General features: G+C 48.7%; 1 protein-coding gene across 1 annotated transcript; it reads right to left on the bottom strand.

Moving 5' to 3' along the window:
* Window positions 1–46169: 46169 nt before the first annotated feature.
* On the bottom strand, window positions 46170–143215 carry LOC135899647 (pneumococcal serine-rich repeat protein-like). Its single transcript, XM_065428954.1, has 2 exons — window positions 142771–143215; window positions 46170–47758 (listed from the first exon to the last, which is right to left on the bottom strand). Exons 1-2 carry the CDS (start codon window positions 143128–143130, stop codon window positions 46232–46234), a joined length of 1887 nt encoding a protein of 628 aa, XP_065285026.1. The 5' UTR covers window positions 143131–143215; the 3' UTR covers window positions 46170–46231.
* Window positions 143216–144179: the final 964 nt, after the last annotated feature.

The raw sequence follows: 144179 nt of genomic DNA, 5'->3' as shown, positions 1-144179 counted from the left end.
AATGCTTTGGCGAAGTCTAGATATATGACGTCAGTTTGAAGTGATGAGTCTAAATTCAGGTGAAGTTCAGTAATAAATTCAAAAAGCTGTGTATCGCATGACAAACCAGGCCGGAAACCATGCTGATTGTGAAAAAAGAAGGAATGATCACCGAGATGACATGCTATTTGCGAATATATTATATGTTCTAGTAGTTTACAGGGAATACTCGTTAGGGAAATGGGGCGATAGTTGGAAGGATCAGAGCGGCTGCCTGACTTATATACCGGTACCACTTTACTAATCTTCCAGTCATTTGGAAGCTACACTCAAAATTGGAAGGCTACACTCAAAAGAACAAAAGGATAACGATAGCGGCGAACACACTCGTGATCGTCGAAAATCTGATCAGGCGGTCAAGCGCGTCGGCTTTCATGCATCAGTCATCGAAGGTTCCAGACTAATCGCTGGGACCACCGTGTTTTTCACAAAGTTCTACACAATAATCAAGGGTTCGACGAAAGTTCGTCTGGTCAGGCATGGAAATGAAGGGAATCACGGTCACTGACCAATTCTGATGAATAATCTTTCTGAGATTATTCATCAGACTTGGTCAGTGCCCGTGATTCCCTTCAAAGTTCTACACCATTCGCGTTACGCGATCAAATCAGATAACACAAGGTTCGGCGACAATAGACAGCGGATAGAAGCATCGATAACATTCCAGAAACTTCCGATACATGCAGGGGCGTCCCCGCTGTGCGATAACATTTGTTATAGGTGGCGGAACGCGGTCGCCCGATAAAGATAGGCAAGTACACATGTCAGTATCAGGGGTGTCACAGGGAAGTATTTTAGAGCCTATCCTTTTCCTCTTTTATGTCCATGATATAGTACAAATGAATAAAACTTGCAAACTTGTGATCTACTCAGATGATTGCTCCGTGTTTTTTGCAGGAAAAGATCTAATGCACGTTACTGTCGAGGCAGATGCGTTTTGTTCTAGAGCAAATGGATGGCGCAAGACAAATTGCTTGACATTGAACGAATCGAAAACAAAGTGTGTGTTGTTTCATGCATTAGGAACATTGGTTAAGGTACCTGATTCCCTTATGCTTGGCCCGTTCCATGCATCGATTGAAAAATGTGTAAGAACTCTTGGAATTATATTTAATAAACGAATGTCCTGGAACCAGCACATTCAGTCATTATTGCTTAAACTAAGCAAAACAGTAGGCATAATAAATAGGTGCCGACAAGATCTCCCGGTGGCAATTAGACGATTTCTTTATTATGCGCTGTTTAGTTCTTATTTGTGTTATTGTGTGCGAGTTTGGGGTAACACTACAGCTGAGAACCTACACAAAGTCGTTTTACTACAGAAAAGAGCAGACCGCTCGCTATCAAGTGCTTCTAATTTAGAACACACCGCGACCCCCCTTCTTGAAAAACATAAAGTCCTCAAAGTTCGAGATTTGTACACTTACACTCTACTATGTCCCAATAAGAAAGCAGTTCAGGGCACATTAGATGCTTTTCTCGATATTGCACAACTTGAGCACACTCCGACAACATATACTTTTCGGTATCAGCCACCATGGCACGTTCGGTTTCCGCGCGCACAGTACGACCGACAGAGAATCCGGCATGCATTGCCAACGACATTCAATCACTATGACACACTAAATATTGACATCACAATGTTAGCGAAGAAAGACATAAGAAGTTTATTCACGCAATAAAAAGATTGTTTTGTTTTGTTGGCTAACCATTGTATTATGTATGTATGTTATGAATACTTCGCCCTTCTATTTCATTCTTACTCCCTGCATGTCCTTAGAGAGGCGTGTTTGATTGTAATGTAATCATGCATTCATTGTATGTCTGGTACAGTGATCTTTATGAAGGTTTAGTAATGCTAAATGTGTTTCGTCTCCATTGCTGATGGTGGCTGGAGCCTAGTCAATCTGCAGTGTAGCAGCTTCTTCTTCGGTCACCTTTTTCGCCTAGTAAAGTTGCCAAATAAAGTTGCTTTGATTACACTGGGAGAAAATAGTTATATTACGAAAAGTCATTGTAGCTCATTGAAAATAGCTCATCATCATCATCATCATCAGCCTGGTTACGCCCACTGCAGGGCAAAGGCCTCTCCCATATTTCTCCAACAACCCCGGTCATGTACTAATTGTGGCCACGCCGTCCCTGCAAACTTCTTAATCTCATCCGCCCACCTAACTTTCTGCCGCCCCCTGCTCCGCTTCCCTTCCCTTGGGATCCAGTCCGTAACCCTTAATGACCATCGGTTATCTTCCCTCCTCATTACATGTCCTGCCCATGCCCATTTCTTTTTCTTGATTTCAACTAAGATGTCATTAACTCGCGCTTGTTCCCTCACCCAATCTGCTCTTTTCTTATCCCTTAACGTTACACCTATCATTCTTCTTTCCATAGCTCGTTGCGTCGTCCTAAATTTGAGTAGAACTCTTTTCGTAAGCCTCCTGGTTTCTGCCCCGTAGGTGAGTACGGGTAAGACACAGCTATTATATACTTTTCTCTTGAGGGATAATGGCAACCTGTTGTTCATGATCTGAGAATGCCTGCCAAACGCACCTCAGCCCATTTTTATTCTCCTGATTATTTCCGTCTCATGATCCGGATCCGCCGTCACTACCTGCCCCAAGTAGGTGTATTCCCTTACAACTTCCAGTGCCTCGCTGCCTATGGTAAATTGCTGTTCTCTTCCGAGACTGTTAAACATTACTTTAGTTTTCTGCAGATTCATTTTTAGACCCACTCTTCTGCTTTGCCTCTCCAGGTCAGTGAGCATGCATTGCAATTGGTCCACTGAGTTACTAAGCAAGGCAATATCATCAGCGAATCGCAAGTTACTAAGGTACTCTCCATTAACTTTTATCCCCAATTCTTCCCTATCCAGATCTCTGAATACCTCCTGTAAACATGCTGTGAATAAAATTGGAGAGATCGTATCTCCCTGCCTGACGCCTTTCTTTATTGGGATTTTGTTACTTGCTTTATGGAGGACTACTGTGGCTGTGGAGCCGCTATAGATATCTTTCAATATTTTTACATACGGCTCGTCGACACCCTGATTCCGTAATGCCTCCATGACTGCTAAGGTTTCTACAGAATCAAACGCTTTCTCGTAATCAATGAAAGCTATATATAAGGGTTGGTTATATTCCGCACATTTCTTTATCACCTGATTGATGGTGTGAATATGATCTATTGTTGAGAAGCCTTTACGGAATCCTGCCTGGTCCTTTGCTTGACAGAAGTCTAAGGTGTTCCTGATTCTATTTGCGATTACCTTAGTAAATAGTTTGTAGGCAACGGACAGTAAGCTGATCGGTCTATAATGTTTCAAGTCTTTGACGTCTACTTTCTTATGAATTAGGATTCTGTTAGCGTTCTTCCAAGATTCCGGTACGCACGAGGTCATGAGGCATTGCGTATACAAGGTGGCCAGTTTCTCTAGATGTGGACGTGCTCGGCAAGGTGTGCTGCAGTGACCACAGGATGGTAAGAACTCAAATTAACCTAGACCTGAGAAGGGAACAGAAGAAACTGGTATATAAGATGCCGATCAATGAGTTAGCAGTAAGAGGAAAAATAGAGGAATTCCAGATCAAGCTACAGAACAGGTATTCGGCTTTAACTCAGGAAGAGGACCTTAGTGTTGAAGCAATGAACGACAATCTTGTGGGCATCATTAAGGAGTGTGCAATGGAAGTCGGTGGTAACTCCTTTAGGCAAGATACCAGTAAACTATCGCAGGAGACGAAAGATCTGATCAAGAAACGCCAATGTATGAAAGCCTCTAACCCTACAGCTCGAATAGAACTGTCAGAACTTTCGAAGTTAATCAACAAGCGTAAGACAGCTGACATAAGGAAGTATAATATGGATAGAATTGAACATGCTCTCAGGAATGGAGGAAGCCTAAAACAGTGAAGAAGAAACTAGGAATTGGCAAGAATCAGATGTATGCGTTAAGAGACAAAGCCGGCAATTTCATTACTAATATGGATGAGATAGTCCAAGTGGCTGAGGAGTTCTGTACAGATTTATACAGTACCAGTGGCACCCACGACGACAATGGAAGAGAAAATAGTCTAGAGGAATTCGAAATCCCACAGGTAACGCCGGAAGAAGTAAAGCCTTGGGAGATATGCAAAGGGGGAAGGCAGCTGGAGAAGATCAGGTAACAGCAGATTTGTTGAAGGATGGTGCGCAAATTGTTCTAGAGAAACTGGCCACCCTGTATCCGCACTGCCTCATAACATCGAGCGTACCGGAATCCTGGGAAAACGCTAACGTAATCCTAATCCATAAGAAAGGGGACGCCAAAGACTTGAAAAACTATAGACCGATAAGCTTACTGTCCGTTGCCTACAAACTATTTACTAAGGTAATCGCAAATAAAATCAGGAACACCTTAGACTTCTGTCAAGCAAAGGACCAGGCAGGATTCCATAAAGGCTACTCAACAATAGATCATATTCACACTATCAATCAGGTGATAGAGAAATGTGCGGAATATAACCAACCCTTATATATAGCTTTCATTGATTACGAGAAAGCATTTGATTCTGTCGAAACCTCAGCAGTCATGGAGGCATTACGGAATCAGGGTGTAGACGAGCCGTGTGTAAAAATACTGGAAGATATCTATAAAGCCTCCACAGCCGCCGTGGTCCTTCATAAAGAAAGCAACAAAATCCCAATAAAGAATTCTATTCACAGCGTGTTTACAGGAGGTATTCAGAGACCTGGATTGGGAAGAAATGGGGATAAAGGTTAATGGAGAATACCTTAGTAACTTGCGATTCGCTGATGATATTGCCTTGCTTAATAACTCAGGGGACCAACTGCAATGCATGCTCACTGACCTGGAGAGGCAAAGCAGAAGAGTGGGCCTAAAAATTAATCTGCAGAAAACTAAAGTAATGTTTAACAGTCTCGGAAGAGAACGGCAATTTACAATAGGCAGCGAGGCACTGGAAGTCGTAAGGGAATATATCTACTTAGGGCAGGTAGTCACTGCGGATCCGGATCATGAGACGGAAATAATCAGAAGAATAAGAATGGGCTGGGATGCGTTTGGCCGGCATTCTCAGATCATGAACAGCAGGTTGCCATTATCCCTCAAGAGAAAAGTATATAATAGCTGTTTCTTGCCAGTACTCACCTACGGGGCAGAAACCTGGAGGCTTACGAAAAGAGTTCTACTCAAATTTAGGACGACGCAACGAACTATGGAAAGAAGAATGATAGGTGTAACGTTAAGAGATAAGAAAAGAGCAGATTGGGTGAGGGAACAAACGCGAGTTAATGACATCTTAGTTGAAATCAAGAAAAAGAAATAGGCATGGGCAGGACATGTAAGGAGGAGGGAAGATAACCGATGGTCATTAAGGGTTACGGACTGGATTCCAAGGGAAGGGAAGCGTAGCAGGGGGCGGCAGAAGGTTAGGTGGGCGGATGAGATTAAGAAGTTTGCAGGGACAGCATGGCCACAATTAGTACATGACCGGGGTTGTTGGAGAAATATGGGAGAGGCCTTTGCCCTGCAGTGGGCGTAACCAGGCTGATAATGATGATGATGGTGGTGGTGGTGATGATAATAATAATAATAATAATAATAATAATAATAATAATAATAATAATAATAATAATAATGATGATGATGATGATGATGATGATGATGATGATGAAGCGCTGTAGCAGCTGCGCTCGTAGTAGGGCTCGATCAGGCCCCGTGTGACTAATGTTTGTTAAACCTACATCCGGCGTAGTGCACCTGCACATTTCCGCATTGTTTCTCAGCTCCTGCGCGTTTACAGAAATGGCTCTCTTGCGAGTTCAGCGCGGCTTGTTGTAATACGGCCGCTCGCACCTAAGTGAAATGTGGTCGACCACTCTTGAGTCGTGTAGAAAACGTACGACTGGCTTTGCTATACCATTCCAAAGAACCGGCGCGATGCTTCTCCCTGGCGCGGTCGCGTGCTGCTGCTGCTGCAGCTTGCCGGACGCCTTCAGCATGTTTTCCGCTCGCTTTGCGTGTGCGTGCGCGCCCGTACATGCCGGTTTGCATGTGCCGGCATGTTTGCGTGTGTCTAGTGCGCACGTTTTTGTGAGCGTGTTTGTGTATAAACAAGAACGGCACCGAGAGCGGCGCTGCTGCGCCGGCGTTGAGAGCGCCGCATGCGAGGCAAATTTCAACTAGCGGGTGGTGCGCCTCTCCCATCTCTCGTTCGCACCGCCTTGATTCCCTCTTGCACTGCGCGTGTTTGGGCACGTTTCGTACCGCGTGCGGAGTGTGCTTTCGTGTGTGTGCGTGGACATTTTATTCGAAGAGCGATGTACAGTCCGTTTCACATTTAGGGGAAAACTCGGAGCGCAGCAGCTCGCGCAGATGCTCGAGGGGCGGGATATTGAACGGCGTCGTCTACTACGGCGGCGCACGCTGGCCGCATTGTCGAGAAACGTTCTACTGTCAGGTGCAGGGCGCTGATCTCATAGTTACTGCGTGAAATGAGCCGGTATTCTTTACTAAGCGTTGTGCGACGCCCACTGATATGCCTCGAAGGTAAGTTCATTGCTGAAAGGTGCAGGGCAGTCGTAGACGACGTACTGATTCCATACATTATTGACGGCCCGTTCCTGGAAGGCCACTATATATTCTAACGCGATAGGTCACCGATACACACTGCTCGTGTTTTGCAAGAACTGCTGGAAGAGCGCGCAGTCCCTTTCTTGGAGTGGCCGCCTCAATACCCGGGCGCCAACATCATATAACATGTCTGCGGCTCGTTGAAAGTATCGCTGGCGCACCATCCCCACTATCAGTCGCCCGAGGATAGGCTTCGATCCACCATCGTCAGCGACTGAGACGTGCTGCGAATGAACACATCCCTGATCAAGTCAATCTACACTTCACTGCCTTCCAGGATGAGCGCTGTCATCGCTGCCGCTGGGGACATGACGAGATACTAACTGAAGTTCGGAGCTTGACGTGTCTAATTCCCCGCCGGCGGGCATGGTCTGTGTGCTGTAGTAAATGATTGTCGAGAAAAATCACTTCCAGCTCATTGTCTTAACCTAAAACATTCCTTTAACCATATCCGTTTGTTTCATAGTGTTCAACCCCCATAGTTATCACTGTTGAGTGCTTTGTTTACCTTTCGAGTCAAATAATGAATGAGCACGCTGCGCGCACATCTTGGTTCGTTTTGTCGCTGCTTATTACGGTAGCACACACAGTGAAGAAATATACGTGCAGGCGCTCAGTACCCCGGCCTTTCGAAAGAACAAACGAAGCCTGCTGTCAAAAGAAGTTTGTGGAACTCCATTATCGCCTATGAAGGATCAGAGTGTGGCGACGCACAACGTTTAGTAAAGAATATCAGCTCAGTTCCCGCAGTACCGATGAAATCGGTGCACTGCCCCTGACAGTAGCACGCTTACCGACAATGCATCCAGCGCGCGCCGCCGTAGCAGACGACGCAGATCACGACACTGCCCCTCAAGCGTGTGCGCCTGCTCGAGCTGCTGCCGCCGCACGACTCCATTGCTTGCCGCGTCGCGATGCAATACGTTCCGAGCTTTCCCCTAAGTGTGAAACAGACTGCACACGCTTCTGTTTGCCTTTAAGAAGATCGGTACGCTTGACGATCATTTTTATGGATGCAATGCGGCGAAAGGGCAGCGTCTGCTTAGCCATGTAAGTGACGCTGAGCTGGTAATTAGAAACGACATCGTATGTGTCGCCGGAAAAATCGTCAGCACATACGATGCGGCACATACGAGCTAAAGTCATTTTTGCAGTTTCCCACATGTTTGCTACAAATCCGGGTTGTCTCTGATGGCGACAACAGATTTCCATCGACAGTGTGTGTAAATAAACAAAATATATCGCTGCATAGCACAAGTACGACATGCGCACACAACTTTAACTAGTACGTCCCCTACAATATGGAATATAGGCAGCAATGTAGACAGCTTGGCCATTTTTTTAACAGTGCTCAAGAGACGGAAGTTGAAAGTATTAGTAATCATTCCTGCTTCAGCACTGTCGGCTCGACCAAGACACGGGCGTGTATCGTCCAGTAACTCGATCGATCGGTGCAGTGGTGATGCGGGAATGAACTCCGGCCATGTTCAATGCATCGTGCACATATCAAATTTCTCGGCACGCGTGAACTTCGGCCACTGCTAGCGCATACAACAATGTGGTTTCCATTCTTGGGCAGCGCACACACAAACGAAACACGAGAAAGAAGACAGGACAAGCGCTCGTCGAACAACTGAAAGTTTTTATATGAATAAAAGGATTGTTGACCAGAGACGCCGTGAAGTCAAGTATTTATTCGGACAGCAACATGAACATAACAGACAGCAACGATTCAGTGGCTTCGCCTTATAAAGGGAGCATGGGTGCAGCCGAGGCATGCGATTGGCTAGCGATACAATAGCACATGTGAACAATGACCGCGTGCATCAGATACGCGGCGCACAGTAACAAGCGAATACGCTTGATAAACGTTGCACAGATACAACACTTCCCCTCCAACAAGATCAGAATCTGTCATACGTCAGACGATCCGGCTTCCGCTTATCACGAGCGCTGCGCCTGGGTAGCACAGGTGAACCGGCATCGTTGTGTTCTGACGTTGATGCACTTTGGGCTCCATGTGAGAGTGGGCCACCATCACTACGATCCAACACTGGCCGGTTTGAGGTGGGTGCAAGGACACTTTCACTTTCAAGCAGTTCACTTGCATGTGGCAAAGGTACATCCTTTTCTTTCACAACACTACCAGGCTTTACACAAGAATGTCGCAAATGATCCGCGTGCACAAACCGCGTCTGTCCATCCACAACCACAAGGTATGTCATTGCCGATTTCACATCCACAATCTTGCCTGGACGCCATTTCACCTGTTCCCCACGTACTGAACGCACAAACACTATCCCCAACAGAAAATACTCTGGGTGAGCTCCTCCTCTTTTTTGCACTACGTACATTACTCTCACATTTTGCATTTATTGCATCCTGCATATCTGGTTTCAATAACGACAACCTTGTGCGCAACTTCCTCCTCACAAAGAGTTCAGCTGGTGTTTGGCCGGTGAATGTATGCGGCGTTGTTCTATAGGAGAACAGAAAATTATCAATTCTGTGCTGCAGTGACCTAGAACTTTTATTCCTCTGGTCTTCCAGCAATTGCTTCAACAGCGACTGCTTTACTGTTTGAACCGCACGTTCGGCCGAACCGTTGGACTGAGGATGATATGGTGGAGTAAGCGTGTGCTTAACCCCGTTTGACAATAGGAAGTCCTCAAACTCTTTTGCACGAAACTGCGGCCCGTTATCAGTGACTACCTCTTTAGGTAGGCCATGACTTGCGAACAACGAGCGCACTGTTTTGATCGTGCTTTGCGCGGTCGTTGACGTCATGACTCTTATTTCCAACCATTTGGAATAGGAATCTACAGCTAAAAGGAACATCTTTTTTTCTTTTTCAGCAAAGTCTAGATGTATCCTCTCCCAACTGCTTGTGCACCACTTCCAAGATGAAAGCGGCGCTAGTGGCCCCAAAGATTTTGTGCTTTGACAAATTTCACACTGCTTTACAGTTTGTTCCAAGCAGTTGTCTATCTTTGGCCACCAAACCATTGACCTTGCAAGAGCTTTCATCTTTGTAATGCCAATGTGTTGCTCATGCAACAAACACATAACGTCACTTTGAAGCGAATGTGGTATCACGATTCTGTTGTTCCACACCAAACAGCCGCAATCCACTGAAAGTTCAAATCGCCTCACGAAGAAAGGCTGATAATGAGCGTCCACAGCCCGCGGCCATCCGTGCCATACCATTTCACGAACAGCACTGAGAACTTGATCTTTCACAGTTTCACGCTCGATATCTTTCGCAGTTATAGGGAGTTTATTGACAGGCGAAAAATAAAAGATTTCTTCTGCCTCGTCACCGGCTTCCGGCAGTGGAAGGCGTGATAAACCATCTGCATTGGCTATCTTTGTTCCTGGTCTGTGCAAAATACGAAAGCTGTAGTTAGCAAGAAAAATTCCCCAGCGGTGCACACGAGCTGCAGCTACTGCATTTGTGTGGTGCTTTGCTTCAAATATGACTGTGAGCGACTGGTGATCAGTGATTACACTGAAAGTACGCCCGTACAGATATTTATGAAATTTCTTCACTCCAAAAACAACTGCAAGCGCTTCTTTTTCCACTTGCGCGTAGTTACGCTCAGCAGGCGTCATCGTCCGCGATGCAAACGCGATCGGTCGCTCTACGCCCTCAACCACGTGCGACAGCACTGCGCCTAAGCCGTAAGCAGAAGCGTCACATGTCAGCTGTATTTCCTTCGTTACATCATACAGTTCCAAGACCGTGTCTTCACTGATCAAATTTTTACAGCGACTGAAACATGCGTCACACTGGCTCGACCATTTCCATGTGCTGCCCTTGCGCAACAGTTGGTGGAGAGGTTCTAGCACATTTGCTAGGTCAGGCAAAAATTTAGCGTAGTAGTTTACTAGGCCCAAAAATGCCTTTAGCTGAGTCACATTACTTGGTTTTGGCGCTTCTCGAATCGCCTTTACTTTTTCCGCTGCTGGGTGTACGCCATGCTTGTCTAGCTCGTGCCCCAAGTAACAAACATTTTCTTGGAAAAATTTTCATTTCCCTGCGTTTACACGAATGCCGTGCTTACTAAGCGCTTCTAGCACTTTCTGGGAACGGTGATAGCACTCCGTCAGGTTTTTACCTGCTATTAGCACATCGTCCCAGGTATGTTTTGTAAAACCTGGTCCATCACGGCCTGAAACATTGCGGGTGCGCTTGCCACTCCGTACGGCAATCGCCGGAACCTGAAAAGTCCCATGTGCGTATTAACCGTGAGCAGTTGCTGTGCCTGCTCATCCAGCTCAAGCTGTAGGTAAGCCTTCGACAAATCTAGTAAGGTGAACACGGTCCCTCCAACTAGTGACGCGAATATGTCTTCTGGCAGAGGCAGTGGATAGTGGTCAAGTTCAATATCCCGATTGACCATGACTCTGTAATCCCCACATATCCTAATTTCTTTTCCTGTTTTCTTTGGCACGATAACTAGCGGTGTAGCCCAATCACTGTGCCTGACTCTGTACACCACACCAGCTTTCTCAAGGTCACGCAATTCATTCTCCACTTGTTCGCGCAAGGCATATGGTACTGGTCTCGCCTTACAAAAAGTTGGATGCACATCGGTTTTCATTCGTATACTACCAGTGAATCCTTTGATAGAACCATAGCCCGGCTCAAACACATCACCGTACAACTGTTTTAATTTCTTTTCAGCTTCCGCAGCTACCATCTGCCTGCCCTCCTGTACGTTATCCACGTCACATTGCAACTGCTGAACAGCATTTTGCAGGTCAACTTTTAGTGTAGTCATCCAATCTCGACCTAAAAGCGTCGGCATGCGGGCTTCATTTTCTTGCTTTGCGACTATCAGAGGCAGATCGTAGCTTCGGTTCTGATAAGACACATTGACGTTTGCTACGCCTTTCACTTTGAGTGCAGTGCCATTATACACTCCTAGACGCACGTCGTCTTTGGAACATGGGTAATTTGGAAAATTTTCATCAAAGTCTCTTTCAGACATTATGGTCACAGCTGCTCCCGTGTCTAGTTCCATCGGAATCTCCTTGCCGTTTACTTTAAGCACAATAGGCGGAGAGCTATGAACTTGGTTAGTCGTACTAACAGTCAGCAAGTCTGTTGACGGCAAGGTCTCGTCAACTTTGTGCACGACCTTAGTTTTGCACATTTTCGCTACATGCCCTGGCTTCGAGCATTTGAAGCAGGTACTTTTGAGAAAAGGACAACTCACTGGCGCGTGCACTCCGCCGCATCTATGACAGGCGCGAACAATGCCTTTCCCACGTTGCTTCCTTGGACCGTTTTGGGGGGCACGCTGCTCGCTGCTAGCGGTCTTCGTCGCGTGTCGCCTGCCTTGCGTGGTGGGCTCCCGATGCCAGTAAACGTCGGCAGGACTGGCGGTTGACCCCTCCGGTAGCATTTCTCGGGTGTCTTTCTGGGCCGTTTCCAAAGCGGTGGCAATTTTGCATACTCGCTCCCAGGTGACTTCGTCGTCTGACAAGGCAAGAAGACGGCATCGAATCGAATCTGTCCTGAGTCCAGCAATCAGTCGATCCCGGAGCGCTTCTTCCAAAAAGCTTCCAAACGAGCACGTTGCAGCCAGTCTTTTCAGCTCGACGATGAACTGCTTCAGGCTTTCGTCCGGCTCTTGCTTTCGCTGGTAAAAGCGATACCGTTCGGTAACCACTGACCGTTTTGGAGCATAGTGCTTTCGGAGAGCTTCTGTAGCTTCTTCGTACTTGACTTCCGTTGGTTTCTTCGGCAGCAGCAGGCTACGCAGAGTCACGTAAGCCTTTTCACCCAGGATTGTTAAGAAGACTTGCAACTTCTTACTTGAGTCTATGCCATTGGCGGTTGCATACAGGTCGAACCTTTCCAGGTAGACTTCGATATTGCCAGAGTCTGGGCAGAACTCGGCCAAAGATCCCAGGGTGTTGGTCATCACTGATGTCCTCGCTTGCCGTGGCGTCGTTGCCGTTTCCTCAGGCTTGGTCATTGCCTCTGCCCGAACGGTCCCACCCTCGTCGCCATGTTGACCAGAGACGCCGTGAAGTCAAGTATTTATTCGGACAGCAACATGAACATAACAGACAGCAACGATTCAGTGGCTTCGCCTTATAAAGGGAGCATGGGTGCAGCCGAGGCATGCGATTGGCTAGCGATACAATAGCACATGTGAACAATGACCGCGTGCATCAGATACGCGGCGCACAGTAACAAGCGAATACGCTTGATAAACGTTGCACAGATACAACAAGGATTATGTACCATGTAATTATTAAATTCATGTGGGTTACATATAAAAACCGTCATAACTCAAGTGATCAATGAACGAGCTCGCTTCGTTCGCCAGTTTACTTCGCTCGGCGCACCGCAGTAGTCTCCCCTCATGTCTGTCGTCTGCTTTTTCCGTACCGTTTTCTTGAGAATCAGCAGAACTTCACTGGTGGCATCAACCCTTTCGTGTTTACATTGCTGTCGTGACAGTTACCAAAACAATAATATTTTCCGGTAATCTGAAGAGGCGCCGTCGCAAACAAGAGACGTTTCGCGCGCAGCGCGAACTGAACGCGAGCGCGACTGTGAAGGGTAGCGGCGGCGGAAACCTACACCCGTTGGAGATGAAATCGTTCCGCCAGGGGAGAAAAGAGCGCTGGCGTCTAGGATGAAACTTGGCGTGCGGTCGTCCATGCGAGCATGTTTGTGTGTGGGTCGCCGTGTGTGTGTGCACGTGTTAGCGTGTCTGTGTGCATGTATGTGTGCTTATTTGTGTTTATCAGGAGGCGCGTGCGCGCCTCTGTGTTTGTGCTTTGTGAGTGCGTGTATTTGTGCGCGAGTGCGTTTTGTGTGCGTGCGTATGTATTGCATAAGGTCGGTAGAGTTTTACTCGCAATAAAACTCAAGTTGTTTCGAGCCACCCTCGACAACTGCAATTTGAGGCGGCGGTTCTCCGGAGGACCAGTGGGAAGGCGTCAGGCGTAAGACTCCGCCTTTTTCTCTCCTATACCCTGATGAATACATATCCTTGATTGTTTTTGCGAAATTAACGTTATATTAACATCATTAATGAATTATTAAATAAATAAGAAATCTGGTAGTGTGTTTCGCAATCACACTAATTCTGATCTTAAAGTCGTGGATTTCATTAGCCCACATTTCCGTTGAAGTAGACAAGCGCTGAAATTGTGAATGGTAGGTCATTCGAGATTTTACACGTATAGCCTGTTTCACATGATGCGATTTTCGTCGCACCGGCAGTGCGATTTCCGTCGTTTGCGATGAAAATCGCAGTCGCAGTGCCGACCCCCCGATTTTCGGCTGCGACCAACCGGTTGGTCGCACAGTCGCACCGTCGCACCGATCGCTGCGATTTTCCGTCGAAATTGCGCGGAGAGCAGTCAACGGAGCTATTTCGCCGGTTTATTTTGGAAAAAGGCGCCTCGCACGACAAGTGCAATGCGCGGAGACGTGGATCGTCGAATTCGGTACGTACGCGAAGGGAGAATAAAAAACTTGTTCCGCAGATTGCATTCTCCGATTGCTATGCGTTTGTTGACACGCTACACAGCAAATGAAGTGCATTTTCACGTTTGCTTCGTACGCCTTCGCGAGTTGTCAGTGCTAGGAGGTGTTCGATCCCCAGCAGACGACGAGGTCGTCACAATTTTCTTTTGTTGAGTAGCATGCAAAAATCGCGCTTACGGAGCAGCTTGAATTATTTCAACCTCGGCGAGGGCAAATGACAAGACAACAAAGTACCCGAAGTTTCAACGTTGCGCTGAACGCGGTACCGTTCAGTTGCATTTTCTTGTCGGTTTTCAAGCACGAATTTCCCGATGCATCTTGAAAGCTTATCTTGCCTCTTATTAAATTTGACAGAGCAAAAGTGTAGGCTATCGTAATGAATTCGCTCCAATAGCATTAAATCCGTGGCTTGAATAAAATATTACATGCACGTTAAGTTGCACCTCTTCTCTGGAGAATTTTTTTTTCTTGCACAGAAACCAATATACATTGACTATGTTGCGGACTTTGTATCCTTACTGCATCTGTATGAACACTTGCTCAGCAAGGTAATTAACTGTACAGCTAGTAGATTAAGTAAATTGTTGCTATAGTGGCACAGTGACAACGTACCCTCCTGCACAATTATGTAGAACTCGTGCAACAATGCGAAAAGCAGGCAAACGGCCTGTTCTTGTGGGGATAAAACAGTATAAAACGACACGCGCTAAAGAAAAGTAAATGAAAACTGTGCAGTGAAGTCAGCCAGTACAAGCAGTTCTTGCACGTTCACAGCTGATCAAGGGTGCAGAAACATTCATGCCTTACATGTTTCTAGTAAGTTTCTAATAAGTTTGTGATCGCATATATTAGTGTGAAACCATATAACGATATCCGCTGCGATTACTATCTTTATAAGTAATGAAATACCATGCTACTTGCAAGAACATGCATCACCTGAGGATTTTAGAACAAATTTCTGCATTTCAACTATACACAATATATGTGGTTTATTCAATAAAAGACCACAAACTGGGCTTTCTTGCAATGACAAACTTATTCCAAATTTACTTACATACAGGCAAGAAAAAATATTATAGACAGAAATATTGTTCTTCAATTTGCTCACCTGCCCACTGTGGCTATAGCATTCTGTTGCTAACACAAGGCGAGGGATTGATCTGCCAGCCATGGAAGTCGCATTTCGATGGGAGTCATAGGTGAGAAAAAAAGCTCTTGCACTTAGATTTAGTTCATCACCTTTTATTGAACCCTTACACTTCGAGACACTAATACATAGGGGGGGGGGGTGGCATGCTAATGCAAAATCTAACACCAATAGAAAGCAAAGGGCAGAATTGTAAAACAACCATCTTTCGTGATAATTCGAGTGTGTAAATATTCATTACATGAATATGTATTGTTCGACAGCACTGCACAAATAAGCATGATCAGGTATAGCAAGTACTCTGTCAGGAAGCTGGTTCTACAGATGTATAAATGTCAAGGCATGAATGCTCATACTATGTCGCACACATAGCACAAAGAAAACTTTCTTCAAGAGTTGTCCCTTCTGGCAGATATGAGTGGGCCATAAGCAGCAGAAACTTTATTGCAGGACATTGTGTAATACCGCTTATGAAAGAATGAAGAGAGTGAAGAGGCTTTTAACAGCAGTACCTCATGCTGCTCTAATAAGAGGAACGATGAGCAAAAACATTTCTGGTAGAGCACTTAAACAGTACCTTTCTGAAAGACAGAAAATTCCAGGTGAGAGTTGGAGATACATTTGGCCCACACACACCAACAACATGGGCATACTACAAGAAACACTACAGCCTATGGTGTATTACAGTCTATGGGAAAGCTATCTTATACAGAAATCAAGAATGATGCAACAAGCCCTTGACAACACTGCAAACTTTCTTGGCCACTCTGGTCTCTCGCTTTCTGATAAGTCAGCTCATATCGACGTCGGAAAAAAAAGAAAGACTAGAATCAAGAACTACCCCAGATTGCACATCGTGATCCACATAGCTGGACAAATATGCCCGCAAGTCAACATCCACAAATCCTCAGCTAGTGTAAGCCCATGACAGCAGAGCCAGCAAGTGGGTGAAACAATTATACAATGCCTGGACGCAACTTCCACACCTGGTGAAAAGAATAATCTCGAAATAATGGGGGTGGACGAGTGGATACTATAGAAAATCGCAGATGCTGTGCTTGTGTCCAAGGTATGGTACGGTATGAATTACCAGCAGCACACAAAAAGGACAACTCACCGAATACAGGCATCGGGCAGTAATAACAGGTCTTTCCAACTGTACCATGCTTGAAGACCTCTATGAGAAAGCACCTAGACCGAGTAGAGTTGCAGCCTGCAGCACAAATTCTTTGTCTCAAGAGCTCAGAACCTCGTCCCAAGATACTATGCCAGCTAGCATATGAGATGCAGAGACGACTACCCCTCCCTTCAGAAACATAACAGGCCCATACCGTGGAATACGGAGGCAAACAATTAGGCCAGGAGACTATATGCAACTGCCAAACACATAGAGGATGTTGCTAATCATGAAGATGCAAGCAAACATAAGCCACATATAGTACACTGATCTGGCAATAGCAGTGTAACAGCAGTATGACACTACATAAAACTAAACCCCATATAAGTGAGTACCATTCCAGGTCATCCTACACCTATAAAAGCTGAACTGAAAGCAATCAAAGCAGCACTTGTAGTGTAGATTACACCCTGCACAACACCCTGCATGGATTCACCAGAAACTGTCTGGGCCTGCACATCACACAAGATTTTCAGGAAAATCAGGAGATTAATTTCTAGCCATGTCAGGACATGGCCAGAAATTAAATTACAGGGTACATAGCCATGCAGATATTCCAGGACACAAGCGGGCTTATAAGCCTGACATAATAACTGAAAACTAGATGAGTTTGTGTGTATTCCTTATTAACTAAAGTGCAACAGATAGACAACAGACAAGAACAAAGCGCTCTGTGTGTTCACTTCGTTCCTGTCCATCGCATTTCTATTGCACTATAGTTAATGAATTCATAAGGCTGCACAGGAGAAGAATGATACCTCTGCCCAAGGGCCCGATCTTACATCCAAATCCATGCGTGCACACACACACACACACACACACACACACACAAACAAATGTTACAAGAGTGCATAACATGAAGCAGTATCAACAGGTTGTCACTAGATATGGATGAGGACTAACTTTCAAATGAGGTTCATATGCAAAAATGTGGTGAGTTATATAAATTACCAGAAAAAAAAAAGGACGATGTGCAAAACAAGAACGATGTGAAAGCAGCAGCCAACGTTTCGACAAATGGACTTGTCTTCTTCAAGGTCCACGTGTGGAAATGTTGGCTCCTACTTTCACCTTGTTCTCATGTTGCTCATCGTCTTGAATTTCCATCTCCTGCCTTCCCCGAGTTTTCCCCAGAAAAAGAAAGACATCTTTGAAGGATAGATAAAAATTGGTGCTTGATGCAGCCAAACATAAATAAAAATGCTACAGAAAGAAAATAGAGAAAAATTCCAAGTGCAGGAAAAAATCATTACAATTGCCAATCCTGAATGCCAGCACCTTTCAATAAACACTGTTGTTATTCCAATAGACAGACTGACAGCTTGCTTATGCAAGCACATTCTTCCAGTTCCATGCCATTGGGAACAAAATAAATTTCCTGGAAGGTAGCCACATGCACACTCGGTGATCACAATGTTTTTTTTCCCTGGACTTGTATACCTATATGTATTTTCTCCCTTTCCCGATTTTATGTTTGGTTTCATCAAGCACTAGCCTTTATCAGGTTTTATTGCTGTACTACTTTGTGGTAACCTTTATATATCACTGCATTTTCACAATAAACCTTTTAATTAGAAATTAGCGTACCGTGTTCTTACTGCTTCACACTGTACATTCTTTCTACATTGGCCAAATAAGATTTTATAAGGTATCATGAGGGCCATTAAAGTGACTTGTTGCAGTCTAACGAAAAAAAAAAGAAACGAATAGCCTGGCGGCAAATGGCACCAGAGAACACATAGGACAAACAAGAAAACCGAGATGATCTAACAATCAAAAGTTTAATGTACACACCGAGTAAATGCTCGCTGACAAGCAATAGACTGAACATACACAAAAAGGAGAAGCAAAAATTCATGTGCGTTTCCTGACAGGAAATGCATCCATTTCTAACGGAGGCCGTGATGACAAGATTAACCCAGCATTTTTAGATCTACAGCTTCCGTAATTTCTCTAGGCAGCCGATCTGCACAGAATGCTAGCTTCTTCCTCTACAATGCACGCTCAAATGTGGAGAGTGCATTGTAGAGGAAGAAGCTAGCATTCTGTGGAGATCGGCTGCCTAGAGAAATTATGGATGCTGCAGATGCAAATACACTGGGAGAATCTTGTGTCAGCATGGCCGCTGTTACACTTTCAGCGATGGATGCATTTGCTGTTGGGATCTGTATGGACACACATCAGATCTTGCTTCTGCTTTTTGTGTAAATTCGATTTATTGCTTGTCGAACAGCATTTACTCGGCATGTTCAATAAACTTTCATTTGTTAATACACCTCACGATTGTCTTGGTCTCTAGCAGAAAGGTGTTCATTCTTTTTACAGTGAAGCTGTGTATGCCTAGGCGAAACACTCATGGTCCGATCCCAAAAACCCAAGTGTAGTGGTATGAGCCATTGTTTAAGAGGGTGTGAGCCATCGCATTCGTCTTGGTTAAGAAAGATCATGATGTCATTATTATCTCACAGCAAAGGTGTGGTGGGCCATTGGCTAGACCGATAGTGACGTCGTTTTTCTCTAGCAGCAGAGCGCGCGTGCAGCAGTCTCTCTCCGACTTCCCAATAGGTTCGAAAATGTGTCCCTGTATTTAATTAAATTAAATGTGCAGCCCCGGTGTGTCACTTCGTAACTACAGTGCATAACTGAGTCATAGACATTATGATTAACACATTGCAAAACACAAGTGCGTAACATAATTCAGAAAGACTTTGATGGACCCGCTGGATTAACACAATGAACTACTCATTGCACTTTCCATGATGGTGATCTTGAGAAGTGCAATGTGTGGCATTCCAAATAAACAATGTGATAAACTCAAGCCAAACATGTGCATAACCTCATTAAGAAACACAGAGCTAACCAATAATATAGAAAGACTTGAATAAACCATTGCAATTAACCCAGTGATAAACACCGGGGCTGCACATTTCAGCTTCGCTGGTTTACCGTCTGTACAGGGTGCATGGGCAGTAACTTTTTCTGTTATTGTTTGTTAAGTATTGTATAATGTTGTGCCAGTAAAACACGTTGGGCTAGTTGGTGCAACGTATTGGTACTGCTTTTTTTTGCTGGTTTTTTTTCTTAATGTTGTGCCCTTCTTCCTTTTGTAACAACTTTTTTATTTCCCCTTGCATAATACTCCAACCTTGCAGCCTGCGAGGTATATAAATAAATAAGTACATAAGCACGTCATTCATTCATCAGCATACACCTCGCACCATTCCTTGCTAAACAAACGTCACTCCGTTGATGTCTCGCAGCATGCATCTACATTAACTGCCGTTTGCATTTCGGTATGGTTTGTGAACAGTGTAATGCATAAAGATTACATGACATTAAGGTAGTGACCTATGTGGTGCATAAGCAAACCTTGCAAAAGATGACATGTTGGATTGTTGAAAATAAGACAAAGTGTATATATCGCAGTTACTTTAACAGCATTTAACTGACCACTTGACAAAAACTTCACTTCGCATAGATTCCAACACGTACACTGAATCTGCAGTTTTCTTTTTTGCTTATTAATGCAGTCGTTACTGCATGGCCACATTGTAGATTTGAAAAGAAAGTTAAATAAATTTGTTTGTTGCAACATAACAATATGTGTAGATCACTGCGATTGTAACACCAGAACTTGATACAAACATGCACACTTAGGATGCAGACAAATGCTCAGGACAAACTCCAGAATGTTTGCATCCGTATACTTATGAAAGTGAACGGTTTCATTCCATGGCTGTCAATGAGAGGGAGAGAGAAAACTTAATTGTGTTCGTGGAATTAAAACGCATTGATAAGCTTCGACATATAGTCATTGCTTAACACTTTCGAAATGAATAATTACAGCTTGCTATCGACTATCTGAACATTGAATTGCAGGAAATGCAAGCAGGCATAAAATTCTGCGAATATAATCTGTTTAGGAATACCAAATTGGAATAAACATTCAGGCTTGCATTTGTACTTTCTCTGGCTGAGCAATCTAGTTTGAAATGACTCCCATAAGCATGTTGTAACAATGTTGATCTAATACAGGTTAAATGCATGACTAGCTTAAGAAATCTGGATGATTGCTATAAATTACAGTGAAGAAACTACGATATCTAATAACATTGATAATATAATAATAATATTTATTTCCTTTAGAAATATTTAGAGAGGGCTCCCATATATACATTCGCAGCGCAAGCACGGCGATGGACGAACCAGGCTAGCGCTAAGGTTGAATTTCACAACACAATTTTCATTCCACGTCGTAATCACACAGATCGTTTGAGGCTTCGTTCAGGGGCACACACGGGCGTTCGGGTTGGTGCTTCTTGTTGCGTTTGGCGTAAGAATATGGCTAGGACCAGGCACCACATATGCGCAATGACAGGCAATATACACGCATCACTTCTTCAGAAGCTGACGCCGACCACGGGTAGCGCGAGGATCTTGTTGGGCTGACACGAGAACTTTGTGGCAGCCGAATTCCGGATACTGCATATGCGGTGAGGGTAGCTATATGAACTTGTCGATAGGTCATCTTGTAGATTGTTGTAGCGCAGGCAGAACGAAACGGCCATAGAAGGTAGATAAGACAATACACAGCGCTGAACCATAGAATAATCGCTGAACCACCCGCGAACAGCTGTTTACGTGCGCGATGTCGCATTGCACTACAGAAACCGCCGTCGCGCACCCCAAGACAAATCTTAACTAACGTTTTTAAATTAGTAAACGTACATATTATTTGCTTTTATTCAAGAGTAGTCAATAATATTATAGTGTAAACGTTTTATTCACTACAATAAAAGAATTATGCAGCGTGTGCCACGAAACCTGGCACTAAGCAACCCTGGGCGTCGCACCAGTCGCATTGTTGAAATCGCAATCATGTGAAATGAGCCCTCAAAAAATCGCATTGCGACGCGTGCGACAGCACCGATTTTCGTCGTTGCAGTCGCATCATGTGAAACAGGCTTATGTCAGTTGGCGTCAGGAACTTTAATGAATTTGAAAATATGAAGTGATGTGCTTTAGAGGCATCATATACAAGGTTTAGGTCTCTCTGGGCAGTTACATGCCCTTCGAGACTTGTCGCTTATATAGCCCTATGGGAATTCGTAACTATAGTTTGGAGCACTGTGGAAGCTCGAAGGCATGCCCTGGCTCTCGAGAAAGTGTTTGAGCAAGCTGGAAGTGTAGGTTGAGAAGTTTGCGGTTGGTCACACAAAGGTCTTACCATGCCTTAGCAGTAGCAGTCTCAAAGCGCAAAAAAGTGCATGTTTGTCGAGCGTGGGAAGCTGCTCATGTGGTAGAGGTAGCGTGTGTGTGTGTGTGTGTGCGCGTGTGTGTGTGTGTGTGTGTGTGCGCGCGCGCGCGTGTGTGTGTGTGTGTGTGTGTGTGTGTGTGTGTGTGTGTGTGTGTGTGTGTGTGTGTGTGTGTGTGTGTGTGTGTGTGTGTGTGTGTGTGTGTGTGTGTGTGTGTGTGTGTGTGTGCACCTCAAAGGGAGCAAAAGGGAGTAAGTGAGCTGCTGAACAACACTTCGCCATGTCTTGAAAGTGGTATAACATAGATTACAGACCGCAAAGTGCTGCAACGTAATGTTAACGCATTTCTCTAGAATTTTCTGCTATATTGCCGCTGAATTTTTCACTCACTAGTTCTGTTTGCCGAGAATTGAAAAAAAACACATTAATCAATTGGAGTTCAAATAATAAGCCAGTACATTGATGACAGAAGCATATGACCATATAAACATGCAGCTGTGTGACAATTTTAATGCATGACTGCAACATCTGGGAAGAGTTGCACTTCTTTTTAAGTAAGCAGCATAAAGTCCATATTTTGGGTTTTCTCGAGCGAACCAAGACAAGGCTCATTGCCACTGAACTTGCCTTTTGTTCTAATAGCATTTGTTTATCTGGAAGTTAAAGCGTCGTTTCTCGCAGGTCATCCACATGACACCAGTACTTCAACAATGTCCAGCCTTGGTTCCATTCATCAAGAGCAAGCCACGTGTGTTCACGTTTAGACAGATGGTTGATGTCTTCTTCAGCACAGTTGTGAAGACGACACTGTAAGTAGATATAGGCGTGCAGTTCAATAGAATGAGTCAGGTTTTAATTTAAAACTCTGAGGCTCCTTGGCAGCCTAAGGTAGATATTGTTACGGAAGGATTGAAGAAAAGAGAGAGAGAAGAAGATCGGAGACGCTGGTTGCTGCGTACTGTTGGTGGTCAGCCACCTTAACTATTCTGGCTCATCCTGTATATATATATGATAATATGCGCTCAGTGCACTGCTTCGTCGGCCTGTGTTCTTACCTTCGCTGTTTCGTGAAAAAAAGTTGCGTTGCTCGGCTTTTGACAGATCTTCTAAAGAAGAACATGCCATTCTCATGGGGCCCGGAGCAGGCTCACCCATTCGCCCCTCTAATCGGGTTTCTCACCATTCCTACCATGCTTGCCCACTTTGATCCATCTGCACCGACTGAAGTCAACACTGACTCAAGCAGCTATGCCATCGGTGCTGTTCTCGCCCAACACCAGAATGTTACCGTGTGCGTAATAGCTTACGCCAGCCGCCTGCTGTCTCCTGCCGAGAGAAATTACTCCATCACCGAGTGGAATTCCTTGGCTTTAGTTTGAGCTGTTGCCAAGTTCCGGCCATACTTGTACGGCCGCACGTGTTCGGTCGTTGCAGACCACCACGCACTCTGCTGACTGTCTTCCCAACGGGGCCCGACTGGACCGCTTGGTCGCTGGGCTTTGTGGCTCCAGAAATTTTCATTTAGTGTCCATTACAAGACTGGACGTCTGCACAAGGACGCTGATTGCCTCTCACGTCACCATGTGGATCCTCCCGATCCTGTTACGCATCATCCGGTGACCTACGTGATGGCTTTGACTGACATGACAGACATGCGCGCTGAAAAACAACACGACGCATCCGTACAGTCCATCATCGCCGGAGTACAATCTGGCAGCACCGACGGCATGCACCGCATGTTCGTGCTCCATGACGGCATTCTCTACCGCCGCAATATAGACCCTGACGGCCCTGAGTTGCTGCTTGTCCTTCTTCGTCATCTGCGACCCGTCGTTCTCGAACAACTTCACGATGCACCGACGGCGATGCACCTTGCAGTTTTACGTACGTACGACCGCGTAAGACGCCGGTTCTGCAGGCCGCGTCTCTACAGCCCTGTGCGTCGTTATGGCGCAACTTCCGAATTGTGTCAGCGCCGGGAGAAACCTCTCCTGGCACCTGTCGGATGACTCCTTCCCATTGAAGTTCCCTCTGAACCGTTCTTTCGAGGCCTTGACCTGCTTGACCCTTTTTCGACAACGACTAGAGGGAACAAGTGGATCGCCGTCGCTACTGATTACGCGACATGCTAGACGATAACAAAGGCGTTGCCGACTAGTTGCGCAACTGACGTCGCCGATTTTCTCCTCCACGACGTCATTCTCCACCACGGCGCACCTCGTGTTACTCACAGACCGCGGCCGCTCATTCTTATCTCGAGTTGTCGACGACCTCCTCCGCTCTTGTGCGACTAAGCACAAGATGTCCACCGCCTGCCACCCACAAACGAACGGCCTTCCGGAACGTCTCAACCGAACAATCACAGAGATTCTGTCGATGTACGTCTCCAACGATCACCACGACTGGGACGCCACGGTGGCTTACGTGACCTTCGCGTATAACTCGTCCCGACATGACCACCGCAGGATATTCACCCTTTTATCTCTTGTATGGTCGCAACCCCACACTGCCCTTTGACACCATCTTCTCTTCTGTTCCACTTGTTGCAACTGAGTATGTTCGTGAAGTCATCAAACACTCTCACATGGCACGTCAAGTCGCCTGATATCGTTTATTAGCCTCGCAGCATATACAAAAAGAGCGCTACGACCACTCCCGTGGCGATGTTCAGTTCGCACCAGGTGCTTGGGTGCTCCTCTGGTCACCTGGTGCGAACTTAACTCTCTCTCTCTCTGGTCACCATATAGTCCGGTTGGCCTCTCCCAGAAGCTTCTCTCTCGCTACACAGGGCCTTATAATAAGAATAAGAATAATGCCTTTATTTGTGTCACATGTAGGGTGCACGACACTGGAGGCCAGCAGTAACAGCTGTCATAAATGACAGCTTGACAAAGCCGCAGGCCCCCATGCACATGACAGCGGTATAGTGGCATTGCTCACATCAGAAAAAAAAAACAGAAAAAAAGCACACAATACACAGTACAGTACACAATACACCTTGATAAATTATTTCCATTTTCCGGAAATACAAACAAAAATGATCGTGATATAAGGCAGAAATTAATGACAGAACAAATACCTTCGAGCAATTAAAAAAGAAAAAAAATCATAGGAAGGTATAGCTTACTAAGGAAAGAAAAACACAATTCAGTACAATTCAAAAATACGAGTCATGAATACAAGTCATAAATACAAGTTATAAATACAATCCACTCATCAGGAGGAAATGACATGGACGCATATATAATAAAAGTGGGTAATAAAAACATGGTCACTTAGAAAAAGGAGAAAGGACATAATTAAAACAAAAGTATGTTAAGAACAAGGATAACGGAATAAGGATAAAAATAGGTTGGCGTAATTGCAGATTTTCAATGAGTCAAAGACCTGATCATTCGGATATATAATATTTCCGGAGTTCTTTAAATCTATATATTTCCAGCTGGATATTTTTTTCTATTCAGTTTATTTAATAATCTCGGTAACTGATCTTCCGGTGTTTGAAGATCATAGGTCGTGCGGTATGTTTTTACTTTCCAGTATTCGTTGTAACGGGTGACATGGCTAGAGGCGTCACTATGCAGGTTCGTTAACTGTTTTAAGAATGTGCCGCCATTTCTTATTTCCTGTTTATAAAGCTTCCTTAGTCGGTAATTGTATATCTTCATAATAGTCCTACGCCAAGTTAACGACGTAAATTGCGAGATTTCGCCGCTGCACTTTGATGCATCCTCAAGTCCGACGCATGTCTACGTCGTGCACGTTTCGCGGCTGAAGCCATACTTCGCTCGCAATTCTTCACCTGCCACACGCCGAGACGGCGCTTCGCCACCCGGTGGTCCTGAAAGAAGAGAGAGAGAAAGAAGATCGTAGACGCTGGCTGCTGCGTGTTGTTGCTGGTCAGCCATCTTAACTATCCTGACTCATCCTGTATATATGTTGTAAGTATAACTCTTCTGGATTTGCAACATCCCCGTAACAATATCATCTACAGTTGTGTGTGGTTTCAAATATTGCCGATGTTACAGTGCATGTGGTTTGCACGCAATCAAGTGCTTCAAGAGAAAGGGGTGTTTGTTGAACGAAACACACTTTTATATACACATATCATCAAAGGGGACGTCACAGCGAACCGAGTGCACATGTGCATGACAGGGCATTGCGTCACATCTCCCTTTTTCTTTAAATCGAAATCACTCAAGTTCAGGGATCGGGTATCTTCGTGGTGGTCGGCGGTTGCGTTCGCTTCTACACAGTTGTGGCTCTGTGGTTCCCACCGTGAGTCGATGTTCTTGGTGGGCGCCAGTGAGTCTGCCAAAGGAGTGGGTGCCAGACGGAGGTGTTCTCTGATGCGCTGCAACAGGAGCCTATCTTCGGTTTCGATAATGTAGGCTCTCGAGCTGTTGGCAGGCTTCGCAACTGTAGCAGGGGGCTAGGCTTTTGATGGCACGCTGTACACTGTGACGCGGGAGCCATTAGGAAGCTCTGGTAGAGGCCTTGTGCCTCGGTTGTAGAAGGAACGTTGTTTACCCCTGATGTCGTGGAGCCGCCGTTGCACGTATTCAGGGGGTATGGTTTGCGGTCGCAGGTGGCTTTCCGTGACTGGTAGCAGCATCCTCGCCTGTCGGCCCATAAGTCTCTGCATCAGAGACCCCAAGTAGGAATTGCGAGGCGTAGTTCTCCACTCAAGCAATGCAGCGCAAAAATCCACTGTACCGTACTCGTCAATATTTTTTTGGCTTCTTTACCGGCATGTTCAGCCATTCCTTTTGATCGGGGGTAATAAGGACTAGTACGGATGTGGTGCAAGCGAATCTTACCGACAAAATCACGGAAGTTCTGGCTGCTGAATGGCGGCCCATTGTCGGTGCATATTCGCTGCGGGAAACCGTGTGTGGCGAATATGTCGGCGCAAGCAGCAATCCCCTTGTCGGCTGTTGTCTGCACGGCCTTAGTTCGAAAAAGAAATAATAAAGGTCGACAACCACCAAGTACTCTATGCCGTTGTGATAGCAAATTCGGCTCCTACAACTTCCCAAGGTAGTCTTGGAATGTCCTTATTCACCATTGGCAAGCGTCGATTTCATGGCTTGTGTTTCTGGCAGGTCTCGCAGCGTCGGGCAACGTCTTCAATATCACTGATTATAGAAGGCAAAAAGGGCGCTATTCTGGACATTCCGCCATTTTCTTCGATGCGCGACGTAGGTGCGACGCAAACAAAATGGCGCTGGTGGCCCCGTTTTGCTTACGTAACGTGACGACAACTTGACGTTTCGCCGAAGAAACTGAAATGAAGGCACTGAATATAGCGTTGTCGGTAAAGCAAAACAGTTTTCCTCCGCAGTAAAAATAAAGCAGTTGTCTCAAAGCGTATGATTATTCCGTCGAAAACGCTGCTCGCTTCTGTCGTCTGCTGCGTACAAGCCGTCGTCTGCTTCAATAGCTAGCATGCGTGTCCCCGGAAAATGGAATGAGTCATCACATGTGGGCGCCAACGCGCTTGTTTTCTTGCTTGAGACAACATACGCGACCTACCAGTGGTGATGCGCGCACGTTCTAGGCAACGTTATCGCTATCTCGTGGAACGCAAGTGACTCAGCCCGACTTGGCTGGCTGAGAAACAGCCGAATATCACCGATAGCGCTGCGCGCGCCAGAGATATCCACTAGCGCGACGCAAGCGCCGGCGCTGCCATCTCTTGTTCATTTCGCTGGGTACTCGCACTGCGGGAGGAAACTCTTGCGGGCATTTCTTTTTATAAATTAGAAAGAGGCCTGCATATCATATTAACCGCAAATAAAGACGGGGACAGAGAGAGAGCCAAAATGACCGAGCCAGGGAACATGAACAAGGGTTAACGAAAGATGAATTGGTGCACTTACCTGCGCACTGCAATGCCTGTTGCTGTGTACCTCCATGACCAGACTGCACGTGAACTGATGGAGGCTTATCACATAAAAAAAGACAGGCCAAGACTGTGTTAGCGGTACCTCCATTAGGTTGTTTCAATCGGAAATAGATTGGTTGCCACGCTAAGCTGATGTGTATTGTTGTGCCATTACCACCAGCCCGGATTCCGAATCTCCAAGATGCAGAATTTATCCTGCGAGCGCCCTTTGGACAAACCCGGGGCTGCGCCGAAAGGCACCGCGCCCTAATTCTCTCTTGACAAGTCAAGATGCTGAGCCGTCAGGCAGCGGTGTCCTGAGGAGAAGCATCGGTGAACGGCATGTCCAAACGTAAAATCAAGTGCTAGACAGCCCGGCGCCATACCTCCTTTTGCCTGGAGGTCACCGCGCGCGGCAACGTTGAACCGGTAGGCCAGCGCGGTCGCTGGTTGGACCTCTCGGACGACCGTCGAGTGCTGGCTTTGTAGTGGGCCGTTTGAGTGACAATGTTTTCTCCAAATCATATTGACCGCAAAAAAGACGGGGACAGAGGAAGAAAACACATAAACAGCACAGGCGGTAACTGCTTTATTCATAGCAGCCAGTGGGCATATATAGGCAAAAGGAACATGCGCAGATCGCGGCAAACAAGAATGCACATCAGCTTAGCGTGGCAACCAATTATCAAAAAAAAACTATTTCCGCTTGAAACAACCTAATGGAGGTATCGCTAACACAATCTTCGCCTTTCTTATTTATATGGTAAGCCTCCATCAGTTCACGTGCAGTCTGGTCATGGCTTCTGCCCAGAATCTTTATCTCCTCAAAAAGAGGTGCACAGTGACAGGCATTGCAGTGCGCAGGTAAGTGCGCCAACTCATCTTTCTTTAACTTTTGTTCATGCTCCCTGGCTCGATCATTTAGGCACCGTCCAGTCTGCCCTATGTAGGACTTGCCACAGGCCAGGGGGATTTCATACACAACTCCTACATTGCATTTGGCATACGGCTTGGTGTGGTTCTTACCACAACCTAGTAGCCTTCCTTTAGGATCACGGGAGGTGCGGGGGCAGAGCCGCGCCAGCTTAAAAGGGGCTGAAAAGACAAGGGGGACTCCAAACCTGCCTGCCACCTTCCTTAGGTTGTGAGCGACCCTGTGGATATATAGTACTACTTCAGGTCTTATGGCCATAGAAGTCGTCCTCACCCTTGCTTTGCCCCTAGATCCCTTTACCTTCTGCAGGAGGGTTTCCAGCACTGGCGTTACCATCGAGTCAGGGAACCCTGCCGTTTTAAGACGGGAAATCTGATTGTCAAAGGCAAGCTGCATCTTGTGCACACACGATTTGCGGAGAGCCGATTCTAAGCAGAGCATCGCTACTCCTCGCTTAACAATCTTTGACTGGGAGGAATCGTATGGCACCAAGCTCTTTTGTGCCCGAGGGAAGTACTGTCAGCACGCGTGACCTTTAGCAAAGGAAATGCGTAGGTCTAAAAAGCGCAGGGAATTGTCGAGTGGAAGTTCGTGAGTAAAAGAAAGCCCTTTGCCAAGTTGTTTAAAAACGGCTAAAATGCTGTAACAAGAAGTTAGACTTCCTTGCCCGTTAAAAACAATTAAAAAGTCATCCATATACCTAAAAACTTTTAAAATGTTTAAAAAAGCCCCTCCCCCAAACGCCTGATCAAGCGCTTTGTCAAGGGTAGCTAAACAAATGTTACACAAAAGCGGTGCAAGGCATGAGCCGATGCAGATTCCACGTTTCTGCAAATAGAACTGTTCGTCATAACTAATAAAAGTGCTATTAAGATAGGTTTCTAAAAGGGCTAAAAAAATCATCCACCGAAATACCAACTGCGTTCTGGAAGGGAATGGTGCCATTTTCTTCAATACACATCCTCACAGCACCAAACAAATCTCTATGAGGAACGCAGTAGAAAAGATCTTCCACATCAACCGAAAAGGCCGGACGTATGTCCTGGTTGCCACGCTAAGGAACATCCCAAGCGCTTGATCAGGCGTTTGGGGGGGCTTCTTTAAACATTTTAAAAGTTTTTAGGTATATGGATGACTTTTTAATTGTTTTTAACGGGCAAGGAAGTCTAACTTCTTGCGACAGCATTTTAGCCGTTTTTAAACAACTTGGCAAAGGGCTTTCTTTTACTCACGAACTTCCACTCGACAATTCCCTGCGCTTTTTAGACCTACGCATTTCCTTTGCTAAAGGTCACGCGTGCTGGCAGTACTTCCCTCGGGCACAAAAGGGCTTGGTGCCATACGATTCCTCCCAGTCAAAGATTGTTAAGCGAGGAGTAGCGATGCTCTGCTTAGAATCGGCTCTCCGCAAATCGTGTGTGCACAAGATGCAGCTTGCCTTTTACAATCAGATTTCCCGTCTTAAGACGGCAGGGTTCCCTGACTCGATGGTAACGCCAGTGGTGGAAACCCTCCTGCAGAAGGTACAAGGATCAAGGGGCAAAGCAAGGGTGAGGACGACTTCTATGGCCATAAGACCTGAAGTAGTACCGTATATCCACAGGGTCGCTCACAACCTAAGGAAGGTGGCAGGCAGGTTTGGAGTCCCCCTTGTCTTTTCAGCCCCTTTTAAGCTGGCGCGGCTTTGCCCCCGCACCTCCCGTGATCCTAAAGGAAGGCTACTAGGTTGTGATAAGAACCACACCAAGCCGTATGCCAAATGCAATGTAGGAGTTGTGTATGAAATCCCCCTCACCTGTGGCAAGTCCTACATAGGGCAGACTGGACGGTGCCTAAATGATCGAGCCAGGGAGCATGAGCAAAACTTAAAGAAAGATGAGTTGGCGCACTTACCTGCGCACTGCAATGCCTGTCGCTGTGCACCTCTTTTTGAGGAGATAAAGATTCTGGGCAGAAGCCATGACCAGACTGCACGTGAACTAATGGAGGCTTACCATATAAATAAGAAAGGCGAAGATTGCGTTAGCGATACCTCCATTAGGTTGTTTCAAGCGGAAATAGATTTTTTTGATAATTGGTTGCCACGCTAAGCTGATGTGCATTCTTGTTTGCCGCGATCTGCGCATGTTGCTTTTGCCTATATATGCCCACTGGCTACTATGAATAAAACAGTTGAAAGTTACCGCGTGTGCTGTTTATGTGTTTTCTTCCTCTGTCCCCGTCTTTTTTGCGGTCAATATGATTTGCAGTAAATACCAACTAGGCCAAACTGAAGTTCTTCTGAATGTTTTCTCGGGCCACTATAAGCCCCGACGCCGCTGCCTTGAAAACCGGATCCACCGACCCACCGGGAGCTGAGTGCCGCTCTCGACTGGAGTGAAATGTGTCACGCGTTGCAGTCTCGCCGGACGTCGCCGTACGGGAACAGTCGCGTTTGCTGTTAGCTCTCGGCCCCAGTACCGATCCGTTCTTGTCCTGTATAATGACCTGTATATAGTGTATAAAGTACCTTTCGTTATTCTCACCGACGCCTGACTCGGAGTCTTCGCTACCAACGCTCTGTCACGAAACGGGTGGCGAGCGCTACGGGACCACCTCAAAGTCGTAATAGTGGTGGCAGCGTTGCAAAGTTGTAATAGTATTCTTGTTTGCCGCGATCTGCGCATGTTCTATTTGCCTATATATGCCCGCGGGCTGCTGTGAATAAAACAGTTGAAAGTTACCGCCCGTGCTGTTTATGTGTTCTCTCCCTCTGTCCCCGTCTTTATTTGCGGTCAATATGATATGCAGTAAATACCAACTAGGCCAAAGTGAAGTTCTTCTGTAGAAAGAGGCCGTTGTCATAACTTCTGATTGTGCGAAAACGGCATTAATCTTGATTACAATACAAATGCAGCAGTGAAAAGTGGACAACATTGCCGAAAGTTTGCTATGTTCAACCAATATTATTTGGTATAACCGCGTTCCTTTAAAGAAATGATGGCCCCAACCACAAATGTCAACACCACCCGAGAACGATGCAAATGCTATGAGCAAGCGTTATGAACAAAAGATTTTTGTGGCGCCAAACGACGGGGAAAATATGGCGATACGCATTCCTCTCGGCTGCCATTGCATATGGCTGCTCATTAGAATAATTCGCGCGGCTCGTCGCAGCAAAACATTATGGTGGAAAATCTCAGCTATTGTGGCCTAGCGCAACGTCACCCATCGTCAAAATGGCGTTTACGAAACAGCCCTTCCTGTGAGGCTCCTCACGAGATATTCCTTCAGCCAATCAGCAAGCTGGCATGGCTCACATCTTGGATCGCCACCACATATTCGCGCAATTGCAGACGCATTGCACTGGCTTCTGCACGCTACCGCTAACATTCTTTTTGAAGCGCTAACATCACAATATATCTGCCAAGGACCCAAAAAAATGTATTAGTCCATAAAATTCCAGTTCCACGTCACGTTTCGTCATCTTGATGAAAACGCGAAATGACATTTCGCAAAACATCCGTTTCCCGGCACAAATTTCAAGGCACGTGAGCTCTCCACAGCCAATCAGAGTGTAAACATGGCGGATAATGGCGGCCGTGGAGCCGCCATGCGTGTCGAGAATAGCATCCAAGAGCACAGTTCGAGCACGTGCCGTCATCTAGTCTGCTCCTCCATGCGCAGCATGAAGGCAGGCGAGTACTCCTCTGCGCATCTTGACTGGAATGATGAGGCGGTTGCTCCGGAACACGAGACCGTCTTGCGCATGTAGCTCGTCACGGAAGCTCCAGTAGCAACGTAGTTCGCCACTGATATCAGCTTTGCTGTCCGGCCACCGCGTGCTAGCATGCTGTCGAAGTTGCACCATCACTGGACCCTCGTCGGTTTCTTGGAGAACTTGGCTCAGGCGACTGTCTGAAGCGTGAAGACAAGCAACGATATTCATATTGTAATTCAGGCACTGTTCTTTCAGTAGCGCTTTGCTCGGGAATCGCGATAAAGCGTAAGCGACAAACAGCTGCTTTCCAGGTGTGTATCTGACGGCTATCGGGTACCTTTGGAAGCTGAGGTGCATGCGCTGAAGTAGTAGAGGGCATTGGCATAACGGCTACTTAAATATCAGTTCTAGTGGTTTATGATTCGATTCTACTACAACTTCAGGCTGTCCGAAAAGATAGTCGCGCAATCTTTCACAGCCGTGAACAATTGCCAGCATCTCTTTTTCAATCTGGGCATGCCTTTGCTGCGTTTCTGTCAGCGAACGAGAAGAGTACGCTAGCGGATGCCCATTCTGTATAATTACTGCGCCAATTCCGTTCTGGCTGGCGTCTACCGATAGCGTGATCGGTTTGCCCTGCTGGTAGTAGCTTAATACAGGAGCAAGCGCTTCCTGTAGAGCCTTGAAGCTTGCTTCTTGACGGTCTTCCCAAACTCACGCGACATCTTTCTTTATTAGTTCTCGAAGTGGCGCTGTTAGGTTTGACATATTCGGAATAAAGCGAGAGACAAAATTATCCATGCCCAGGAACGTCTGCACCTCCTTTTGTTTGCTTGGAATCTGGACTTGCAAGAAGTCTTATAGACCTTGTGGATCCAAACTGAGCCCGTCACGTGTCAGAACGTCTCCTAAGTACCGGATAGATTCCTGTAAGAAATTGCATTTCTTTGTGTTCAATTTCAGGTTCTATTGGCATCGTCGGAGGATGTTTACAAGCTTGATGTCATGCTCGCTTTTCGTTCTGCCCCACACTAGAGTATCGCCCATGACAACCGCTGCGCCTTTGAGGCCTTCTAGGACCCGGGGCATGGCACGCTGAAATATTTCCGGTGAGGATGATATTCCAAACGACATGCGTAAAAACCTGTAATGGCCATAGGGAGTGCTCATTTTGTAAATTTTGAAGCTTTCTTCATTTAGCTTTATTTGCCAGAAACCGGAAGCTGCGTCCACAGTTCTAAAGTACTGCGCGCCACTGATCGAAGGTGCTTTGTCTTCTAGTGTTGGCGTTGCATAGCGCTCGTAAAGCAGTGCTTTGTTCAGATAAGACGGGTCTAGGCAAATTCGTACCTTCTCTCCTTTAGTGACGACGACCACGTTGCTGGGACATTCCGTCGGCTCTGTCACTTGGGCTATCACTCCCGATGTCTCCATGCGGTCCAGCTTTGCTTTCACCTTGCTTTGCAATGCTATTGGAATCAGCCGTGCTGGTTTCACCGCTGCCTGGGAACCAGGCTTGAGCTTCATGTAGTAAACCATACCCTCCAATTGACCTAGGCACTCGAACACGTCTTCGTAAGGCTTCGCAGCATCGTAAAGCTCTGGTTGCTCGACAGAAGAGATTCTTTGGAGTAAGCGAAACTCTTCAGCAACTGCGCCGCTCAATGTCACGCCAACTTACTTCGTCCTCCACGACAAAAAAGTCTGTCTGAATCTTGCTTTCTCTCATTGCAACTTCGAGGCGAACTTGTTTTGTTGCTGTTTTCCGGAAGCCAAAAAGCGTGTTTAAACCTACGCTGCAGTCGTGAGGGTGCTTTTTTGCTATTTTTTGCAGTAGGTTGCGCCGTCTTGCGTTTCAATAGATGCAAGGTTTTGCTCTTTCGGGTGAAATTTTTTGGGCATCTTCTTGCAGACTTTGCCGATGTGATTCCTTCCGCCGCATTTTCTGCATTTGCGTCCTTATGCGGGGCAGACATGGCCAGTCTGATGAACCTCTGCGCACTTTGTGCAACGCCGACCTTTTGCCTCAAGTAGTGCGTTCATCTCGGCAGCGTAATGGCTTTTGGGGCGTGCCTGTATTTGTTCGAACTGTTCCTTGCCATGTCCTCACAAGCGGCACATTTCTGCTGTCTTTACAAATGAAGCATTTTCAGACACGAGCTTTTCTTGCTGCTTTTTCTTTCTTATTCCGAGAATAATACGGCTTCTGAGCATGCGCTACTAAAGCTCTCCAAACTCGCAACTTTTTGCTAGCACTCGTAGGTCTGTTAACCAGTCGTTGAAGCTTTCGCCCTTATTTTGGTCGCGCTTTCCAAAGCGAAATTCGTGATAGGCTAAGTTTAGTGCGGGCTTGTAAAATGCCTCAAATTTAAGCTTCAGGACTTCTACGCCCGCCATATCTTCATCTGGTGCAAAATCATAGGTGCTATACGTCTTGCGCGCGTCCTCTCCGATAATCATGAGAAAAGTGGCTGGTTGCTGGTTTAGGTACGTTGCCGTTACGAAGAGCTCGAACTCCTGCCGCCACGTCTTCCAACTTTGCCATACATCTCCTGTGGTGTCCAGGACTGTCGGTGGTGGCAGTAGCGTGGTGACTGGGGCACTGGTCTGCTCGCGCTGTTGCTGTTCCCCGTTCTCCACTCTTGTGCAAGTTCGGACCTTGGAGCCGTCCTTGTTGGCTTGCTACCTGTCCGCTTTTCTTTCACCGGCTGCGTACATCGGCTGCAGTCCGACCACTTCTGACACAATGTGGTTTGCACACAATCAAGTGCGTCAAGAGAAAGGGGTGTTTATTGAACGAAACACACTCTTGTATATACATACTATCAAAGGGGGCGTCACAGCCAAACCAGTGCGCGTGTGCATGACAGTGCATTGCGTCACAGTGCACACTGCAGGCCTGACTGCTGATCCAATGTATACACTTGCAATTCGTTGATGGCATTTCACAGTGAGGATTTTCTCTTGCGGAAGGATGTTCACATATGGCGGCATTGCAGCACCATATTCTGTATTGTGCATTCAGTGATCATTTCGTATGACCTTCCTGCTACCAATTTATTTGCAGGAACGGAATAGTTGCTTACCCTATGCAATGTGCTTATTTACTCATTGCATTAAACTCCTCATACCTTTAATTTATTCCTATATAATTCTCTGAACTTTAAAATTTGAGTTGCTTTTATTTTGAATACAGTATCAAAATCAAGATGCACCGGATTGCAATATAGACTGCAAGGGAATTCAAGAAATTACAAGAAACCACGACCTCTCCCGGATATTAACAAAACGTTTCAGCAGAGAATACGCCCATTTCTTGTACTGAGCTAGCTGCTCATGAAAATTGCAAGCATATTTTATTTCACACAGTTTTGCAGCAAATAGCAGGCCTATCATTGTCTCTTAGCACAACCTTTCTTCTTTTGCATCGTGAAAATCTGTCTTCTGCTTAATTTCGGAAAAGTGTTGAAAAATGAATATTTCGTAACTTTGAAGCTACACAAAGTATTGGGCTTAGACAGTTGTTGGACAACTTAACCGTGTTGAACCTAGCCATTACAGGACAAGAGAAAAAAATAAGATGCACTGGAGCACCTATTCAATCAAATGCCATGCCTGTGCTCATTTTCCAGGTGTCATAATGTACCTTTAAGCGAGAGAGGGCGGGTAGCCAATTGAGAGCAATTGCAACTCATGCGTGTAGTGGCAACATAGGATGGGAAATGGTTGTGGCTCTGCGATCCATTGAATAGGCGATGACTTCCATACTGTCCCCCCTTGTGAGGGGGAAACATGTAAGATGTGTTGGGCGGTAACGGTGATGGTTTTAGGGGACAAGAAATGTCAGGATGCAGTTAAAGGACTGCAACAAGGACCGTGTAAATAATAGCAGACCAACATAAATTGCATAGGTGGGAAATCACTCATTAGAGCACGAAGTAAAAGTTGGGAGCATTAGGAAGGATCATAAGTTTAAATAAGGGAACCGAACTTGGCAGCGTATTGAGAAGCAAATCCATTGGATTTGCTTCTCAATAAGCTGCCAATACGCTGCCAAACGGGTGTGCTCTAAGGAATATAGTTAACACATGGTAAATTTTCCAGGAAAGTGTGCCGAAATGCCAATTCTTACTAAATTAGTAAATAATAAATACACAATAATAAATTTTAAGATACAGAAAGGACCTGAAAGATTGCATTGGAGAGTTGGAGATTGTAGGGCATGAAGCATGTATTGCAGCACTGAGCACATGCTGATGGGCGAGTTGGTTACACATGATTTAATTTAATAAAACGCTCAGTTGTTAGTGCGCCTACGTGGTTGTCCCGCGTAGCCTTCCTTCGTCCGTTGTGTTATTTGGCGCCTTCGTTGTAATCGTTGTAATGCATTGCAGGGCAGGTGAGAATGCCAGTGGGGACTTCTTTGTGCGCACTCTGTAAAACAGTACTCTTTGTCTCCTAGTGCAATAATGTGTTAAAAACAATTATATTTTCATGTCTTCTGCATCTCGGTCTTAATGTGACATGTCCCATAACGTTTTAAGCTGCAGAGTGTTAAAGTGTAATGCACAAATATATCGCAGATTTCAGAATGTCAGTTTGGTAGTAAGGACACATACAGGCTCCTCGATAAATGTGTGCTGTTGAGAGGTGTCATTGCTGGCGTGTTTAAATTTTATGCTCTTTTATTTTCTATAGTGAAAAGCCTACTGTTAATTTATTTGCTTTTGCTGCTGTGTCATTTTATATTCACAATGAGAGTGGTTTAGCGTTCACGGTAACACGCAATTCCTAAATTTGTAAATAGAAATTTCTCCTACCTTTCATTTGTCTTCCCCAGTTACCTAAGCTGTGCATTGTGTCTGGTCACATTAATTAAGATTTTTTAAGCTTGCTTCCTTATCAAATTTTTGCAGTGCACATGCGCTACTGCTCACACTGAACTCTCGCCATTGTGTTGTTATTTTGCTAATGCGCGATTTGAGATTCCAGCATAGCCAAGCACTGTATTTATAGGTCAAGATTATCCCTCAAGAGAAAAGTGTATAATAGCTCTGCCTTACCAGTACTCACCTACGGGGCAGAAACCTGGAGGCTTGCGTAAAGGGTTCTACTCAAATTGAGGACGACGCAACGAGCCATGGAAAGAAGAATGATAGGTGTAACTTTAAGGGATAAGAAGAGAGCAGATTGTTTGAGGGAACAAACGCGAGGTAATGACATCTTAAATGAAATCAAGAAAAAGAAATGGGCATGGGCAGGACATGTTATGAGGAGGGAAGATAACCGATGGTCATTAAGGGTTACGGACTGGATTCCAAGAGAAGGGAAGCATAGCAGGGGGCAGCAGAAAGTTAGGTGGGTGGATGAGATTAAGAAGTTTGCAGGGACAACATGGCCACAATTAGCTTATGACCGGGGTAGTTGGAGAAGTATGGGAGAGGCCTTTTCCCTGCAGTGGGCGCAGCCACGATGATGATGATGGGATGGAGTCCCCATGCCTCGTGGTTAACCGTGAACAGTATTTTTTTTCTTTTTGAAAGCTAAACGCCATTTGCTGCATGAGTTGCATTTTTGCAGCTCGAATGTGTACCGTATTCTTCTTCTACTTTTGAATCAGTGAATATACACTGTTCAGTATGTTTATACTGTTTGATACAACCATTTCTTGCTGGCTAATGTTAAGTGTGATCTTTGCCTTGAACTTATGCATGACTTCGTGTGTTTAAAAAATTTAGAACGTACACTTCGAAGCTTCTTTTAGTAACCAGAGTATGGCTAATTTAATAAAATATATTTGCTCATTTGCATACTCGCATGCTACAGCAAGCGCTAATGTTGCATTACCGCACATAAGTGCAAATATTTTCCAAATTTACAATTCATTTAAAAGCACTTCATCCAACTTTCGTGCTCAGCAAAATAATTTAATTAACGGTGGCTTGTTTTCATCAGGACTCCAATGATACAGCGCTTTGCACCCAAACAGTAGTCAATGTGGAATATTTCAGACTTTTGTTTTATAGTAAGACAAGAATTCATATTCAAACGACATATTGTATAGCAGACCAGTGGCATCGGATTAAAAAACAAAGTTTGTTTTAAAAAAGAAAGTTTAACGAAACCGGAATTGTATTCGAAAAATCTGCTACACAGCATTTTTGGCTCAGAGAACTCTATTTTCACATAAAGAACAAAAATGATTTAGGCACCAAAAAAGTTTTGTGAAAGCATTCATGCCGACTTTATCTTCATCTGTACAAAGTCATCATCAATCATCGGCTCGCGTTCGTTTTTGCGTCGGCGCCATTTTTCTTTCTTGGACTACAGAGTCGTATCGACCGTGGTCTTTCAAGTGGTTAAAGTGCTTTAAGATCCCTTCTAGCACAATGCACTTCAAGGTCTCTCCTGGAGCTACGTTTGGGACGCCCCTTACGCCAAGAGGCCTCCATGTCGCAAGACCAGCCCGCAGCGTCCATCAGCTCGGTTAAGGTACCAACCACGCCCACTCCCAGCCCTGCCAACAACTGGTATCGCGATCATGAAATCTTCTCTGGCTTGCCTGGTGAGGACGTTGAAGACTGGCTCGACAAGTACGATCGTGTCAGCGAGTACAATTGGAACGAGACATCGAAGTTAAAAAAACGTACCATTTTACGTCTCTCAAGTAGCCAAGACATGGTTCCTGAATCACGAGAGAGTCTTCCGCGATTGGTCGTCTTTGAAGGAGCCGCTACGGTGGACTTTTGGCACACCCACCGTTCGTTCGGAAGTTGCGAAAAAGAGGCTGGCTGAGCGCGTCCAGCTTTTTGGCAAATCGCATACCTCGTACATTGAGGACATCTTCGTGCTTTGCCGCCGTGTTGACAGTGCCATGCCAGAAACTGACCGCGTGCGACACCTTCTTAAGAGTATAGGATCTACTGCCTTCAAGGCACTCGCCGCTAAAAACCCTTCGACGTTGTCGGACGTCGTCTCCGTCTGTCAGCGCCTCGACGCCCTGCAATCACTCCGCTTGCAACCGGACTTTTCCGACAACCTCCTAGCAAGTAGTATTCAGCTCGCCTCTACCATTCGAGCCATAATTCGTGAGGAATTTCAAGCGCACGGCTCGCCCCCTTGCAGCAGCGCTCACGTCCAACCTGCTTCTCCTGACCTGTGCGGCATTAAGGAGGAATTGGCTTCTTTTCGTGTTCAAGTAGTCTTGTTGGAAAGCGAAAATTTCGAATAATGCTCCAGGCTTAAGCCTTATTTGAAGCACGTTTATGCCTGGAAAATATTGCTTCGGTCTATCAAAATTGGTGTACAAAATCACAGGTGTGTTGTCTTGTGCTTGCTCTGCATTCCATGTACAAAAGGTGCGTGTTACATGTTAGGTGCGGTACATCCATGTACATGTTAGGTGCGGTACATGCATTCCATGTACATGCATGGAATGCATGTACATTTTTTACGAGGCATCAAAACTTGAATTTTCGTACAGTGTTGCTTAATAAGGAAAATTCATTCCTTTAAGTAGCCCAAAACACTTCGAGGCCAACTGAGGCTCCTTCAGTAATGCTATATAGTTTCTCCTCTCATAAGGACAATATTCTTTTGTGGGAAATGTAAATGTTCTTGTACTTACCAATGCGCTTGGTGATTACGCATGTTTAGGTTTCATGTGATTCATGTATATTTTGTACTCTGTATTACACCATGCAATAATTTTTTTACATTTTTCTTGAAAATGCAACATGTCTTGCAATTCTGTGTTGCATGTTACACGGATCTGGAAATTGCATAACAGTTGCTATTGATAAACATGCTCAAAAGCGTCGAATTCGCTAGGTTGCATTTGTGCAGGAAAACAGGTTTTGCAGTATACACCATGAATTGCTGATATTGTATGTGATCCATATGTATAGGTGTTGTGTATGCCGATCGAAGCTTCAAGACCGGCTGTTGGACGGTGGGATTGGTAGCCGAACTTGAACCTTCTGGCACACACGAATTAGGTGTGGATCGCTCTACATAGTAGTAATTGAACCTGTACTGCCGTGTACTGCTGAACCTGCCTTCCATGCACACCAGAAAGAAAAGGGTGTACGCCTTTCCAACACCCACGTAGATGGGTGTTAATATGGACTAGCGCCCTTACACCCTAATTTAATCTTGCTGAGCACCTTTCCTCTAGGGTGCTATAATTGCAACCCAACTGTAGGGTGTAGACAACAGCACCCTCAGGGTGTTCATCTGGCGACAAACTGATTTACACCTTTACGGGTGTTAAAATGTTTAGTGTGTAGCTGCTGGTCGACTCGTCTGGCCGTTGGTCGCGTCATTGAAACACGTACCGGCTGTAAAGCTCGGATGTCCTGGCGTCGAAGTGCCGCCTAAGAAGTGTCACTAAATCATGAAGTTGACTTCTCCCGGGATCTTCGGCGCTATCAGCGCGCACACAGTGTTCGAAAGTTTCGGCTCCACAAAGCGTGAGAAGTGCCCGCTTCTTCGCTTCGTCGCTGACATCGCTAGCCACGAAGTAAAAGTCGAGGCGCTGGATCCACGATTCCCAAGATTTGCCCGAGAAAGGCTCGACAGCGCCGTGCATTCGTCCTGTAGCCATTCGTCGCCAGTGTTCCGTACGGGGTCTGGCCCCGTCCGTGAAAGGAGTGCGCATCGGTTGCGGCGGAAAACAGACTGAGTTTATTTTCTACGAAAGACGCAGGCGAGAGCTGCATGTGTTCGAGGGGGCAAGCTCTCGGTCCCTGTCCTTTATCCGAGACGCGGAGGGCGACGGAGGATTTTCAGAACTCGAGTCAGTATGGGGTCGCTTCCTGATTCTTCCGCGCTGGTGCTTCGTCCAGCCGAGGAGCGGTGGTGCGTCGATTGTACACAACACAACCTTTCGCTAGCACAGCTGCAAAAGGTGCGCCATCTTGCCGGACACAACCGAGCACATAGTGACGTATGTTGTCGTAAAATTATGCGGTACCAATAAACAAAAAAAGCGGCACAGGTAAGATAGCTGTACAGTGTTCCAAAGGTGGGTCACCACGTCAATGCCACACATGCAGCACAGAATGTGACAGTGCAAGAGTCGCGGTTTCGCCATGACGCGGACGCTTGAAGCTACATCGACAAAAATATGCCAGTGTTGCCTGCTGTTGGCGATAGTTGCCGACTTCGAACAGCTTTAGAACTTGAGACTGACTCCAACCAAATAACTGAATTTTATTAGCCCGACGTTTCGGAGCCCATTCGGCTCCTTCTTCAGGGGGTTGTTCTTCGGGGGGTGGCGGTGTGCCGCTTTTAAAGCGTCTTTTTTGAAGAAAGGAGGGGGGAGGGAACACGGGAGGTGGGGAGACACTCCACAGACGGAAAGGTGGGGGGGGAACAAAAGGAAAGGGGGGTTTGTGTTGTTGACCACTTCCAAGGTGCTGCGATGACCGGTGCTGGGTGGAGTGCTTACGAGGGTGCCCTTGAAGGGCCGCGGGGGGGGGGGGAGGTTACAGGGTCGCGCCGACGTTCTGTGTTGGTGAAACGAGCGGGAGTCTATCTGGCTGTGCGTCCTTTTCTTCTTTTCGTCATGTCGCCAAGGCCATGGACATAGACCGAGGGTAGGTTGCCCTTCACACGGTTTATGTTATTCTCCGTATTCTTAATGTGCCATGACTCCAGTAGTAGTCTCTTTCGCCAGTTCGTTTCTGTTTGAAGGATTTCAGTTTCCTTGAAAGCAATTTTGTGGTCGACGACTTCAGAGTGTTCAGCGACGGCGCTGCGAATACGGTTGAATGTCCTGACGTCGTTCTGGTGTTGTCTGATCCTTTCTTTTAGATTTTTGGTTTCCCCGATGTACGACGCCGGACAGTCAGCACAACTGATTTTGTAGACGACGCCTTGAGCTTTTTCTTTTGGTGGACGATCTTTTGGTTTAGGGAGGAGGATATTGAAAGTGTTTGTTGGTTTGTGCGCCACTTTGAGGCCTTCTTTTTTTTTTAATATTCGGCTGAGCGCTTCGCTGGTACCTCTGATGTACGGGATGGACACTCGCTTCTGGGGTTGGGGAGAAGTAAACGGCTGAAGGTCCCGCATTTTGCTTCTTTTTTGTTGTCTGGATGTCTTTCGAATGAAGTCATCTGTGTAGCCATTCCTCTTAAGTTCGTTGAGAACCGCTCTCTTTTCTTTCTTTAGATCCGATTCCGATGAGGAATGAGTTTCGGCTCGTTTGAATAAAGAATTTACAACAGACGCCTTGTGGTTTGCCGGATGGTCGGATTGGAAATGAAGATAGCGGCCTGTGTGGGTTGGTTTTCGGTAGACTGAAAATTTTAGAATGCCGTCTTTTCGTGTAACTTGTACATCTAAGAATGGGAGTGATCCGTTCTGTTCGCGCTCATATGTGAACTGTATATCCGGGTCTATGGAGTTTAGGTGTTTCTGCAAGTTTTCGACTTGGCTCGTCTTCACGATGCAAAAACAATCATCCACGTACCTGAGGAAGACTTTTGGTTTCGGGAAAAAAGTATTTAAAGCTCTCTCCTCGATGCTCTCCATAGTCAAGTTAGCCATGGCAACGGAAATTGAGGCCCCCATAGGAGTTCCTTTAACCTGTTTGTAGTAGCTGCCTCGGAAGGTGAAATAGGTATTGGACAGGCACAGTTCGAGAGGGCGGCAGATCTCGTCTACACTCAAAGGGGTTCTCTCACTGAGCGAATCGTCACGTTCCAGTGCATCTCTAGTTGCGGAAACAGCCAACTTAATGGGTACTCTTGTGAACAGAGAGATTACATCAAAAGAGACCAGACATTCATCATCTTCGATACGGATTTTTGATGTGAGTTTGATGAAATTCTCGGAGTCGCGCACGTGCGATGCTGTCCTTCCGGTGAGTGGTGATATGATCTGATGCAAGTAAGTGGATAGTGATCGTAGTGGGGAACACGAAAAGTCTACGATTGGTCGTAAGGGGATTCCGGGTTTATGGAGTTTTGGCAAGCCGTAGAAAGCTGGAGCGGATCCGTTCCTACAGATTAATTTTAGGTAGAGATTTCGAGAATTTGGGTGGCTGCGGAATATTTCAATCAGCGTCTTGTTCAGCAACGACTGAGTTCTACGAGAACTCAGTCGTTGCTGAACAAGACGCTGATTGAAATATTCCGCAGCCACCCAAATTCTCGAAATCTCTACCTAAAATTAATCTGTAGGAACGGATCCGCTCCAGCTTTCTACGGCTTGCCAAAACTCCATAAACCCGGAATCCCCTTACGACCAATCGTAGACTTTTCGTGTTCCCCACTACGATCACTATCCACTTACTTGCATCAGATCATATCACCACTCACCGGAAGGACAGCATCGCACGTGCGCGACTCCGAGAATTTCATCAAACTCACATCAAAAATCCGTATCGAAGATGATGAATGTCTGGTCTCTTTTGATGTAATCTCTCTGTTCACAAGAGTACCCATTAAGTTGGCTGTTTCCGCAACTAGAGATGCACTGGAACGTGACGATTCGCTCAGTGAGAGAACCCCTTTGAGTGTAGACGAGATCTGCCGCCTTCTCGAACTGTGCCTGTCCAATACCTATTTCACCTTCCGAGGCAGCTACTACAAACAGGTTAAAGGAACTCCTATGGGGGCCTCAATTTCCGTTGCCATGGCTAACTTGACTATGGAGAGCATCGAGGAGAGAGCTTTAAATACTTTTTTCCCGAAACCAAAAGTCTTCCTCAGGTACGTGGATGATTGTTTTTGCATCGTGAAGACGAGCCAAGTCGAAAACTTGCAGAAACACTTAAACTCCATAGACCCGGATATACAGTTCACATATGAGCGCGAACAGAACGGATCACTCCCATTCTTAGATGTACAAGTTACACGAAAAGACGGCATTCTAAAATTTTCAGTCTACCGAAAACCAACCCACACAGGCCGCTATCTTCATTTCCAATCCGACCATCCGGCAAACCACAAGGCGTCTGTTGTAAATTCTTTATTCAAACGAGCCGAAACTCATTCCTCATCGGAATCGGATCTAAAGAAAGAAAAGAGAGCGGTTCTCAACGAACTTAAGAGGAATGGCTACACAGATGACTTCATTCGAAAGACATCCAGACAACAAAAAAGAAGAAGCAAAATGCGGGACCTTCAGCCGTTTACTTCTCCCCAACCCCAGAAGCGAGTGTCCATCCCGTACATCAGAGGTACCAGCGAAGCGCTCAGCCGAATATTAAAAAAAGAAGGCCTCAAAGTGGCGCACAAACCAACAAACACTTTCAATATCCTCCTCCCTAAACCAAAAGATCGTCCACCAAAAGAAAAAGCTCAAGGCGTCGTCTACAAAATCAGTTGTGCTGACTGTCCGGCGTCGTACATCGGGGAAACCAAAAATCTAAAAGAAAGGATCAGACAATACGAGAACGACGTCAGGACATTCAACCGTATTCGCAGCGCCGTCGCTGAACACTCTGAAGTCGCCGACCACAAAATTGCTTTCAAGGAAACTGAAATCCTTCAAACAGAAACGAACTGGCGAAAGAGACTACTACTGGAGTCATGGCACATTCAGAATACGGAGAATAACATAAACCGTGTGAAGGGCAACCTACCCTCGGTCTATGTCCATGGCCTTGGCGACATGACGAAAAGAAGAAAAGGACGCACAGCCAGATAGACTCCCGCTCGTTTCACCAACACAGAACGTCGGCGCGACCCTGTAACCTCACCCCCCCCCCCCCCCCGCGGCCCTTCAAGGGCACCCTCGTAAGCACTCCACCCAGCACCGGTCATCGCAGCACCTTGGAAGTGGTCAACAACACAAACCCCCCTTTCCTTTTGTTCCCCCCCACCTTTCCGTCTGTGGAGTGTCTCCCCACCTCCCGTGTTCCCTCCCCCCTCCTTTCTTCAAAAAAGACGCTTTAAAAGCGGCACACCGCCACCCCCCGAAGAACAACCCCCTGAAGAAGGAGCCGAATGGGCTCCGAAACGTCGGGCTAATAAAATTCAGTTATTTGGTTGGAGTCAGTCTCAAGTTCTAATCAATTTCCCAACCAGACAGGCAATTCTGTCGAAATGTTTAGCTTCGAACAGCTTTGTTCTGCGAAGTGCCGAACGTTTGCCAGCTTTCAACAGACGTCGTGTCAACAAACTGAAGTGGGGATGCCGGCGCATGCGGAACGCTGAAGCTAACTAATAAAAAGATACCTAAAAAAATTATGGGGTTTTACGTACCAAAACCACTTCTGATTATGAGGCACGCCGTAGTGGAGGACTCTGGAAATTTCTACCACCTGCGGTTCTTCAACCTGCACCTAAATCTAAGTGCCCACTGGTGTTTTCGCATTTCGTCCCCATCGAAATGCGGCCGCCATGCAAAAAAAATACCTAATAAGAGGGCACACCTAATAATTAAAAAATGGCTGTGGCTTAGCTAAGGTTAAGCCGAGGATGCGAAGCATACTAGCCTTTATTTTAGTTGTTGAACCACTGTTTAGCCTGGTGAACTGCTGTTGCTTGGGTATATTTGGTTCGGCTAGACGAAGAAACAACTCATGCAGGCGAGCGCACGACCTGAGACCCGGCTATATAGCTACGCGGCCGCAAGCGAGCAAGCGAGTTGAGCCTCCGCTTTTGCAGCTGTTATGACGTCATATGGTAGCTACGCGGCCACGCGCGGCGCAGCAAGGAAGAGCGTGGTTGTGCGGCTAGTATGCTTCGCATAAAATCCTGGCACGGCGCGAAATTTTGCTGGTCGCCAGCACACGAGGCTGCCAACTCGCTGTTGCAAGTTGCCAGTCACTGGTTACCTGTTTTTACAGTCGATTCATGCTAACAGAAAATTACGGTGTCAAAATCTAGGCTAAGTGATTCTTATTCTTATTCTGCAGAGAAGAGAACTGAAGCGGCATATGGCACTTTAATATTCACGAGTGTCATCTCGCGTACCATGAAAGGCAACACTATTGTGCGTGGAGAACACTCAAGCTGGCTGGGGCGCCACCTCGGGAGAATTCATTCTCGGTCCTGACGGCACTTCCGTTGTCGTTCGCCGCAGAAATGCTCGTCCCGCCAAAGCTCCCATGAGAAGCTTTCTCTTTCAAACCGCCGGTCGCGCTTCGGTTTGTATCTGCCGTGCCGGCGCTAAGCTTCGCATTCTCACGTGCCCTTGCCGGCTTGTTCGGGCGGCTATCATAGGAAATCACCAACACCTCGTCTGGTTTCACCACAGCGGAGGAAAGCTTCGAAGTGCCCGCCGTGCGTCTATTGGCGGCTGCCTTGTCGCCGTTCCATATCACTTTATCGCTTGTGACAATCCGTGTCTTTGACGACGCCTTCACACGACTAGCAGCAGAAATTGCCAAGACCTCGTCTGATCTGGCCACAACGCGGGAAGCCTTGGAACTGCCTGTTATGCTTCGGTTAGCATCTCGCGTGCCGGCATTACGCGCCGTATGCCTGCTTGTAGCAACCAGTGTCCTTGCCGATGAGTTCGCGTGGCCACCAGGAGTAATCAACAACACCTTGTTTGACCTGATCAAAGCACGGGAAGCATTCGAACTACCCGTTATGCTTCGTTTGGCATCTGACGCACCGGTGTTTCGCGTTGTATCCTCGCTTGTAACAACCCGTGTCCTTTCCGGTACGTTCACACGACTGCCAGCACTAATCGACGACACCTCGTCTGATCTGACCACAGCATGGGAAGCCTTAGGGCTGCCTTTCATGCTTCGATTAGCATCTGGCGTGCCGGCGTTTCGCGGCGTATCCTCACCTGTAGCAACTCGTGAGCTTGCCGACGAGTCAGCACGATTACCATAGGAAATCGACGACACCTCGTCTGATCTGACGATAGCACGGGAAACCTCCGAGCTGCCCGTTGTGCTTCTGTTGGCATCTGACGCACTGGCACTTCGCGTCGTGTCCTCGCTTGTAGGAGCACTTGTCCTTGCCAATTCCTTCGCACGACTACCAGCGAGAACCACTGCCACCTTGTCTGAGCTGGCCGTAGCGGCCTTTTCGTTTAGACGGTCTGTTGTGGTCCCATTACCATCTGCCGTGCCGGCTCTTCGCGTCGCATTCTTCCTTGCAACAGCATGTTTCGTTACCGTCGCCTCCTTTTGACTGTCAGCGGAAGCCACCGACACCTTGTGTGAGCTGGCCACACTGCGCCTCTTGTCGCTGTCGGTCCTCAAGCTCGCGCTACGGTGCACTGCTGCGCCGGCAGATGGCGCGTTGACCGGGTGCTGCCGATTTCTGTGCAACCTGACTCCGTTGGTGGCCAGGCTGATGTCCCTCGTGAAGCGTCGAGTAGAGCGTCGAGTGGCTGCCGCAAGCTTGGCGCGTGTCTCCGATGCCCTCTCGGTCCCTTGGTCCCGACCAGACTGCCTCGCTACAGCCCCGTTGGCCCACCTGACGCGGGAGCGTCGCCTGGACGATTTTTGATGTTGTCGCTGCCTGGCCACGGCGGCCACCTTCAGGGGCTTGTCCTGCGAAAAGGGAACGGCGCATTGTCGTCAAGCGGGTGCTGCCCAGTGATGTTGACCGACGAAATAGTGCCAGTGAGCACACCATTCTCGTACCCATTAAAAAAGTTCTTAGGCGATTCAACCTCTATATGACGCTCATCAAAGACAATACACAGTTTTAGCAAGGCGTCGCTGCAGAGAACAACGTATATTTCACATTTTTGATAAGCGCGTCTTGCTGAGACGCGATGGCTGTCAGCCCTGCCAACCACGAACGTCTCTTCAACGCCTATACTTGATGCAAACGTTCACGTCTTGAAGTCACGTACGTGTTGCGTCTCGCGCACGTGCCGTTTTTATAAGAAAAAGCGTGGCGGTTTATAGGACGTACTATTTACATGATTGTTAGGCTACCAGATAACGTACTGTGGATGTACACAAGATATAAATGAAGCACGAATTGGTAGGAATGTTTTATTGGTGCAAACTGTTTGAACAATGCAGTATCACCTCGTATCCAGCTTTTCTGGGCACGAGGGTTTAGTTCGCGTGAGTGCCACCACGTGGCGTACTGACCTTAAACTTTTCAAACTTCCCGCGGTGATGCGTGATGACGTCAACAACAAAAAATGAAATAAATAACAGCTATCCCTGCGCATTGAACTTCGCCACAATGCTGGTCCCGCTGGCGTTATCAGTGTTGTTGATAAAGCGTAGCCGCTCGTCGCATGGAAATGACTGATCATCCTAAGAGCATTTAGTCGCGACGAGCGATGATTGATTCTGGGCTTTTGATAAGATTATTTTTTTCTTTTCCTTTTTTTATTTTCCTTTTGATGCTACGGAGTAAACAAGCTAGGCTAACCATCAGAAGCACTCCGTGGCAGCCTTTCTTCAGTCGGCGCAAATTGTTAACGTCCGAACATCGCACAGCGTCTACGAGAGACGCCGCCGTCGACGGTTTTTGATTTTGACCTATCGATTTCATTAACGGGAAGCTGAAAGGTTTTCCAGAAAAAATGAGTGAACATTTGTACATAATGGTTTTCAATCCTCCGAATTCGAATATCGTATCGAAATTGAGCGAAAGAAAGCGCCAATATATTTTATTTCGACGAAAAGTGCAGCAGCGGACACCGCCAGCTCGCGCGTCTCGTTTCCGCCTGTAATTGGTCGGTGCGCCTCGTGACGTCAACTCTAGTAACCGACCGCTGCCGCTGCAGATGAAGCGCGGTGCCAGGTAGTTTGGTGCTATTTTTCTGAGATGGTAATGGAAAATTTAGAGAGACTGCGTTTTTCTGGGGAGTTCGGTGTTACTCCCTACATGTACGAGCCGATTATGAAGAGCCGGCCTCTCGAATAAGCAAACGATGCTGGTGCGAGCAGTGCTTTCGACGCGAACGAAAGCAAAGTCTTGGGATCTCCTCGTGTTGCAAATGCTCTTTGGTGAGTATGCTTTTTGCAAAGCGATCTAGTGAGCTCGTTTCCGGTCAAACAACTGAAGTGTTGTGTTCCTGCATGCCTCGTCGTGGAACGTAAGCGGGGATGCGATCGTCGGCATTTGTGCGCTGTCCAAAGTTGTCGGCAATCTACAAAGACGGTTTAAACGCGTGAAAAGCTTCCCGGTTCATGCAGTACGTGTAGTGACCTTCATCTGTTGACTACCACTCACGTTGACTACCACTCACGTTGATTACCACTGACGTTGACTACCACGCACGTTGACTACCACTCTACATACACGCAGACGCACCAACAAAGGAATGCAGGGTCGATCGAAGCAGATTTTGATGGCACGCACGCAGAAACAAGCGCGGTCAGGCACGGTCGCGGACGCTGGGAAGGAACGAAACAGAGTTGACGTCACAACACCGCGGTTTCCGGTCTCCGCTCCGCTCGCTCACACAAAGGGGGGGGGGGGGGGGGCGGAGCTACAGCGCAATTTCAACCGACGATTACGTCGCTCCTAATTGAAAAAAAAAACAAATTTTACCTACATGGTTTATAAAGTTCCCGCATCCGTATATGAGCGTCTTATTGAATTCGACAGACTCTTCAGCTTCCCTTTAGGGTTCCCCCATTATTTCGCTAGCGACTTTGCTATCCGCAGTCATGGGCTACCGCCGCAGCTCCGATGTGCTTAAATATTAAGACATATACATGGATATGTTGGTTTTACACCTTGACGCAAAAGTCACGCCACAAGAATTGAGCAAGCGGTCTCTGTGTCGTCGCAAGGTGTGAGACCGGGCTAGTTGGTATTCCATGCTGAAGTGACTAGCGCAATAGTGGACGCGGTACACTAAAAAAGCCGGCAAGGCGGTCGCTGTCCTTGCCGCTTTTTTAGTATTCCGTGTCCATTCTTGCGCTAGTCACTTCAGTCTGTGTCGTCGTCTGTTAGCATGCTATGGCCGAAGCTGCTCGCAATATTACGTCACATTTACTAGCCACCAGGACAGCTACACCCTTGGGTATGACCTACGGCGAGGAGGCAGCGATCCCGGCAACATTCCGAACAATCCCTTTTGCTTCATGCTACAGGTTACGGTGCTTACTCTCGGAAACCAAGCTTCGACTAGCACCTGTGCTGCTTCGACAACGCTGGTGGGCGTGGACCAAGACGCTGGCGTGCATTCATCGGCACGTGGTGAATGCGGCATCATGAATCGACAAAGTTTTCCATGCGTCACACGTCTTTGTATCGCCTCCACAACAGTGACGTGAAGTCACATGCCCCATCGGACAGCTATAAAGGCGCCGGACGAACGGTGCTTCACCAGTGGGCGAGGCGGCAGCAATCCCGGCAACATGCTGAACATTCCTTTTGCATCATGCTACAAATTAGTAGATATATGCCAAGTCGTGGTTCTTCATCATCATCATCATCAGCCTGGTTACGCCCACTGCAGGGCAAAGGCCTCTCCCATACTTCTCCAACAACCCCGGTCATGTACTAATTGTGACCATGCCGTCCCTGCAAACTTCTTAATCTCATCCGCCCTCCTAACTTTCTGCCGCCCCCTGCCACGCTTCCCTTCCCTTGGGATCCAGTCCGTAACCCTTAATGACCATCGCTTATCTTCCCTCCTCATTACATGTCCTGCCCATGCCCATTTCTTTTTCTTGATTGCAACTAAGATGTCATTAACTCGCGTTTGTTCCCTCACCCAATCTGCTCTTTTCTTATCCCTTAACGTTACACCTATCATTCTTCTTTCCATGGCTCGTTGCGTCTTCCTCAATTTGAGTAGAACCCTTTTCGTAAGCCTCCAGGTTTCTGCCCCGTAGGTGAGTACTGGTAAGACACAGCTATTATATACTTTTCTTTTGACGGATAATGGCAACCTGCTGTTAATGATCTGAGAATGCCTGCCAAACGCACCCCAGCCCAGTCTTATTCTTCTGATTATTTCCATCTCATGATCCGGATCCGCCATCACTACCTGCCCTAAGTAGATGTATTCCCTTGCGACTTCCAGTGCCTCGCTGCCTACTGTAAATTGCTGCTCTCTTCCTAGACTGTTAAACATTACTTTAGTTTTCTGCAGATTAATTTTTAGACCCACTCTTCCGCTTTGCCTCTCCAGGTCAGTGAGCATGCATTGCAATTGGTCCCCTGAGTTACTAAGCAAGGCGATATCATCAGCGAATCGCAAGTTACTAAGGTATATCCATTAACTTTTATCCCCAATTCTTCCAAATCCAGGTCTCTGAATACCTCCTGTAAACACGCTGTGAATAGCATTGGAGAAATCGTATCTCCCTGCCTGAAGCCTTTCTTTATTGGGATTTTGTTGCTTGCTTTATGGAGGACTACGGTGGCTGTAGAGGCGCTATAGATATCTTTCAGTATTTTCACATATGGCTCGTCTACACCCTGATTCCGTAATGCCTCTATGACTGCTGAGGTTTCGACAGAATCAAACGCTTTCTCGTAATCAATGAAAGCTATATATAGGAGTTGGTTATATTCCGCACATTTCTCTATCACCTGATCGATAGTGTGAATATGATCTATTGTTGAGTAGCCTTTACGGAATCCTGCCTGGTCCTTTTCTTGACAGAAGTCTAAGGTATTTCTGATTCTATTTCCGATTACCTTAGTAAATAGTTAGTAAGCAACGGACAGTAAGCTGATCGGTCTATAATTTTTCAAGTCTTTGGCGTCCCCTTTCTTATGGATTAGGATTATGTTAGCGTTCTTCCATGACTCCGGTACGCTCGAGGTCATGAGGCATTGCGTATACAGGGTGGCCAGTTTCTCTAGAACAATCTGTCCACCATCCTTCAACAAATCTGCTGTTACCTGATCCTCCCCAACCCTTTGCATATCTCCCAAGGCATTCTTCTTCCGGCGTTACCTTTGGCATTTCGAAATCCTCTAGACTATTTTCTCTTCCATTATCGTCGTGGGTGCCACTGGTACTGTATAAATCTCTATAGAACTCCTCAGCCACTTGAACTATCTCATCCACATTAGTAGTGATATTGCCAGCTTTGTCTCTTAACGCATACATCTGATTCTTGCCAATTCCTAGTTTCTTCACTGTTTTTAGGCTTCCTCCGTTGCTGAGAGCATGTTCAATTCTCTCCATATTATACTTCCTGTCGTGGTTATCCATCGGATAACCGGTTCTTGCTGCTGCTGCCCTGCCCACTGCGTGTTAAGAATTTTTTATCTAGTATAATTAGCCCATTAATCAGAGATCTTCTGGTTTGCAGAGACGTAGGAGAAAATCCAGGTCCAACAGAAAAAGATCTCCTGCTAGAACTGTTAAATGGGCAAGGTAAAATTCTTTCTACTATACAGGACATGCAAGCAACAGAGAATGAAATGCAAAGGAACCTATCAAAATTAACAGAAAGAACTGATGACATCGAGCGGCGATTGGGTGGTTTAAGTCCAATGAACTCTAAAGTAGAAAGCATCGAAACAACAATAACGAACCTCGAGGAACAACTCGCCAACGTTAGTGAACATGTTGATCATCTAGAAAACAGAAGCAGGAGAAATAACCTAATAATTTATGGCTTACATGAACCTAGAGTTGAAATTTCAGAAGGCTTAGAACGAAATGTAAAAGATGAAGTCTTTGATAAAAAACTAGGCATTAACGTAACAGGCATCGAAAGGTGTCACGGACTCGGCAGAAAAGGCGAAAGTAAAACCCGTCCAGGGATTCTAAAACTTCTTGACTACCCAGAAAAGAATGCCCTGCTTAGAGCATCGCATAAACTAAAGGGTAGTGAACTGTCACTATCTGAAGACTTTTCTAAGCGAGCACGTGACACACGGATGCTTTTATGGGAGAGCTTATTTATTTATTTATTTCACAATGTCCTTACAGGCCTCGTATGAGGCATTGGGTAAGGGGGGCGTTACAATAAGATTAACAGAGTATATAGAACATATAAAAACATAATAGACATACATTATTAATTGACAGTGAAAAACTATATGCCTATCCTATACAAGTATTAAAAGCATTGTACAACATAACAAGGTCTGGAGTGTACAGCCGCCCTGATTTTTTATAATATAGCGCCAGCGTCGACTGAACTGCTGGTGAGCGCCTTATAACGGCGATAAGCGTGCAACAAGAGCGTGCAACAGGGCGAGTGCAACAAGGCAACAAGGCAACAAGGCTCGTGCGCGAACTCTCGCCTTGTTGCAGGCTTATCGCCGTTATAAGGCGCTCACCAGCAGTTCAGTCGACGCTCGCGCTATATTATTAAAAATCAGGGCGGCTGTACATATTAGAAAAAAACAAACGATACAGTTTCTTTAATAAACAATGAAAAATAATGTTGCCACTCTAGTACAAATACTAAACAATACTAAAGAATACAAGAATAATAAGCGAAATGAGTTCATAAACAGCAGAGCACATAACGGGGAAAAAAAAGCATCGTGCACTTTATTGAAGTTGCGCGGTGGAATATGAAATGATGAGCTGGCGGAATTTATCGGGATTAGGTTCGGAGACGACGAAATCAGGAAGGGCGTTCCACAATCGAATGGCACGAGGAAGCGCCGACCAGTTGAATGCATGCGTGTTCCCGTAGATGCGTGTGAAGCTGAGGTGATTATGTAATCTGTGAGATGTGAAAGGTGCGACTTCAAGCCGTAAAGAAGATTTTCTATCCGCATGAACGTACTTGTGAAATAATAATATAAGTGTATAATATAATATAAGTGTATAATAATATAAGTGATATATAATATATATCGCGTCGAGTACTTAGTGGCTGAAGTGAAATATCAAAGCATATTTAGCGCCAGCAAACAAGGACGTAAGGGAGACGACAACACAATGCGCTATGTGTTGTCGCACATAGCGCACTGTGTTGTCGTCTCCCTTACGTCCTTGTTTGCTGGCGCTAAATATGCTGTCAATTTACCAACACGCCCAACAAATGGCAATGAAATATCAAGTGTTATTTGTGAGATGCTTGAATTGTAAGTGTAGTTACGCGAGATAAACCTGGCGGCCCTATTTTGAATTGATTCTAATAAGCTGATTAGGTTGTTATGATGGGTTGACCAGATTGGGGAGGCAAATTCGAGCTGGGGGCGAACAAACGCCTGATAAGCTAGCTTACGGATGTTAGTGGGCGAATTACGTAGATTTCGGCGTAAGTACTCCAGTGATTTTGAAGCATTAGCACATACAGTAGTAATGTGATGGGCCCAGGAAAGGCTTGGTGCGAGATTAATGCCTAAGTATTTGTAGGAAGTAGCTACAGAAATTGGCTTATTATTTACGTTATATTGGAAGGAAGAGATTGAGTGTTTACGGGTGAAAGACATTACTTTGCATTTAGACGAATTAAGATTCATTAACCAAGTGTTACACCAATCGAATATGAGATGAAGGTCGTTTTGAAGAATGAGGTGGTCATCGGGGCTGGTTATAGGGCGGTAAATAATGCAGTCATCTGCGAATATTCGCACTCGGGATGTTAAGTTATTAGGAAGATCGTTAATGTATATTAGGAATAGTAGCGGCCCAAGAACGCTACCTTGTGGCACGCCGGAAGTGACATGGGAAAGGGGCGAAGAAAGGTTGTTAACGATAGTAAATTGTCGGCGATTAGAAATGAAGTTCCGGAGCCAAGTTAGTGTCAGTGAATCCAATCTTAGTGCATTTAACTTTGAAATTAGGCGGCAATGGGCTACGCGATCAAACGCCTCGGAAAAGTCAAGGAATATGCTACCAATCTGTACATTATGGTCCATGTGTAAATGCAGGTCAGTCGTGAATTCTAAGGAAGAAAGGCAGAAAAACATGAAAATAAAGCTGCATTACGATAAGTTGAGCATCAACGGGACATTGTTTGGTTGGGATGCTGAAAAAAAATGCCGTTATAAGCTGAAGAAATCAGGTCCTCAAAATTGACCGCGTAAGCGCAAGCGTGGCCCTTTAGGAATACTTAACGTAAATTGTACCAGCGTTATAAACAAGCGTACAGAGTTATAGGGAATTCTTTTGTCGCATAATCCAGATATCGTTGTCTTGACGGAGACATGGTTAAATGAAGAAATATATCATGGCGAGTTCATTCCATTTAGGTATAGCGCATTCAGAAAAGAGAGGTAGCAGGGGCGGAGGTGTAGCCATCCTTTTCAGGGATAACATTAGGTTCTTAAAAATTCCTGATTTATTAGACGTCGAATGTATTTTAGCAAGGCCTACCATGAAAATATTCGATATGTCATAGCTTCTCTGTACAGACCTCCTAATTCTGGTGTTGAAGTTTTGGATTCCTTGAAGCTGTACATGAGCGAGCATGTGAAACCCGCTGACTGCATTATTCTCTCGGGAGATTTTACCTTGCCGAGCATTGATTGGGAAACGATATCGGTCAAAAGTGATAACGACAGCTTAGGGGAGGCCATGCTGGACATTGCCTTTTCTTTTAATTTATTACAGTTTGTGGATACCTGTACTAAAATATAGGGTAATTCTGAAACAATCCTGGAGCTCTTTTTTGTCAGTGGGACCATAAGTAGTCACACTGGGTGCGATGTATTTACCGGTATATCGGATCACGAGGCTGTATTACTAACAATAAATAATATCAATTGGAAAGACAGCTCTAGCGCTGTTCGATTCCGCAATTTCTCCCGGGCTGATGATGTCTCGATTATAGATATGCTTTCGTTTTACTTAGATTCATTTTCAGAGAATATTGTAGACGTGCAGGAACTATGGGAACGCTTTAAGAGCATTGTTAATGAATGCATTGAAAAATATGTACCAACTATAGTTAGAAAAGAAAAAGGAATCACTGGATTTCTCGAGAGACGCTGAGATTGAAAAGGCAGCTCAAGAGGTTAAAAAATAAAATGAAAATATCAAGCAGTGCTTCACCAGATCAACGGCAGAAATTTCTCTCTCTTTCATCTAAACTTCGGATCCAACTATTTACTGAGAAACAACGTTACTATGAAGAATCATTGCCTAAATTCATCGCATTGTCTCCAGATAGATTTTCGCGGGAGGTGTCACCAAAACATTATCAATGCGATGTATTTGAAGTTGATGGTATTCACTTGAATGATGAAGAAAAAATTGCTAACTTATTTAATGAGCATTTCCACTCCGTTTTTATTTGTGATGATGATGTCTTACCTCTGTTCAAGAATTTTTTGCCCCCTATTTCTGATGTATCAATAAATGAACAGGGTATATTCCACATGCTTTTAAAACTAGATGAAAAGAAAAGTTCAGGCCCAGACGATATGCCCAACACTTTCTTAAAAGGTATGCCGAATGGGTTTCAAAATACTTGTACATTGTGTTTTTACGTTCCTTAGAAGAAGGTCAACTCCCGAATGACTAGAAAACAGCCCGAGTAATACCACTTCATAAACACGGCGCCAAACAGTCTATAAAGAATTACCGTCCCGTCTCTTTAACCTCTAACACTTGCAAATTATTAGAGCACATAATACATAAACATATCGTGGATTTCTTAGATGCACATAACATCTTAACAAAATGCCAGCATGGATTTCGGTAAAGGTACTGAACTTGTACACAGCTAGTTGCTACCATCTATGATTTTGCCGTATCTGTACATCCCGTAAAACAAATTGATGCAATTTTTATGGTTTTTTTTGGAAAGCTTTTTACAAAGTATCACACAGGAAATTGTTATTTAAATTAAATAGCCTGCTTAGAAACTCTCAACTTGTCAACTGGATATCAGCGTATTTCAACAATCGCCACCAGTTTGTTGCATTCAGAGGTCATCAATCTAACCAGTTACCAGTGAAATCAGGTGTCCCGCAGGGCTCTGTCCTAGGGCCACTCTGTTTTTTATATGTATATAAACGACAAGGTAGAAGACATCTCTGTCAAAATAAAACTGTACGCGGATGACTGTGTTCTATATACGGAGGTTAATGATCAGTCTGAACAGGCATTGTTAAACAATGATTTTGAACGCGTTGCTTCTTGGTGTAAGCGGTGGCAGATGTACATGAACTTCGACAAGACCGTTTTCGTGCGGATCACTCAAAGGAAGAGGCCCCTATCGTTTCCTTATAATTTTAACAATGTGCTTTTGTCTGAAGTGTCTGAATACAAATATCTTGGGCTATGGATTTCAAACAATCTCAGGTGGAATAAACATATTCACTACGTTACAGCGAATGCGTATAGAAAGGTATTATTTTTAAGAACGTTAACATTGGCTACTCCTGCTGTAAGAAGATTAGCATACACTTGCATTGTCCTTCCAGTCTTAGACTATGCTGCCATAATATGGGACCCCTATACAAAAGGTAATATGGTGAAACTAGAGAATGTCCAAAAAATTGGCTGAAGACTTAGCTTGGTTAAGCCTGGAAGATTGCGAAAGCAACACCCTTGGCTCGGCTGATGGTGTGGACATGGTTGCCCTTTGTTAAACTAATGGCTATGCATCATCCGACATAGCGCAAGGCAGCGCGCCGACCACTGCGAGCAGCCGAGCTGTAGCCCCATTTATCCTCCTAACATGAGGTCACACCAACGAGCGCCCTCTCTCGGTAGCGCCGCAGCAGCGGTGCGCAAGGCTTCGCCTCCACCATCGATGCCACGAGCTGGGGCCCCGTCTCTCGGTCTGGCATGACGTCACATGGTCACGTGACGCGCAGTTTTGTAAGGAGGCGCCACGACCACCGATGGGCCGAAAGTGCGAGAAGTATTGCTTTCGCAATTCAAAAAAAAGCTGTACAGTTCATTTATAACAATTTTCGACGCAGCTCAGTCACTGAACTAAGAGCCTGCGCTAACCTAATTCCCTTATCCGATAGAAACCGCTCATCACCACTAAAATTTTTATATCAATTAGTTAAGGGACACTACAAAGTCGACGTTAGTGAATGGATTACATTTTCTTCCGCTTATTCAACACGCCAAAGACATGAACAATAACACCTTTTCGTTCTCAAAATGACTCTTTCAAGTATTCATTTTTTCCACGAACAGTCAGAGACCGGAATAACCTCAGCAGCTGTATCGTTCAGGCAGACTCTTTGTCAACTTTCGCATCCCTTCTTCATGGCTGAAACATAATTGGTTATATTGTTACGTAGGAAGACGCAGACGAAAAGCTATGTACAAATATATTTACTAGGAAAATACGCTGCGCTTGGCCAAGAGGCAACAGCCCGCGCAAGCTTCTAACCGTCGTCGTCGTCTCCACACTGCTGGCCTTTCGTGATCGCACATATTGTGCCGTAGCACTACCCCCGGCTGCAAAAGCGCCGTACCGGAGCGACTAAAAATCGGACTCGGAAGCAGTGTAGTAGGCCTTGAGCCTACTGACGTGTACGACATCACTAGATGCCACAGGAGAGGACGAGGTTGAGCCCACAGGAGCAATTTCGTAAGTCACAGGCGTCACCTGGCGCAGCACGCGGTAGGGCCCTGTGTATCGCGAAAGAAGCTTCTCTGAAAGTCCGACGTGACGAGAGGGCGACCACAGGAGCACGAGCGCACCAGGTGAAAACTGTACGTCACGATGGCGGGCGTTGTACTGACACTGCTGAGTGGTCTGTGAGGCCGTAAGTCGAGCACGGGAAAGCTGGCGTGCATGGTCGGCGAGGGCGATGGCGTCGCGCGCATACTCGCTTGTTGAGACCGCAGCAGGAGGAAGTGCCGTGTCTAGGGGCAAGGTAGGTTCGCGACCGTACAGTAGATAAAAGGGAGAAAATCCGGCGGTGTCGTGCCGGGAAGAATTGTACGCAAATGTTACGTAAGGAAGGGCAATGTCCCAGTCGTGGTGGCCCTTGGAAACGTACTTGGCCAGCATATCGGTAAGAGTACGGTTTAACCGCTCTGTGAGGCCATTGGTTTGAGGATGGTATGAAGTAGTCAGTTTGTGTTGAATGCAGCAGGAACGCACAATGTCAGCGATAACTTTCGAGAGGAAGTTTCGACCACGGTCAGTAAGCAGCTGTCGCGGGGCGCCATGAAGCAAGATAATGTCACGCAAGAGAAAGTCCGCGACGTCAGTGGCGCAGCTGGTAGGGAGAGCCCGAGTGATAGCGTATCGGGTGGCGTAATCAGTCGCGACGGCTACCCATTTGTTCCCAGAGGATGACGTGGGAAAGGGACCGAGCAGGTCTAATCCAACACGAAAGAACGGTTCCACAGGGACGGTGATCGGCTGGAGATGACCGGCAGGTAGCACCTGAGGTGTCTTCCGACGCTGGCAGGGATCACAGGCAGCAACATAGCGTCGAACGGAGCGAGCGAGAGACCAGGCCAATAGAAGCGGCGGCGGACGAGGTCGTACGTGCGGGTTACCCCAAGATGTCCTGCAGTGGGTGCGTCATGCATCTCAAAGAGCACAGTCTGTCGTAGATGTTTTGGCACGACAAGAAGAAGATCAGGGCCATCAGGGAGGAAGCTCCTTCGGTACAGAATGCCGCCCTGGAGGACATATCGGCGAACGGATGCGTCGGTAGGTGTAGAGCGCAGACGCTCGATGAGTACTCGCAGCGATAGGTCTCGGTACTGCTCATCGGCGATGTAAGCGAAGGCAGACACAGAGAAAATGCCGTCGGCGGTACTACTGTCGGCGTCGTCAGGCTCGTCTACCGGGTAGCGAGACAGGCAGTCAGCGTCCTTGTGTAGTCGGCCAGATTTGTAGGTGACAGAGAACGAATATTCTTGGAGGCGTAAGGCCCAGCGACCAAGTCTTCCTGAAGGGTATTTCAATGAGCATAACCAAGCGCATAACCAATGAGCATAACAAAGCGCGTGATGGTCTGTGACAACGGAAAAGGATCGGCCATATAAGTATGGGCGGAATTTCGCAACCGCCCAAACTAGGGCCAGACACTCACGCTCAGTGATGGAATAGTTGCGCTCCGCGGGTGAGAGGAGGCTGCTGGCGTAAGCGATAACACGGTCGTGGCCACGCTGGCGTTGTGCCAGTACTGCTCCAATTCCGTGACCGCTGGCATCAGTACGGACTTCGGTAGGCGCAGAAGGATCGAAATGGGCAAGAACGGGAGGCGTTGTGAGAATGTCGATTAGATGAGAGAATGCAGAGGCCTCGTTATCGCCCCACTGGAAAGGAGCGTCTTTTTTCAAAAGGTCGGTTAGTGGTCGTGCTATGGCGGCGAAATTCCTCACGAAACGGCGGAAGTACGAACAAAGGCCGATGAAGCTGCGCACATCCTTGACACACTTCAGAACAGGGAAGTGCGTAACAGCATGGATCTTGCCTGGGTCCGGTTGCACTCCGTTCACGTCAACGAGATGTCCAAGGACGGTAATCTGGCGATGGCCGAATTGGCACTTCGATGCGTTGAGTTGCAGACCGGCTCGCCGAAAAACGTCCAGGACTGCTGAGAGGCGCTCGAGGTGCGTAGCGAACGTTGGGGAGTATACGATAACGTCGTCCAAGTAGCACAAGCACGTGGACCATTTGAAACCATGAAGAAGGGAGTCCATCATGCGTTCAAAAGTGGCAGGAGCGTTACATAGGCCGAACGGCATCACCTTGAATTGATAAAGACCGTCGGGTGTTACAAAGGCAGTCTTCTCGCGGTCGAGATCGTCCACGGCAATCTGCCAATAGCCGGAGCGAAGATCAATAGAGGAGAAATAGCGAGCACCGTGGAGGCAGTCAAGGGCGTCATCAATCCGAGGTAGGGGATACACGTCCTTTTTGGTAACCCTGTTAAGGGGCCGATAATCCACGCAAAAGCGCCATGAGCCATCCTTCTTTTTTACCAGAACAACCGGTGACACCCAAGGACTACATGACGGTTCAATAATGTTCTTGGCAAGCATTTTGCGAACTTCTGCGTGAACAACTTGACGCTCAGCTGGTGACACTCGATACGGGCGGCAATGAATAGGAGGGGCATCGCCGGTATTAATGCGATGTTTGACAGCTGTAGTTTGGGCCAAAGGACGATCGTTAAAGTCAAAAATATCGTGGTAGGAAAACAGAACGCGGTAGAGTTCACGAGCGTGCTCGGACGGCAAATCGGGGGCAATCATTTTCCGTAAGTCAGCGATGGTACAAAGTTGTCGACTGCGATGGTAGAGGAGTATCGGATGAAGTGTCGTCTACTGCAATGGATGCGACTGAGTGATCTTCGAATGAACAAAGCTGGGCCAAAGACATCCCACATGGCAGCACTTGTGTCGTCAAGCCAAAGTTGACCACTGGCAGGCAGACGCAATTCGCCGTAATAGATAAAAGTGTATGGGGTACTGTGATCCCGTGTGTAAGGAGGACGTCTTGCATAGGAGCCGCGATGTAGTGACCATCGGGGACTGGTGGGGATGACACGAGGTCAACGTAGGTCAGTGCCGAAGGTCGCAAGCGAACGAAGTCGGCGGAACTGAGGCGACTGGGGTGGGGTTCAGCAGGATCCAGAACAGGCAGGTCAAGGCGGAGAGTACTGGCGGAACAATCAATGAGAGCAGAATGTGCGGAGAGGAAGTCTAAGCCGAGGATGATGTCGTGGGGACGTGGGTGATGACTGTGAATAGCACGATTGTTGAGCGATCGGCGAAGGAGACGCGGGCGGTACACATACCAATTACGGGGGCTGTTCCGCCATCGGCGACACGGACAACAGGCGTCGTGGTGGGCGTGATAATTTTCTTGAGCCGGTTACGAAGGGCAGCGCTCATTACGGACAAATGCGCTCCAGTGTCTATGAGAGCAGACACAGAAACACCGTCGACTTGCACGTCAAGAAGGTTCAGATGAGTGGGCAAAGTCAGTAGAGGATTTGGCGGCGTAGGGAGCAATGCAGCGTCACCTCGAGGCGCTGCATCGTCTAGTTTTCCGGCTGGGAGCGGCGTCCGAAGGGAGTCGGCGAATAGGAGCGACGGGGCTGGGGAAAGCGAGATTGTCGTCGTTGGGGCGAAGGCGAACGAGAATAGGGGCGGTGCGTTGCAGGAGAATCAGTGGCGGCATTATCGGAGCGTGCGGCATAGGGACGAGAAGGGCCACCTGAGGGGCGAGAGTAGGCAGTATAAGTAGACCGGATCGGGGAACTCCAGCGACTACGACAGTGCCGAGAAATGTGCCCGATTCGATGGCAGTGGAAACAAATAGGCTTGTCGTCAGCAGTGCGCCATTCAGATGGGTTGCGGAAACGTGGTGGGTAAGAAGATGCGGGACGGGGCGAAATCGAAGAAGCCGGGCGGGTATCAGGGCGATGGGCCGAGCAGATGGTGTGAAGACCCATGTTTTCAAACTCCTGGCGGACAACTGCCTGGATCAGTGAGACCGTGACTGCAGATGTGTTGGTGGGACTGGAGTCGAAGGCAGCCGGATAGGCGGCCTCGATCTCACGCCGGACGATCCTGGTAACATCGGCAGTGTTGTTGGGACGAGGAGCGTCGGCACAGGAAAATGTCGCTGGGGTGTTGGGCAGACGGGCAAACTGCTGGTCAATACGTCGGCTTTTGGCGAATTCCAGGCGGCGGCACTCTTTTATAACAGCATCCACCGTGGCTACGTTGTTGCAAACTAGCAAGTTGAAGGCGTCATCGTCAATGCCTTTGAGGATGTGGGAAACCTTGTCTGACTCAGTCATGTGGGTGTCAACTTTGCGGCACAGAGCCAAGACGTCCTGAATGTACGAGACATGGGGCTCTGTTGACGTCTGCACACGGCCGGAAAGCGCCTTCTGCGCGGCAAGTTGTTGACCGTAGGGGTTGCCGAACAAGTCTCGAAGCTGTGTCTTAAGTGAATCCCAACTGGTGAGCTCATCTTCGTGCGTGCGATACCAAACTCGAGGTGTGCCACCGAGGTAAAAGACGACGTTGGCGAGCATAATAGTAGGGTCGCACCGGTTATTGCGGGTGACGTGTTCATACAGGCTGATCCAGTCATCGACGTCTTCCCCATCTTGGCCCGAGAATACGCCAGGATCACGGGGAGCGGGGAGAGTGATGTAGGTCGGCGAAGTGGCAGCAGGTGTTGGAGCCGGCGGAGTCGGGTTGTCGTCGCCGGGAGCCATGAAGGAAGGCTCGACGTACCGTCCACTGCGAAGCTCCGTGACGAGGTACAGGGAACGTCCACCTCCACCAGATATGTTACGTAGGAAGACGCAGACGAAAAGCTATGTACAAATATATTTACAAGGAAAATACGCTGCGCTTGGCCAAGAGGCAACAGCCCGCGCAAGCTTCTAACCGTCGTCGTCGTCTTCACACTGCTGGCCTTTCGTGATCGCACATATTGTGCCGTAGCAATATTATAGTGACTGTCTATATGATATAGGCGTTGAGTGTTCCTCTGTTTCATTTGCACATTTGATAAATGTTGTGCTTAAATTTTGTTTGTGTTCTTTCTTGACTGTGACCTAGGCATGTGCATATATTTTGTTTGCCATTATGTTGTATTTTCTCTCATGTATTGTATCCAACTCTGCTAAAATCCCGGTGGGGATCGCAGTATCAATAAATAAAATAAAATAAAAATAAATAAATACAGTACTTTCAGTTAGTTTCCAAAGTAGTCTCTTATGACGGTTATCCAAGCGCATGAAGGAAGACCGCTATTTAAAATTATTGTGCAGTAATATATTCAGGATTCGCATGTTCTCCCTATTGTCTACCGTATGTTACTGTTCCGCTTTTACAATATAGCCGCAATGTAAACTGGTAGATATCGGACGCCATAAAGGCAACCCACATACTCAAAGACCTCGCGCACAACTCCTCACACTTAACTGTATTCAAGAGTTGTGCGACTGCCAAGGACATCCTTACCGAATGTTACATAATACAGTATGGGGTTTTACGTGCCAAAACCACGGTCTCATTATGAGGCACGCCGTAGTGGGGGATTCGAGAATAATTTAGACCCCTTGGGGTTCCTTAACGTGCGCCTAACCATAAGTACACGGGCGGTTTCGCATTTCACACCCATCGAAATACGGCTGCCGTGTCTGGGATTCCATCCCTAGACCTCGTGATTAGCAGCCCAACCCAATAAAAACTAAGCAACTTTGAAGGGAAAGGAACGTTGCAGTTTGAGGAAGGTGACAGCCGGCACGTGAGACAATTTGTTCCTATCCTCATTGCGCGAGAATCGGTACCAGCCGTCGTAGAATGACACCGTAGAATGCACTGCAGTTAATGTGATGGAGTCCGCGTCCAATATTTCGGACCTGAATCGTACTGTACCGACCGATGACCAGGTATCTTGCTTATACGTGCAGTCGCGTGACAGCTGCCGGGTGTTGGCGTCGGCCATAGGATCTATACGTACTTGACCTCTCTTCAACACTTGCCGACATTCTCGCCTTTTTTCGCACCGTCGCATTTCAGCTGAACTGCTTCAACGGCCAATTTATTTGTGCCAAAATTTGGCCACACTGTCAACGTTATGGTTGCTTATTTTTAGGTCATCTTTTATATATAGGCTAATGTTTTCCAAAGATTTCCAGCGGTTTCGTCTTTCCCAAAATGCCCGCATTTTTGTCGGCCTCTGTTCATATTTTAGAGGATTTTCAATAGACGTTCAAACAATTGCATGTCCCCCTGACCACGCTGCTCAAAAAGTCATTTTATTTTCCTGAGGTCTTGTGCAAGCTTCTGCCTTGTTGCCGTTCATCAACCTCCTGATTTTGCTGTCACTTGCAACCCATTTTACGACTACTATTTCACGGAGGTCCCACGAAAGCCATTTAAATCAATTCTATCGTGGCCACGACAGCCGCTTTTGCTCAATGTGAATGCAAATATTGATTTAATGAGCGCCATTATTAAACATATAAATTAATAGTCTAAAAAATTAAGCGCATCCCACGTGTGTTCGAATCGATGTAAGCGAAGCTTTCTGTTTTGTTTGTTGTCATTGTCATACGTAATCTCCTCAGAGTAGTCAGGCACCCTCTAATCAAACGCTGCCAATGTTTGCCTGATTACGCCCGCCATTGTGATGGAAATAAACATAACGTCAAATCATTTTCTCAGATATAAACGCTGACGTCATCCTGAACAAGATCAACAAGCGCCGTAGTGCTCAATCTTATGATGCCCTTATTCGCAAACTTATTTTCGTGTGTTTTTTTTATATGGGAGGGCGGGGGGCGATGTGCTCTTGTACCGTAGAAACGTCCCTCGGACGTCTCTGATGAGCTCGCTTTTATTCTCAAGCACCCGGTGAAAACTGTAATCACCCAATGCACCCAATGAAAACTGCCCTGGTGGCAGGCCACCATGGCGTATCGCGCAAGTAGGACCGCGCTGATTCATTTGGGCTGGCATAATGGCGTGTCAAGCAAGTATGACCATGCTGATTCATTTGGGTTGGCGTGTACTATTTTGTCCGTCACACTTCGTCATATTCATTTTTCAAGCTATGCCCGAGCTCGAAAAGGCCGGCCAACTCACTAGGTCCCTTTCCTCTGTTTACATCCGCAAAGTTTGTGTCTATCGCTGTGGTTATCAAATACGCCCAGTGGTATGCTACCACTCAAGCCTTTCTGGCGACCTTAGCAAATGAAGTCGCAGGCTTTCTTCAACACGGCGTCGACGTTCAATCTGGCTATCCTCAAGTACTTTTCGCGGACTTCGCTCACCGCCTTCTCTCTAGTGTCATCTCTTACACTACTCGCTTCTGCTAGACGCAACACAAACACGCAACGACCTTAACGAAGCATCAATTACACGCTAGTTGACATGCTGTCGATGTACGACTTCATGTCAACGACACACAACATCAAGCGACACACAACGGAGGACTGATATACTTCCTAAAGGGGTGTAATTTTATTTTTCATCGCAGAACCACAAGCACAGGCGCCGTGCAGGCCATTTACGCTTGCACCTCCGCCCCTCCGGTAAAACTCCCAGTCCGTTTGCGTTTACTCGAATACCGCGCACGCTAAATATCTCTATTGATGAAGGAGATAGAAGTTAACTGCCCCGTTATGCCGTCAGCCAACGGAGACATTCCAACCCCTCCTGCAGACTAATGCCATACAGCAAGTGACAAGAAAGAAGTAAATTCCAGTTCCTTGCCGTGAAAGCAAGATCAAGTCATAAGGATAAGGCGAGCTCGTACAGGACAGTTACAGTAACGTCGGAGATACATAGAATTGCAGTGCAAGCCATTCGAAAGTTATAATGGTTGAAGCGAGTGGAGAAAACCGAATTACTGAGGGAGCTAGTGAATGGGTTTAGACCAGGCAGACGTTTACAGGATATGTTTGTACTAACTTAGTGCATAGAGATTCCAGTAGCTCATAGTAAACCTTTGTTGATAGTGTTTCTAGGTATTAAGGGAGCCTGCGATAACGTAGATATGGAATTGCTATGGTATTCTCTCCAGCACCAGGGCATAGAGAATTGCGTGGGGCTTCTCAGGATATATATATATTGTAAGCATATGTGCAAAGTCATCGTCAATCATATCTGCTCGTGTTAGTTTTTGCACAACGCCATTTTTCAGTCTTGGAATATAGCGTCTTCTCGACCGTGGTATTTCGGAGGTGCTTTAAGATCCCTTCTAGCTCAATCCACTTCAAGATCTCTCCTGGAGCTACGTTCGGGACGCCGCTTACACCACGAGGCCGCCATGTCGCAAGACCAGAGCGCAGCGTACACGATCTCGGTTAAAGTGCCAGCCACCCCCACTCCCAGCCCTGCCAACAACCGGTATCGCGATCCTGAAATCTTCTCTGGCTTGCCTGAAGACTGGCTCGACAACTACAATCATGCCAGCGAGTACAACTAGAACGAGACATCGAGGTTAAACAACGGACCATTTTACGTCTCTCAAGTAGCCAAGACATGGTTCCTGAATAACGAGAGAGACTTCCGTGATTGGTCGCCTTTCTGGGAGCAGCTACGGCGGTTTTTTGGCACACCCACAGTTCGTTCAGAAGTTGCGAAAAAGAGGCTGTCTGAGCGTGTCCAGCACCATGGCGAATCGTATACCTCGTACATTGAGGACATCCTCGCGCTTTGCCGCCGTGTCGACAGTGCCATGCCAGAAACTGACCGCGTGCGAGACCTTCTTAAGGGCATAGCATCTACTGCCTTCAACGCACTGCCCGCTCAAAACCCGTCGACAGTGTCCGACGTCGTCTCCGTCTGTCAGCGCCTCGACACCCTGCAATCAATCCGCTTGCAACCGGACTTTTCCGACAAGCCCTGGCAGACAGTATTGAGCTCCGGTCTATCATACGAGCCATAATTCGCGAACAATTTCAAGCGCATGGCTCACCCCATTGCAGCAGCGCGCACGTTGACCTGCGCAACATTATTACGAAGGAATTGGCCTCCCTGCAGAACGCCCACCATACCAACGCTTCTCCTTGCCCGCAACCGGCGTCTTATGCCCAGGTTGCTGCAATGCCAGCCGCGCCGTCTCCAATCACACCACCTGCGCCTGTTCACGATCACCTTCCACCTTTAGTCGCCCGAGCTCCGAACCCGCCTTACTACTCTGCCTGGCCTTCGTCGAGGCCTGTCTGCTATTACTGCGGCCTTCGAGGACATATCTCCCGGTTTTGCCGACGCCGCCAGCAACACGGACGCCGTGGTTACGTCGCCTTTGAACGCGATAAGCCACCTCCGCACTCATGACGATAATCCTCCCGTTCGCTGATCTCCATCTCCGGCCTACTTCTCCAACACCGCACACAACACACGTGCCTCGAGACGCCGCTCCCCATCCCCGCTCCGACGTTATGTTTCGCCACTTCGACCTGCTTCCCAACTCCATGTCCAGCGACCGGAAAACTAACGAGTGCTGTTTTTGGAGGAAGAACTGCATCGCCGCAAAGGGCTCCAAGTCCTACTGATCGTCCTTCGAAGATGTTATCGGTGTCTGTGGAGGGTGTGCATTTGTTAGCTCTGATTGACACGGGAGCTACTATATCTGTTATGAGGGCGGACCAGTGCTCTCGGCTGCGGAACGTGAAGGCGCCTTATATTGGATCATCCCTGATTTGGTCTAATGGAGAAATAATTCGACCATCAGCCCGATGTACAGCACGTGTCTTCATTGATGGTATCCGTCATGACATTAGGTTCGCGATTTTATTCCCGTGCGCTCATGAACTAATTTTAGGTTGGGACTTCCTCTCGTCAGCGTCCGCTTTAATCTCTTGCGGTCAACGTGTAGTCCATATGACCGAGACTGTTCATTGCAGCGGGAGTGCCAATGAGCCACGACTGCGTTTTCTCACTGCTGCCGATTCTGTACTACCTCCCGGCCATGAGCAAATCATAAGTATCTCTTCTGCGGACATCACCAATGGCGACGTGTTCATCACTACTTACGGCCGCTGTCTTGCCCGTGGAATTGACTTCGCTTCCTGCCTTGTGCGGTTCAAAGGGAGTTCTGCATTAGTCATCATGGTAAACGCGACCACTGAGACAATCCTCCTACCTCAAGGCTCCGCAGTGACCTGCTATGTGGACACCCAACCAGTCTCCCTGCTTCATCTGCCCTTCCGTGATAAGTCTTGATCTTACTGCTCCTCAGAGTGAAGCGTTGCAAAAATTGCTCACGAAGCATCACGCCTCCTTTAATATGAATAATTCGTCACTCGGACAGACTTCCGTTGCCTTCCATCGTATCGACACCGATTAAATTAAAATTAAATTATGGGGTTTTCAAGCCAAAAGCACTTTCTGATTATGAGGCACGCCGTAGTGGAGGACTCCAGAAATTTTGACTACCGGGGTTCTTCCACGTGCACCTAAATCTAAACACACGGGTGTTTTCGCATCTCGCCCCCATCGAAATGCGTCGCCGTGGCCGGGATTCGATCCCGCGGCCTCGTGCTCAGCAGCCCAACACCACAGCCACTGAGCAACCACGGCGGGTATCGACACCGATGGCCAGACTATTGCACGCCGTCTTCCCTACCGACTCTCTCTGGCCGAACGCAAAATCATCGAGGAGAACGTCGCCGATATGCTGAAAAGAATCATCATACGTCCCTCCACCAGTTCTTGGTCATCACCCGTCGTTTTAGTGCAGAAGAAGGATGGATCGGTACGATTTTGTGTTGACTACCGCGCGCTAAACAAGATCACCCGTAAGGATGTATATCCGATGCCCTGTATCGATGACGCCCTGGATTCTTTCCAAGGCGCGCAATACTTTTCCAGCCTTGATCTTTGCTCCGGATATTGGCAAATTCCAATTCACGAAGCGGACAAAGAAAATACCGCTTTTTCTACTCCGGGTGGTCTTTACCAGTTTAACGGAATGCCTTTCGGTCTTAGCAGTGCTCCCGCCACATTTGAAAGAATGATCGACACTGTCCTTCGCGGCCTCAAGTGGAAAACTTGTCTGTGTTACCTCGACGACATTGTCGTGTTTTCCTAGACTTTCACTGACCATCTGCAACGCTTAGATGAAGTGGCCAAATGCCTTTCTAATGCCGGACTTCAACTAAGCACGAGGAAGTGCCGTTTCGCCAGCACAACGATTAAAGTCCTGGGTCATCTCGTTAGCAAAGACAGCATCCAGCCCGATAAGGGGAAAATTTCCGCATTGCTCAACTTTCCACGCCCACTTCGTGCAAAAGCACTGCGCAGCTTCATTGGACTCGCCTCATGCTTTCGACGTTTTATCCGGAACTTCACCAGCATTGCCTCGCCTCTCCACAAGCTCGTCGCTAGTTTATGTTCCTTCAATTGGAGTGATCAGTGAGAAGCCGCGTTCCAAGAACTCAAGCGCGCACTAATATCCCCACCTGTTCTTTATCATTTTGATGACAAGGCGCCCATATTACTGCATACTGACGCTAGTGGTCAAGGAATTGGTGCCGTACTGCTGTAGCGTGACCATGACTTTTGCGAAGAGGTTGTTGCATATGCAAGCCGCGTTCCGACTTCCGCGGAAAAGAAGTACTTGATAAGCAAACAAGAGTGTTTGGCTGTTGTCTGGTCCATTCAGAAATTCCGACCATATCTCCATGGTCGACATTTCACGGTTGTGACCGACCACCATGCTCTATGTGGGTTGTCGACAATCAAAAACTTGTACTTGGCCGCTGGATACTCTGATTACAAGCATATAATTTCGATGTCATATACAAGTCCGGAAGGAAGCACCAAGATGTCGATGCTCTTTCACGATGCCCATTACCACCATCATCGGAGCACGTCACATCCCCTAGTCAAATTGGCTGCATGGAGGACGCATCGCGTATTACACCGATTTCTTCCTTGACTCCATCAAACCGCCCTTCAGTACTTTCCACTCACCAGCGCGCCGATTTTTATTGCCATAGTATCATCAAGCGCCTTAGCGGTGTTTCATCTCCACTGTTACGACTTTGTGGTCCCGTAGCGCTGGTCACCCGTTTCGTGACAGAGCGTTGGTAGCGAAGACTCCGAGCCAGGCGTCGATGAGAATAACAAAAGGGACTTTATACACTATATACAGGTCATTATACAGGACATGAACGGGTCGGCACTGGGGCCGAGATCTCACAGCAAACGCGACTGTTCCCGCACGGCGATGTCCGGCGAAAACGCGTGACACATCTCATCCCAGTCGAGAGCGGCACTGTGCTCTCGGAGGGTCGGCGGATCCGTTTTTTCAGGTGGTGCGTCGCTGCTTTTATAATCCCCGAGAAACCATTGTCACTCAAACGGCCCAATACAAAGTCAGCACTCGGCGGTCGTCCGAGAGGTCCAACCAGCGACCGCGCTGGCCACACGGTTCAAAGTTCGCGCGCGCGGTGACCTCCAGGCAAAAGGAGGTGCGGCGCCGGGCTGTCTGGCACTTGGTGACACGTCTGAACAAGTTGCCCGCCGAGGCTTCTCCCGCAGGACACCTCTGCCTGACGGCTCAGCATCTTGACTTTTCAAGGGAGAATTTGGGCGCTCGCAGGATAAATTCTGCATCTTGCAGATTCGGAATCCGGGCTTGTGGTAATGGCACAACAGCATCCCCGCCCTCAGATAGGGCGCCGGGAAGACGAGCTGCCTCCACGTGGCTCGGATGCCAGGCGCGCACGTTCGTCAGGCTCGTCCAAGTTCACGTCCAGTGTCGGGACGCCAGGTAACTTCACGTGCCCAGGTCCGACTCGCCAGGACAGGAGCTCTGCTCACCACGTTGTCGCCAAGGCACCTTGACCAGCTCCGCTCGGGTCGTTCCTAAGCCCTTGCTTCTCGCCACTAGTCCCGGTTGGTCGTTCTGCAGCTTGCAAAACCGACCGGCAAAAGGCAACATCCAACACGAACAAGTGCCCTCTGTCTCCCGTCAAACACCAGACAAGGCCATAATCCAAATCAACGTAACTAAATTGCTATCTCCGTTTTTCTCCCGCTGCAACAAGAGGCAGGTGTACGATCTAGTACACAAGGCTCAAACAACCAGTTTTCAAATTAACAACATACCACAATAGAAACAATTAATAATCAGCAATAATAATGACAAATAGAATGGTCCCCTTGAAATCACTTGGACCGAAAACATACTACTGAGGAAGCAAATGAGGTCATTCATTTTTCCCGGCGATATTTTCGCGGTATCAGAAGCTGCTTATGTTTGCGACCCTGCTTATCCGTGTAGCGGCGGTACAATAAGCCAGATTCCTTGCAAAATGAAACCCTCTTTTTTTTCACTCCCCGTTTGACGCTCTTCCTCAGATTTGCTATTGAACAGTCTTCCTGTTGCTCGCGAATCAGAGTTGCTCTTTCAACTGCAGCCTACTCCTGCCGGCTGGCGGAAACCGGAGCGAGTGTGGAGCCCGCGTCGCCTAGCTGCGGCGTCGCGTCCAAATCGCGGCTAGCACTGCACGTGTCACTCCCACTCACTTCCAGGACCCGCTCGCCCCGGCCAGCCTCCGAGCTCTGCCTCTCCCGTGCCTGCTCGCCACTTAAGTTACCTTGATCGGTCCGTGTGCCGCACCGCTGTTCGCTCACCGACGCAAAGTCAAGTTCCCTCGACAGCGGGCGCGCTTTGGATCGCGTGAGGGCCATGTACGCCACGTCGGCAAAGAATGATTTGCCCTGATCCTTCAGCTGCTGCTCCGAGCTATTTGAGAAGATGTAGGGAAATTGCTCCGGGAGGGCGGCAGACACAGCGGCTTCTATGTTAAGTTTCCCAAACTCTACTTCAATGATAACCGTTGCGATCGGTAAACAGACACTCTCCTCCTCGGCCACTTGCCGTATCCTAGCGCACTCTCCCGTAAAATTCCTCGAGGAGACGAAAGACGGGTGAACAAAGTCCATAGTTGCTGCAGAGTCCCGAAGTGCACGGCACTTCTTACCGTTTACCTTAATTTCCTGCACATAGGGCTCCAATAGTCGTATGTTCTTGTGAGTTTCCTGTATTGTTGCAAAAGCAATTTTCTCTGGGCAGCTCACAGCGATGTGCCCTTGCTTTTTGCAATTGTAGCAGGTTAATGGCTTCCGTTTTTCAAAAGAACGCGTCGTATCGTTTCGCTGTTTTGTTGCAAAAGCAATTTTCTCTGGGCAGTTCGCAGTGATGTGCCCTTGCTTTTTGCAATTGTAACATTTCCGTTTTTCGGGCTTTCCGGAAAACCGAACTCTCCTATCTGCCTTTTCTACGCACACTGCCTTGCTGTGCAAGCTGCGGCGGGTGTTAATACTCTTCCGCTAACTCTGCTGCCTTGTTTAGCTTAACCTCCTTTAGCCAATCTTGCAGCCAGAGCCCGACATCCTCATCAATGCAACGGTAGAACTGCTCCAACGCGATGCATTCGACGATTTTGTCGCGGTCGTCGTAAACCTCTTCGCCCTTCAGCCATTCCACCAGGTCGGCTTTTAGACGAAACGCGAAGTCAACATTCGACTCCTTGCTCTTTTTTGCATACCGGAACCTCTGCCGGAAAGCTTCGGGCGACAATTTGTACTTCCGCAGTAGCGCTTCCTTCACATCACTGTAGCTCTCAAACGCCTCTTTCGATAAGCAAGTTATTACGTCTGATGCCTCCCCAGGAAGCAACGCTAACAGATTCTGTGCCCAGAGGGATCGCTCAATGCTATTCCCTTCGCACACGTCGTCAAATTTCACGAGGTATTTGGCCATATCCTCTCCGACGACAAAGGGTGGAAGTTGATCGCGTATTCCTGGAACATTAGAAGTGAGACTAGGCGCCGGCGAGTTATTTCGGGTCTCAAACTCTCATTTTAAGCTCGTGCTCGCGACGTTCCCTTTCTGCCTGCAACTCCCGACGTTCCTTTTCTGCCTGCCACTCCCGACGTTCCTTTTCTTTCCTTTTCTCCTCGCAACGTTTCTTCTCCCTCTTTTCCTCCTCGCGACGTTCCTTTTCTTTCCTTTCCTGCCTTTCCCGACGTTCATTTTCTTTCCTTTCCTCCCTTTCCCGACGTTCATTGATATCCGCCCAGGCCTCTGCGGCTTCCTCAGCCGTTACGTCCCCAGTCCTCATGACCTCAAGGATCGCATTCTTTCTTTTGGTTGAGCCCAACTAAATGCCCAACTCCTCCCAAATTTCGAGAAGTTCCTTCACCTTGTACTTCTCCATCGTTCACACTGTCCTCCTGCTGTTTACCCTTTTTGAATATACCTGCCGTACGCTACTATAACACTACTAGTAAGACATATGCAAGTATTTCACACACTGCCCCGTTTACACCCTCAGCATCCCCTGGTTTTCAAAACACTCTTATTAGGCTTGAAACACACAAGGTTATCACAATGCAACACCAAATCCTTCCCTAAGCTACTATAACCTGTGTCAGAGAAAGTCTGGTGTTTGAGGTAAACTTCAGGCACTCACCGCGCCGAAGTAGCTGATGCCGGTCAATCCCGTAGCTGCCATCCACTGTTACGACTTTGCACCGCTGCACCACGATTACGACTTTGTGGTCCCGTAGCGCTCGTCACCCGTTTCGTGACAGAGCGTTGGTAGCGAAGACTCCGAGCCAGGCGTCGATGAGAATAACAAAAGGGACTTTATACACTATATACAGGTCATTATACTGGACATGAACGGGTCGGCACTGGGGCCGAGATCTCACAGCAAACGCGACTGTTCCCGCACGGCGACGTCCGGCGAAAACGCGTGACACATCTCACCCCAGTCGAGAGCAGCACTGTGCTCTCGGAGGGTCGGCGGATCCGGTTTTTCAGGCGGCGCGTCGCTGCTTTTATAATCCCCGAGGAACCATTGTCACTCAAACGGCCCAACACAAAGTCAGCACTCGGCGGTCGTCCGAGAGGTCCAACCAGCGACCGCGCTGGCCACATGGTTCAAAGTTCGCCCGCGCGGTGACCTCCAGGCAAAAGGAGGTGCGGCGCCGGGCTGTCTGGCACTTGGTGACATGTCTGAACAAGTTGGCCGCCGAGGCTTCTCCCGCAGGACACCTCTGCCTGACGGCTCAGCATCTTGACTTTTCAAGGGAGAATTTGGGCGCTCGCAGGATAAATTCTGCATCTTGCAGATTCGGAATCCGGGCTTGTGGTAATGGCACAACACCACCCAATGCCAGGCTACGGAAACAGCTCAAACTGTTCAAGTTCCAAGGCGACGTGCTCTACCGGTTCATTTTTCACCCGGACGCCCATCGATGGGTTCCCGTTCTACTGCGTTCTCTTCGCGCTGCTGTTCTGCAGGCCTGACACGAAGATCCTACGTCAGGCCACTTGGGCTACCACAAAATACACGAGCGCATACGCAGCCGATTCTTTTGGCCAGGTCTTTCCACGAGCATAGTTAGATACGTCGCCTCGTGCACGTTTTGCCAACACCGTAAGCGACCTACTAGTGCTCCGGTCGGGACGCTAGAACCACTTCCTTGTCCAGCACAACCCTTTTCTGTCGTCGGCATTGGCCTTTTCGGGCCATTCCCACCTACTCCAGACGGCAACAGATGGATCGTCACTGTTGTTGACCACTTGACCCGGTACATTGAAACAGCCCCAATACGTTCAGGAGCTGCCTCAGAAGTAGCAGCCTTCTTCTTGCAGGCTATCTACTAACGTCACAGGGCACCTCACGTTCTTTTGAGCGACCGAGGTAGGGCATTTCTTTCAAGCACTCTTAAACAAATTCTGCAAGCGTCCAACACCGTGCACAAGACAACTTCGAGCTACCACCCTAAAACCAACGGCCTAACAGAGCGATTTCATCGCACGCTGTGCGACATGCTATCCATGTATATTTAACCTGACCATCGTAACTGGGATGCGATTCTCCTATTCGTAACATTTGTATACAACATGTCTGTTCAACGCACCACCGGATACTCTCCGTTTTAGAGCGCAGCTCTTTGGCGTCCGTTCCTGGGTTTCGCGTCGTCGTCGGCGTCGTCGTCGTCGGCGTCGGCCTCGTAACCAGCTCGCCTCCGCCGCCGCGCTCCGCCGCCGCGCATGCGCCGCTGCTCCGCCGCCGCGCATGCGCGCTGTCGGCTCTCCGGGCGAGGGAGGATGATGGAAGGGAGGAGGAGAGACTGTGGAGGAGGGCTGGCTACACAAATGGCTCTTTGGCGTCCGTTCCTGGGTTTCGCGTTGTCGTCGGCCTCATAACCAGCTCCGCCCCCCTTTCATCCCCCCAGCGCTAGCAGCGACCGACTGATACCGCTTTCGTGAGTCCGCTACCGCACTCACGAAAGACGTCGTGCACTTCCTGCAACTCGCATTAACCGTCCATCGATCCACACCGATGTTAGTAGTGGGGGACTTTAATGTTGACATAAAGACAAACAGCAATTTCCTAACACTTATGCGGGAGAACATCCCGTTCCTCTCGCTCGTAACGCGTCCCACGGCTGTGACAACCTCGCGAGGCACTTGTATAGATCTCGTCTTTGAGAATCAAGCATTGGTGTACCAAGTCGAACATATATCAGTCTATTTCTCCGACCACAAAGCTTCCTTCATGACTGTCAAGAACTGTTAATGGAGTCTTTGTTAAAGGAATACATGTGAAAAATAAAAAAAAAATTCTGTGATAGCGCATACATGTGTTGCTCGATTTCTTTGCCTCAATCTATCGAAAAGGTGAAACAGCTTATTTGCTGCGCTCAAATTTCGCATTAGGAAGTAACGTAATCGTCGGTAATTTTTTCTTAGTCTACGGCCACCACCCAACCTCATCACTCGACGTTTCTTTCTTCTCTGGTCCCGTTCACACTTCACCATTAATTTGCGACCAGCTTGTGTCTCGTCTTGCCCAATGTCATCGTCGCGCCCGTATGAACACTGAAGCCAGCCAAGACGATCGTAAACATCGGTACGATGCTTCTCACCGCGTCGTTTCCTACCGCCCTGGTGACGATGTGCTCCTATGGACACCTGCACGTACACCCGGTCTATGTGAGAAGCTTGAGTCTCGATATATTGGCCCCTAAAAAGTCATAGAGCAGACCTCGCCGGTGAACTATCGCATTACACCTGTTGATGCCCGAACTGACCGACGCTGCCGCGGAACAGAGATCGTGCACGTTTCCCGCCTGAAGTTCTTTCATCTCCGTTCCACTGTCTAATGTGCGGCCAGGCTAGCCACTTCCGTCCATGCGGGAAATTAGTGTAAGCATTTACGCGGACTTCATCTTCATCTGTGCCAGACAGCCCAGTCAGTCCTCCACAAAGAAAGCAACAAAATCCCTATAAAGAAAGGCGTCAGACAGGGAGATACGATATCTCCAATGCTATTCACAGCATGTTTACAGGAGGTATTCCGAGGCCTAGAGTGGGAAGAATTGGGGATAAAAGTTGATGGAGAATACCTTAGCAACTTGCGATTCGCTGATGATATTGCCTTGCTTAGTAAGTCAGCAGACCAATTGCAATGCATGCTCACTGACCTGGAGAGGCAAAGCAGAAGGGTGGGTCTGAAAAAATCTGCAGAAAACTAAGTATTGTTTAACAGTCTCGGAAGAGAGCAGCAGTTTACGATAGGTAGCGAAGCACTGGAAATGGTAAGGGAATACATCTACTTAGGGCAAGTAGTGACCACGGATCCGGATCATGAGACTGAAATAACCAGAAGAATAAGAATGGGCTGGGGTGCGTTTGGCAGGCATTCTCAAATCATGAACATCAGGTTGCCACTATCCCTCAAAAGGAAAGTGTATAACAGCTGTGTGTTACCAGTACTCACATGTGGGGCAGAAACCTGGAGGCTTACGAAGAGGGTTCTGCTGAAATTGAGGACGACGCAACGAGCTATGGAAAGAAGAATGATTGGTGTAACGTTAAGGGATAAGAAAAGAGCAGATTGGGTGAGGCAACAAACGCGGGTAAACGACATCTTAATTGAAATCAAGAAAAAGAAATGGGCATGGGCCGGACATGTAATGAGGAGGGAAGATAACCGATGGTCACTAAGGGTTACGGACTGGATTCCAAGGGAAGGGAAGCGTAGCAGGGGGCGGCAGAAAATTAGGTGGGCGGATGACATTAAGACGTTTGCAGGGACAACATGGCCACAATTAGTACATGACCGCGGTAGTTGGAGAAGTATGGGAGAGCCCTTTGCCTTGCAGTAGGCGTGACTAAGCTGATGATGATGATGACAATATATGTATATATATATATATATATATATATATATATATATATATATATATATATATATATATATATATATAGATTGCCGCGACGCCATCTGTGCCCAACCACGTTGACGATGAAGACGACGACCTCGCCTGTGCAAGCGAGGCGCTACAGAAGAAGAAGCCTGGACAAAGCGCTTGCCCTAATTCTCTGAATTAAACACCACTCTGCGCTCTTGTCTCCAGTGAGCCGTGACACTGGTGGACGTGCTGGGTATCGCATCATCACCTAATGATAGCGGCGACTCCTGTGAGTAGCCCTGCATCCAGCCGTTCAAGACATCAGCCACGGGTCGAGACACCTGTGCACCGCGCAAGCCGCCGCCTGCAAGGTCTGTGCCCGGAATTCAGCCTCTTCCAAGGAACTTTGTCAGCGACCTCACCGACTCAGGAAATGGCGCTTGCAAGTCCAACACAGGTGACTGTTCAAAACAATCTAGTCCCCACCAGCTTCCACGGTGACAGGTATGAAGACGGCGAAGAGTGGCTGGACCAGTACGAACGCGTAGCTGAGGTCAATCAATGGCGTCCAGACGAGAAGCTTTCCAATGTGTACTTCGCTCTTGAAGGTAGCGCAAGAACGTGGTTCCAAAATCGTGAGGCACATTTGACAACGTGGGACGAATTTTGCCGTCGGCTGCTTGACATCTTCGGAAGCACTGATCGCCGAGATAATGCACAACGCCTTCTCTAGTTGAGCATTCAGAAACCAAACGAAAGTGTTTCGATGTTTGCTGAGGACATGTCTCGTTTGTTTCGCCGCGCGTATCCCAACATGCCTGATTCGAAGAAGCTGAGCTATCCCATGCGCGGCGTCAAAGAACAGCTATTCGCTGGTCTCGTGCGTAACCCGCCTACAACAGTGGAAGAGTTCATTAAGGAAGCCACAGCAATCGAGCGGGCGCTGCAGCAGTGTTGCCGGCAGTACGAACGCCTGACTAACGATGCGCCCGCAGGAGTCGCAGTACTGACAGTGACAGACGAGACATCACTGCGTGAACTCATAAGAGTCATTGTGCGCGAGGAGATTTCGAAGCAAACTGCAAGACTGAAGGAGTTCACTTTACTTCGGTCGCTGAAGTTGTCCGCCAAGAAATCCGGGAAGCATTTGCATCACCTGAGCCACTCCCTGAACCGTGTCCCGAGCCAGCCACGCTCCGAGCCGCGTGCATAGAGCTACGCCGACGCTGTTCGTCGCCCGCTTTCTACCGTGCCAGTACAGCAGTACCACCAGCGGCCACCTGCTGCTGCCTGGATGCAGAGGGAGCATTTCAGGCGACCCCAGCTTCGCAGTACCGACGTATGGCGCACTGCTGATCGCCGACCATTGTGTTTTCAATGTGGCGAACCAGGGCACATTTATCGTTTTTGCCCTCATCGCCAGGGTGGCATCCAGGAAATGTCAGCTGCCACGCCGCGACAGTTTCCAGAGAGACATCGACGCTTCGACGACAGTGTCACTCGGGAACAAGGCAGCCCAGCTAATCTCCGGTCACGCTTGCCGTCTGCGTTGCGTTATTCTTCGCCGAACCGTCGCAGTTTCCCCGACGTGGTAAGAGGCCGCTCTACAAGCCCACGGCGGGGAAACTGAAATCACCGACCTCCGGGGGGAAGGTTGCAAGTCGTCTAACCGCCGAAAATCTCCCATTATAACTGAGAAACGAGCAGAGCAACCCGGAGAAACGGAGCGTCGATGAATTCGTGAGTGCCCACCTACTATTAACGATTGATGGGCACAGCCTGAGAGCTTTAGTTGATACTGGCGTAGACTTTTTGATAATGAGTGAGCAGTTGGCAGAACGGCTTTAGAAAGCCAAATGCAATGGCTTCGAAATGCATTCGAAATTCCGGAGGCCAGATCATGATACCTACAGGAAAATGTACAGCACGGCTCCTGATAGGAAATACAGATTGTGTTGCCACTTCTATGATTTTAAAAGAGTGCTGCAGATCACTCATCCTTGGAATGGAGTTCTTGCGGTAGTACGGCGCCATGGTTAACATACGGGACGGTGAGATAACCTTGTCAACTAGTACAGAGACGAGCCACGACGAAGAGCGCCAACGTACGTCGTTACGTGTCGCCGACGACGACGTCTGCATACCACCACTATCATGCAGTCTTGTCTCCGTCAGTTGCGGAGAACAGTTTAACAAGGAAGGTGCAGCCGAACAACTAACTGCACTTCTGTTCCATCAAGGCGTTGCCATCGCTTGCGGTATCGTCAGCCTAACCGGTGGTCGCAGAGGTACTTCTGACAAATTTCACCAATGAACGCCGGCACATCAGTAAAGGCACCGCCGTGGCATACTTTGATGAAATTGACCATGTTCAACACTGCTTTGCTGTAAAAGAGGAATCGACCACCGATACGATGCCACATGCACCCGTCGTCGACGTTGACCCAGGTTTAGCGCCGCAACGGAAACAAAGTCTCAGGGAATTGCTTGACCATTTAAGGGACTGCTTCTCTACAACGTACCGAGTGCGTCAAGCACCACTGACGAAACACCGCATCATTACGGAGGAAATAGCACTACCCATCCGACAGCATCCGTGTCGCGTGGCTGAGAAAGAGCGCGAAGCAATACAGCAGAAAGTCAAGAAAATGCTAGAAGACGATGTCATCCAGCTGTCAAAAAGCCCTTGGGCATCACCCGTGGTACTCGTTAAGAAGGATGGTAGCCTGCGGTTTTTTATCGATTATCGCAAGCTGAATCGGGTTACAAAAAAAGACGTGTATCCCTTACCACGCATCGACGATTCCCTCGACAGGTTACGGCATGCACGGTACTTAATTCTCATCGATGGACTTAAAAAGTGGACAGTGGCAAATAGAGGTCGATGAGCGCGATCGCGAAAAGACTGTTTTCGTAACGCCTGATGAACTCTATGAATTCAAAGTTCTCCCTTTTGGTTTGTGTTCCGCCCCAGCCACGTTCCAAAGGCTAATGGATACTGTACTCTCAGACCTTTAGTGGAAGACTTGCTTAGTCTACCTAAACGATGTCATTGTTTATTCTGCCACATTTGATCAGCATCTCAGACGGCTACGGTCGGTTCTTCAAGCCATACGGTCCGCTGCGCTTGCCTTAAAACCTGAAAAGTGCCACTTTGGCTATTAGGAACTACAGTTTTTGGGCCATGTAGTAACTCACACAGGTGTCAGACCTGATCCTGAGAAAATGTCAGCCGTCGCAAAGTTTTGAAGGCCTTCAGATAAAAAGGCAGTCAGGCGCTTCCTGTGCCTATGCGCATATTACCGGTGATTTATTGCGGGTTTTCCACGCATCGCCTCACCGCTCACCTGCTCAACCAGAGAAGATGTCACGTTTATGTGGGGCGAGGAGCAGGAGGCGGTATTTAACGAATATCAGCACCGTCTACAAGCTCCGCCTGTTCTTGCCCACTTTGACTTGGATGCGCCGACAATGATCCACACCGATGCCAGCAACGTAGGTCTTGGCGCCGTCCTTGTTCTGCGGCAAGACGGCGCTGAGCGAGTTACCGCTTACGCGAGTAGAACATTGTCACGTGCCGAGTCGAACTACTCCACCACAGAGGAGGAATGCTTGGCAGTTACCAGGTTCTGCCCGTACATATACGGGCACCCATTTCAAGTTATAAGTGACCACCATTCTCTCTGTTGGTTGACCAACATGATAGATCCATCTGCACGTTTGGCACGCTGGAGCCTACGGCTTCAGGAGTACGACATGACGGTGGTCTACAAATCGGGAAGGCAGCACTTAGAGGCTGACTGCCTTTCCAGATCACCGATCGAGTCGTCAGGCGGAGATGATTACGAATCCGCAGTCTTTTTAGGAGTTGTTGATGCGACCACAATCTCTGAACAACAGCAAGAGGACCAGGAGCTCACGTCACTAATTGATTTCTTAGAAGGCCGCACCACAAACAAGCCCAGATTGTTCTCAAGGCACATGTCGTCATTCTGCCACGGCAACAGTGTTCTTTTTAGGAGGAACTTTTCTTCAGCAGGGAAGAGTTATCGACTAGTCGTCCCTAAAACGCTCCGCAATGAAATTTTGCAGGCCTGTCACGATGAAGCTACCTCAGGTTACTTAGGCTACACAAAAACATTAGCGCGGATCAAAGAGAAGTATTACTGGCCACGGCTCGCAGCACAGGTGAAGCACTACGATCGAACGTGCCTTGACTGTGAGCGTCGAAAAGTGCGACCTACGAAACCTGCCGGACTATTACATCCCGTTCCAGTGCCGGAAACACCGTTTGCGAAAAGTGGGATGGAACTTTTCGGCCCATTCCCAATATCTGCTGCCGGAAATAAATGGATCATAGTCGCGACAGATTACCTCACGCGATATGCTGAAACCAAGGCACTTCCTAGCAGCACAGCAGCCGAGGCCGCACAGTTCTTCATCGAGAACGTCGTCCTGAGGCACGGCGCTCCAGCGGTCGTCGTAACCGACAGGGGAACCACGTTCACGGCTGAACTTTTGCGAACTGTATTCACCCTCAGTGGCACGGCAAAGAGAAGGACAACAGCCTATCACCCGCAAAGCAATGGACTTACGGAGCGCCTCAACAAGACTCTCGCAGACATGCTGTGCATGTATGTCAATGTGAAACACAAGAACTGGGACCAAATATTACCCAACGTAACGTTTGCTAATAATACGGCTCGGCAAGAAACAACAAGAATGACGCCATTCAGTCTCCACCACGGTCGAGAAGTGACCACAATGCTGGGTGCTATGCTTCCTTATGATTTCAGCGATTCCGAAACTGGCGCTGCAGATTTTACAGAGTGAACCGAAGAAGCAAGACAGCTCGCGCGCGTATGCATAGCTAGCCAACAAGACCGTGATGCCCGACGTTACAATCTACACCATCGATGCGTCGTCTACAGGCCCGGCCAGAGCCTGAGTTTGGGCTCCAGTACGCCGCCGAGGCCTCGCGGACAAACTTCTGCGCCGATACTTCGGACCGTACAAGGTTCTACGACGCCTTAGCGACGTCAACTATGAAGTCGTTCCTGACAGCCTATCCTGCTCGAGGCGCCGTCATCACCTGCCTGAGACTGTGCAAGTGGTGCGCATGAAACCTTATTTTTCTGAGTGACATGGACATACTCTGGTTTGCTGGACACCGGATGCTACCCGCCGAGCATTGGGACGATGCTCCTTCTGGAGGGGGGCAAATGCCGCGACCCCATCTGTGCCCAACCACGTTGACGAAGACGGCGACCTCGTCTGTGCAAGCGAGGAGCTACAGAAGAAGCCTGGACAGAGCGCTCGCACTAATTCTCAAATACCACTCTGCACTCTTGTCTCCAATGAGTCGTGACAATATATATATATATATATATATATATATATATATATATATATATATATATATTACGTGTGGAAAAACACAGATGAAAGAGGCTATATACAGGGCATTTACACTGGAGCCAGACCACCAGGCCGACGTCGTCGTTCTCGCGGCAGCTCGTCCCTTGAGCATCGCTCGATGATTTCGTAATACTACCCCCGGCGGCAAAAGCGCCGTCACGATGCTGTTAAATATCCAAGGCGCATGGAGAGTTGCAGGGTTTGAGTCGGGCGACGTGGACAATGTCACTGGTTGTCACTGTGGAGGACGTAGTGAGCGTGGCTAGAGCGATTTCGTAGGTGACATCGGTTACTTGGCGAAGCACACGATATGGGCCTGTGTAGCAGGAAAGCAGTTTTTCATAAAGGCCAACTTTACGCGATCGTGAGCAAAGCAACACGAGGATGCCGGGCACAAAATGGAAATCGCGGTGACGAAGGTCGTAGCGTTGCTTTTGTTTGCCTTGCGAGACTTGTAGACGAGTGCGCGCAAGTTGGTGAGCATGGTCAGCACGGGCGATGGCATCACGGACATAAGCGCTAGTTGAAGCTGTGGTGGACGGAAGCACAATGTCCAGTGGTAGCGTCGGTTGACGGCCATACAAGAGGTAAAAAGGCGAAAAGCCAGCAATTTCGAGACGGGAAGAGTTATACGCAAATGTAATGTAAGGTAGAGCCTGGTCCCAGTCACGGTGGTCGTCTGAGACGTATTTAGATAGCATGTCTGTAAGGGTGCGGTTCAAACGCTCAGTGAGGCCGTTCGTTTGAGGGTGGTAGGAGGTGGTAAACTTATGCTGTATTGAGCAGGCTCGCATGATGTCGCCAATGACTTTGGCTAAGAACGTACAGCCACTGTCTGTTAGCAATTAACGCGGAGCACCATGGATCAAAATGATATCATGCAGGAGAAAGTCCGCAACCTCAGTTGCGCAACTGGTCGGAAGAGCGCGGGTTACGGCGTAGCGGGTCGCGTAGTCCGCCGCGACAAACCACTTGTTTCCTGATGTGGATTCCGGAAATGGGCCGAGAAGATCTAAGCCGACACAATGGAAGGGCTCGGCAGGGATGTCGAGCGGCTGCAAGAGACCAGCGGGGGACTGGGAGGGCTTCTTGTGTCGTTGGCAAAGTTCACAAGCGGCGGGGCCCGGCCAGGGAAAGCGGCGACGTACACGGTCATAGGTTCGAGATACGCCGAGGTGTCCTGCCTTGGTGCGTCGTGGAGCTCTGCTTGAACGGCTGAGCGGAGGTGTTTAGGTATGACTAGTAGGTACTCAGAGCCGTCCGGATGAAGGTTACGACGGTACAGAGTACCGTCACGCAGTACGAAGAGGCGTAGTGTGGCGTCGGCCGGAGAGTGTTGAAAACGGTCGATGAGTGCTCTGATGTAGGCGTCACGACGTTGCTCGTCCGCGAAATGAAGCGGCTGCGACACAAAGAATACACAAGCAGCACTGGTAATATTGGAGGAGTCAGTATCGTCAACAGGGTAACGCGACAAGCTGTCAGCGCCTTGGTGCAGGCGGCCAGACTTGTAGACCACGGAATATGAAAATTCTTGTAGCCTCAAAGCCCATCGACCAAGCCGGCCTGTAGGATCGTTAAGCGACGAGAGCCAGCAGAGAGCATGATGGTCAGTGACTACGGAAAAAGGGCGACCGTAAAGGTAAGGACGGAACTTCGCAACCGCCCAGACTACAGCAAGGCATTCTCGTTCCGTAATGGAATAGTTGCGCTCCGATGGTGTGAGGAGGCGGCTCGCATAAGCAATAACGCGATCCTGGCCACGCTGACGTTGGGCTAAGACGGCACCTACGCCATGACCACTGGCATCTGTACGCAATTCTGTAGGGGCATCAGGGGTCGAAGTGGGCGAGAATGGGTGGTGAGGAAAGAAGAGTGACGAGACGAGAGAAGGCGGCGGCTTCTGCAGTACCCCACGAAAATTCTACGCTTTCTTCAAAAGATTAGTGAGGGGTCTAGCAATTGCCGCAAAATCTTGAACAAAACGACGAAAGTACGAGCATAACCCGACGAAACTTCGAACGTCTGCGGCTGTCTTCGGAACCGGAAATTCTCGGAGAGCGCGAGTTTTGTCGGGATCAGGCTGTACTCCGGAAGCATCAACGAGGTGACCCAGAACAGTAATTTGGTGGCGGCCGAAACGACATTTGGACGAGTTAAGTTGTAGCTTCGCCTTTCGAAATACATCAAGTATAGCTCTTAGACGCTCAAGGTGAGTGTCGAACATGGGCGAGAAGACGATGACGTCGTCGAGGTAGCAGAGACATGTGGACCATTTGAAACCACGGAGCAAGGAGTCCTTCATACGCTCAAAGGTGGCAAGGGCGTTGCATAATCCTAACGGCATTCCTTTAAATTGGTATAGGCCGTCAGGTGTGATGAACGCTGTTTTTTCTCTGTGCTTATCGTCAACAGCAATATGCCAGTATTCAGAACGAAGATCAACAGAAGATGAATAGCTGGAACTGTGGAGGCAGTCAAGGGCGTCGTGTATACGTGTGAGCGGGTAGACGTCCTTCTGAGTAATGTTGTTCAGATGGCGGCATTCTACACAGAAGCGCCACGTGCCATTCTTCTTAACCAACCCACAGGTGACGCCCAGGGACTCGAAGAAGGCTCAATGATGTTTTTCTCAAGCATTTTGTTGACTTCACTTTGAATTACTCGGCGTTCCGACGCAGAAACTCGGTACGGTCGTCGGTGAATAGGAGTAGCATCGCCAGTAAGAATCCAATGCTTGACCGCGAGCGTCTGGCCTAAAGGGCGATCGTCGAAGTCGAAAATATCTCTGTAGAACGATAATACTTGGTAAAGGTCGTCGCAACCAATTTCTGTATCTTCGGATCTGCGGCCGAGGCTGGCACGATGGGCCTGCTAAGCTCGCAAGAAGCATCGGTCGATAAAGTGGCCACGTGATGGTCGCCGAGACAATCAACATTGGCAATGGCAATTGGCAATTTGTTTTGCCAATCCAAAGTTAAAGATAGGCATGAAAGTGCGGTTCGCAGTAATAGTAAGTATACTGTGAGGCACGGTAACGTCATACTGTAGTGGAATGCGGGCAGAGGAGTGACGAGGTACTCGCCATCAGGGACTGGTGGGGAAGACAAGAGTTCAATATAGGCTATTGATTTTGGCGGCAGGCGAATAAAAAGAGTGGGGCGTAGGCGGCACTGGGGTGCGTCAGAAGGTTCTGCGAGAATCGGCAACTCAAGGCGAAGGGTACTGGCAGAGCAGTTGTGGGGATGTCGTGTCTGCCGAAGGACGAATCCCAACATAGAAACGTAACGCTTCTTTATTCGATTAACGATGGCAGCGGACGGGTATACCAACGCTACGTTCATCCTAGTAGCGGAAGGTAGAAGGCGGCTTTTATCAGCCAGGCAGCCTGTTTTTATAGCCACCGTCGGTGACGCATACCTCGGGTGACATGGCGGTGGCGCTATGCTTTATCGACCATGCAATCCAGCGTGCAGCTGTGTTATGCTTGGCCAGATGATAAGATGGAACGTGCGCAGAAATATGCGCAGAGTGTGTCGCCACATCACCCCCCCCCCCGGAGTGGAGAGCCCTCAGGGCTTGAAAAAATCTGGGCAGCGTACGCGACGTCCGCTGCGCGTAGTGACAGAAGCAGGCTGCGATGTCGGCGGTCGTGGATGGACGTCTGAGGGTGTACTTGTATTCCATGGTTCGGCGGAATCGGTGTAGGCCGGCTTCAGCCGGTCGATAGAGACGCGGATGGGTGAAGGTTTTGTCGTCGCGACGGATAACTGGGTAGGGTCCGCTGTAAGGTGGCTGTAAAGGCCGGCGGACGGTGTCATCGCGGAGAAAAGTGTGCGAGCACGTTGCCAGATCCTTGAAGACGAAGGGCGCGGTCTTACAGTGGTGAGCTGCAGGTGACGGGCGGAGGGTAGCGATAGTGCGTCGGAGCCGGGCGATGAAATCGGTGGGATCTGACGTCGCGGTGGTGGATGGCGGTCCAGCGAGAAATTCGCCTGGGAGGCGGAGAGGTTTAACATCCCCGTAGACGAGCTCTGCGGGTGTAGCCTGAATGTCGGGCTTAAAGGTGGCGCGAAGACCTAGGGTGACGGCTGGGATGGCTTCAGGCCAGGTTGAGTCCGGGTGGCACATGATGGCTGCTTTGAACTGTCGGTGGAAACGTTCGATCATCCCGTTGGCGCATGGGTGGTAGCTGGTGGTCCGCGAGCGTTCGAACCCGATGGTCAGCCCGAGCAGCCGGAAAAGGTGCGATTCGAACTGTCGTCCTTGGTCGGTGGTGACGCGGCGAGGGGGCCCGAAGCGGGCAATCCAGCCGGCGAAGAAGGCCGAGGCACGTCTTCCGCAGTGATTCCCTCGAGGGGCCATGCCTCAGGCCATCGAGTGTACCGATCGATGGCGGTGAGGCAGTAGCGATAGCGTCCAGCTGGAGGCAAGGGCCCTATGATATTGTCACGTGGTGGTGACGTTGAATAACACAGTAGCAATACTGTGAACAACAAAACTAGCTTTTATTGGGCGAACCTGTGCCCACAAAAACAGGCTACACTTATAGCACAACGATAGCGGCGAACACGGTCGGCGATCGTCGGAAATCTCATCAGCGGGTCAAGTGCGTCGGCTTTTATACAGCAGTCATCGAATGGTCCAGACTAATCGTTCGGACCCGCATGCCTTCCACAAAGTTCTACAACATTCGAGTCACGCGATGAAATCAGATAACACAAGGTTCGGCGACAACACAGCGGATAGAAGCATCGATAACTTTCCAGAAACTTCGGATACATGCAGACGCGTCCCGCGCTGTGCGATAACATTTGTTAGGCGGCGAAACTTGGTCGCCTGTTAAATATAAGTACACGTGTCAATATCAAGGTGGATGTGTTGAAGCCGACCAGAGGTCTGAGGGAATGAGCCGAGTGGTGAAGTGACATGCCTGGTCACTTTAGCACGCTGGCATTGAATGCAGGAGCGCGCCCAAGTGCGGCAATCCCGCTGCATGGAGGGCCAGACATAGCGGTCAGCCACGAGGCGTGCAGAGGCGTGTATGCCGGGATGGCTGAGATTATGTAGCTGGTTAAAGAGGCCACGGCGATGGGAAAGGGGCACGTAAGGCCTGCTTCGTGCTGTTGACATGTCGCAGTAGATAGTCTTTGTCGATTCAGGTATGTTGACTTGCTGCAGTTGTAGCGAGGACCCGCCCTTAGGAAGCTCCTGCAGTTCAGCGTCCGTAGTCTGAGCCTCGGCGAGGACATCAGCTGTTATCTGTGAAGGGCTAATAGCTGCCACACGTGAAAGCGCGTCGGCGACCACGTTGTCCTTCCCGCTGACATGTTGGATGTCGGTGGTAAACTGGGCGATGCACGAGAGCTGTTTCTGCTGAACCGGTGGGAGTTTGTCGCGGCGCTGAGAGAAGGCGTAGGTCAGAGGTTTATGGTCGGTGTAGATAGTGCAGTGTTGTGCTTCGAGAATGTGGCGAAAGTGCTGAACTGCTTCGTATATCGCCAGAAGTTCTCTGTAGTAAGCTGGCGAGCACGACGGCGCGGGGGTCGTGGTTTCGTCGGTGGGACTGGCCGCAGAAGGGGTTGTTTTGCGAGCTGAGAGTTTCTTGGAGAAGAACGCCAAGGGATGCCAGGTGTTGTCTACGTGCTGCATAAGGGCGGCGCCTACGGCGATGCTAGAGGCATCCGTGAAGAGCCCCAAGGGAGCCTCTGGCACAGGATGGGAGAGAAGTGTGGCGGTGCAAAGAGCAGCTTTGCATTTTTCAAAAAATTCTGTTAAGGCCGGTGTCCACGTGATGGGTTGGTTTTCTCGTAGACCAGCCAAAGCATCATGGAGGGGAGCCTGGTACTCGGCTGCGTGTGGCAAGAAACGCCTGTAAAAGTTCAGCATGCCGAGGAAACGGCGAAGGTCTTTAGTGGTGGTTGGTTGAGGGTAATTTTGCATGTCTGAGATGCGTTCAGGTAAGGGTCGAGTTCCCTCTGATGAAACTTCATGGCCGAGGAATTTGACGACTGAAGCGCCGAGCGTGCTCTTTGGGACATTGACGAGAAGGCCGTGGTCATCGAGGCGTTGGAAAAGCAGACGAAGGTGCCTGTGGTGTTCGTCGGCGTTGCGGGAAAAGACCAATATGTCATCAAGATAGACGAAGCAGAAGTCGAGGCCGTGGACGACTTCGTCGATGAAGCGTTGAAAGGTTTGTCCAGCGTTCCTCAGGCCAAAGCTCATGAAGGGAAACTCGAACAAGCCGAAAGGAGTAATAATTGCAGTTTTCGGGACGTCGTCCGGATTGACGGGTATCTGCGTGTAGGCCTTGACCAAGTCTAGCACGGAAAAAACGTGGCAGCCGGAAATGCGATGTGCGAAGTCCTGTATGTGGTGAACGGGGTACCTGTCCGGAATTGTGCGGGCGTTGAGGGCACGGTAGTCCCCACAGGGCCGCCAGCCTTCGGTCTTCTTAGGGACGAGGTGAAGTGGTGAAGCCCATGGGCCGTTGGAGGTGCGGGCGATTTGCTCCTGGAGCATGGCTTCGAACTCTACTTTGGCTATGCGCATGCGGTCCGGGGCAAGGCGACGGGCGCGACTGAAAACCGGGGGCCCTGGGGTGGTTCGGATGTAGTGCAAGGTGGTGTGTTGCACGCCGCGTGGCAACCCGCTGGGGCGCGTCAAACCGGGAAATTCGCCGAGGATGGCGTGGTACGGTGAATTATGTTCGACGCTGAGTACTTTGATGCTTGGCTTGTGGGTAGTCGTTTGCTGTCCTGGCGCGGAATGTCCCGTTGTCGCGTCGATGAGACGGTCGTGGTGGCAGTCCGGAAGGAGGTTGTAGTGCGCCAAAAAGTCTGAGCCGATGATCGGCTCTGTAACGTCGGCGATGACAAAATTCCAATGAAGGTCACGGCGTAGGTTTTTAAGCTGGACGTGCAGGAGGAGCGAGCCGTAAGTTTTGATAGTGGACCGGTTTGCCGCGCTGAGCTCGAAAGGCGTAGAAGGACGGGGACCTTGAAGGTGGGCTCGCGGGTAGCAGCAAATGTCGGAACCGCTGTCGACAAGGAACCGCTGCTTTGTAATTTGGTCGGTGACGAAGATGCGACGGCCTCCAGGTTGGCAGCTCGCAGCCGTGGCTACGAGCTGCCGTTGGCGTTTCCCTGATTTCTAGCGGAGCAGGGTGGTCGACATTGCCGTGCTCTTTCCCCGAAGCGTCTATGGTAGTAACACCGGTCGACGTCACCAGGCTGCTGCGACGGGGTAGTGTTCTCGCCACGGCTTTGCGAGTGGCGCGTCGGCAAGTGTTGATCCAGGCGTCGTTGAATGGAGCTGAGCTGTCGGTTGATATCGTCGATACGCCGCGCAAGCTCTATGGTGTTCAGCGGTGCGGCGACAGCCTGGACGGTGGGCGATAACGGCGGCAAAGAGACCTCGATGACGCGATCAGCGATCCCGGCGAGTTGGTCGAGAGGTAGCGTAACCTGAGACTGCAGAATTGCCTGGACGTGCGGTGGAAGTTGTTGAAGCCAAAGTGCTCGCAGTAAGGAATCCTGGACTTCCATGTTGCCCGCGAGAGCACGCATGTGGCGGAGGAGCTGCGAAGGCTTGCGCTCGGCAAGTTCTGCGGACTGAAGTTGTCGCACCTTCTGGTCGTCCGAGAGTGACAGGCGGCGAATGAGTTCCGTCTTGAGGTGTTCGTAAAGGTTGGCCGTTGGTGGATTGGCAAAGATATCCCGGACCTCGCTGGCGTAGCGGGCATCGAGGTGGGCGACGACATAGTCGTAGCGGGTCCGGTCTTGTGTGATGTGCGCAAGAGAGAACTGGGCCTCGACTTGGGCGAACCATACCTCGGGCGAGTCGGCCCAAAACGGCGGAAGCTTGACAGCGACATGCCAGACGCCGTGCGGGGCAGCGTGCGGGATGCCATCTGCCGGGGTTGTGGCGTCCTCGGCGGAGCCGGCATGATGCTGCTGCACGGAACCATTGAGCTGGTCGTGCCGTTCCTGAAGCTGTTGCTCTTGCCTCTGGATCACCTCTTGCTGCGTGTTAAGCTGTCTGTTGAGAAGTTCCAGCTGTCGTTGAAGGGCGTCTTGTTCGTCCATGGCGATGCGTTGTTGTTCGTTGTCCGGGTCACCAGATGTGGGGATGTCGTGTCTGCCGAAGGACGAATCCCAACATAGAAACGTAACGCTTCTTTATTCGACTAACGATGGCAGCGGACGGGTATACCAACAAGGCACTGCAGCGGAAGGTAGAAGTAGAAGTCGTCCTAGTAGCGGAAGGTAGAAGGCGGCTTTTCTCAGCCAGGCAGCCTGTTTTAGAGCGCAGCTCTTTGGCGTCCGTTCCTGGGTTTCGCGTCGTCGTCGGCGTTGTCGTCGTCGGCGTCGGCCTCGTAACCAGCTCGCCGACGAATCTGCTGCTCCGCCGCCGCGCATGCGCGCTGTCGGCTCTCCGGGCGAGGGAGGATGATGGAAGGGAGGAGGAGAGACTGTGGAGGAGGGCTGGCTACACAAATGGCTCTTTGGCGTCCGTTCCTGGGTTTCGCGTCGTCGTCGGCGTTATCGTCGGCCTCGTAACCAGCTCCGCCCCCCTTTCATCACCCCAGCGCTAGCAGCGACCGACTGATACCGCTTTCGTGAGTCCGCTACCGCACTCACGAAAGACGTCGTGCACTTCCTGCAACTCGCATTAACCGTCCATCGATCCACACCGATGTTAGTAGTGGGGGACTTTAATGTTGACATAAAGACAAACAGCAATTTCCTAACACTTATGCGGGAGAACATCCCGTTCCTCTCGCTCGTAACGCGTCCCACGGCTGTGACAACCTCGCGAGGCACTTGTATAGATCTCGTCTTTGAGAATCAAGCATTGGTGTACCAAGTCGAACATATATCAGTCTATTTCTCCGATCACAAAGCTTCCTTCATGACTGTCAAGAACTGTTAGTGGAGTCTTTGTTAAAGGAATACGTGTGAAAAATAAAAAAAAATTCTGTGATAGTGCATACATGTGTTGCTCGATTTCTTTGCCTCAATCTATCGAAAAGGTGAAACAGCTTATTTGCTGCGCTCAAATTTCGCATTAGGAAGTAACGTAATCGTCGGTAATTTTTATAGCCACCATCAGTGACGCAAACCTCGGGTGACATGGCGGTGGCGCTATGCTTTATCGACCATGCAATCCAGCGTGCAGCTGTGTTATGCTTGGCCAGATGATAAGATGGAAGGTGCGCAGAAATATGCGCAGAGTGTCACACACACATCCACATCACATCATCCGCACAGTCAATAAGAGCAGAATGCGCGGAGAGAAAGTCGAGGCCGAGAATGAGGTCGTGGGGGCAATGAGCAATAACGGTGAAGAGGACAGGAGTGTGGCGGCCGGCGATGCTAACACGTGCCGTACACATACCGATGATAGGCACAGTACTGCCATCCGCAATGCGGACGACGCGTGCCGACGCTGGGATGAGGAGCTTGTTCAGTCGTCGTCGGAAGGCAGCACTCACAATATAAAGATGTGCCCCTGTATCGATGAGTGCCATGACAGGATAGCCATCAACGTCAACGTCAAGAAGGTTTTTGTTCGTGTTTAACGTGAGCAGAGGATTTGAGGGCAGGGTGGACAACGCAGCTTCACCTCCAGAAGCTGCAGTGCCTTGTTTTCCGGCTGGGTCCGGGAGGCGATAGGCGACGGAGAGAAGCGACGGGGTTGGGCGAACGAGACTGATGGCGTCGAGGTTAGGGCGAGCGGCTGTAGCGAATCTTCGGGGCAGCGGCAACAGCGGCAGTGGGTTCATGGCGGGTGGCATAGGGAAGAGAAGGTCCAAAGGGGCGGGAATGAGCGGCGGTGTATATCCGAGGAGGTGGTGGCCATCGGTTGCGGCAGTGACGAGCGACGTGGCCGATGCGACAGCAGTGGAAGCAGATCGGCCTGTCATCAGGGGTACGGCAATCGGACGGGTTGCGGCGAGATGTAGCAGAAAAGGACTGCCGGGGACGAGGAGGGCTGCTAGAGAACTGGGGAACCGTGGGTGGAGACGATGAACACACGGAGTTGAGGCCCATGTTCTCAAATTCCTGTCTGACGATGGCCTGGATCATCGCAATGGTGGTTGCTGGTGGATCGGGAGGCGTCGCGGAGAAAGCTGGCAAACAGGCGGCCTCGAGCTCGCGGCTAACAACACGGGTTACGTCGTCACAGGGGGTGGTCTGACGCGGTCGAGCCTTACATGTCGGCGTAGCAGCAATGTTGGGTAGCCGCTTGATGTCATGTGCGATACGGCGGCTCTTAGCTTGTTCAAGGCGATGGCACTCTTTGGCGATGGCGTCGATAGTCGAGACGTGGCTGAAAACAAGCAAATTGAAAGCATCGTCGGCGATGCCTTTTAGCACATGGGACACTTTATCTGCTTCAGACATCGTATAGTCAGCTTTGCGGCAGAGAGCCAAGACGTCGAGGATGTATGAAACGTACGGCTCTGTTGATTTCTGAACATGAGACGCAAGAGCCTTTCTCGCGGCCGCCTTGCGCCCAATGGGGTCGCCGAACAGTTCCCTGAGCTTGTCTTTGATGAAACTGTCCCACCTGTTTATCTCGTCGTCATGCGTTTGGTGCCACACGCGTGGGGTGCCGCCGAGATAAAAGATGACATTGGCGAGCATGATCGTTGGATCCCACCTGTTATTAACACTGGCGTGTTCATAGAGCTTGATCTATTCGTCAACGTCCTCTCCCTCCAGGCCAGAGAACACACCAGAGTCGCGATTTTGGGCAACCGTGATGATTGGAGCAGTCGGACAAGTCGAAGCCGTTGCAGAGGCGGTCTCGTCACCGGGAGGCATGGTGACAAGCTCGATGTACCGACCACTCTGGAGTTCCATGGTGAGGACAGGGGTCGCTGACCTCCACCACGATGTTACGAGTGGAAAAACACAGATGCAAGAGGCTATACACAGGGTATCTACACAGGAGTCAGACCGCCAGGGCGACACTCGCCCGCGCCAAGGGCACAGACCCACTTCGTCGTCGTTCTCGCGGCAGCTCGTCCCTTGAGCATCGCTCGATGATTTCGCAATATATATATATATATATATATATATATATATATATATATATATATATATATATATATATATATACATATATATATATATATTCCGACTATACGACAGCGGTTGCGGGGAAAGAGGATCAGCTTAATTTCAAGGTACGGTACCGTACGTTGCTATTTCTGAAAAATAAGCGCCAGGGTCCAGGAGACACTACGGAAGCAGTTGACCTTCACATCAACACTTCGACGCCCGCCGCGTAAGCTTTGCGGCTATGGCATTGATAGAGGTCGCGGGTTTGATCCCGACCGCGGCAGCCGCATTTCGACGGGGACAAAAAAAAAAGAAACGCCCGTGCACTTATAATTAGCGACACGTTAAAGAACATCACGGTTGGTGTTGAGCTGCTGAGCACGAGGTCGCGGGATCGAATCCCGGCCACGGCGGCCGCATTTCGATGGGGGCGAAATGCGAAAACACCCGTGTGCTTAGATTTAGGTGCACGTTAAAGAACCCCAGGTGGTCAAAATTTCCGGAGTCCTCCACTACGGCGTGTCTCATAATCAGAAAGTGGTTTTGGCACGTAAAACCCCAAATATTATTATTATTAACATCACGGTGTCAAAATTAGTCTGCCAACACGGCGTTCCTCATAATCCGGTTGTGGTTTTCGCACGTAAAGCCCTCGGTTTCAATGAATGTTTAATACTTCTGCCACGATGCGATTTGCCATGTGAGGCAATGACAACGCTCAACCCAATCAGAGGTCATGAGATATGTTGCACAACAACGCCTCAAGCAAACACCTCTCCCTGTGTGTTCTGTGTACTATGCAGACAAACAACAGTGGTGCACCCAAGGTAACGTTTAACATCAACTCTCGCGCTCTCGTGTTAGCCTGAACGTTAAAGAAATTAAGCTTTTGTCGTCAACATCTCCGCTAATTATCGTCAATCAAAGCATCCAACATTGGAAAGCTTCGCTTACATCGATTCCCACAGTGCGTGGGATCTGCATATTTTTTTACAAAGTTATTCCTCGCAATTTCGAGAATGACAGCTCGTAAACAACTGTTACGAAACAAAACACGGAAAGCGGGACGCCTTTTATGTTTTTGTGACATGGCCACGTCTCAACCATGTTCCGATGCGGCCGGCGTTAGTGGCGTGCGTCTCAACCACGTCACGAGGCAGTCGGCTCCTCAAAAGCGGATGCACACGGTCCTCCACCAATGGGCGCACACTCTAGACTGACGTCATGAGCCGGACGGACGGCGACGCCGTCGACGGAGAAATTGGCCGCCGGTGCTTCGAACTTGGCCGGGGCACGTCAGTCGTGTGCGCGTGCCCCTCGTCAGGGTGAATTCCCGAACTGTTTGTGGTGGTCTATCATGCCGGAAATATTACTGCGAGCTTACGATGCGGCATTTGCGCCGCATGCGTTTGGCCGTGACCCGGCGGAGCGATGGCAGCGAGCATCGGTGACGCTGCGCTTCGTCTGAAAACAGGATCCCGCGGCGACACACCGCTAAAAACATCCTGCATGTTTGTTCCATGGTGTTTTGTTTTGCTCCAAAGTGAAGTTACGACGAGGAAAGTTTGCCAAAGCCTGGTGCCTACTGTTAGCGGCGGCAGTGTTCGTGTACTGTGCCGCTGCGATTTCGTCGGACGGGGTGAAGTGATGGAGCAGAACCATTCTCAGGAGAGAAAAGCGTACGCGGATGAGACAATCCTACGACTGTCTCAACAGAAAATATTTGCGAAAGCAACCTCCAGCACGAAGATTCGTTGCTGCCGGCTCAGAGCGAAAGATGGTCGGCAGCAGTGTTATAAGATTGTCCAGCGTCCAGCGGCGTCGGTCGAGCGTTGTGTAGCACCATCGATTGATTGCTGCCCACCAACACCATCAGTAACACGCGCTGCTTGAGCGAATTTCATTGAATTAGTAGCAGTCAGATATTTGATCGCTGTGTTTATTTCCTTAATGTTAACACCAGTACCAAGCCCTATAAAGTTATGACAAACTGGTGGCTTTTCAACAAGGGAACGTGGCAAATTCGCGTCGCTGTGTGGCATAGTAGTCTTGGCTCACTACACGCCCCAGCTGTGGAAATGCCTGCTGTGTCACAATCACGTGTAAGCTGTGCAGCCAGCGATCGATGTGCTTTGCTTTCCCACAACAAAGTTCTGTGCTGCGTTTTGATTTTCGTGATTTGTTGCTACTAAATATTCCTATGAAAGCATTTAGGGAGCGGTACAAAAAAGAGAAAGAAAAGCATATCACAAGTGTTGTAGCTTCGACGGGGCGGCCGGACGGAAGGGTTACGGCATAAGGCCTAAACGGCCACGGCGCGCAGCGCCGCAAGAAAAGAGCCGGACTGCTCCAGTTGGGGACCAGACAAAGAATGAATCTTTATTTCTGAGGAAGCAACTTATAGGAGGCACTTACAGCGTTTGGCGCTTAGTGGCGCCCTGATGTAAAGACCCAAAACCGAAACCAGAAGTTACGAATACCACATCACCTCTCCCTTGAAAGAAAAAAATGATCTACTCGCTCTCCTCGCAACAAAAGTAAGTCACGAGTCAAAGAACACATGTTAGTACTGTAACACCCATGATTAGTGATACATCTTTACATAATAGAAAATGATCTCTGGCTTCCCCATTAAACAAAAACGCACATGAACACTGAATATGAGTTATTGCACTGCAGATCTGCAGTTCCAGTACCCGTCTTGGGAGGACGATGAGATGCAGCCTTGCACGCACAGATAACACATAGAAAATTCACAAAGTACATAGGTATACAGTAACAACCATCTGTGTGCCCCCTGGAACAGCACTGATGGGTGGCTCAATCGCCCTGAGCCTGACTCGAGACAGTCTGTGGCTGTCGTGGATTGGGCATTTACACTCCACAGTCCCGCCCCATAGGAATGCTAACGACTTTTAATGTTAAGAACTTTTTGGCGTTAATAGCCGAATTCACATGGGAGGGTTGAAACCTCTGTGGACAGTAACCCAAGGCAACAAGCTACTTGGAAACATAATCCTTAAACCGTTCCGGAGGTTGTCTATGGCGTATAGACCTACGGAGGACTGGTTCAGGTTGTAGAGGAGGAACAGCAGAAGTGTTACTCGTACTGGGACTGGAAGGTGTGTCAGATACCTGAGTGCCTTCAGGGGCAGTGTCTTGGGGAGGAGTGTCGCACGGACGTTGAGGTGACTGTTCTGTACGGGGTGAACCCGGAGGTGGTGGGGGTGAGACAGGTGGTTGCAAAGAAGGGGTTGCAGCAGGAAAATGAGTACCAGTAGCAACTAGAAGAAAAGGAGAAAAACCATCGTCAAAGGATGTTCCGTCATTGAAATGACTTCTTTCATTTGTTTCCTCCTGACGTACCGAGTACTTCACCAGTTTAGACGCGTTCCAACGCTTGCCATTTGCAAGCTGGAAAGTACTTCGACCTACTTTGCGGTAAATCTTGAACGGACCGGTGTATTTAGGACCAAGTTTCCGTGAAGTACGTACCCTAACCAGATCGCCTGGCTGAAACTGAGGACATTTAGTTGCGCGACGACGATCCGCATACTTTTTAGTATTTTCCTGTTTTGCACGTACTCTGCACTTCCTGGCGCAACGTTGGAGAAGTAAATTCAGGATGAATTGGAGGCACGTTTGCAACGTCCAGCCGAGTTCGTGGTTGTCGACTATGGAGCAGCATAGCTGGAGTCAAACCGGTAGTCATATGTGGAGTAAACCTGTAAATTGCCAAGTATTCTAAGACCGCAAGTCTGAGGTCTCACTGCTCCAAAATAGCAATCTCTACGAATTCTTTCAGGACACGGTTAAATCTTTCTACCTGGCCATTGGCCTGTGGGTAGTAAAGAGAGGACAAGAAATGCTTAATGCCTCTTTCCTTCAGGAAGTTTTCGAACTATGCAGAAACAAACTTTGGCCCATTATCGGACACCATAGCATCAGGAAATCCTTCCCTACTGAAGATGGACATGAGACTGTGCATGATGGCTTCCGATGTGACGGAAGGCATAAAAGCAATGCCATTTGTTGGGCGTGTTGGTAAATTGAAAGCATATTCAGCGCCAGCAAACAAGGACGTAAGGGAGACGACACCACAATGCGCTAACTTCAACAACTTGATTTTCAGGAAGTCCTGAAAATCAAGTTGTTGAAGTTAGCGCATTGTGTTGTCGTCTCCCTTACGTCCTTGTTTGCTGGCGCTAAATATGCTTGCATAAAAGCAACTTCGGGCCATTTGGAATGATAGTCAACCATGACCAAAGCAAAACGAGCATACTGTGGAGCACGATCAAGAGGGCCTATTATATCTATGGCTAATTTTTCCCATGGTCTTAATGGCCATTCGACAGGTTGTAATGGCGCAAAAAATGGTTTGGCAGATTTATCTGCTTGTTGGCACACAAAGCAGTTTCCCACAAGTTCCTCAACTTGCCTATCCATGTGAGGCCACCAGTAGATGCCTCTCAATCTGAGCATGGTTTTAGTAAAGCCTAAGTGACCTTCATGAGCAATAGACAGGAGTGCTTGACGCAAGGAAGCAGGAGGAACGATACGTTCACCTCGGAAAAGCAGATCATCCATGTAGGACAATTCGGACTGTACAGCAGCATACGCCTGTAACTCTGGCGGAAGGTCCGCCGCAGTTCTCCATCCTTTTACTATTTTGTCTTTTAATGCTTGGCACACCGGATCTGCCTGTGTGGCTGCTTGGAATTCCTCCTTTGTAATACAAGTTGAAACTAAACACACTATTTCCTCATCTAGTGCTGTTTCACATTCGGGAGGGACAGGTAGGCGTGACAATGCGTCCGCAATGACATTTTGGTCACCTTTACACTACTGAATGTTGAAATTGTAATACAGCAATCTTGCATTCCACCTTGAAATTCTTAACGGTCGCTGTACAGGACCCTTTGAAGATAGCAATGCGACTAGAGCTTGGTGATCAGTTCGTAGAGTGAACTGTCGACCCCACAAGTAAACATGCCAATGTTCACACGCAAACAGACATGCCAATGCTTCCCGTTCGCCTAGGGAGTACCGTCCCTCTGCGGAAGATAACGTACGAGAAGCAAAAGCTACTGTAAAGAGCTCATTTCCGCATTTTTGCTGTAGGACAGCTCCTATGCCAACGTCAGAAGCATCAACCGTCACAACAATAGGCAGATGCGGTTGAAACATGCGTACCACCGGGCGTGATGCAAGTACGTCTTTAATAGCCTGAAAGCTGCATTCAGTATCCCGATCCCAAACAAAGGTTTGTCCTTGCCTTAGAAGTTTCCTTAGCGGTTCTACTACGTCGGCATACAGCGGGATAAATTTAGCATTATGTCCCGTGGGGCCCAGAAATGAATGTAGAGCCTTTTTGTCCTTAGGCTGTGGTGCCTCCACGATTGCCTGAATTTTACTATCCATTGGCGAAATGCCGTTTGCGGAAATTTTATGTCCTAGGAAAGTTAATTCTAGGACACTGAATACGCACTTGTGGTTAAGCTGCATGCCTGCATTACTTATCCTAGACAGGACTGTTTGCAAATTTCTGTCGTGGTCACGTTGAGTGTGACCCCATACAAGCACATCATCAAGGTAGCACAAGGTTCCTGGACAGTCTTTAAAAACAGATGACATGATCTGTTGGAAAGCGGATGGCGCAGATGCCAAACCGAAACACACACGCTTGAAGCGGAAAAGACCGTCATAAGTTATAAAAGTAGTAAGTTCACGGCTTTTCTCGGATAATAAAACCTGGTGATACGCGGACTGCAAGTCCAACTTACTAAAGACAGTAGCACCAGCGAGTCGATGCAGCAGTTCGTCAGCCCTCGGTAGTGGAAAAGCGTCAATGATCGTAGCCTTGCTGGGGTCTCGAAGATCGACGCAAAGTCGAATGGAATTGTCCTTCTTTCGAACGACGAGAGCGGAGAGATCCACTCGGACGCAGTGACTCGTTCGATGACATCAGCTGATTCCAGGCGTTGCAGCTCGGCGGAGACTTGCTCCCGGAGAACCAGGGGTAGAGGGCGCAGTTTCGCTGAGACTGGCTGCACTGAAGGTTGGAGAAGAACGTCGTGAACGAAGTCCTTGACAAGTCCCAATTGTCCCGAGAACAGATTGGCAAACTCTGTTGGAGCGTTGTGCGGAAGAGACGGAGGCTGAACGCTTGGGTCAGCTGGAAGTCCTGATACTTCACATGTGAGCGAAGACCCTTGAATGTCAATGCCCAAAGCTTGAATGGCATCTAAGCCCAGAAGAGAAGTGCCTTGGTTCGTGACGTGAAATGTCACTACTGCAGCGTTGTTGCGATACTTGACGAGCACGGAGAAACGTCCTGAATGCAGAATTTCTTGCTGCGAATAAGTCTTGAGTCGAAGACTCGAAGGAGATAAAGGAAAAACCTTGAAATGTTCTTCGTATAGGGAGCTGTTCATCAATGACACTGTAGCTCCTTTGTCCATGAGCGACTTGAGTGTAGTATTCGCAATGAGAACTTCGGCGCGAATTGTTGCCGGACGGAAATTCGGTGCTTGAATTCTAAGCACAAACGGGACTGTAGAGGTTGATTCTGTATCAGCGGTAACTGAAACAAGCTGCGTTCGAGCAGGAGGCTGACGCTGCGTTCGGTTCCTCGAACGGCAAACCGAAGCGTAATGTCCCACTTTTCCGCACGCACGGCAGGTAACGTGCTTTGCCAGACAGGCTGGATTAGATGCGATGTGGCGAGGTGAACCACATCGATAACAATGGGGTGCGAGTTCTCCAGCGGCTTCGCAGAGTTCGGGCCGGACGTCACGTTGGCCGGCCGCTCGATGCGACTGCCCGCCACGCCGTTGATCGCTATCTTGAAGGCGCCGGTTCGAGGGAGAAGGGGGGCGGTGACCGCCATCTTGCGCGCCCGGGAGAGGAAGGAGATGGCTGGCGACGCCATCTTGGCGTTGCGTCGAGACGCGCTGAATAGACGAGTTGCTGAAGACTTCAAGTTCCTTGTCAACATGCTCCACGCTTCGTCCGATTTCCTCGGCTTTCTTGAGCGTGAGGGACGATCCTTCGTACAGTAGCCGTTCTCGAACTCTTTTTGATGCGACGCCTTGGAGAATTTGGTCGCGAAGAGACTCGTCGTGCCAAGCGCCGAACGCACAAGCAGGCGCTAGCCTTTGTAGCGCGGTGTCGAAGTCCTGGAAGGTTTCCCCAGGTAGTTGCTTCCTGTCCCGGAAGATAATGCGGTGCACCAGGGGATTTGAGCTTTCTTCGTAGTGCTCATCAATGATGCGAAGAATGTCTTCGAACGAAGCGGCCGTCTGGTCCGTTTGCGACGCGAGGTCATAGTATAGACGCTGCCCCTCGAAGCCCAAGTTGCTCAGTAAAATGGCCTTCTTCCTGTCATCTTGTAATGCTTCGCATCCGGTCGCCTGAAGAAACGTGCAAAAAGAACGTTTCCATGTGAGCCACGGTACCGAAGGAGTACTGGGTAATGCAAGGAAAGGAGGCATGGGTGGTGCGAACGCCATGCTGGACACGGAGAACAAAGGCGGGGGAGTTGCGGTGGACGACGCCGAAGTGGACGTAGCGTCTTGCATGCCTGAAGGAGGGGAGCAGCAGAAGTCGAAAGGCAAGGGGCCGTAAACGTAAAGTGAGCGGCTTACCTCGTCGCCAGTTTGTTGTAGATTCGACGGGGCGGCCGGACGGAAGGGTTACGGCATGAGGCCTAAACGGCCAGGGCGCGCAGCGCCGCAAGAAAAGAGCCGGACTGCTCCAGTTGGGGACCAGACAAAGAATGAATCTTCATTTCTGAGGAGGCAACTTATAGGAGGCACTTACAGCGTTTGGCGCTTAGTGGCGCCCTGATTTAAAGACCCAAAACCGAAACCAGAAGCTACGGATACCACAACAAGGTAGGCACAGGAGATTGTGAACCAACTCTTTAACCTCTACCCGCGTCTGTGTGTGCGTTTTCTTGCGTGTGTGTATATTTTTTTTCTTTCCCCCGTTTGTTTATATTTGAGACTTTGGTAGTTCTCACGCTCGCGTTTGTGTGCATATGGGTGAATATGTGCGCCTTTGTTCTTATTTTTATTTCTGTCGTTTTGTTGTCGTTTTATTCCTCGCTGTGCAGGGCCCAGGCAGTCACTCTCTGACTTCTGCAAACAAGCACTTACCCGAGCCCCGCGGCGCTGCACACAATGTACCCCGAACGGTTCCCAAGCCCGGACTGCCCTCTGTGTGGTGATTATGCGGACTTCGAACATGTCCTGTGGGGCTGCGCCTCTGCCGGTCCCCCTTTCACTCACGAGGAAATTATGAAGCTAATTAGGGCCCAGGATCCGACCTCTCAAATCCTGGCAGTCCAGAGGGCTCGCGACAGGGCCGTCAGGTTCCACCTGATGGTCCCCGAGTGGGCCTAGCCAGGTGGCGTGGAGTTTACTTACGCCTATAGTGGACAAAATAAAGTTGTTTCACTCACTCACTCACTCACTCACTCACTCACTCACTCACTCACTCACTCACTCACTCACTCACTCACTGTCGTTTTGTATATGCGCTTATTGTTGCAAGTTTTCTTGCAGGTGTGTCTTTCTTTACAATTTCATAACTCGTCTCGTTCAAAGCACCAAGTCGTGTGAAAAGCAAGGCTGGCCTCTTAGGTCTCATTAAAACCTTTCTCTCTCGTCTACCTTGTCTTCTCAAATCTGCCTTCTCGCAGTGTCTTCTCCTGCTATTCTGTCCTTGCTTCTTCTGTTGTTCACAAAAAGTATTTGCGTCCTTCTCTAGTTTTCGTTCAATGTGCGCAAAACTTTCTACAATGACGTTTTCTGTTGTTGCCACAACCAACTTGCACGAAAGAAAGTTCCATCAGCTATGACCACAGACAAGTTTGTAGATACGTTATGTTAAAAGCATCCGGTACATAGGTTGCACAGTGTGTTCGCCTCTTGGCGCTGTTCGCGTTTCATGCATGCGGCAGCTCACCAGAAGTGCACATGCAACGATGCCATATTCTGAAACAGCGCCTTGCTATATTCTTTCACGTTTCCAGTATTAGCAAACAGACGGTTTCACTGCCCGTCACATACAGTGGCACACATTTTCAACACCGATAGCATTGTGCAGTGGAGTGTCATTTCCTGTCCGGTGCTTTCATCGCTACAAAGGCATTCTTCATTGAACGGAGCCTAGCAAAGCGGTGCACCGAGAGCTTTTGCAACGTCCACCATTTCTTACTACACCCATTTCACTGCCTGAATATGGCCATCGTTTTGCCTGCACCTTGTGCAATGAATAAAGTGCCTCAATAAAACACGTTAAACCTAATTCAGCATTTTTCGGTACAAGAAAACGACAAATATGCTAGAAGAGTAATTCAGGGTTAATACTTGTGTTTGCATTCGCGTTACTTGCCCAGACAGATGAACAAATTACACAATGGCTTCGATAGGACTGCGCTTGAAAGTGCATACTGCTAATGGTGTCTTTTAAGCGTGCCCCGACTACTGCTATTTCACCACGGGCCCGTCAGGCTCGAGGGCGGCTGCCTGTATGAGTACCTTGAGCCTCAATAAGCTAATGATGTTTTACAATTACTCTCTAACTCGCATTACACGCCTGATGCAGATTGCCACAATAAGCAATGCAACCACGTGAAGGTACTTTGGCTTGCAAGCTGCTAGCAGTGGCGGTCAGTTTCGTGTTGTGTACACTGTAAATTAATTTACACTCGTGAGTGTTTTCTGAGTGTCTGTAACTAACCCCCCTAGCACCCTTGAATGAGCTGAATTTGATAGGGAATTACACCTTTATGACTGTTTTATTTTCCAATAACGCGCTATCACTCGAGGGTCTTTTGAACAATATATTACTCATTGATCTATGCCATGTAAGCATGTGATGAGCGATATTACTTCACCTAGTGGGTGTTAGGGTGCAGTGAGCAATATAATATCCCTTGCTATAAGGATGTTGAAGTATGGCGTGCTGTAGCAGGTACATATGCACTTCATTGTATGTTTCGCAAGTTCATGGTCAGGCTAGCACATAGGAATGCGTCAGGTGGTGCGCACACAGATGGTGCGCAGATGGTGTGCATAAGTTGTGGGGTCTTCGGGTCTCGCAGGAGTACCGACCACCGCGGGTTCCAGCTGAGTGAGCCACAGGTCCGCGTCAGCCTCTAGCGCCGCTGCGCGCGAGCTCAGGCCATCAGGGGCTAACGAGCGATGCACGCAAGAACACAGTATTGTCCTGAGCTAGCGGAAACCGTTCATTGTACCCGGCGGAACCCGACACTGCAAAAACGCCCGGTCTTGGGGCGGCGGGGAACCAAGGGGGTCCCGCACCAAGGGCGAAAAATACAGTCAGGGGCGCCTATAGCACATAGCTGCGAGAGCGCACGCTCAAGCTGGGACATGCTGCTAGGAAAAGACCCGGCGGCTATGCTACTTGCTCTCGCGGCAACCAATGGGCCAACTCGCGAGAACTCGGGCAATCTCCTTCGGCGTGGTGCGACCTCGCTCGAGCACTAGGCACCCGTTCTTCGGCTTATCGTATGGACAGGATCAACACTAGCTACGCGCTCCCCTCACGGGCAAAGGCACCGTGCGTGAGCTCAGTCTAGTCACAAAGGTGTCGGCGGACGGGAGGAAGCACGTACGCACCCGGCGCCGTCCCAAGGGAGACGAGACACGCCACGAGAGTAGCCGCCGTGGGCCGCCTCGGGACGCCTCGCGAGCGAGGGGAGAGTTGATGTCAACAAGGGACTGAGGCAGGGGTGCTCTTTATCCCCACTCCTGTTTATGACGTGCATGGTGAGAATGGAGAGGGCGCTAGAAGGAAGTCATATCGGGTTTAATCTCTCGTACAAACAGGCGGGTGCAGTAGCAGAGCAGCAGCTTTCAGGTTTATGTTATGCGGACGACGTCGTGTTGCTAGCTAACAAGCAAAGGGGTTTGCAACGTCTGGCTAGTGTATGTGGACAGGAAGGCAACAATTTAGGCTTGAAATTTAGCGTTAGAAAATCAGGTGTTATGGTACTCAATGAAAACAGTGAACAGACAGTGGCAATACAGGGCCAGGAAATACCTCGGGTAACAGAATATAAACACCTTGGTATGAGGATAAACGAAGGCAATAGATATATGGAAATAGAGGAAAAAACAATAACAGTGAAGGGGAAGAGAAATGCAGCCATGATGAACCACAGAGCGCTATCGGGATACAGTAGGTACGAGGTGCTCCGAGGTATGTGGAAAAGTGTAATGGTTCCAGGACTTACTTAAAATTGCAAATGCGGTTGTTTGCTTTGAATCAGGACTCGATAGGAACCAAAGGTAAGTGGGTCGCCTCGCAGTGGGTGCTCACGGGAAGACAACAAATGAAGCTCTGCAGGGTGATACGGGATGGACTAGCTTTGAAGTGAGGGAAGCTTGCAGTAAAATTGAGCATGAAGAACGACTGAGGAATATGGAAGAAAGTAAATGGGCTGGGAGAGTGTTCAGGTATCTGTACAGGAAAAACGTTAAATCACAGTGGAGGAAAAGAACTAGGAAGCTTACCAGCAAGTATGCGGCATGTAGGGTGGGCAACACAGCAACAAAGATCGTCAAGCGGAAAGTCAGAGAGGCTGAAATAATCTCATGGGTGGCGGCAATAGAAAAGAAACCTGCCCTGAGCATCTACTTAAGCGGAAAAAACGAAATCAGGAAAGAAACACTTTATGAAAACTCAAAGGGAAGCCCATTACTTTTCGAAGCCAGATCGGCATGCCTTAGAACACGCACCTACAAAGCGAGATATAAGACAGAAGAGGAAGCATGTGCTTGCTGCGGTAAAGCTAGGGAAAATATGGAGCATGTTTTATTACAATGTGAAGACATCTACCCAGCGGTCGATTTAGGCACCACTGGCCTCCTTGAAGCCCTTGCGTTCAGCGAGAGCACTGGAAAAGTGAACATGTCCGCAATATGGATGACTAAGAGGCGATTGAGAATTGGTGGAAGAAAAGTAGGAAAACGACAAAAAACGGAGACGTACAAAAGCACAGTTCGCAATAGGGAATCAGAAAATTTGGTTGTGGGAGCTCATAGTATTCCTTTTTTCTTGTTTAACCTAGGTAGGACATTGGGCAGTATAATAATAATAATAGTAATTAAAATCATTTTTATTTTCACCAGTGGATACAAGGTGAAAAAGGGAGAGCCGTAAAAAAGCGAAATTTCTTCGGCACAAAGCTCCGGTCTCCCAGACAGGCACGGTAGCGGCTGGTGCAGCAATGCAATCACGCATAAAGCGTGGATATAAGAGTATTTTAAACACATATACATATAGACACTTTCATGTTATGACATAGAAACTAGTCATAATACAGTTTTGCAATATAACTCCCAGTATACAGTTACAACATACATATAATGCAAAAGCAATATATATATATATATATATATATATATATATATATATATATATATATACGTACACACATACATACGTAAATATAACACATTTCACAGAACTGTATAATAAACACAAGTTACCATCAGGACACGTTCCCTTTTTAGAAATTATTTTACATACTTCCAAATATATGTGTGCGTCTATGTTAAAAAAACATAGAAAAAGAAAATCTGCATATAGGCCGCTGCTTTCGCGACAGACACCTCGGTGACGTAGCCCACGGCGTCGTCACATCCTCGAATTTTACAAACGCGAATGCGCCCTTTGCAGCATGCAGTTTACAGCACAAACCCTGCCACGTGGTCCCGGCACAATCTCTGCAGCGGAAACCTGGATTCTAGGAATAATAGTTACAAGTGTGAACGTATAAACACGACGAGAGTACATGATAAGTTCTGCGAAACTGTTATAGCAGTTAAAAATACATGTCTATAAGAACAAATCCAATATTTTAGTTTTGTTTAGAGATAACACATCAACATTTTGTTGGTTGAAATAGTTAAGTAGGGAAGGTAGTGTATGTTTAAGGCGTTGGCAGCCATAATTAGTACGTGAGAAAGGGATAGCAAGAGCTTGGTGAAGGAACCCACCGCCCCATTCCAAAGGGGACGCTCATAACATCCATCCGTCCCTCCTGAGCTCCGCCGTCACTGCGAACCATCGCGAGTGGGGCGCCACCGCTGGCAACTGGTTCGGAGCGAGAAGGGAGTGAGCTGAATGGATGGGGGGGTCAGAAGAAGTGAATGCGCCCGCGCAATGGCGCGTCGAATTCCCCAAATCCCCACATACGATGGGTAATGTGCTTGCAAATTCAAGGCATAACAACTTTGGGAGAAAACACACGTGAGTGTTGTGCTTGAAATGGTCCCGTTTACTACAAGGGGCACGTCACTGCATCAAACAGGATCATGCCGACACCACTCTCTCTGCAGGCTTTCCAGATGGGAACCGTCTCGGCACTGCCTTATTTCTACACCGACACCCAGCTGCCCGAGGAACACCGCCCTTCCAAGACGCTGCGCCGGCCACCCATGATTCTTGCCGCTGAAAAAGCCCCTGCATTCCCGCTGTCCCCCGTGTGGAACGAACCACTCATCTGACGACCTGGTGCTACAGTCGACGTAGGATCTGCGTCACGCATATTTAAGCCACGACTGCACCAGTGCGCCTTGGAGCACGTCACCGCATCAAACACGGTCATGACAACACCGCTCTCTGTGCAGGTTGGTTATTTACCGCACGCTTGTTGTACCCCTACAAGTGACCCCTTTTAACGCGATAGCGTTAAGGAGCTCGTGTCGCAGAAAAGCCGGTGTCGTCGGCGTCGGGTGTCGGCGTCGGCGGCGTTGACCGTGAGCGATAAATCACGGCAGGCGCTTCATAAATAAAAAGCAACTTCCAAGATTGGCCCGGTGGGAATCGAACCCAGGTCTCCGGAGTGTGAGACGGAGACGCTACCACTCAGCCACGAGTTCGATGCTTCCAAGCGGTGCAAACGCGCCTCTAGTGAATGCGGTGTTGCCTTCGAAACGAGCCGTGGAAAGTTATACTGCGGTGTATATCGGTAATTATGAACATGTAACGTACAGAAGTCACAATTACACGAGTTGCGAAGTGCGTTTCCGCTGCATTTCTTCTGCGCTTTCCGCACACGCAGAGCCATCTTGCGGCAAACACAGAAGACCCCCTCCTCTCAATGTACGGCGCTGCCCCGACAGGAGGAGCGCCGCGCGCGCATTGGGACCGCTGCCAGGCGCGTCGCGGGACTCCCTCTCCCCTGACGACGCTTCGCCGTGCTTCCGGTTTAGATTACTATCTGTCTCTCTGCCCGTGCCGATCACGACGTGGCGTAGATCGTTTCCCCTCCGAGACACCGAGTTCTTTGGTTCGTTTCGTTCGCTCAGGCGCACGTTTCGTCGCCGCGCCGAACGCTGCGTTGCTTGACGCTCACCGCGTGATAGGTGGGCGCTAAGTCCGATGCGGGGCGCATCGTAAGTGATTGCTGTGCCGTAGCGCATTGTCTTATACCCCTTGGCGGGTCGACGGGAACGCTGTCGCGTCCCACTCTTGAAGGCGAAGCTTAAGCGTCCTCCAATTTTTTACTTGCGGTGTCGTGCCCACTTGAGTTTTTTGACGCTTGCCGCAAATTCTTTTATCAAGCGTGCTTATATTGTTTCAACGCTTATGCTGTTCGCCTATTGCTTGTCCTCTCGGGTGACGTTGAATCGAACCCTGGTCCCGATACACCAGCAACGCTACAATCAATTGCTGCGGCGATATCCCGTCTCGAACTCTCACAGAGCACTGTACTTATTGAGCTTTCGAACATTCGTAGTGCACAGAAGAGCATTGAATACCACGTCAGCACTATTTGCCTGAGGGTTGTTCCTTTAAAAAACAGTACAAGCAGGTCAAGCCAATGGACAAGCTTCATCCCTAAACTCGAGCGATGAAATTGCCAGGCCCTCCTCCGAATTAAAAAAAAACTGAGTGCACTTCCACGCTGTGAAGAAGGATGACCAGCGAAACTGTAAGTGGCCCTCTTAATGGCGAACTGGCCCTCCGCCGCCGGTCGGCCCGGCATTGCACTATCTTCGGGATCGGCCCACGTATGGGGAGTGCTTAGGGCCCCTCACCAGACCTCATAGAAAATTTTGGTTATACGAGGTTGTTACGTGTCCTCTAGGGAGTGTTCTGCCGCAAAACTTTTTTCAAATCGGCTCATTAATAGCCGAGATAGAACTATTTCAGTGCCGCGAACCCATTACTTCAGCCGGCGGGATCCACTGCCAAGCAAGACGCTCTCTCCACTCGCACCGTCTAGCCTACGCAAGCAAAATAACTTCCCTGCGTTCTCCCATACCGGACCTCGAGGATAATGTGACGCATAGGTCACAGGCCTCGCCTTCATTTTTGTTTTCGGCGCTACGCACTTCCGCCGACGGCGTCGCTCGCGAGCTGCTGTCTTGTTCGCGCGACGCACGATTTTTCGCGCTGTGCACAAGGCAACATGACTAGCGCTATAATTCAGTGCTACACGAATACTGAGGCAGAACAAGCGGATCGCAGAGCATGATCACGCACTGGAACACGGTAGAAAATGGCATAGTTTCAGTACCTTCGCACGTGACTGCACGACCTTGGGAACAAGCAGACGAAGCGGAAGTACATCTCTCTTGCTTCGGTGCGAAGTAAAACAAAGAACATTCTGACATTCCCTTCGTGTGTTTTATTTCTCTAAACTTCAATTCGACAATTCAAGGAACAGATCGCACATATAACAGATGTTGTCTTGAATGATTCTCGAAGTCACGTGTCACCACGAGCGACGTCACACTGCGGACACGACTACGTAGGCGCCGGGGCGCGGCTACGTCACCGTCCGGCTTGAAGCGCGGCGGCCGCGAGGAGAAGGAAAAACGGAGTTCGGTTTGAAATTTCAGATCTTTCCGCAGCGCGTAGCGATGAAATACTATGCGGACACGATCGTTATCGCGCAATGTATGCACTGCGCTTGTCAGCTCAAAATGGCCAGACCTGGTGATGGGCCCTTTAACACCTGCTTCATCTCCGCCGCGGGTCGGCCCGGCATTGCACTATCTCCGGGATCGCGGTCCTTGTCTTACGCTTACCACGCCAACAACGACACGAAATTTTTTCTCGGACGGTAGAGGTATACAGCTTCGCTGTAAAATGCTAACGGAAAAGTGTGACGACACAGAATATCCTTTGCGCAGGTATAACTTAATCTTTCTTGATATCGCGGATTCGAACGGGGATATCTGGGAGCAATCGGAGGCGCATGAAATCTCATTTTGTTTACAGCACATTGGACTGCTGTCGATGAACACCAACAATACAGAACGTGCCCATCGAATGGGCTGCTTCCATAAGTCTAAAAACCATCCAATCATTGCCAAACTTGCAAATATTAAGTTTAGTCGAAGGTCCTGGCAGCAGGGCCGAAGCTGAAGGAATATTTTCGATTCAATTCAATTCAGTTCAATTCAATTCAGTTTATCTGGACATGCATAGGTGGTACAGGATGTCCACGAGGCGCGGCAAAAGGAGGCAACAATGCCTCCTGACAGGGCCTTCACCTCGGGATCACACATTATGACAGCAGGTCGGCATGACAAAATACTGCACTACATTGTGAGATCAATGAAATCAGTGGAAATTCAGAAATACAATGCTGCGTCACATATGACAAATTGTCCTATTATTTGATATTATACATTGATTACATCATTATAAGTCAGGGAAACAATGATGTAGATAATCATTCAGATTGCATTTGCTCAAGATAAAAGAAAGGTACAATTCTAAGCAAAGGAGGCAGGAGAAGAAAGCATCATTTTCATTTTTTTCTTAAATTGAGAAATGGTTTTGCAATCATTTATACAGTTGATCATTAAAGGATAAGTGTTACAGAGTGTAACTATTTTATTGTCTATGATCTGAGTACCATAATTTGTGCGTGACTTCGACCAAACCATAGATACAGTGCGCAAGTTATGGGTAAGGTTCCTGTTTAAGTGCTTTGTGCAGAAGGATGTAAAATCATGCTCAATGTTATGAAAAATAAGTACAGCCAATGAGAAACTGTAAAGTTGATAGTATGGCAGTACCTTAACTGCGTCGTACAGGGATTCTTTGGTAATAGGTGCGGAACGGAATACCGCCTTGAACGCCCTGAACTGAAGCGAAAAAAGGCGGTCTGAATCCGATTTGTTACATGTACCCCAAACTAGCTGACAGTACATAAAATAGGAGTAAACTATGTAAAAATAAATCTGCTTTCTCAAACGCAGAGGTAAAAGATATTTTACGCTCAAGATAAAAGAAGATTATTCGAGAAGATTATTCGGTGCACGTTTGATTAGCCCGTAAAAAAAATTGTACTCTATTGCTAAGGAAAGGGAGGCCACGTTCAAAATGCGCTGCGACAAGTAGCTGATCGATAAGAAGCAATACATATATAACACTGCTACGGATTTTGTTATCGAACTTTCTTCATAGCAGTCACCACCCGCTACCAAGCTTCACCATAGACCAGCTTTCTCTTTGCAAATTTCACACGTCACCCCATCTTATCATAATATGGCTGTCATGCTAACAAACAGTCGCAGCTACTTACCAAGGAAGGAAGCTATGGAAGCCCTTCTGCAAGATAACTATCCCGCGATTGCAATCCTTACCGAGTCATGGCTTACCGCTGATATTCAAGGGAGTGAACGCCTCGACGACAGTAAATTATTCTGTGTGTACAGAATTGGCTGAGTTCGTCGAAAAAGAGGCGGGGTCCTGCTACTCCTTAAAGGGACCTTAAGGTTACCAGTAAGTCAACGTGGACTGTTGAAATACCATCCCAGAAACCTCGAAACGCTTGTTTCGTGCCAAGGAGAGACTTATTTTAAGAGAAAATGCATTCTGAAGCGTCCGCGTACCTCTAGCGCAGTTCAAATCGCCCGCCCTCCGATCGAGGAGTACTGACATCATGGTCTCATAGTGACGTTTCGCCATCGGTGAGTAGAAAGGCGTCCGCAGACGGTGCTACGGCTTTTCTGCGCAAAGCGCGAACGCGCGGCCAGAAACAGAGCCAAGACAGAGCCGACAGCAGAGCGAAAGCGGGAGTATGGTTATGGTGGCTAGACACCATAGTTTGGTGGCTGCTCCCAGCATTACGTCCTACGGCACACGGAGAGTCCGTGTTCGTTAAACTATAGGCTGCGGCGAGCTCGCAGCGTGGTCGGCGTGGTCTGTGAGAAGTGACGAGCCTTTGGCACTCGCAACAGGGCATAAAAAAAGTGCGAATCGACGCAAAACTCGGCCTAGAAACGTGCTTCGCCAAAGCCAGGGCTCAATACGACCCAAGCTGGTACGACCCAGATGTCGTTTCCCGCACCGCCACCAGGCGCCGATACTATACCTCAAGCACCAGCGCAAGACGCCCATAAGCTGGTACTTCATTCTATGACGCAAACTTCGACGCTCGTCGCAATAGACCCTGACACCGACAGATTGGCTCGCGATGCTGGGCTCAACTTCAGCGATTTGAGCACTGACGAGCGCGACCTGCTGCTGAGGGCTCGCGCTGCCGGCGTCGTTGCGCACTACGACGGCGGCCTCGACACCGGCTCTGCGGAGCGGGAAAGCAACGAGGGCTTCCCACGACATCACATGGACGTGGCATTCTTGCTGCTTGTTCCAAATGAAAGTTTCGCGAGCCAGCAGAACCCTCACAGCACGACGCGATAACGAAAGTACTGAAACTCCAAAGCGTGCGTGGCGCAAAGTCAAGCGAAAACGAAACCTTTCGAACACCCATATTACTGAAGGGTAACGTCAAAATGTTACTTTTTCTTAGAATCGAATAGACGTAGACAAGTAGTATTTTTTTTTCGTCTTATAATCGAATGAAATGATACCTTTAATACGAGTAGTTGAGTATTAGTAACACAAATTATGAGGAGTGCTTTCGTCATCGGGCTAGTATTAGTAACACAAATTATGAGGAGTGCTTTCGTCATCGGGCTAGTACCGGAATGTCGCTGGGGGGTGTCAAATCGTGTCATGCATTTACCTCAATTTCTCGGTTACTAAAGCTCTGTTCGCGATTATATTGACGCCTTAGACGTTCTAGAACATTGCTTTACCACTTTAACTCAAGTTTCTGGTAACCTTTAGTGTCCCTTTAAAGCAACGGTAGATTCATGTTTAGTACCAGTGCGCAGTCCCACTATACCCGTGCAAACTTTGTCCGTTGTGGAGATTTTAATTATCCCGATATCGATTGGGATCAGTTGTCAGCATGTTCTCGTCAGTCAAAAAATATTTTGGAATGAATTCTTACTTACTATCTTGTTCATTCCGTTAATACTCCAACGCGTGCTGCAAACATTCTGGACCTTTGTCTCGAAACCAGGGTTGTGTCAGTCTCTCTCGTGCCTTAGCGATCATAACATTTTTTTTTAATTTGGCCCTTTCGATCCCTACCCGCAAGCCATGGTTAAAATATATTCGCCCCTATAACAAAGCCGACTATATGCGAAAGCTAACTAGGAACTAGTAGAGTTTTTTCATCAGTTCAGTGAAAGCATCTGAACTCGAACAGTTGATACTAACTGGTTGCTTTACAAGGAAAAAATACTACCGCTCATGAAAATAGATGCACCTCATTTGTATTCCTGCTGATGCTGGCAAGCACTGGTTTTCTCACGCTCTTCAACGGCTATTAAATAAGGAAAGCGCCTTTTCGGGGCGCCAAGAATGCAGACTCTCGATATAAATGGGACTGCTACTCCTCCGCACCTATACGAATCTTTTAAGGCGCTCGAAGAGGAAATTTTTTCATAGATACTTACAAAATATCATTCAGAATAACCCCGAAAATTCTGGAAGGTTCTGCTACCGAATGGTAACTCGTCACCAAATATTATTTTGCATGACCAAGTTTGCGCAAACGTCCCTACCAATTGTTGTGCAGGTATTACGCGTACCTCCTTCTCCGTTTTACCTCACGAACCGGTCCCTAATATACCCTGCACTCACATTCATAATTTCAGCCAGATGCCTCCGATTTTTACTGCAATTGAAAGCATAGCTAACCTAACCAATGAGTTCAAGCAATGTAGCGCTAACGGTTCTGATGACATAACTACAAAGGTACTAAAAGGCACTAGAGAAATCTCATGTCATTTATTACAAATAATCTTTAGTCAATTAATTTCCACTTCTTCAATCTCAGATGATTGGAAGTTAAGCAAGGTTGTTCTGGTTTTCAAGGCAGGCGACCGTTCGGATCCATCAAACTACCGCCCAATTTCACTAACATGTAACGTTTGTAAAATGCTAGAACATGTAATTTACTCACAAGTTTACTCGCTCACAATTTACTCACCTGGACAATAATTTTTTTCTCAAGCAACATGGATTTCGCTCTCGATTATCTTGCGGCACCCAGCTTTACGAGCTCACCACCGACCTTAACCGAAACTTAGATTCTTCATTTCAAACTGGCATTATCTGCCTAGATTTTTCTAAAGCCTTTGACCGACTCCCACATCAACGTCTGATGGGCAACCTTTCCTTCCTCTCCTTAGATCCTTTAATACTGTCCTGGATTTCCTTATTCCATTCACACCGCACTCAGTTTACTGTTGTTGGCAACCATCGCTCAAATACCTGCAACGTTATGTCAGCCGCACCTGCAGGCTGTCCTCGGGCCACTTTTATTTTTATCCTTCATGAAAGACGTTCCTAGTGGTATCTCGTCCTCAATTCGCCTATTTGCGGGCGATTGCGTACTCTATCGTCCTACAACTTGTACCGCTGATCAGACACTCCTGCGAAAAGACCTCATCATGATAGAAACTTGGTGCACCCTCTGACTGATGAAACTGAATGTATCTAAACGTAAAAGTATGCTCGGTGAACTCTCTCCGGAGCATCGACGTCGCACCCGGGAAACATTCCGATGACGAGAGCTCACGACGGCGACGTGCGTTTTACACTGCGCGATGTGCGGGCTCGGTTCCGCCTCCTCGTCGGTGGCGTTCGCACCAACGGCTCGCGCGTGCGCCGGTTGCTCGGGAAGAGCACGCGATGCGAGGGAGGCCTCGTCGGCGCGCCCATTTGTGCGCCGACGCTCACTGTATTTTAACGCGATAGCGTTAAGGAGCTCGTGTCGCAGAAAAGCCGGTGTCGTCGGCGTCGGTGTCGGCGTTTGCGGCGTTGACCGTGAGCGATAAATCACGGCAGGCACTCCATAAATAAAAAGCAACTTCCAAGATGGGCTGGGTGGGAATCGAACCAGGGTCTCCGGAGTGTGAGACGGAGAGGCTACCACTCAGCCACGAGTTCGATGCTTCCAAGAGGTACAAACGCGCCTCTAGTGAATGCGGTGTTGCCTTCGAAACGAGCCGTGGAAAGTTATACTGTGGTGTATATCGGTAATTATGAACATGTAACTTACAGAAGTCGCAATTACACGAGTAGCGAAGTGCGTTTCGCTGCATTTCTTCTGCGCTTTCCGCACACACAGAGCCATCTTGCGGCAAACACAGAAGACCCTCTCCTCTCCATGTACGGCGCTGCCCCGACAGATAGCCGATGAGGATAGCAATAGGGGCTTGTTGGTACGGCATATCTTATTTTGTTATAGCGCAAGCTTGACAAGGACAAAAGAAGACACATCAGACACACACAGCGCTACTTTCAACAACAGGTTTATTTCTCGTCCTCGTCGCTATATATACACCCTCGACCCGTCATACACCACGTGTAACATTTTTGGAAAAACAAACAAAAGATATAAACTGGGAACCACACGTGGGCAGTTTCTTGATTCACATATTCAAAGACATGTACACGTTCAACGCGAACAAAGATAATTCAGCTCTTTTGATGATAATGAAATGGAAGTTTTACTGATGCATGCATCGCCGAATGTTGCTATGTGTCTGGCTTCTATTATCAAGCGCGTCATTTCACACCTGCTTCTACTCATGATCACAGTTTCTTTAAATCTTGGTCTGCACTTGCATCTCTGGCAATGGATGGCAAGAAAGCCGTCAGCGGCCACGTTGTTAACTTTGTTACTATGTTCTCGTAGCCTGTCATTTATGCATCTACCTGTTTGACCGATGTAGGATTGTCCACAGCTGAGAGGAATACGGTATACCACGCCGGCGATGCAATCAACGAATTTGTTTTAGAGCGCAGCTCTTTGGCGTCCGTTCCTGGGTTTCGCGTCGTCGTCGGCGTCGTCGTCGTCGTCGTCGGCGGCGTCGGCGTTGTCGGCGTTGTCGTCGGCCTCGTAACCAGCTCGCCTCCGCCGCCGCGCTCCGCCGCCGCGCATGCGCCGCTGCTCCGCCGCCGCGCATGCGCGCTGTCGGCTCTCCGGGTGAGGGAGGATGATGGAAGGGAGGAGGAGAGACTGTGGAGGAGGGCTGGCTACACAAATGGCTCTTTGGCGTCCGTTCCTGGGTTTCGCGTTATCGTCGGCCTCGTAACCAGCTCCGCCCCCCTTTCATCCCCCCAGCGCTAGCAGCGACCGACTGATACCGCTTTCGTGAGTCCGCTACCGCACTCACGAAAGACGTCGTGCACTTCCTGCAACTCGCATTAACCGTCCATCGATCCACACCGATGTTAGTAGTGGGGGACTTTAATGTTGACATAAAGACAAACAGCAATTTCCTAACACTTATGCGGGAGAACATCCCGTTCCTCTCGCTCGTAACGCGTCCCACGGCTGTGACAACCTCGCGAGGCACTTGTATAGATCTCGTCTTTGAGAATCAAGCATTGGTGTACCAAGTCGAACATATATCAGTCTATTTCTCCGACCACAAAGCTTCCTTCATGACTGTCAGGAACTGTTAATGGAGTCTTTGTTAAAGGAATACGTGTGAAAAATAAAAAAAAAATTCTGTGATAGCGCATACATGTGTTGCTCGATTTCTTTGCCTCAATCTATCGAAAAGGTGAAACAGCTTATTTGCTGCGCTCAAATTTCGCATTAGGAAGTAACGTAATCGTCGATAATTTTTTTATGTTCTTTTTCGCATGCGCTGCGTGGGATTCTTTCCGGCCTTGTGGTTTTACAGAGGCTGACCAATTTATTAGGTGCCGAAAACGCAACGTTAATGCCGCTCCTTCCAGCAATCTTTTTTATTCTATGGGAGAATCCGTGTATGTAGGGGATGACGGCAACCTTTCCTTTGTTCATGTCAGTGCTCGACACGTGCACCTGCTCCGAACTGCTTTGCTGCGCCTTCTTAAGCAGTCCTTCTGCGACTGACACAAGCACGTGGCTCGGGTAACCAGCGCATCTTAAACGCGAGGCTTGCCGTTCGAAGCTATCGTGCATTAGGTGTTGGCATGATTTTTTCAGTGCTTCGCTGAAACACATCTTCGCGATTCCCCTCTTCACAAGCTTTGTATGCGCGGAATGAAACGGTAAAAGTGGCTTACTTGCCCTAGGTTCGTAACACCAGCAGGTTTCGTTATCGGTGAGCACAAACTTAGTGTCAAGGAATCTAATCCTCCCGTCACATGGCATTTCAAAGGTCACTTCTAGTGGATTTAGACAGTCACGAATAGTGGTAAAAACAGGAGCACATTCATTAGTAAAACAAGCAGAAGAACAGTCAATGAAAACTAAAAAGTCGTCAACATATCTAAAAACTTTTACAACCTTAAATTCGTGAAGGCGCTGTGACAGGTCTCTTTCAAGTTTGGCTAAAAAGAGATTACTTAGCACTGGTGCTAGGCAAGAACCTATACACACTCCTTGTTTCTGCAGATACAGGGTACCTTTGTTCTCGATAAACGTAGATGACAAATAAAACCTAAGTAATTCTAAAAAATTGTCAATGGATGTACCTGCTTCTGTGCTAAACCTAACGGCACCATATGCATCTATGCAACTGTCAATACAGGTTAATAATTCTGATTGTGGCAGAGAATAATAAAGGTCTTTAACATCGGCAGAGAAGGCCTTTAACCGTTGATTTTCATGCGCTCTTACAAAATTTAAAACCTCCTCAGAACTCTTTGTCAGAAAAGGGTCACTGATGTCTAACAAGTTTAGTTTTTCTTGAAGGTACATGGCGACAGATTTCTGCCACGTGTCCCTCTCAGAAACTATCACCCTGAACGGTACACCTTCTTTGTGAGTCTTAGCGCTGAAAAATACTTCCAGACAATCCTTCTTGCTTTTTTTGATGCTGTTCATCACGCCTTGCAAATTCATCTTTTTACACAATTCTTTTGCTTTTGCTCTGACCTTATTGCAAGAGACGTCATTTCTTTCTTTAAAAACTGCCGATATAGCATTTATAGCTTTCTCATTGAACTCTTCATGCGAAAAAACTGCGAAGCCACCTTCTTTATCAGCTGGCAACACACACAGATCATGCTGTAACAAGTATGATTCTACGTGTTTCACAGGTAATTTCTGACGTGGAGGCTTACAGCTTTTCAAGGCGTCGACACCTTCGGAGTTGATCCTCGTGGCCTCGTCCTCTGGAGCACGTCGGGAAACCTGACGCACAATAGATAAATGCGACCTGCAACGTACATATACCCGAAGGACTCTGCCTCCCTGAACCTGTACGTGATGTCTTGGGACTCGGACCAAAGTTTGCGCTGCAACCCCCGAAGAAAAAACCTGAACTTTTATCTATTGTGCGTCAGGTTTCCCGACGTGCTCCAGAGGACGAGGCCACGAGGATCAACTCCGAAGGTGTCGACGCCTTGAAAAGCTGTAAGCCTCCACGTCAGAAATTACCTGTGAAACACGTAGAATCATACTTGTTACAGCATGATCTGTGTGTGTTGCCAGCTGATAAAGAAGGTGGCTTCGCAGTTTTTTCGCATGAAGAGTTCAATGAGAAAGCTATAAATGCTATATCGGCAGTTTTTAAAGAAAGAAATGACGTCTCTTGCAATAAGGTCAGAGTTCGCGTTGAACGTGTACATGTCTTTGAATATGTGAATCAAGAAACTGCCTACGTGTGGTTCCCAGTTTATATCTTTTGTTTGTTTTTCCAAAAATGTTACACGTGGTGTATGACGGGTCGAGGGTGTATATATAGCGACGAGGACGAGAAATAAACCTGTTGTTGAAAGTAGCGCTGTGTGTGTCTGATGTGTCTTCTTTTGTCCTTGTCAAGCTTGCGCTATAACAAAATAAGACAGCGCCACGCGCGCATTGGAGCTGTCGCGGCTCGGACTCTCTCCCCTGACAACGCTTCGCCTTGCTCCCTCTGTAGAATCAAGCGTCCTTCCTTTCTTTAGATCACTATCTCTCTATCTCTCTGCCCGTGCCGATCACGACGTTTGGCTGGCGTGCATCATTTCCCCCTCCGGGATACCGACTTCTTTGGTTCGCTCCGCTTGCTCAGGCGCACGTTTCGTTGCTGCGCCGAACGCCGCGTTGCTCGATCATATGGCTCGACGCTCACCGCCTCCGATGCGGGGCGCCTCGTAAGTGATGGCTGCCCTGTAGCCCATTGTCTTACACCCCTTGGCGGGTCGACGGGAACGCTGTCGCGTTCCACTCTTGAAGGCGAAGCTTAAGCGTCCTCCAATTTTTCCCGCTTCCGATCGAAAGCATCGTGCCAAATCCCAAGTGCAGCTTATTAAGGTAATAGCGCTATCTCCACGCGACAGCGCAATGATGCACAACGATTGGCAGATAGAGACAAGGACGTTCTGTTACAGCGCGGCTACGCCAGTCACGGCGCGCGCTGTATACATAGAGAAACAAATTCAAGAAGAGGGGACACTCTTCAAAAACTGGCAACAGGAAACATGTCACGCGTAGTTTCAACACCATCCGTTAGTTGACGCGAGCATCAGAAAATAAGAATGTGAAGTAAACTTCCAGACAACGTTTTGTTTTTTTATTCCTTCCACCTAAAAGTGAAAAAGTTTTGCTTGTAAATGAACTTCTATTTTGCAACTTTTTGTTGCGTTGCCTAGCAACAAGCTAGCGGCACGCCAGACGCGCGTACATACGTCATGCGCCAGACAAGCCGCAGGAGTGAGCGAGGCCGGCTGCGCATGTGAAGCTCGCGCGCTCGGCCACCCGTCTCTTTTGGATGTAGCCCGTTTTTTGGGCTCCCGGCGTTCTCTTGCGTTCCGTCTCCATTTCGACACGGCACCGCTGCACTACTAGACTACAGCAATTTGAGGCATTTTGTTTGACAGTCTGCGACGCACTTCAAGCACATTTAGGCTTACTGCACAAAACTGAACCTACATAGTAACGCAGTTATCGAAAAACAGCTCCGCAGTCCAAGCCTAGTTAATATGAGTTAATTACTCGTACTGGGAAATGTTTGCGACGCTTTCTATGAGCCCAAGCATAATTATAACCTATATCGGTAGTTTTTGGGCACGCTCGCCACACCTGGCTTTCTGACGAAAAGCACCTTGGCCGTGTGACGCAGTTTCGCGTGCACTGAATCTTACCGGGACACGTTTTGGCGCTTTCTCTGACCCAAGACATTATTGTAACTAATTTCACTACTTTTGGGGGGGTACTTTTCAAGCACAGTGGCCGTGCTCGGCGTAGTGGCGCGGTTAGCGAAAAGCAGCTCGGCTGTGTGCCGCAGTTAGTTTCGCGTGTACTGAATCTTACTGGTAGAAGGTCGTGAAGCATTCTCTGACCCGAAAAAGTATCGTAATTTATTTGGTAACTTTTTGGGATATCTTGAGGCTTGCTCGCGGCGCCTGGGGTTGTGAAGGTGTTAGCAAAAAAGCAAGCCGGCCATAGTGAGTTAGTTTTGCGTGTACTGAATTTTAGTGGGACAAGTTTGTGACGCATTTTATAGCCCTGCAACAAATACCTTATTTCGGTACTCACGCTTCTCGAAAACGCGACGAGCGATTGCCGAAAGTGATAACACGGGAGTGTTGCATGCGCCGGCAGGACGCGTAAGAGATAACACGGAGGAGCAGCTCAAGAACATGACATTTATGTATTCTGAGCGACTCAAAACAGGCTTTGCACCCACGAATCTGTCTTGAGTGCGACTAGAAGGCATTCTGCGAGCGTGTAACATGGTCTGGCTGAGCCTGCTTTGTAGCCACCTTTGTGTACTTGGCGTACCATCGTGTCGACTGAGGCCAAGTTGTTTTGGAAACGCGCAGTCACCCGTGTATTTGTGCACTTAAAGTGCAGGAAATAATGCCCGGGAAAGGAGTGGTGCTTGAAAATCGGATGTTCAGATTTTGTGGCACTGTTAAGGAGGAGTCTTTGCTGCGAAATGTGCGTAAAAGTGAATTTATCTGTAATGCCTCTCATTCACTACTTACGCACGTTTCGCCTCTACACGCAATACTCCTGTTAGGTCAATATACCGAAATGATACATGCTTGTAATTTACTTTCTTTCAGCTGATGGCATCCGGTGGAGCATCGTACGGCAATGACTGCTGCTTACCTGGTGCCACAACTTTGGATGAATGCAGAAGAAGCCCGGAACGAGCATTTATATAGAGCAAAATAAACATTTCGTCATTTCAAAAGACGTCTTTCGTTTTCTTTATGAAATTGCACCTGAGAGATTCGGCGCAGTCTTGTAAAGGTCATTCGCAATCATTTCTACTTAATAATGAAACGATTCCACACCAAGGCCACACGAGGTTCAGCAGAACCGAAAAAAAAAAATTAATGCCGCGCTGAGCCGCGGAGCCGGCGCTGCGTGTACCAACTGGTGTTCAAAACGCGCGCGCCCGAAACCGGAAAGAGTCAATACCATCCGCTTGGTGCGCTACAGTCAATTTCGGCCGCTCTCTTGTGGAGCACACGTGGCCGCCGAATAGCGCGCGCCGCGCACCATGTGGGGGCGGCGCTCGTAGGACTCGGGAAAGAGTAATCGTTGGTCTACGCGCACAGAGACGAGACCTGTCAGAACTTGGCCATGAGCAGCCCCGCTCTAATATTAGGTAAACTTCGGTCTCGGTTGAGCCTCCGCGCTGCGAGACGAGCACGCTTCCCCGACGCGCTCTTCTCGTCGACTAAATGTGCTGCGTGCATCATTGCACTCGTCATTGCGCGCGTCACGACACAGTGTCCAATTGAATGCCGCTGAGCGGTCCTTCGATTATAGCTCCTCGCGAGCAAGCGAGTGCGTTGAGACGCTTGTCGCTCTTCAAGTTGGCCTTACCGAGGCGCAGTTAAATCGCATGCGAGAGCTTGAGCGGTCAAGGAACGCGCAGAAAAAAAAAAATATATTCCCAGCCTCGGTGACCAACTCTGCGCCGTCCAGCAGAGGCGGCGGCGAGGCAACACCTCGACGTCCCCACGTGGGAGACCTAAGGCCCCGTCGGCGAGAGCTTTGCCGGACTCTAAATAAAGTTGTTACCAACAAAAAACAAAGCGACTGTAATACTTTCGCATTCCCACACGTAAGCAGTCTTAATTAACTCTGCCGAACTGTCTTACCTTTGTCCACACGAGCTCAATGGGATAAAATTCGCAGCGGTTAGTAGGGCGGGAGCCTGGGTAGAATGCAACGTGCCCTTTCAGCTGCGTTGTCTACGATGTAGCTCTGCAGGCGTGACCTCCCAGATGTCACGAACTCAAGCAACAGTTTCTTCACCATTCACTGTAGGCAGTGGTCTTGCTTGAGCCGCTCGTGTATTTTTTTTTCCTTTTTTTTCCAAGCCATCACCGGAAATTTCTGTTCTCGCCCTGTATGATAAGGTGCATTGTCCATAACAATGACGCTGCCAGCTGGAAACTCCTGCAGAACAACATTCAACCATCCTTCGAAGCGATTGCCGTCAAGTTTTCCTGGTAGCCTCGTGTTTTTTGGGCCTCATAATACACCAAAGCAGCCGTCAAAGAAGTGATCCTCGCTGCCCATGTGCGTAAAGATCATTCCTACCACAGTCCATTAGCGCGAGCGTTCAGGCGCTTCTGCACAACGGTGTCTGTCCACACTGTCGACCTAGTATGTCCTCCCGACACCGATGTCTCGCCTAGGAAGATATTTCGGCATTCTGGCCGGTAGCGCTCCATGTGACGAGGGTAGCGATCCCGCCATTCGGCAATGTCATCCCGGTCGATAAGCAGCAAGTTACGGCTCCTCGTGGTTGAAGCCGACTTCGGCAAGCAGGCGACGCACAGTACACCGCCTCAGTGATGGCAGATCCATACGCTTCGAGAACTCGTTCTTTATGTTCTCCACCATCGGTATCTCGTTGCGGCTAAAGAAATCGTGCATACACTGCCTCAGCGCGCACTCAACGGGAAGCTGTTGTAGTGCGGATGAAGCAAAGGCACTTACTTCGTGCTGCGTCTTCTGCACTCCTTATGTCGTGGGCGCTTTTGTGAGAGCGTCAACAGTTTGCCACCGGAAAAACGCGAAGCTCTGACCTCACCCCGAACACTGTGCTTTCGTTAACACCGAGCATCTCGGCGACGAACTTGCTCATGTCCTCCGAGCTGCGTTCAGGCTCCCTGTTACACGAATAGGTGTAGCAGTGGAAAATTATGTTGCGTGAATCCCTGTTCAGGATGTGGCCACTCTTGGTATTATTGCCCAGGCTCCTTGGTGGTCTGGACATCAAGGTGAGACAAGGCTCCTTCGGCAAAGGATCGCTCTCCAATGTCACGTCGCTGGACTCCATTGCGGAAATCTCACACAGAATGCCATGCGCGAAGCCGCGCAATTGTAGGTTTGCAAAGAAAAAAAATTGTGTGATATGGAACGAAAAAGAAAACCTATCACATTCTTGAAAATTGTAACAACAAAAAACAAAAAATATAAATCGTAAGCTACTTAAAACCAAGAGACAAGCATCCGCGTATTTATTTAAAACTATGAATGAAGCATTTTTGTACCTTTCCTACCTCGATCGTCTTCTCGGCCCAGTTGGTGAAGCTTTCTAAAAATGCCTTCTTTTTAAGTACTTGTTAAAAAGCAGTTGATTCATATTAAGCTCGGAAAACGAGTAGTGAATGTTCCCTATACATGTACACCAGCGCAAAAGTCAGGCAGAGCTGCTCTTTCTACGTTTGTCTCTTGCAATGAAGCTAAAACGCAGACGATGTGCAGTGTTGTAGATGGTACGGGGTTATTCTTTTTTCGCGATCCGACATGTGCTGTAGCATTCCAATCAGAGTGCTGTACCAAAGCAGCCAACCAGTCTTATTTGTACGATAACGGTATTGCCTAACACAGGCACATACCCGGGGGGGGGGAGGCGAAGCCCCACCCCCAAAATTAAGCGTTCCCCCACTCACCGCCCACGCCACCGCTCCTCATACACATTCCAATCAATCTCGAGACTTTGCAGCTATTCGGAAGTCAGCATTTTCCTGCCTATTTCACTCATTTTGGGTGGCTGTACTTATCGGCATCTCCTGGGGTGTGAAGGCCAGTTTTAACGCGATAGCGTTAAGGAGCTCGTGTCGCAGAAAAGCCGGTGTCGTCGGCGTTGGTGTCGGCGTTTGCGGCGTTGACCGTGAGCGATAAATCACGGCAGGCACTCCATAAATAAAAAGCAACTTCCAAGATGGGCTGGGTGGGAATCGAACCAGGGTCTCCGGAGTGTGAGACGGAGACGCTACCACTCAGCCACGACTTTTTTTTTCTTTATTGCCTGTTTGCAGCACAAACCAAGAACACATTCAAACGCTAAAACATGTCAACCACACTTTGGCTAACATTATATATTAAAATCGCTTCAGCTTGATCAGTTCATCAAGAATAGCCACCCACTCGGGAGGCTCACTTTGGGCACGATATATTTCCCGAATATACGCGACACTTTCGATGAAGTTTATTCTCGCCGGACGGGCATCGACATCGGAGTGTCGCACTGCCATTCTCGTTTTCCACAGACTGTGGAGGCCAAGGAGCATAAACATATCGTACGGAACTCCTCCTTCGTTATCGGTTGGCAAATATCGAATACCAAGAGGTGTAATCGGTAGTTTTTTTTTAAGTGTACGTTGTAAGACATCCCAATGAAATATTGCATCCCAGCAATCGATGAAAACGTGTTCAATGGTCTCTGGCTTTTTACAAAGTAAGCAGTTGACTGTCCATGGCACATATATTCCTTTTTCGTCTAACCATGTTTTTACGGGTAGCGTGTTTGTGTGCAGCTTAAAGAAAAACGTTTTTTTGAGAGGGTCTAACTGGCATTTTTTTCACCCGTTTCAGTACATCATCTCCTTGGCCTCCCCAGTTTACAGACTTGTACAATGGTATTGGCAACATTGTATCAACTAAGTCTTTATACAGTGTTTTTCTTGTCACAGAGCACAGATATTCCATGCTCGATGCTTCAAAGAGGTACAAACGCGCCTCTAGTGAATGCGGTGTTGCCTTCGAAACGAGCCGTGGAATGTTATACTGCGGTGTATATCGGTAATTATGAACATGTAACTTACAGAAGTCGCAATTACACGAGTAGCGAAGTGCGTTTCGCTGCATTTCTTCTGCGCTTTCCGCACACGCAGAGCCATCTTGCGGCAAACACAGAAGACCCTCTCCTCTCCATGTACGGCGCTGCCGCGACAGATAGCGCCACGCGCGCACTGGAGCTGCCGCGGCTCGGACTCTCTGCCCTGACAACGCTTCGCCTTGCTCCTTCTGCAAAATCAAGCGTCCTTCCTTTCTTTATATCACTATCTGTCTATCTCTCTGCCCGTGCCGATCACGACGTTTGGCTGGCGTGCATCATTTCCCCCTCCGGGATACCGAGTTCTTTGGTTCGCTCCGCTTGCTCAGGCGCATGTTTCGTTGCTGCGCCGAACGCCGCGTTGCTCGACCATATGGCTCGACGCTCACCGCGTCCGATGCGGGGCGCCTCGTAGGTGATGGCTGCCCTGTAGCCCATTGTCTTACACCCCTTGGCGGGTCGACGGGAACGCTGTCGCGTTCCACTCTTGAAGGCGAAGCTTAAGCGTCCTCCAATTTTTCTCATCTATACGGTGCGCACGCGATTAACTCGAGATACGTTCAATTGTAATGCTTAGGTGCAGCAGGCAGGGTGTAGTTTGTTGTTTAATTGTAATATTTCATTTTGTTTATCATGCCCAACAAGTTTTACGTACCCATCTATTGCAAAAACCATGGGCATCGCTGTTGCTTCGTTCAACCTTCTTTGTTCAGACTGATCCAGGGACCAGGAAAGGGATTCGGTTCGTAGTCAGCTGGCCTGTATGCTCGAGGAACGAGTTGCGGCCGCAGAAAACGCCAGTTGGTTTAATTTTTCCTTTTTTTTCATTATTTTCTCTTGTGACGGCTCGCTGATACGCTGGCAGATCCTCGAAACCACATACCCGTGATATGAGTTAGATAACATGGAAAAGAAAATCATGCGAAACAGCGTCCATCATCAAACCCTGCAATAACCATTAAACCCACAAGCAATATATGACTGTCACCCCTTACCTCGTCTGGCTTTTCCCCTAATTATATAATTGTACAGAACTTCTCGTGCAAAATTGGAAACTGGTAACAAGAGTCGCAAGGAGTTGAAGAGTTAAGCGATCTACTAGGGGAGAGAGCCGAGGCAAAAGCCAAGCAGGAAGGAAAAGCGAAAAATAACAAATTTAACCATTCTTTGTGAAAACATTTATGGACCAACTTCTTTTTATTTAAAAAATCACCGCCCCTTCCAGTCCGTGGAGGTGGTCGAACAGCAAATCTGTATTAGTTACACCGATTGTTGCACCATGCAAGTCAAACTTTGCAAGTAGTCTATATAGTAAATCTTTTCTTTCACCTCATTTTCGCCTTTGTGGTAGGCAGCTTATTCCTCAGGAGTACGCACTACTCGTGGTCTCCCCATAGTAGTAGCTGGGATGGAATGTGCGGAGCCACTAATCCAACGCTCCGTATATTGGGCGCAAGGCCCGCCACTGGAGATGCGGTCGCTGCAATGGTTTGGCGATTGGTTGGATCGGTTTGACGCAGCGTCTTAGTGGCGCAAGAAGTACCGGCAGCCATGCACCGCTAGTACCGCGTTTCAATAGCTGGGCACTGTTCGTAGCCCGCAAACTGCCTGCATAACATGCGTTTCTTTCGCGGCAGGGTGGAATCAATCGTCGATAAATTCAATGCCGATCTGGCTCAATCGCCAGAAAATGCACCGTGTGACAACCGCATAAGATTCGCGTTTGAGACAGCATTCTCACCGGGGGAAAGGAGTCACCCCTTTCCCCCTGTTCAGCTCTTCTTTTCCTCTCCCGCTAGGTCACGTGGTCCGTTTTAGCGAAGTCCGGCAACGACTGTACAGGATCCGCATAATCAGCTTCGCTGTAAAAGGAAGTAGAGAAAATGCTCCCGGAAGCGGAGAATAATTCCGTGTGTCTTGAATGAGGCTTCTACAGTTATCAGTCCAGCCGCCTGACGTAGCCACTTCTCTGCTGTGCTTATGTGGGTGTTTAACTCTCCCTGGTGGGCACAGTACGTCTAGAAGCGCGGCGTCCTGCACTCTGCGCGGTTGTATGGGCCTGGCGGCAGCCCATCGTTACGAAGCTTGCCTAATAACAACACGAGTCGGTTTTGGTACTTAGTAGAGCAGTAAACTAGGTATCCAAAAGAGCTGTGATTATTCCGCAAATATATATTTCAACTTCCACAATGCAGCCAGACCGGAATCCATGGCCCGGGGGGCTAAAACAACGATATCGGACAAGATGGCGAGTAACACCAAGAAGATATTACCACAACTCCCAATGAAGCTCTGGCAATGGAACTGTCGCTCTATCCGAACCAAAAGAACAAACCTCCAAGAACTGACCAAACTGGGACAACCAGATATCATCGCCATCCAAGAAACTTATCACACCAATCTGCGCATACAGGATCTCAGAGAAGAGCCATCCTGACGAAGAAAAATCTCACCACGCAAGGTCACACAATCCAGGGAACAACCGTGGAACACACCCTAGTGGAAGTGCTACCTGAGAAGAAGACACACCGACAACTATACGTACTGTGCTTATATAGTCCACGCAGGGATCCATTATACGATTTTGTAAACTTCACCACGCAAGCCAGAAGACTATCTAAAGGCCATAAACTCGTAATAATGGGGGATTTTAATGCCCCACACACAGCATGGGGTTACCAGCACACGACCAAGAAAGGAGCGCGAGTGTACGATTCGGCGCAACAGAATCACCTCACCCTCTGGAATGATCCTAAACTAATGACTCGAATAGGCAACAGTGTGTCCAGGGACACAAATCCCGACCTCACCTTTACAATAGGAATATCCAAGGCGGAATGGACCCGACTGGAAGAAAACCTCGGCAGCGACCACCACATTCTTCAGCTTGAAATCCTGCACCATAAGAAGCCGAGCGGAACCGGAACGACAAGGCTGACGGACTGGAAGGCCTTCCGAGAACATGACATAGAAGAAAACATCGAAAATATCGAAGAGTGGCTCACCGAAGTGGTCAAGGCGGCGGAGAAGCATACTAAAGTCATCCAACTCACAATGGACACGCCGGCCGTAGACTCTCACCTCCTGCATCTTTGGGATGCCAGAAGAGGACTACTGAGGCGGTGGGAAAATATGAAACTTAACCGCAAACTGCAGGAACGGATTGCTCACACAACAAAGCAGGCAGAAGAATACGGAGATCAACTGAGCAGTCAGAACTGGCATAAGCTGTGCGACCAACTTCAAAACACACTCAGCACGAAGAAGACCTGGTATATACTGCGAGCCCTTCTAGCTACCACCAAAACCAAGACTCAGCAAAGACAAGACCTCAAGAAAATCATTAACTCCCATCCAGGAACTGAGAAACAAATTCTGGAAAAAATCAAGCGTAAACTTGTCGGAGACAATGCCCCCAAGGTTACCGATCCCCGACGGTACAAAGGCGAACCAAATCTCACCCTCGACAGCCCTTTCACGCTTCCTGAACACCATGCCGCCCTTGCCAAATTGACCCGTAACACATCGCCAGGAAATGTCAAGGTGACCAACAAGATCCTACGAAACCTCCCAGACAAGGCCCTAAATGGACTCCTCGACTACATGAATAACTGCTGGGAAATAGGTAAGCTCCCGGCAGAATGGAAGCACGCAGAAGTCATTAAGATCCCAAACCACATCAAGCCACTACAAATCAGAAACCTACGGCCCATATCCCTTACTTCCTGCGCCGGAAAGCTTCTCGAACACATGGTTCACGATCGCCTCACCACATACTTCGAAGACTCAGGAGTCATGCCTGACACAATGCTTGGCTTCCGACAGCACCCCTCAGCACAACATATACTACTACAGCTCAAGGAAGGCCTCTGGGACTATCTAGAACGCCACAAAACGTTCTTTATTTTAGCAATCGATGTTAAAGGAGCCTTCGATAATGTGAAGCATGAAGCAATCCTCCAAAATCTCCAAGACACAAACTGCGGAATCCGGACCTACCAATACGTACACGACTTTCTCAAAGATCGCACGGCTACGGTGGGTATCGGCAACATCCGAAGCGACAAGCTCGAAATGCCCAACAAAGGAACTCCACAAGGGTCACTCATTTCACCTTTGCTGTTCAATCTCGCACTGATTAAGCTCCCACAACGACTCGAAGGAATAGAAGATTTAAGCCATGCAATATACGCGGACGATATAACGTTATGAACAAAAGCGTCCACAACCGGCCAACAGCAAACTACCCTCCAAGAGGCAATCGATCAGATAGAGCAGTACCTCTCAAGATGCGGGCTCCAGTGCGCCCCCGAAAAATCAGAGCTACTTATACTCAAGGCAAGGACCCGGGGAAGACCACCAGCCTACGTCGCTACAGATCCCAACGTCAGACTCAATGGAATCGATATCCCTCAAGTTGGCTCACTCCGCGTCCTTGGCCTTACAATACATAAAGACGGTTGTGGTGCAGCTACATTTCCGAAGCTTCAGAGGACGGTAACACAAGTAACCCATCTCATTCGGCGTACAACCACCCAAAGAAGACGTCTTAAAGAGCAAGAAACCGTCCAATTAATCCAAGCACTCCTTATAAGCCGGATCACATATGGCACCCCGTATCTACTCCTCAAGAAAGCTTAAATCGAAAAACTCAACATCATCATCAGAAAAGCAATCAAGAGCGCACTAGGACTTCCCAGTACGACCTCAACCACTACACTCCTAAAGCTTGGCCTTCATAATACCTGGGAAGGAATGAGTGAAGCCAGCCAGCTGGAAAGCCTTAATCTGACTCAAACAGGCAGAGCAGTACTTCGCAAACTCGCATACAGCGAAAACTTCATAGCAGACTCAGACGCGAAAGCCCGATTGCCGCCACTTCTTCGTGACTCTATCTCAGTCGCTCCAATACCTCGCAACATGCATGCAACATACCACCAAGACAGAAGACAAGCAAGAGTCAGAGCGCTGAGCAAGAAATACTCAAAGGACCCCAACACGAGATATACAGATGCGGCAAAATACCCAGGCAGAAGAGCATACGCAATTACCGTGACCAACAACCAAGGGAAGGAGCTAATCGCTGCCTCCATACTGGCCGGAAATCTAGAAACGGCCGAAAGTGGCCATCGTCCTCGGCATCGCCACATGCAGACACAGCAATCACTTTGACCGACTCACAAACGGCCTGTAGAAACCTACGAAAAGGCCAAATTTCTGCCGCAGCAGTGAAGATTCTGAAAGAAATAGCAAGACGCCAAGATCTACCCGAAACCTACGTCGCATGGACCCCAGGCCATGAACACCTGGCAGGAAACGAAGCAGCACATGCTGTCGCCCGAGAGCATACCAGCCGAGATTTCCTGCCGCACGGTCTCCGGAAAGCGACGAGGGTGGAGGACGTTCCCATCAACTACGCCGCAATATTGCAACATTACCGACTGGAAAGAAGACAATATCCTCTACCACATCCAAAATTAAGCAAGGAAGGAGCCACCGCCCTCCGCAGACTACAAACTGTAACGAAGAAAGGAGGAGAATGGCATACCGATCATCATCAAGAACAGAGGGCACGAGACCAGCGTTGGAAGACCACCATCTTGCTCTCCGCGCTCACTGTTCCGAGCTACCGCCCGTTTGTTGGACTCGTCCAATAAACCTCTTTACATTTGGTGGAGGTGCGGGGTACGCTCATCGCCGACACCCTGGAACTCCGATCCCGTACGTTGCACTCGACCATGCAAGCTGACGCAGCCCAACCGCCGCCATCTCTCCCGGCCGCCGTTTGCCCTGGCCCGGTTCGCCAGCGAGACCCCCCGGTATTTTCGGGTACGGAAGACCAGGACGTCGACGACTGGCTGTCGTCCTACGAAAAAGTTAGTGGACCCAACAAGTGGGATGACGCTACTAAGTTGAGTACCGCGAACTTTTACTTGGCTGGCGTGGCGAAGCTGTGGTATACGAACCACGAATCGGAATTTGAAAACTGGTCTGCTTTCAAGGAGGCAATATCTGCCGTTTTCGGTCGCCCTGCCGTGCGGAAGTTACGCGCCGAGCAACGGCTGCGCACACGGGCACAGGAACCGAATGAAACATTTACCGCCTATATTGAGGACGTACTCGATCTCTGCAGGCGCGCCGATGCCTCAATGAGCGAAAGTGCCAAAATACAGCACATCATGAAGGGCGTCGACGACGATGTCTTTCAGATGCTTCTTGCGAAGTCTCCTGGCACAGTGTCTGAAGTGGTAACTCTGTGCCACAGCTACGACGAGTTGAGAAGGCAGCGGGCTCTCACCCGACGTTCATCTCAGACGTACAATCAACCGCTCGCTGCACTGGACATCATGCCTGCCCAGCCATACCTTATCGCACAAATGAAAGAATTTGTGCGTGAGGAGGTGGCCCGTCAGTTGTCTCTCCTGCCGTTTGCTCAGCGTCAGGAGCTCCCACAACAGCAGCAACTGCAGCGACCAATCCCGTTGGCTCCCGTGCTTCGACACGTCATTCAAGAGCAGATTTCCGAGGCCATGCCGGTGCCCATTCAGCAGCAACCTGTCGCCGCGCCTCTTAGTTACGCTGAGGTAGTAAAGCGGCAGCAGCTTCAACAGCCCTCACCACCCCATGGTGTGTCGTATGCTGCAGCCCCGATTCAGCCGTCCGTGACATGGTCTGCTCCCATCCCTGCAAATCCCTGGCGAACGCGCGACAACCGGCCGATCTGTTTTGCGTGCGGTGGCCCTGGTCATATCGCCCGATTCTGAAGCCGTCGCGCGCCAGGATATTCAGACGCCCGTTCACCGAACTACATAGATCGTCCCCGCTCTCGTTATGAAGATCCGGGTCCCCAACCAAGCACGTCTTCACGTGACTATCCGCAACCCACGTCTCGTCGCTCACCTTCACCCCGTCGCCGCTCCTTGTCGCCCATGCGTCGTCGACCAGCCCCTGAAAATGAGGGAAACTAGCCTCCGCAGTTCGTGAGGCAAGAACTGCGCTGTCGAAATGCTCAAGTCCTCGAACTTTGCCGTCGAATATTGTCGAAGTTTTCGTAGAAGGCATCCGTGCATATGCTCTTGTCGATACCGGTGCTGCCGTTTCTGTTATAGACGCCACACTTTGCCGCAAGCTTCGGAAGGTGACCACGCCTCTTGAGATGATGCCCTTACGTACAGCGAATGGAGACCCTGTTCGGCCTATAGCTGCCTGCACTGCTCGACTTATTATAGCTAAAGAACACTACATTGTCGAGCTTATCGTCCTTTCCTCTTGCTCGCACGACATTATACTTGGCTGGGACTTTCTATCGTATAATCACGCCGTTATTGATTGTGCCAGATCTGAACTTGAGCTCTTCCCCTTGTGTGACGAGTCCTACTACCCCGCTCATCCTACTACGAGTCCTACTACTACTACTACTACTACTACTACCCCGTCCATGGAATTATCATGCACCGAATGCCCCCCACCGAATTGTCATACCTATGCCGATATTGTGAGGTACCAGACACCCTCCAACACATGGTGTTGGTGTGCCCACACCGCAAGAACAACAGTCAAGATGATGCCCCAGAACCACTACAAGCGATCGAAGAAACGTGGGAGGCAATGTTAAAGGCACAGAGCCTGGAAGATCAGCGAAGTCTGGTGGACCGGGCCCGGGCTGCGGCATTAGCCAACGGCTTTCTGGACTAAGACAGCCGCCCACCTAGGGCGAAGAAAGAACACTTTCTCGCTGTTTCGCACAATAAACGTTCATTCCTCCTCCTCCTCCTCCTCCTCTATAATTCTTCCAAATCTAACTGGAAAAATGCTACAACGTATCTTTATTTTACACTTTCGCTTACTTGTTCTTTGCAGTGTTCTTCCTGCGTTGCTTTCCTGCGCGAGTCCATTTGATGTGGTTATTTGTTTGCAAGTAAAGGAGACGCGTGTCTCACAGGCGTATCTGTGACATACGCCTTATTAAAGCGATAGCGTTAAGGAGCCCGTGTTGCAGAAAATCCGGCGTCGGACGTCGTCTTGGTAAAAGAAATTTCGAACCATATTTGGAAACACGCATACCCAACCACTTCTCTACCACCAAAGTTGCTCATACCTTGTCTTTCAATCTTTACGACGCTATTCCTCGAAATTTTGAGAACGGCAGCCGACAAACAAATGTAATGAAAAAAAAAGAACACCGACAGCGCATGTCCTTTATGTTAGCTCTTTTCAGACTGAAATATTCAAAGCGCGAAACAATAACAGGAGATCGACCCACGCAAGAGGCCGCCTTCCTACCAGAAAACTCGCCTTCGTGCATAGCGTTCGCAGCCAGCGTTTCCCGGTAAACGTTACAGTTACATAAGGTGTAGTTGCCGGAAACCACGAAAAGTTGTAAGGGGTCTTTGAATGCTATCGCGTTCCACTCTTAAAAGCGAAGCTTAAGCGTCCTCCAAATTTTTTCAATTACATTTTGCGCGTTTTTGCGTCTTTATGGCAAACTCTGGGCACAGTTTTAGTTTCACGTACGTAAAGTCTTTGCGTACGTAGAGCTCTTACGCGTGAGCAGTGCGCCTGCGCAGAACACAAAGGGTTTGCGTACTCAAAAGTTTGCGTGAGACCTCCGCGCGGCGGTCTCGCGAGATCTGGAACAAGCGAGAGCACCATTGCAAGATGGCAGCCAAACACGCCGACAAGGTAGCTCCGCGCCTCCGTTTCTCTAAAAACAACTTGGATTTGTTGCGAGACATAAGAGAGTGCAACCGTTCGAGAACAACATGCGGTATAGCACTACTAGGCATTGCGAAGCTCCGATCGGCACAAGAACACTTACGTGTTTTGCGTGCCAATCCAACTCGACTGGCTTGGCTTTGATTTGTCTTTGATGTCAATGGCTACAGCAGTGCTTATACCAGGCGATAAATGGCGATACATGGTCGCTTTTAGCGTGCGTCGCGTACGTGTAGCTAAAAGCGTTTCAGGTGAAGTGCGCGTATGGAACGTCGAGCTTTCATGTTTGCATGCGTGAAGTCTCTGCGTACGTGTAACTAAAACTGTCTATTGACATTTGCGCTAGTAAAGGTGCCGTACCCCCTCATTTGCATAGAAGTTACCTGGGGTTGCCCCCCCTCAAAAAAAAATATACTGGGTACGTGCCGGGCCTAACGCGAAATTTGAGCGCAACTCTATACATGTTTTCATTTCCCGATATACTGGCTGGCGCGGACAATCTGTCCGTTGAAAATGGAGCAAGATGTGGCGCGACTGCCTCGCCAATCTGGAGGCCGCGAGAGGCAGCGCCTGCGTGAGGTGTGGGTGCGATTCACACCAGCCGCTGCGAGCTACTCTGGCGCCATCGCGTAGCCATCGTCGCCGCACTGCGCTTCTCACGCTTTCGCCGTACCTTCCTCCTCCTATTTCCGCCTCATGGGCCCGCTGCACACTTCTCCTCTGCTTTCTTTCGCGCCTCTTTCACCCCCCGCTGTGCTCCGCGTTCGCTCGGTTACACCGACGCTCGCCGCGGAAACGGGATACTGGAATAGGGCAGTGGGTGTCGTGCGACGGCGAAAACGTGCCTCTTTTGTCGATGACGGCCGGGGGTGCTGGAGCTCGCCGGCCTACTGTAGCGCCATCTGTCGCTGCACCCTGGAGTCATTGGTGGCAAGAGGACAACTAATGGTGCAACTCAGGGACTCCGAGATCGGCAATTATTGTTGTCGCTGTGGTCATGCATGTACGTTCGGAGCTCGCCGAATGCTTTCCGTATTTGTGTATGTGTGTGTGTGTATGTGTGTGTGTGTGTGTGTGTGTGTGTGTGTGTGTGTGTGTGTGTGTGTGTGTGTGTGTGTGTGTGTGTGTGTGTGTGTGTGTGTGTGTGTGTGTGTGTGTGTGTGTGTGTGTGTGTGTGTGTGTGTGTTTGCGAGCGCGCGCGCCTGTGCGCGTGTGTTTGTGACTCCGGGTTGCTTCAGATCGGACACATTGCGAACATTGACTGTAGCCTTGCCCTTCGATGCCGTTTTGCGGAGCGAAATATCCAAATGATGGCACCTGCGTTCGTCACAAAGCAGTAATTTTTTTTCAGGGGAACATGGCAACCGCTTTTCTGGCTGACGCAACATGAAGGAAGTCCTGTGCAATCACCCAGGCAAAATGCAGGTGCTCCTTCCGGGCTTTTCATCCTCGTGTGTTTAGAAATACTAAAAACATATGCGTGCTTGGCGAACGGAGCGAGCAGACGAGCGCTTGTTTGTCTTGTAGAAAGGAAACGTTAAGCAGAATATCAGGAACACTGAATGATCTATGGTTGGAAACGTGCAACTTAGACGGCGTTATTGATGTGTCTTAACAGTTCGTATTATTTATTTTTTTCAAATTATAATAACTTCAACTATGTTTTGGGAGCGTTTTAGTTTATAAATGCAGAAAGTTTTGCACAACACGTTTAAATTTCGCGTGATAGGCACACCGGTCGATCGCAGCGCCCTGCTGGCGGCGTCATCATAGAAGCGTCCCTGGTTCTCCCGTTGTTTTTCTGCACGGACGAGACGCCGCGCCGTCGCATGCACGAGGTCGATCCAAAGGCCGGCCCGATCCGAATAGGTCGTGAAGCTTCGGGCGAATAGCGGTTCAGAACGAATTGCCATCGACATCAGCAAGGGTGGTTATGGGCGACGTTACTAGATATAAATCTAGTAGCGATTGCTATGGGCACCGTTCCCTATTGCAAAACCCAGTGCCACTGGGACCCAGTGCGCCTGATTATGGGCCCAGTGCAGCGCGCTGGATGCTGGGGCGCTGGGATCGCGCAGCGTGCTGGGAGGCACTGGCTACTCGCGCCAAAAACAGCTCTAGCGCGTTAAATATGCGATGCGTGGACGCCGTATATATTTTTTTGAATATAGAAAGCAACAAGGAGCGTTTTAGTGCAATAAAAAAAAAACCGCAAAAATAAAACTGCCACGACTAGGATTCGACCGTCCGACCTACAGATCCGAAGCCCGACACCTTACCACTACGCCATGCCAGCAGACGGAAACCCGAGCGTAATTTACCATGTCAAAGCCCATAAGCAGTTTGTTTCGCAAAGCTACGTCTTGTACAGGCATGGTTGATGCGCTATCGCCCAGCAACTAAAACTCACGCCTGTACCACAAAGAAAAGGTTGCTCTCCGTATTCAGCAGTATGCTTGGAAGTGCCAGAACATCGATTTTCACTTGTGATCGCTATTTTAACTTCGAAAAAAGTCCTAAATGAACCGCCGGCCCGGGACGGTGTATGGGCTGTTTCTGCCGATTTCGATAGCCGTTTTTTGTTCTTCACGCAAAGGATGTGCAACGTTTCCTTAGTTCAGTGATGCCTTTCAGTCAACACGCCTGTCTAGTCATATATCTTCGTCAGAGAAGCGCAGGCTAGTGCTGGGAGCCTTCGGCGATAGCGCATATACCTGTGTTTATGACGCGTCACATCAGCGGTCATCGCTTCTAGTGCTGACACTGTACACATGAAAAAATTGTGTATTTAAGAACACCGATGCGAAAGCTTAAATATAGAGTGATTTATCCTTGTTATATTTCTTGATACCTGAGCCTAGACGCGCCGATAGCGTGAGGACGGACTCGGCTGATGCGCTAGGCCTAAGCTTCGGTGGGGACCGATCTCGGCGCGGGTAGCTGGCGAAAGCTAAGAAGTGCGTATTTTAGCCTCAAAACTTTTTTCAGTACAATAGGGAAAGTGGAAGCGCACGAATCACTTCAGCTTTGTTATCGGTGCGATAATATCATTCAGCGATAAGCTTCGAACTCGGGGTCCGTCGCGCGTCTGAACGACTTCTGCATTTCATGTCCACTCCACAACACTGCGACAATTCCCAGTCAAACGTTACGTGCGAACTACTTAAAAACGCGGCGTCCTCTGCGTTTACGTGGTTTCGTTCAAGAATTTAGCTATTCGCCAAGTCCAAAGGGAAAATAAAAAAAGCGAAAGTGATTTTCAGTTTCAAGAGCGCATGAATAAACATGGGCAGCTCACGCACCTTTATTCAAAGCTGGGACACGAAATAGGGTTTTATAACCCCAAGATATAGCGTTATTTAGGGCAAGAGACTAGTATCAAGCGATAAAATTGTATAAATTAAGTATTAAATAGTCAGCAGCGCTCGTCCATGCGTATGCAACCAGCGCGGCACAAACACAACCAGCGCAGTTTCCAGTGCGAACCAGCGAACTGCAGCGAGAACCAGCGCCTGTACAGCACAAACCAGTGCGCCCCAGCGTCATGGCAGTGGAACCAGCGTCTCTTCCAGTGTGACCCAGCTCTTATCCAGCGTTCTCACTGGTGTTCCAGTGAGTCCCAGCGAGTGCCAGCGTACCCAGTGCAACCCAGCGCCAAAAAGCGCGCTGGTTTCACGCTGGAAGACGCTGGGAGACGCTGGTTTTTGCAATAGGGTTTATAGATCCTTTATCTATAAACGGTGGTTGTAGGAGCCGCGATAGGAGCGCGAATAATGTTTTAAGGGGACAAACGTTTGGAAAGGAAGAAGCTTTTTTTTAATTAACGCGAGACACAGTCTACATTCATTGAACGAATATAAAATCCCTAATCAATTTTTATATATGCGTGATGAGTAAAGAAACGATATTTTATTTTATCATTATTAGTGAATACCTTTTTTCAGCGCCTATCGTAAGAGGGGGCGTTACGGCTGCTGCCATTTGCAAAGCAATGCAGCGCTTGAAGTGTGCAGAATGGCGCGGTCGTAAAGTTCACCTGTCAGAATACCTCCCCCCACACACGCACACACACGTTGTGCTGTTTTGCTTGTCGCCGTTTGTCTGAATTTGGTGACGGAAGTAGCTTCGTCGTTTCTCAACCTGTTTTGTCGAGAGTACTGAGTTATGACTGCCAGTTAATTGCTTACTTTAGCTGTTCTCGTGCGACTGCGCAGGCCAATGAGCTTGCTGTCCGGTGATAGTACGAGTACTACATATCTAAAGCTTTCGTCGGCCTCCAAAGAAACTATGTTCTCTTCAGGGGAGCGATTTCGACACCCGTACGGCTGACCTTTTCTTGCATCGCTTTCCGCACTGAAAGCTCGAAACGCCCATCAAGTCGAATTGCGGGGTATTTGAATATGCAGCTCTAATGGCAGGCCACCAAAACAAATTTAGCGCCTTTGAGAACAAAATGACGTCACTTCTGTTTTTAACGGATATGGCGTCACATTCTTTTTTCTTCCGCCGGAAGTGTTCCCTCCTCATACAGATGTCGCTAAGTCCCATGAACCGCCGAAGCACCGCCATGTTTTGAACGTATGGGCTTCTACGGAAGCGAAAGCTTCGCTACCGGGTACATCTACCTTGGCTTGCATGTGAAACAGGCTTAAGAGCGGCGCTCTAAAACTTCCGTCAGAACCAATAGAAGGATTTTCATTTTTTACTTCGTTCGGTGTATAATTTCATTTTTTACTTCCATTACTTGTAATTGTACTTGTTAACTACCGCTCTTTTATATGAACTTTTGGCTGCACTGTTTCTTTCGTAGTTTTATGGTGTTGCTTTTAAGGAGTCTTTTTTGCGTTAACTCCAAGCGCTTCGTATCTGAATTCGAGCCGTCAATACGTCCTTCCTCTGTCTGCTCGTGTTTGTGTTGCTTTGGCATATTATATCGGTTATGTCTATTCCATTCATTGAAAAAGGCACAATTGCGAAGATCCCCCTTTCCCATTGTTGGGCCTGTAAAGCACATATAGAAAGGTGATGGTTCGGGCTAGTTGGTTTTCCATTTTAGACTGTGTGGCACAGCGCGAAACGGGACAGGGGACACAGGAAAAGCGCTTGTCCTCGTTTTTTCCTGTGTTCCCTGTCCCGCTGCGCGCTTTACCACACAGTCCAAAATGTAATGCACAGCGCTCCGGCACCGCTCCGGCAACGCGATACGCATGACGTTCGGCACTTTTTGCTCCCCTTTCGGGTGCTGACGGGGACACTGAGCTGATGCAGTGTATGGTGGCGAGGACTTACGGAGTCGCCATGTGCCGGAAGAGTTGCGTAGTACGAGGGACCACGCGGCACGCACCTTATAGGTTCCGCATATGGCGCTTAACAAAAACACACATGCGGCAGCCCTCCTGGAAAGTTATGTAAGTTATCTCAAAGCGAGGGAAGTTTTTGACTGTCAGTATAATAATCTTGGGCAAACTGAAAGCACATAATCGTTTACAGACGCTATCTCTTTATCGAATACGTGCAGTGAACGCTACTGCGCTCGGTCGCCGCGATGGAGCCTCCCGAACCAGCTTCTTGCGTGAAAGCTAGGCAAACTCTCAGAGTAAACTATGTGAAATATGCTCTTATAGTGGGTTGTCTGTATAACCAAATGGAGCATACCAGAATGAAGCCTCAATGCAGCGATCGCACGGGTTCGCATGGACCGACTGCGCGTGCATACATGTACGCGCACAATGTTTCGCTTTCGCTGTGAGCGCGTTTCCGCACCATGTCGTGAGCTTTACGCCGCAGCATATGAGCATTTCACAGCACACTAGCAACCATTGTTGCGTGGACGCTATGAGAACTGTTCAAAAATATTTTCGTTATAGTGATTTCGACGCCTATGGCGACTGTGGTGTGCCGTCGCGACGATTCAATCTTTTTTTGTCTTCTAAATTCTTGTACATTTCAATATTATTTCTGAAGTTGCGTCGCACTGTATGCTTATCGGTATTCGCAGCGTGCGATTTCCCTCTGCTTCTTTTTCGTAATCCAGTGCATTAATTCATAACACAAACCCGACCATATACCATGCCTTTATTTTAATGTGCGTCTTACCGCTGCGTGTCCGTTCCAGTGAACTTGCCAGTATCTAGCATAAACATGTTCATAGACCAAACCGTCATGATACCCGCCGTGGTTGCTCAGTGGCTATGGTGTTGGGCTGCTGAGCACGAGGTCGCGGGATCGAATCCCGGCCACGGCGGCCGCATTTCGATGGGGGCGAAATGCGAAAACACCCGTGTGCTTAGATTTAGGTGCACGTTAAAGAACCCCACGTGTTCAAAATTTCCGGAGTCCTCCACTACGGCGTGCCTCATAATCAGAAAGTGGTTTTGGCACGTAAAACCCCAAATATTATTATTATTATTAAACCGTCATGATATTAGCCGGGCAGCGGGCGAGGGCGAGCGTCTCAGTGCTCGTTTTCTGCTATTGGCCTCGAGCTCCAATACTGGAAAAGCTCGCGCCATCGTCGGCGTGACGTGCTAGGGGGGATCACGTGGACAAGCCGCCGCGTCAGCTGTTTTGGGAGCGCCGAAGCGAGCTGAAAACGAGTTTAAATTCCCTCGTACGCTGCGGTCCTCATTTAGTGGCGAAATTTTCCCCCTTTGAGTGTCTCCTTTACAACGCTTGAAAGCACTACAATAGGTAGTGGCTGCCTTTGAAGGCACGCAACATGGTAGGCTACTGCTCGGTGCCGCAGGGCCGGACGCACGTAACGGAGGCCGGTGTCAGCCTCATTCACACGTAGCCGCAGGACAAGAAGCTGCGTGAAGCTTGGCTCGCGAAACATAAAACCGGCAAACAGTCATCGGCTACAACTCGGGTATGCAGCAAGCACAGACGCGAGGAAGATTTCTTCTACGGCGCCCGGTCTGCGATGTTCTGAAAACGCGCACTGAGACGCTCGCCCCAGTCCGCTGCTCGACTAATGTCATGATGGTTTGGTCTATGAACTTGTCGATGCTATAGATATTGGCAAGTTCAGTGGAGTGGAAAGGCAGCGGTAAGAAGCACATCTAAAAAAAGCATGGCATATGGTCATGTTTATGTTATGAATTAATGCACTGGATTACAAAAAAGGAGCAGCGGGACATTGCACGCTGAGAACACCGATAAACATACATTGCGACGCAACTCGAGAAATAATATTGAAACTTCAAAGAATTTAGAAGAAAAAATATTGAATCGTCGCGACGGCACATCACAGTCCCTGTAAGCATCGAAGTCTCTGCAATGAAATTATTTTTAATCAGCTCTGATAGCGCCCACGCAACATTGGTTGCTTGTATACTGTCAAATGCTCATATTCTGCGGCCTAAAGCTCATGGCACGGTGCGAAAGCGCGCGCGTGGAGAAAGCGAAACAGTGCGCGGACAAGCTTGCAGACGCGCAGTCGGTCGCTGCGAATATGCGCGATTGCTGCACTGAGGCTTCGTTCTATTACGCTCCAATTAGTTATACAAACACTATAAGAACATATTTCACATAGTTTGCTCTCAGCGTTTACCTACCTTTCATGCAAGAAGCTGGTTCGGGAGACTTCATCGCGGTGACCGCGCGCATTGGCGTTCACTGTACGTATTCGGTAAAGAGATAGCGTCTGTAAACGATTGTGTGCTTTCAGTTTGCCCAAGATTATTATTTAGACAGTAAAAAAGTTCTCTCGTTTCTAAAGTACTTACAGAAATGTCCGGGAGAGCTCGCGCGTGGTGTTTTAAGTGAGCGCTGACAGCAAAACCTATGAGGAGCGCGCCACGTGATCCCTCATACTACGCCAGCGAGGCGCTTCCGATAGATGGCGACTCCGTAACTCCTCGCCGCCAATACTCACCGAACATCGCAGTGCCGGCGCCGTAGCAGAAATCTTCCTCGCGTCTGCGCTTGCTGTATACCCGAGTTGTAGCAGATGGCTGTCTGCCGGTTCTAAGCTTCGCGAGCCAAGCTCCACGCAGCTCATTATCCTGCGGCTACGTGTGAACTAGGCTGACAGCGGGCTCCGTTACGTACGTCCGGCACTGAGGCATCGAGCAGTAAGTAGCCTACCGTGGTGCACGCCTCCAAAGGCAGCCACTACCTATTATAGTACTTTAAAATGTTGTCAAGCAGACACCCAAGGCGATAAAGCCTCACCACTTAATCAGAACCGCAGCGCAGCTGGTACTTTAAAACATTCGTTTTCAGCTCGCTTCGGCGCTTCCGAAGCAGCCGACGCGGCCGCTGTGCCCACATGATCCCCACGCCATGTCACGCAGACGGTGGCGCCAGCTTTTCCAGTGGTGGAGCTCGCCCCCAATACGATGAAATCGGAAACCTTGGTGACGCATTGTGACTGCGTTTGGCCCCTTGCGCTCAGTGGTGCATGGTGCAAGAAGCGCCCATGCGGGCAGATTGTCGCGTTCGTATCGCCGAGCACTGTGGTACGTGCGGAGTCTCACCTCCTCTTGGGCGAAGCGCCCGTAGGCGTCGAGCCGCGGCGCGTCCTCGGTCCCCTCCTCGACCAGCGGCGCGGAGGCCGCGGTCACAGAAGCCGCCGACGCAGCGTGCGACGAGGCCTTACTGGCGGCTGCCGATGATGCCTCGCTCGCGTTGGCCGTCTTGTTGGAGCCGCCGCCGTCGTCGAGCAGCAGGAAAGCGGCCACCGCTAACGCCCCGCATATGCCGAGCACGCCCACAAGGCACAGGCAGAGTCCGAAGCCCGAGCCCCCGCCGCCAGCCTTGCCTTTGCCGCCACCAGCCGTGGACATGGAGGAGGACATGGACGACTTCTCGTCCGAGTCATCGTCGTCGTCCGCCATGGCGCCGCCGACGGGGAAGATGCGAGTACCCCCGGCTCGGCCGCGGCGGAAACAAGAGGCACGTGACCGTCTGCTTTCTCTTCATCGACCTGTTTGCTAGGCTGCATGCTCGCGCCACATTCCATGGCCCGTACCTTCTACTAGTGATTGGCCAAGAAGCCGACGGTTAAAGGGGCGGTTTAGTAGCTTCAGCGTCAACCGATACGGTTCCGGCCGCGTCGGAATTCCAGAAACTCGTGCAACGTCTTGACCGGCTGTTCACCGCGTCAACGAATGTATTGGCGGAAAGGCACGAATTTACGAGCAGAAAACAACTTGAGAGGGAATGATTTCTCGAATTCGTTGCGTAATTGAAGGAAAAAGCAGTCCAGTGCAACTTCGGCGCGACTTACAACGAGCGCTTCCGAGGTACGACTGTCCATGGAGTGCCAGCGTTCGCGAGCAGCTGTTAGCCCATGATGAAAACCTTGGAAGAAATGGACCGCTCATTAGAAGCTCTGCGCCGAGGGAACCGCGCGTTCGGCTCTGAAAATGTACGAAGAATCGGGGCATCCCAACATGGCGCTCTGTCGACGGGCCAAAATGGCCGACTTCTCCTGGGATGGCGCGTAGCTGGCTGACCTCTTACGGGAAGGCGTCAAGATGGTCGACATTCCTCACGATGTTCCTCCGGGAAACGTGGTGTTTCGCAGTCCTCGGTAGATCACCGGGAAGAGCAGGATGCGAAGAAAGACCTTAAAGGGACCCTGAAACGCTTTTAACGATTTTCTACAAACGTACTGAGTCGTTAGAGTAGGTCCTTCTGATCATTAATTGACGCATCTAAGGGCTCCGCGTAAAGCGTGTACTTTATTATAAGGTTTTAAATATGCACATCGCTGCCGATCGCAGCGCACTGCTCGGCGGAATTTTAAGCTGCCCCTACCCATATGACTGAAATCACCCATATGACGTCAGTGGGGCGAGCTATCCGATTGGCTGACCAGGGCGCGTGATCGATAATTTTTCCAACTTTATGGTAAACAAATGATCTTCGTAATAGTTGGAAT

This window comes from Dermacentor albipictus, unplaced genomic scaffold (assembly GCF_038994185.2).
Source record: "Dermacentor albipictus isolate Rhodes 1998 colony unplaced genomic scaffold, USDA_Dalb.pri_finalv2 scaffold_16, whole genome shotgun sequence".
NCBI lineage: Eukaryota > Metazoa > Arthropoda > Arachnida > Ixodida > Ixodidae > Dermacentor > Dermacentor albipictus.
Note: the sequence above shows the minus strand (reverse complement) of the source record. Positions and strands in the feature narration are given on the sequence as shown.

Excerpts from the sequence above, each read along its gene's own strand:
- LOC135899647 (XM_065428954.1), bottom strand. The coding sequence starts at position 143,130 with ATGGCGGACGACGACGATGACTCGGACGAGAAGTCGTCCATGTCCTCC. Across the intron at positions 47,759-142,770 it reads GGCGCTTCGCCCAAGAGGAG|GACAAGCCCCTGAAGGTGGC; the intron begins GTGAGACTCCGC and ends CCCTTTTCGCAG.